The sequence below is a fragment of the Cololabis saira genome, chromosome 17 (genome assembly GCF_033807715.1).
Source record: "Cololabis saira isolate AMF1-May2022 chromosome 17, fColSai1.1, whole genome shotgun sequence".
In the NCBI taxonomy this organism is placed as follows: Eukaryota; Metazoa; Chordata; class Actinopteri; order Beloniformes; family Belonidae; genus Cololabis; species Cololabis saira.
In genome coordinates, this window is record NC_084603.1 from 7,415,061 (window position 1) to 7,540,250 (window position 125,190).

At 40.3% G+C, this 125,190-nt stretch overlaps 2 protein-coding genes across 6 annotated transcripts; both read left to right on the forward strand.

Moving 5' to 3' along the window:
* The first annotated feature begins 14,660 nt into the window (after window positions 1-14,660).
* On the forward strand, window positions 14,661-42,030 carry golga4 (golgin A4). 4 transcript variants are annotated; one of them, XM_061745646.1, is made up of 25 exons: window positions 14,661-14,872; window positions 17,225-17,302; window positions 21,724-21,825; window positions 25,069-25,137; window positions 25,245-25,571; window positions 25,678-25,725; window positions 25,838-25,894; window positions 25,999-26,097; window positions 26,395-26,533; window positions 27,272-27,462; window positions 28,710-28,793; window positions 29,122-29,269; window positions 29,359-29,549; window positions 29,824-29,922; window positions 30,014-30,169; window positions 30,621-34,321; window positions 34,443-34,564; window positions 34,891-35,021; window positions 35,438-35,524; window positions 36,824-36,844; window positions 37,156-37,224; window positions 37,572-37,647; window positions 40,196-40,293; window positions 41,168-41,254; window positions 41,339-42,030. In XM_061745646.1, exons 1-25 carry the CDS (start codon window positions 14,795-14,797, stop codon window positions 41,351-41,353), a joined length of 6,273 nt encoding a protein of 2,090 aa, XP_061601630.1. In that variant the 5' UTR covers window positions 14,661-14,794; the 3' UTR covers window positions 41,354-42,030. The 4 variants fall into 4 exon arrangements, with proteins under 4 accessions (XP_061601630.1, XP_061601631.1, XP_061601632.1 ...); XM_061745647.1 differs by having other exon boundaries at window positions 29,827-29,922; XM_061745648.1 differs by having other exon boundaries at window positions 21,724-21,813.
* Window positions 42,031-45,016: 2,986 nt separating this feature from the next.
* On the forward strand, window positions 45,017-118,183 carry itga9 (integrin, alpha 9). 2 transcript variants are annotated; one of them, XM_061745759.1, is made up of 28 exons: window positions 45,017-45,465; window positions 45,833-45,960; window positions 50,481-50,587; window positions 53,127-53,250; window positions 54,440-54,507; window positions 59,452-59,581; window positions 59,680-59,765; window positions 59,858-59,920; window positions 61,138-61,275; window positions 61,720-61,825; window positions 64,449-64,543; window positions 66,382-66,472; window positions 66,795-66,840; window positions 66,962-67,116; window positions 71,101-71,261; window positions 92,460-92,612; window positions 93,487-93,563; window positions 94,850-94,997; window positions 100,204-100,290; window positions 101,652-101,731; window positions 101,828-101,911; window positions 102,370-102,478; window positions 103,339-103,446; window positions 106,109-106,234; window positions 106,382-106,501; window positions 106,592-106,687; window positions 113,884-114,003; window positions 115,973-118,183. In XM_061745759.1, exons 1-28 carry the CDS (start codon window positions 45,275-45,277, stop codon window positions 116,069-116,071), a joined length of 3,096 nt encoding a protein of 1,031 aa, XP_061601743.1. In that variant the 5' UTR covers window positions 45,017-45,274; the 3' UTR covers window positions 116,072-118,183. The 2 variants fall into 2 exon arrangements, with proteins under 2 accessions (XP_061601743.1, XP_061601744.1); XM_061745760.1 differs by lacking the exons at window positions 45,017-45,465; window positions 45,833-45,960; window positions 50,481-50,587; window positions 53,127-53,250; window positions 54,440-54,507 and adding an exon at window positions 57,528-58,050.
* The last annotated feature ends 7,007 nt before the right edge of the window (window positions 118,184-125,190 follow it).

The window sequence follows — 125,190 nt, forward strand, 5'->3', positions numbered from 1 at the left end:
GTCAGACCTACAGGCTTGCCTCTTGGGAGGTATCGCCATAACAACTCCAGTTTAAACCACTGTTTAATTTCTGCCCCTCAGGCTACTGCAGATAAATATGCTACCATAGGTCATTGGAAACGATTTAATTGGCCGTGTCTAAGAGTGCAAATCTCTGCACATTGAAGCAGCTGTAATTTAAATGGAGAAGGAATTATGTTTAGTGTTTATCGTTGCAAAAGCATTGTCTGTTTGAGCGTAGATAACTGAGCTGTAAGTGGTGAGGAGCCGTGAATATGATTTTTTCATCAATATTCCAAAATGTAAATCATATCTTCGAACGTGGGCTGGAGCTTTAGAGGAATTTTGGCAACACTTTCAAACATGGACGAGAAGAACCATTTCAATGATGACTGATAATCATGGCATTCAGCCAGCATCTCATAAGGCTGCACACATTAAGCCAAAGCATGTTTTTTTCCTGCCTTATGTCAAGGTTATGCTGGTGTAACAGCCTCAAGAACATGATCGAATACGCAGAAACACAGGAGAAATGCTTTATTAATTTAATCTATGATGCCGATTTAAGAACAAAGCTCTGCTGACTGATGCAGCATTTGCCTCTGATGGACATGATTACATTACTGTGTCTTTCTCTTCAAATGACTTCACGGTCTTAGCCCCACCTCCAGGAGCTCCAACAGGAACAAATCACAGCTAGCAGCAGGGCTGCTCTCATCCTCTGCCACGAAGCAGCGTTTTATCACTAATGGCTAACCGCTAACCGATAAGTCTTCTGACCTATGCAGGGAAGACCCTGGCTGGGAATCATGACACAGACAGTCATGAGACTGACATTCGTGAGACTGGGACTTGGGCTGTTCTCTCATGGTTGAGACATTTTCATTGATGTGAAATGATTTCTTCTGACAATGTCAGCAACAGATAAGCCTCTATCTGTGGTGGAGATGCCTTGTTGTATAGCAAAAACATGAAAGCGTATCTAATTGGACACAGTCATATCAGTGTGGAGTCTAATTAGAAATCACTTGATGGGATTCACGGATATAAGTGACAGCTTTCAGCTCATGTATTATACAACCCAGCCTTTTCCTGTCTGATATGCACCAGTTTCCCAGTTCTGCCTGCATGATAAAAGATTCCTAGGATCTGGTTAGTCTTTATAGATAAAAATTCATGTGTCCAAAATACTTCATAAAACCATCAATGATTTAAATAGTTTTGATTGTATCTATGTTTGTTTTAACTAATGTTTAAACTACATATTTTGAAGGTTTCAGCTCACAGAGCTGTCTCATTACCTAGGTAACAAGTTCAGCCAACCTTATAAGAACTGCTTTATTAAACATGCAAAGTGCTTTGTGTATATGTTCAAGGCAGCTTAACGATTCCTTGCTGTTTGAATTAAGTATTCAATAAAATAACCACAGTTTTATTGTCTGAACAACTTTGACTTCTCCCATTAGAAGACATATTTCAATCATCACAAACTTCTGAGACAAATGCTTGTGTGTTTGAATGCTTTTGATGTCAAACGGGAGGCAGGGGCAGTCTCAGGTGAATAAAGACGACAGCGTTTCATTTTAATAAACTAATTCACACTGTCGAATGAATGTCAGACTCCGTTGCCACCAATAAAAAGTAATGAACAAAATAATGTTGCAATTACAGCATGTGAAAACATCCACTGTTAATCAGTCTAACAGCCCTCCCAATGGTGACATTATCAGAAATGTGTAGATTCAATTATGGTTTTGATTTAAATGTCATATCTTTTGGGACTAAATTAGATTACATGCATTGCTGAAGGCTGCGATGCTGTGCAATATGGCACGATTAATTCATGTCAAATAAGTAGAAATAAGCACTAATCAGCTTTGTTTATGTGATGAGGTTGAAGATGCACTCTTGTGCATCAGAGGTTTCTTGCCATCTGCAGATGCCAAGGGCTGTAACTGCAGAGCAATGTGGCAATCTCAGTGGGGAAACAATGCTGGGACCACTGCAGCCTTTTGAAAACCTTAGATAAACATCCCGGTTTATCCTTCTCTCCCTGATATGCTGAATGTTTTACCAGAAAAGGTCTTTGTAATGTGCAACATCCCTCTCATCAGATAAACACAAATAGAAACTAGTCCCCAGGTGGAACCGCACAGGAGTATGAGCAATTACCCAGACCGCACAGACACACACATATAAACACAGTTTCTCTTCTTTTCTTTAACTCTAATGTTCAAGCTTCCCTTTTTCTAATTTCTTTTGTGTCATGGTGAGAGTCAATACTTTTAAAGTGAATTAATCTTCTTTTACTTTGAGCAACAGTTATGGAGAACGTTATGATGTATCGGTAGTGATGAAACAAAGGAAAATGGAAAAATCCAACAATGATATCCTTGCGAGAAATGAGCTGCTCTGTGTGACTCCCCAGCGGCGAGGGAATGCCTTGAAATGGATCTTGCTTCTCGGGAAGACACTTAAACGTTCTGCGCTGGCAGCCAGCACTGACAACCGCGGGGGGACTCTGGCTCGTGTATTTGACATTACTCATGAGATGAAAACTGATGCAAAAGTTACAGAGTCAAAACAAATGAAAAATCAGATCCTCACTACAAAAAAAACATTAAGAGGTCCATGCTTGTCCCACAGTAATATTCAGATGGAGTGAAATTAGTGTAATTAATTCTCATAGACCTGTAGCCTGCGGAGAGACTTTTATTGGCCCAACTGAATAAGCAAACAAGGTCCTTACAGCAGTGGTTCCCAACCTTTTTTCCTTGGAGCCCCCCCCCACTTGTGTCTAAGACCAGCCGGGCCCCCCGACCCGTACGTACTAGCACCAAAATAGTCTTTAATTGAAAAAATGAACATGAATTATGTTTTTTTGATACATTTCTCTTTGGTTTACTCTGTATACATATGACTTTGTTTTTCTCCAATGTCACCAATGTATAAAATACGCACAAAAGGACATAAAAGGACATTAAAAATATTTCTGAAAAATGTCTCTTTTAATATGAGACCAACATTTTTTAACATTTTTCCTTTAACAACCTGTCGGAGTATATTAAATGTTGAGTAATGATATAATAATGAGGAACGAAATAATTTCCTGTGTTTGTCACCAGTGTATAAAAAACACAAAAAAGACATTCATAAATTATTCCTAACAATGTCTTGAATGACTCATTTGCAAATATAATTTTTACAACTGCATAATTTCAAAGCAGACAAAGTTTGGCCCCCCCCCAGAGATCTCTGGCGCCCCCCAGGGGGGGCCCGGGCCCCAGGTTGGGAGACACTACTTTACTGGACCCACTGCAGTTTCCTTATGATCGTGGGATTAAAGACGGCATCACACACCTGCTTCAACGAACCCATAGTTACCTACACAAAGCAGCACTGTGAGGATCATGTTCTTTGACTTATCCACATTTAACACCATCCAGCCTTCATTACTACGTAAGAAACTCCAGAAGATCTAGGTGGACACCTCCACAATCACCTGGATTACTGACAACCTGACAAACAGACCGCAGTTTGTGAGACTGAATGGTCGGGCGTCTGACCGGGTGACGAGCAGCCCCAGGGAACTGTACACTCACCATTCCTCTTCACGTTGTACACCTCACACTTCCAGTTCAAGTCAGAGTCTTGTCACCTGCACAAATACTGATGACTGCAGTTGTTGAGTGTATCAGTGATGGACAAGAGACTGAGTATAGAGAACTGGTGGAACAATTTGTAGCATGGTGTGGGAACAATTAGCTCATCTTGAATGTGAATGTAAGAGAGTCAGGATTAAATTGAATAGTAAGTTGAACTCCATTATGGGAAAAGAAGTGGAGGTGGTAAAGGAGTATAAATACTTCAGTGTTTACCTGGACAACAGACTGGACTGGAAATACAACACTGATGTGGATTATAAGAAAAGACGGACTTGACTTTACTTCTTGAGGAAGCCTAGATCCTTCAGCAGTTGCAGCAAGATGATGAATATCTTCTATAAGTCTGTTGAGAAGAGTTCAATCACTTCTACAGTCATCTGTTGGGGGGGAGCAGCATCAGAGCCAGTGACTTAAAGAAACTCAACAAACTCCTGAAGAATGCTGACACTGTGCTGCGACTGGAGCTGATTGTATGAAGGAGGATAGTTCATAAAACAAAGATCATGGACAACCCTGAGCTTCTTCTTCCCAACACAGTGATTCAGTAACGGAGCGTCTTCAGTCAGAGGTTCTTCAGATCCACTGACACAGACTGCTACATAGAGCCTTCCTGCCTTCATAACTCTGTTCTCTGAGACTCAAATCACGACCGTTGTAACAATTAATTTCCCTTCGGCCATTACCATGGGTGCTTTAATGTGCAAGTGTAATATCCGCCTAGTCACATAGCTGCATTCATTTTCACTACAGTATCAGTTTGCTTGTTTTCTTTAATGAGGTATTTAAATTTCAGGACATTCACACATGTTTTGAGTTCAGATTCTATTTACATTGCATGTTAAGTTTACATTATGTTAAGTTGAATAATTTTCTTTCATTGAGTTTCCTGGAGTCTGCTCCTGTCTTCCTGCTGGTCAAAGGTGGAAAAAGGGTGGAGGAGGCCTGAGTGCTGAGCCAGGAAATGGACCAAACCACACCAAGGTGTCGACTTATCTCATGAAATACAAAGACAATCATTTTTCCAGCCAGTCTTTCATCATATTCCGTCGTTAATTAGTGTATTGGTGGTCCTTCTGAAAATGGTTATGTGATGATGTCAAGGTGACTTTGTACATATTTGACATTTTATTTCATATTTTAATGTTTATAGGTGGGGTTAAAAGGTTTCTTTTTTGCTCAGGAAGGATCCCATCTTGTTAGTTGAGTTTAATTCAGTTTTAAACTTTACAACAGAAGAAAGAAAGCAAACACAAGTTATAAAAACATCCATGCATGAAACTTTGGTATAAAGGACCAAGTGTAGTGAAAGTAGTATAGCAAAAAAGGCTCTTTCAAAAAGGAAGGGCTTAAGTTTAGACTTTAAAGCCATGTCAGGGTCAACGTTTTGTTTCCACACGTAGCTGCTTCCATGGGAACGGGGCCTGAAAACTAATATCTCTGCCTCCCAGTCAGAACTTGGACACTCTGGGAATCGTGAGTAAAGCCTGAGATAGAGCCACTCTTTAGGGCTGATATGGAGCAATGAGGTCTGTAAGATAAGGTGGGCCAGGCCAATTAGAGCTTTATAGGTCTTGTTACACCCCACTTATGCCTCCTCCTTTGTGTGTATGTGCAGGGGGTGTTGGTGTGATTGAGTGTGGTATAAATACAGGTTAGCCCTTCTCTCTTCACACAGCCCCTACACATCTGCTGTGAATCCCAACACCATCTGTTGAAATAGCAACCCATTGGTTTTCTCTGCACTCATCGGCAGTTGTTCTGCCACCTCTTTTTATAGTATCAGACTGTAGTATCCGTTAAAAATTGTTCTATGTTATCTTTTGTCTTGATGCCCACTTATTCCACATCTTCCAAGTTCAAGACCATTGCAAAGACCAGTCTGTGTGCCACAACTTTACTTCCCCACACTCAATATTCTTTGTACTCAATGGAAGCTCCAGCATTGCATCTTGGCTGTGAGAATGAACATTTTAAATTCTCGTCATCTACAGTTGGGGTCTGTTTTGAACCCAAATCTCAACACAACTGAAATGACCCAGAGGTTTAATTAGCAGACATGACGAGAACCGGTCAAATCCTCTGCATGTCAAGGAAAGAGGTCCCGTGTTGTGTTCCGAACTGCACACTTGCTCTCACATCTAGTACTTGAGGGCACATACTTAGGGTTGGTACTAACTTCTGTCATCACATTGTCTGCTGCAAGTGCGCAGAAAAATGACAGAAAAATGAGCTCGAAACACTGGACATTTGAGACCCTTGATGATCGGCACCTGGTTGACGTAGCAGAAGTTGTGAGACGCATGTTTTTTTAACAGTGGTTTCCCATTTTTTAAAAAGGAGAAAGAAGAATATATGACAGGAGAAATTGTACTCACTTTCTATGGAATTTATGAAAATCAAAATCAAATCTTGGCTGCATCTCAGGTCACGTAATTGAAGAAGAAAGTTGCTATTGTCATTTCCAAGAGCACAAATACAATTTCACATTGGGACAACAATCATTTTTCTTTAGTTAGCACATTCTTTCTGTCATACCCAGTAGAAGTCATGCAAATGAGTGTGAGGAGGCAAATATTATCCTTTCATGTATTTTCTTTCTTTTTTTAATTTAAAAACCATGGTAATAAATTAATTTTGAATTTCATCCCATTGTAGAAATACAACTTACAAGAGAATACATAATGCACTTTTTTCTTTTCTTGTTTTGGGTGCTTGTTAGGTGCTTTAATTTTGCCACAATTTGGGGTGTTCAACTGGATGGATGGATGGATGGATGGATGGATGGATGGACTGTCTCTTTGGTCCCTTCTCCACTATGAGCTCCCAGTGTGCCATGTGTTTCCACCTCCACGCCCACACCACACCTGCTCTAACCAATTATCTCTCATGTACAGAATGTTATTCCTGCCCTTCATCCACAGGTGTTCTTTAATTTTACCTATCCATTGCAGAATGAACATGACACCATGTTACTGGTCCTGTTTATTTTTATTGAATTTATGTTTTTTGTGGTAAAAGTAGCCTGCTGTGATATTTGTACAGCCTGTGTCACAGCCATGGCTCATTTGCTCAGCTGGAACAGAGCCACCATTAAGGTCACACCTGTTCTCTCCCGGGTATAACATACAACAAAATATCTGCAGAGGCAGGTCTTCTCCCCAGTTATCATATTCAACCTCCTCTAACTCATGAATAGCGCTGAGTGTTTTACAAGATGCAATTGCAAAATAAATGAATAAAATATAAACTAAGTAACTGGAAAATTGCAATAACAAAAACACAGCACAGTGCAGTAAATATTTGCATAAATAGCTGACCTGTGCATGTCTGATACTCTTATCTGTGTTGTTTCCTCACGTTACATCCCAGAGGTTGTAAAGGTGGAAGCCATATGCCGAGACATACATCTGAAAATCAGCTTGCTTCATTATTATTTTTCGTCTGTCAGTGTACTGACGGAACACAAACGCGACTCTCATGGGTTGTTGGTTCACACGTGCAGAGCTGAGTGTCTTTCAGCCATTTGTTCTTTCATAACACGAAGCAAAGCATCCTGCTTCTGCTGAGGTGGGTGTGTTGGTGTAGCGCCATCTAGTGGATGCATGCTACACCATAATACAACATACTGCTAAATGTAGTAAATATTATTTCACAGAATTACCAGTCACAGATTTCAAGTGACAAGGGCTTTTCCTTAACAGTATTTATGTGCATGTACATGTATGGGAATGTGTGTCCTTGTGTAAACTGCTTGATAATAAAACTTGATAATCTGTATCATAGAAATTCCACATTTGTTTTATTGTTTATTCTATTTTATCACCAAAGAGCGAAATTACCGGAGTCAAATTCCTTGTTGGACAATGTTCGAACCTGGCCAATAAAGATGATTCTGATTCTGATTCTGATTCTGATAATAAAGGGTGTTATTTACAGATTCCATCACAAAATTTGCAAAACAAAATCAAAAGAAACAACATAGATACTTTTTGACTTCTTTGTGCTAATTCCGTGTCCTTTATTCTTGCCAGATACTTGTAAAATTTGTCATGCCTCACTCGTTTCAACTGGGCATGGAAATGAAAATAAATGGCTGTGTTCTGAGCTGCGCCATGCTCATCCTAATGCCAATGCCAAACACGTGCCCAGAAACTGCTTATGAAAAATCTGGCATGCCCTTGCTGTGACAGGAAGCATGAGCACAAAACAACCAGATGATGACACCGTGGGAGATGGAAGGAGAGCAAGATCTGGTCAATGTAGCAGCCTTTAACCGCCAGTCCAAAACAGCTGTTATAACACACCTCAGTGGAGGTATGACATTTTTCAGTCTATAAACGCAAGGTGAAGTAAGCAAAGATTGAATGTAGAATAAAAATAAATAAATGAATACGTTTTTAGCTACTTTAAGTCTGAAGTTACAATATTGTATACTTTGCTTCCTTCATAGATAATGGCAACAGAACATCTATCTGCTTTGGGATTCACTGGTTTCATTTATTTGTTTTGCATCAGTTTGCTGTAAAAGAAAAAGTGATCTAATTTCCATCGAAGTCAAAATTGTTGCGCTTTAGCTGGTAACTTTCAGTGAACCATGCTTCACAAAAAGGCCATTACTGAAAACACAGTCGAGAGGAGTTGATCCTCATAAGGGTAGAAAGGGATGCAAAGTAATCCCAAAGTGTTTCGGCATCCATCTGTCCACAGCGTAACAGCTCATCTGCAGAGACAGAGTGGTGTTATAGCCTCTCTTCCTGTGAGAAACCAGCCGAGATGACCCCAGAGGCACAATGCAGAATCTTCAATGAGGTAAAGACAAACACACGAGGAACAGCTTGAAGGCATTACTGGAGCTGAAAAACATCTTTGTCCATGAGTCGATAATATATTAGTCATTTAACAGCCAGGGTATGGCAGAATATCATGAGAAAAAGCACTGCTGTCCAAAACAAGCAAAAAAACATTTCTGAACCTGAAGTGAAGCAAAAGTTAAGTTCTTATGGAAAAAATATGCACTATGTACAGTATGGTGCAGAGCAGGACAACAATACTAAATTACAGTAAAGTAAATCCATCACAGTATGACTTCAGAAAAAGAAGGCGTTCTTTTGGAGTGGCCCAGTTGGAGATGAGACCTTAACCCTGAAGAGATGCTCTGGAATAAACTTATGAAACACTGCAAATGAGCCTGAGCTGGAGCAGTTTGGTGAGGAGGAAGGATCAAGATTTCTTCCTGAATATTGTGCAGATCTGATCCAGAGCTATCAAAGCGGTGTGCTTCAATACACTGCTGCCTAAGGAGATTTGACAAGCTGTTGACTCAAAGGGTTCGCTTATTTTTTCTCCAGTACTGTGGAGCAAAAACTAAGAGAACAAGACATGATAACTGTTTGTGTATATTATTTTAAGGGCAGTGTGTTTGTCTGTCACTGTGGTTTAAATCAAGATCAAAAGATATGTCATAGCAAATTAACGCAGGAAACCTGTACATTTCAGAGGATTCCCATATATCCTCTGGCCACCTCACACAACATTCAGAATCAGGGCAGGGAGGAAGATCTTAGATTTACTGATCTGGGAAATCTGCACCTATCCTTCATCAAATGAGCATGTGAGGTTTGATTTTCTGATCCGCTTGCAGACTCTGAATGAGACATTTATAAGGACACCCTGAACAAGTTGACCTTTGTAAGTATGGAACTCAGAGGGAGTAATCAAGCTGTGGTGTGTATTTTGCATCTTGAACCTCAACCCTTTAAAGAAAACAGTTTACTGTTATTGTTTATTTAATAAGACATTAAGAAAGGAGAAATGATCAGAAGACTGTAAAACAGCTGCAGAGATGATGCTGGAGCTTAAAAGCTGTAGCCAGAACCTGAGCTGCATCTTTGAGTGTGTGTGTGTGTGTGTGTGTGTGTGTGTGTGTGTGTGTGTGTGTGTGTGTGTCGGGAGAGGGGAACTTTGATTAGAATCACCTTGGCAGAGATCATGTATGATCAAGTATTTAATCCATCTAGTTCCCTCTTGAGGGACAAAGAGTAGTTTCAAGAGCTCCTGCATGAAAGATAGTTTGATACCCAAATGTGTAAAAACGTTATCTTGCTGTTATCTCAAGCTTACTCTGCTGCTTTGCTCTTCTTATTGAATCTTTCTAAAGTTTGCCGTGCTGTAAGCAGTCCATTTGAGACGCATGCTGGTCTCCTGCACACCTTTCCACAACTAATTGAAAATCCCAGACAATCAGTGGTCCAAGTCCCAGCACCTCTCTTTGTCAAAATGCCCTAAAGTAAGAGACTGACCACATTTCGCCCAAAAATGCTGTGTAATTGTTTAGATTAAAGCAAACCATGCTGTATATTGGGTGTATATACAAAATGAGAAGAGCTACATGAGTGTTTATGTAAATGGGTGAATAAAAAACACTGTAATGTGCTTTACATTATGGCCATTACTTACAACTCCACTGATATGGAGGGTATCTATATATATGAGTGGTACTCGTTTGCTAAATGTCTGAGATATATGGTATTAAGCAACTTTTACACAAAAGGTAAAGTCCAAACCAAATTCAAGCAAAATGTTTCAAAACTGAGTGTACATTTTTGTTATGGAATTTCTTGATTTTCTTGATTGATAAACCTACTGATGATCTTTACCTAAAATAATAGTCTCTGACTTTTAATGTGTCACTCATAGAGTGACCTCATCACTTGCACTCGGAAGAAAATAGATGTAGATAAAACAGTTTTAAACAAACAAACATGAAACTTGCATTCACAGTGATCCTCTCGTAGTAATCTAAAATTTCATATAAATCTAAATAGATGAATTTTGATATATTTGTTGCATACCTTTTAATACATAAACATTTTGCTAATATTGCCAGATGATGTCAGAATATATTAATGCTGGTCCATTTTTCGTGTCAACTAAAGAATGAAGTATTTATTTGACAAAAGAAAATACTGACAAATTAAGATTGCTCCGTGTTGCTGACCCTTTACTCAGCAGCATGCATTAAAAACATATAAAGAACTGCCCACTTATACCCACTCCTCCAGGCACCAGTGCACCATTGAGTAACTATACATATACAGCGTGTGGAACAAATATTTGAGTCTCCAAAACAAGCAGAGCTGCAGCAACTGATTCCCATGTTTTGCCATCATGTCCTCTGAGCTCTACACCCGAGGGAGAGGCATTAAATACTGCATGGTGTAAAAGAGCGGCACGACTCCGCTGTTGACCTCCCGTTGTTCATACTCACTTCACTAACCATTATGGAGATTAAGACCCTGCTGAGGCACAAACATGTGAGAGAGAACAGTGAAACGTGCAAACTGCATCTTCATTTTAATATTCATGGCTTCAGGACCTAACATTGTATGATCTATAGTTTTTCTACACCAGACAGCATAGTCTAACTTGGAATTGGGCTCTTCGGTTATCTACTCATGGCCAGTTCCCAAAGGGTGGGAAATATCGCATCAAACCATGACTCACACAGACAATGTGATCTTTTCTATCAGCATCTCTGTCTCTTGCAGTTTTCATTACATTACCCAAGGACATTATGACTCAGGACAGCAAAGATACACTTTCTATGTTTAGATACGTATCAATATGAGATGAAAATGATAGCTCAGAATGCAGGGATTCCACCACAGGCTACATGAATAATAACAATACTTATGCTGCTAATGAATTGTATGATAAAAAGAAAATGCTACTTTGAGACATTCTAACATATGGTGGTTACAAATCATGTTTTAATCTACACTGGTTTATTCAATCAAGATCAAAGAGCGCTTAAGTGCATTTGGGAGTCTTAAACTTTTATTGCAATATATTTATAGGTATTTGTGAATGACAAATAACATTTAAGCACAGAGCTGGTTAATCATAGGTATAAACCATTTGAAAAACATTTGCAGTGCTCTTAGTAAATGTAATCTCCTTTCTGTTCAACATTGGCAAACAGAATTGCTCTGTAACAGCAGAAGTTATCTCCTTTTTATGGTACATGCTCTGTGAGCAGTTCAGCAGCTATGCACTGAAAAAATCTGGCATCAGTAGCAAAAAGGCATTAATTACCACACAGGAAGCTGCTAAGCTGGCAACACTGTGCAGCTCTGCTGCTTTCCCCTGGGACGTTCACTTTTAGGGATGCTGCGGTGCCAAAAGAGTAAAGAGTAGATAATTAAACCTCTGCTAACAGAGATCAAGAGCTCCAGCCAACTTGATAAAAGATTAAAGATAAAACAAAAGTCTTGTTAGTCATGCTTTCAACCGACCTGGAGTCAAATGCCAGCACAGTTTAAATGGTGCCCTCTTCTGTCCAAGCACTGCTGCTGAAAACATCTGCAGTGTCTCTTCTACATTTTATTTGTGAAAATGTGTTACATGATTACATAACATTACCAATGTGTAGGACATAGATTGGGAGGTATGTTCCCATTAGCCATGTTCAGTATTTTACAATTATATGTGGTAAATAAATTCGATTTTTAATTATTTTTTTTACTGGAGAATAAATAACTAAATATTTTCACTCAAATAAAACAGAAGATTTCATTCAAACAATGGTTCCGTGTTTAAGCTTAATGTGTCGGATTTGGACTTGGACTGAGTTAATCACATGAATTTCATGTCATGGAAGTTTTTCTTTTGTGTTGTTTTTGTATGTTGTGAAACTTATCTGAAATAGGGAGAAACACTTCTTTGATTAAACTGACATCAACTCATATCAATAGTTCAGGGGCTCAGTGATGAAGTGTCGCATTTCAAACAGTCACAGGTCAAAGGACACTCTGCTCTCTGTTAAAACTTAATCAAAAACATAGCAAGAAAAATTAAATGTTTTTGTTGAAAAGTAGCATCATAAATAATGAACAGATTGAAACAGATTTTAGACATTGAGTGTATCATTTTAAATGTGTAAAAAAAACAACCCAAAAAACTAAAAATAAATATTGAACAGACGGAATAGAATAGAATAGAATAGAATAGAATAGAATAGAATAGAATAGAATAGAATAGAATAGAATAGAATAGAATAGAATAGAATAGAATAGAATGGAATAGAATAGATTAAGCTTTATTGGCCCAAGTATGAACATGCCAAACAGGGAATTTGTTTTCGTTTTTTTTTTTGCTCACTGAACCCAGATTTAAATAGTTACAAACAGTAATAGACAAATGGCCCTTATTAACATATATACAGTTTAAAAGTGAAAGGTGCAGCAGTATGAGGTAGCCATGGTTATTGAAAGGTGCATTGTTACAGCATATGATTTGGTTATTATTATTATTGCACAGTGATTGATTACTCTGAGACTCTATGAGTGTTGAGAGTTCATCAGAGCAACGGCTTGGGGGAAGAAACTGTCTCTGAGGTCTGAGAGATGTTACCTGCCCGTTTCCTGGTCCTGGACCGGTACAGGTCCTGGATAGATGGGAGGTATGGTCTCAATTATCCTCTCCGAATTGCAGGTACATACTTTTATTTTAGTTTATGTGTTTATTTATTGTGGCACTTATTATTTGACAAGGGACAAGAAAATGGAGGAAAATAGGGGAGATGCTTCCTATATCATACCTGTCAAGTTTTGGATTTAAAAATACGGGACATTTTCCGCCAACCGAGGTCCAGTATCTTACATTATAAGACAGATTCACGAGACATGTAAAATAACTACCTGTCAACCACTTATAGACTACAATTATGTGCTCAGAATCTGATAAGTCTACCTTTGTTGACTGAAATGCTGTCGACACTCCTATGTATTCCTATAATAGAGCCTAAATGAAAACACAAAAGTGAATTAAACCAAACTTTTTTTTTAAATATATTTTCAGTTTATATACACATTGCTTGTCTTCAAGTGAACCATTTAAATTTTCTTTTAATTTCTCATTTTCAAACACGTGGCTCTCTGGTATTCACTGACTGACATCGGTCCTTCCCCCGTGAGAGACACTAAAAACGCAGTTACACATCTTTCAGAACGGGTTACTGAGCCCCATCCTGCTCCTCTTTAGAAAGTAAATTCGGTTTCCCATTTTTAGAGATATTTACACGAAGTCTTTGCTTTTTGGGGGCAGAAATGCCTTCACTCTTGTGACTTTTACATCCATCTCTGATTTATTTTTCTATTTTTCTTTTTGTTCCCGTCGTCGCCGCTAACCTCATCTCTCTACAAAGCACTGAATGGTCTTGGACCAAAATACATGGTTGATCTGTTAGTTCCTATGAAGCTCCCAGACCCCTGAGGTTCATCTGGATCTGGTTTGTTGTGTGTCCCAAGAACCAGAACAGAGCAAGGTGAGGCAGCGTTCAGTTATTCTGCTCCTCACTGGTAGACCTGAGGTCTGCTCCAACTGTCAGCTCCTTTAAATCAGGCCTAAAAACATTACTGTTTACTCAAGCGTACTCTTAAATTAAATACTTACCTGCTGGACTCTACTGCCCTTATTTTTAACAGCTTGTGTTTTTATTATTTTACTTCTTTTCTTATCATCTTATTCATAATTTTATTCAATCTTATTTGTTATTTACTGTCTAATTATGTCTTGCCGCTTTTAATGTCAATGTAAAGCACTTTGAATTACCTTGTGTTGAATTGTGTTAAAATAAATAAACTTGCCTTGCCTTGCATCTCATCTCATCTCCTCATTGTCACTCATCTCGCGAGAACTCCTTTCCTGTAGCCTGGGTTGCAGTTCTCGCGAGATGAGTGACACTTCCGTTTGCAGTTTAAAAATTATTATATTATAAAACGGGAAATTTACGGGGGGGATATTAATACGGGAGGACGGCGGAGAAGAGGGGTGCAATACGGTGGTTTCCCGGCGAAACCGGGAGACTTGACAGACAGGTATGGTCGCCGACTGAAGCCACCCCTGTACGACGCTGATTGGAGGCGGACTGTCCCTTTAACTGTGACGTTTCATTTTCCTCCACGTTGGCCACGCATGCGCAGAAGGCTCCGTCACCTGCTGGATTCTAAACGCGAACGAGGAAGTCTGTGTGGATGTTAGCTGGATGCTATCCTAAACCAAAACAAAACACATCTCCCACGGATAGTTGGCGTCTGCCGTCGCGTTTTTAGGCTCTTCGGCGTGTGAAGATGTTTAAAAAGCTTAAGCAGCGGATAAACGAGGAGCAGTCCCCGCAGAGGAATGCGCAGTCACCGCAGCAGGCCCAGGTCAGTGTTAAGCAGGTCCATGTTTACAGGCAGATGGACGTCCAGAACAAATCCGTCTAGTTCTGGTTCTGGTTCTGATATGTTAGTGTCATGGCATAATAGTGTGTAAACCTGCTGTTGTTGGGTGTGTTGGTTGGCTCCGTAGCTGCTGCAGAGACGATTTTAACTCATTATTCTTGTTATTCCTGGAAGGAAAAAAAGAAAACTAACACAGAAAAACAACTTTCCAACTACAAACTTCTTCTTCATGGACAAAACCGGGGCTGTAAATATCAGTAAACTGTTGGATAGTTTGGGTGTGACTGTTGCATTGTTTACATTGGCGGCTGTCAGAAATATGTTGACGCCTACTAATCTCCTTAAACATTAAAGCACCTTACACTTTAGTGACTTTAAAATAGCTAGATTGAAAGTGGGTTTATTATTGGCAGGGCAAGTTTATTTGTATAGCACAATTCAACACAAGGTAATTCAAAGTGCTTTACATTGACATTAAAATCAGCAAGACACAATTAAACAGTAAATGACAAATAAAATAAGAAAAGAGGTAAAATAATACAAAGCACAAGTTGTACCACACAAGTTAGATAGATAGATAGATAGATAGATATGGAAATATAATAGACAATAAGCTGACATTTGCGAGTAAAACCAACTTAATTTACAAGAAAGGTCAGCAGCGTCTGTACTGTCTTAGAAAACTGTCCAAATTTCATGTGGATTCATCCCTGATGTCCATGTTTTATTGCTCTTTCATTGAGTCTGTATTAACTTTTTCTTTCATTTGTTGGTTTTCATCACTTAGGGTAGAGCAGAAAACTGTTCTTACCAAGGTGGTTAATGTCTGTAGCAAAATAATTGGCTCTGCTCAGGTGACTCTACAGGAGCTGTATAGGAAAGCAAACACTATCCTATTAGACTGTTCCCATCCTCTACACCAAGAGTTTCAGTTTCTTCCATCGGGTACATTGCTCAGACTTCCACTTCTCAAAACTAACAGATATAAACATTCTTTTGTACCTTCTGCCATCTCCCCTCTCAATTCCATGAGGAAAAGGTAGCTGTTGTGGGGCTTGGATTTTTAGATTTAAAGTCTTTTTTTTTTTTTTTTTTTTTTTAATTATGTGTATATGTCTACATATTGCTGCAAGATTAATTGCCCCATTGGGGACAAATAAAGTGATTGATTGATTGATATAGATAGATAGATAGATAGATAGATAGATAGATAGATAGATAGATAGAACTGCAGTTTGTAATTAGTGATGCTACATCATTTTAATTATTTTATCTGCACTTTCCAAAAGCGTGTATTCTATCCCCCGTGTTTTTATTTGCTGTAAATGCAACAATCATATGTCACTATTGCTAATTTCCAAGCTGCCCATTATTAAACATTTTGCAATAATCAGGTTTCCACCTCCAGTAGAGATTATTCTTTTTCGTAGATTTTTCTTCTTCGTTGTGATGTTTGACCTGCAGTGTTAAAGGTTTTATAACATGAATGCGTTTACCACTTACTATGCTTAAAGTTTATTGATTTATATATCACAGGTTTGACCAGATAATACCAGTAAGGATTAAGACGGTCTATCAAGAGCACTGCAGATTAGTGATGAGTTACTACTTACTAACAAGCCGACCTGTCAGTAAGCAGGAGCCTGTAATTTACCAGCAACGAAGGCATGGCTCCTTTTATTACAAAGCAGGCCATATAAACATAAACCTGATAACATATGGCTCAGATAATAGAGAAAGGGGTTTTATTTATCTGCTTAGATGGATAAAATTCTCCCGTCTGAATATTTAATTCCTAAATTTTATTGCACTCACAATTTTTTTCAGTCTTTTTCTTTTTTCAATCATGGTATGGTTATAAGAAAATTAGCTTACCTAATGGCCAAGCTTCACTGCAGTCTGCCGTTCGTTCACCTTTGAATGTATCTGTAAATCGGCTATTGTTGTAGTAGATGTAGGCATATTTAACTGAATGGCGACTATCTTGCTTCACATACTCTGCTCTCTGGCCAGTGATTGGCAAAACCTGTGCAACTAAAATGTCAAGTGCAAAATTTAAGACATGCCTTTTTTTCTGGAAATAATTAATGGCACAGTCAGCAGTGAATTGTAAACACAAAGTTTAGTAAATCAGTCTGCAGTGGTTCAGTACAGTCTCTCCTCTCAAATTGAAGTGCAAATACACTGGGGACAGCCACAGTATTTCTGGATCACTTGCTAATTTATCAGTGCGCTGAGTTTGTAATATCAATAAATCTTTAAATAGAAAATCAATTTTGTGCAAATGGATAACAAATCTGCCACTTCTTACTCGGTCTTCATCTATTTTACAAGATGGGCAGTGGAGACCGACGCAGCAGCCAAACCCCGCCTTTCCATCATGATGAGACACCCGCTCCGAGTGACAGAGAGGTGAGCATAGTGCCGGCCGGTGACAGACATATGTTTGCGGACAGAGTGGAAACTATATATGTACACGTGTTGAAACTAAACCTGCATCTCCTCTCCCCTGCTTATGTTCTGATTTTTGATCTGGAGTGATGTTTTTGTCAGTCCTCAGATATCTGTTCTGTGTTTTGCTTAATGCTCCCCAAATAATACACCAGGGCTTTTTGATTGCCTTATCAAGCGGAAACGAACAAGCATCCAACATGTGTTGACATATCAGGGTGTAAACCTTTTATTTAAAGTTAGTAAAGTATATAAATTAAATCCCAAGCATATTGTCTGTTGTAAGTATAAAATGTCTACAAGAGCTTAATAAACATGTCATGAACATATGAGTCAGAGTCACATGTTCATCTTTAATGTTGCAGACTTTTTTCTCATTATAATTAGGAATTATACTTGAAAATGTCTATTGACTTAATGGCATTTATCATCAGTGTTTCCCACATAATCAGATAATATTTGTGGTGGTGCAACATTACTACATGAGGTACATTTTACCTGTATTAATATTTCTTTACAACAGAAGGAATGCAATGACTTGATTTTTTTTGTCCTTTTTTCCTTTCTTTTTTTTTGCTTACTCTCATGTATTTATTATTTATTTAAATGTAGATTATATGCTTCTAAATTTTGAGCATAATCTTAATAATATAATACAGAAATACAATGATTCCCTTTAGGGATCAACCTCTGTACTAGAGAAAGACAGTCCTGTACATACATTTTTTTTTTTTTTTTTTGTTCTAATTTAGTTTTTATCCTGTCTCTTTTTTTGTTAGAAAAACATCTCTAACAACCTTTTAGTGACTTTTAGACAAAGTATAACCTAATGAGCGTTTCTGCCAGGCTTGGCAGGTTTGTACATTAACAGGTGCTTGTGTGTGAGACAGTGAGAGAGTGAGGCAGAGACAGAAAGCGAAAGAGAAGGTCAAGGTCACAGGCCTGGATCAACATGTTGAACATAACTCTGCATAACTAGATTTCACCATGCTGGAGAGTAATAATAGAAAAACAAAACTCACTCACAGTTTACTTATGCACCTTTAGCTTTGCATGTAAACACCGTGGCACCATTTTAAAAGTTTATGCAATGTCACTCACGACATATCTTTCCATTCAGTATCATATAACTTTTCTGTCAAGATGATGGGAGAGTCAGACTGGTGCATGAATTGCCCTCCAGTACATTCCAAAGGTTCTTGATGGGGTTAAGGTCTGGACTGTGTCATGGTCAGTCCATGTGTGAAAATTATATCCTGTGCTCCCTGAACAATTTTAGCCTGATGAATCCTGACTTTGTCTTCTTGGAATATGCTTTTTTCAGCAGGGAAGATGGACCTGGAGAAACCGGGTCATTCAGCATAGGCAGATAATCAGCTGACCTTAATTTTTCAGCACATAGCATTGCAGAACCTAGACTTGACGAACTGAAGCAACCCCAGATCAGTGTCCCACATGCCTGCATGATGGGCACAAGGGATTATTGTTGCCTCACTTGGTCTCCTGCTGTTCATTCTCTAATTCACCCGTCCCTCCGTGGCTGAATAAATCTGGATTCATTAGACAACAGGACTTTTTCCAATGTGGCAGAGTCCAAGCTTTATTTTCCCTGCCTGAATAAAGCTTTTGATTAGCCTTAATGGTACAGAGGGTTGCAAAAGTATTCACCCCCCTTGAACTTTGTGACCTTTTGCCACATTTCAGGCTTCAAACATAAAGATATAAAACTGTAATTTTTTGTGAAGAATCAACATCAAGTGGGACACAATCATGAAGTGGAACGAAATGTATTGGATATTTCAAACTTTTTTAACAAATAAAAAACTGAAAAATTGGGCGTGCAAAATTATTCATCCCCCTTAAGTTAATACTTTGTAGCACCACCTTTTGCTGCGATTGCAGCTGTAAGTCTCTTGTGGTTTGTCTCTATCAGTTTTGCACATCGAGAGACTGAAATTTTTGCCCATTCCTCCTTGCAAAACAGCTGGAGCTCGGTGAGGTTGGATGGAGAGCATTTGTGAACAGCAGTTTTCAGTTGTTTCCACAAATTCTCCATTGGATTCAGGTCTGGACTTTGACTTGGCCATTCTAACCCCTGGATATATTTTTTGTGAACCATTCCATTGTAGATTTTGCTTTATATTTTGGATCATTGTCTTATTGGAAGAGAAATCTCCATCCCAGTCTCAGGTCTTTTGCAGACTCCATCAGGTTTTCTTCCAGAGTGGTCCTGTATTTGGCTCCATCCATCTTCCCATCAATTTTAACAATCTTCCCTGTCCCTGCTGAAGAAAAGCAGGCCCGAACCATGATGCTGCCACCACCATGTTTGACAGTGGGGATGGTGTGTTGAGGGGGATGAGCTGTGTTGCTTTTACGCCAAACATAACGTCTTGCATTGTTGCCAAAAAGTTCGATTTTGGTCTGATCTGACCAGAGCAGCTTCTTCCACATGTTTGTGTCTCCCCGGTGGCATGTGGCAAACTTTAAACAACACTTTATATGGATATCTTTAAGAAATGGCTTTCTTCTTGCCACTCTTCCATAAAGGCCAGAATTGTGCAGTACACGACTGATTGTTGTTGTATGGACAGAGTCTCCCACCTCAGCTGTAGAGCTCTGCAGTTCATCCAGAGTGATCATGGGCCTCTTGGCTGCATCTCTGATCAGTCTTCTCCTTGTATGAGCTGAAAATGTAGAGGGACGACCAGGTCTTGGTAGACTTGCAGTGGTCTGATACTCCTTCCATTTCAATATTATCACTTGCACAGTGCTCTTTGGGATGTTTAAAGCTTGGGAAATCTTTTTGTATCCAAATCCAGCTTTAAACTTCTCCACAACAATATCTTGGACCTGCCTGGTGTGTTCCTTGTTCTTCATGATGCTCTCTGCGCTTTAAACGGACCTCTGAGACGATCACAGTGCAGGTGCATTTATACGGAGACATGTTTACACACTGGTGGATACCATTTATCATCATTAGTCATTTAGGTCAACACTGGATCATTCAGAGATCCTCACTGAACTTCTGGACAGAGTTTGCTGCACTGAAAGTAAAGGGGGTGAATAATTTTGCACACCCAATTTTTCAGTTTTTTATTTGTTAAAAAAGTTTGAAATGTCCAATACATTTCGTTCCACTTCATGATTGTGTCCCATTTGATGTTGATTCTTCACAAAAAATTACAGTTTTATATCTTTATGTTTGAAGCCTGAAATGTGGCAAAAGGTCACAAAGTTCAAGGGGGGTGAATACTTTTGCAACCCTCTGTACGTGGTTTTCTTAAGACAGCAAGGTAATTAAATCTATGTGCCTCGAGTTATCTTGAAAATCTGCACATAAAAACCTTTACTTCCCCACAACCTCGATTTCACTATTAATCTTTGCTGTAAGACCTTCTGTTGTCCAAGCAGAGTTTACTTGGGCAGCTATTATTCTACCTCCCAAGTATTATATTGTGTGGGAAACCCTGATCATTACACAGGACAAGTTATGGGCAATTTCCCTTTTTATTAGCATATGGCCAGCGGTGATAAAGTGACCATTTGTCAAGAAATTTTGCAACATTTATGAAATAGAAATTTAAAAACTCAAATTAGATTATCATAATGGCTCTTTAAAAGGTATAGGGTCAGTTGTTTTTTTTAAATTGTTGCACTAAAATATAATTATTTTGGAAAAATATCTAATTTAGAGGTTTCGGCAGCAGACTTGTATTGAGAGTCGACCATATTCTGGTATGTGTATGAATAATTAATGTGCCTTCCTCTGTTTTTTTTTTTCTGTTTCCTGTGAATAGTTATTTCTCTCGAGTGAATAGAGCTGTTTTATGGTGGAATTCTTTGACTCAATAAGGAAGGTTAAAGACACATTGAAGGTGCTCCTGTTGGTCAGGTTTTTGTACTTTTCTTTCCATCATATCCTTTAAAAGTGCAGATGCATTGTTGTTCCACAGGCTCGTGCCTTCACCTTTGAAGCTTCTGATGACATTAAAACATCTTTTTTCATCTCACACATAGGTAACACTTTGACATCTCTGTCTTGGTTTGATTATTTGAAGCAGATTTGACAATATCTTTGAGGAAATTATGAAGACTTCATGAAGAGATGTCAAACTGTTATTCATGACATAAATGTCGTTTATCTCACTTTTCAGCTTTCCTTATTTTTCTGCCAATTCATGTAGTCTCTCCCCCTCTGTCTTGCCTTGTACTTTCTCTTTTCCATTCATCTCAGCCTTTCTCAACCAGCCTCCTCTCAGCTGGCTGGCCAGGCACTCCCTTGAGCACTGTTTCATTCTCATGGTGTTGTTTTTCTCATTGCTCTCTGTGTCCCTCTCCTTTCCCCACCTTTCGTCCCATTACTGCACTGACGGGGTCAGATGCTGGCCGGGATGATAGCAGAGCCCGCTTTTCTCTCTGAGTATACTATCTTTGCTCTGGACCATTCAAAACGACCCAAAACGGCCCAGGTAGCCAGTGTGGTGAGTTTGTCCTCACTTCCTGCCTCTTCCTCATATTCTTCTTTCTCCTCTTCCTCCTGTCCCGTTCCTTCCTCCCGTCTTCTGCGCCTTTGGGAAATCGGTAGAGGACTGTGGCCTAAGTAGGGACAGCTTGTTCCCTGCTCTCTTTCTCCTGTTTGTTTTGGGTTTAGCAGCAAGAAGGCATCTCGTATGTGGGCTAACCCTGCATCCAATGGGAGATGTGGTTTGTATTGTTGGATAGAAGCTCTTATGCTTTCTGCCCTATGTTGGTTTATTGCCCTACCTTTCATTTATCATGTGACCTGTCAACGAATTAAATATCGTCCCCTCCTCTTTAGGTAGTGTTAGTTGCTTGCCCTCTAGACCCTAAACACCTTGTTATGTTGCCTGATGGCCTTTTACCTTCCCCCTCCTAAAAGTCTGTTTATTTGGAGAGTTGACATTTTCATTATGGGTTTGCTTTGCAATAAGTTGGAATTAGTTTAACTCTTCCAAGTAAACAAACATACAGTACCAGAACATTTTTGTAGGTGCTCTTGTCAATGTGTTTACGTTTTTCCCTACGGATACAACAAAAAGACAAAACATTTCTCATATTTACCTAATTATACCAAAAAACGCATACCCAAAAGATTGAACACGTATAATTAAAATGTAAGTGTTGGAAGCATCTAAACGTTTGGTGTTATATGTCTTACCAAACTACTGACCTTTGAACATTACGTGTAATGTTGACCTTAAAATTAGCTAAATGTCCACAGCTGGAAGAAAATCATGAGGAGTCTTGCTTGAGTTAAGGCGAGTTTGAGCTCGGTTGTTAGGTGGAAGGTGGCGGCCAGAACAAGTGGAAAGCAGTCTTTTTTTCCTGTATTTTGATGTTGCTGCAAAAGCAAACATAGTCTTAAGTGTTGTCTCATGCAAACTGCATTGTTTCGTGGTGCAGTTAGTGTAAACAACCAATCAAAAGTACTGTTGTCCTTTGATTCACGAAAGGAGTCTTGTTGTAGTTGTGTAAATAGTGACCCTGTGTATCAGTGTATGACTTAAAGCTGTGGTTTTTCAATGTGAGAGGGTGTCATACGTTAGTTTTTGTTGGGTTTTTTTCAATCCTACCGAAGTTTTTGCAGTTGTCTGATCTATGATCAGCATTAGTAATATCAACTTCCTGTCTTCAGTGTTTAGAGATGTTACATATACTATGTAAGACATAGTTGGGGAAGTTGTGTAAACATTTCAGAGAATGTCCTTTTTAAACGATTAAACTTGTAAAAAAAATGTCTCCAGGGGATGTGAATCTGAACACACTGGCTTTGTTTTTCAGTATTTGTAGCGTAAATGGAGCCTAGTGCCAGGTGAATGCGAGTTCGGGGCCATGTAATTGGAAAGTTAGGAAGGTATAGTTGGCTCTTATTTTGACTGATTTTGTCTCAAACTTAGATTTATGTTGATATTTCTCAAGGGCTGGTTAGATTACCGATTGCTGGTTTAAAAGAGGTGTGTATGTACCAGTTTCCAACAAAAAAATACTTCCCTAATGTGAAAGAACAAGAGGAGCAGAACAGACTTACAAGTGTAATGGTTTATGGCTTACCAAAGTAATTGTTTGCCTTTGCAACGTGCGCCAAGGCAAGTAAATGACCTTAACAGTCCCTTGTTTTTGGCAAACTCACAATTATCTGTGATTTGTGAACAGTCTATTTACTGTAGGTGTATAGTACAGCACAGTTGTACAACACTTACAAAGCCATTTATAAAACGCCTGGTGTTGTGTGTGCTTTGTGTGGCACAGTTTCTTATGATATTTTGCAGCAGTGGTCTTTATTATAGTGGTCTTATTATATATAGTGTTGGGTATTTTTGATGGGCTGAACTCACAGATGCAACAAATCATCACAATTGTCTCTTGACAGTAAGGACAAACATCTTAATTTCATCTCGGTGTCTGCCATATTTCTGCAACATTATGTCCTTCCATAATGTTGATGCCTGAATCCCATTATATAAATCCCATAAAAAGATTCATTGATTTTGTTTTTTCTCACTTTTTTAGCATTTTATTTTATAGATAGATAGATGCTCGTCACCATTTTGGTTCACAGGGTTTATATGTTTTGTTTCTGCTGTATTTGAGCTTCTACTGCAGGTACTCAAGTCGAGGTTTATCCTCTGTTTGTTCCTCCATGATTGTTCCCAATAAGTCATTGTCCAGTTTTTAACATGAACTAAAGCCAGGTAAAAGCAGCAAGCCCTTAAATATTATAATACTTTGGATAAAGTAATGTAAGATGTTAAAATGAATGGATAGATGAACAAATGGTCATTTAAAAAAAAACAACTGTTCAAAATAATTAAACTTAATTTTCTTTGTTACTCACCAAAACACTTTTTTTTTTCCCTCCAGTAATAATATTCCTAAAAGGTTGAGGCCTACAGTCACACATAGGCTTTGTCCCTCTGCCTATTTGGTTGTAGTCTTCTATTCTATCACTTTATACCAAGATGCTTTTGCTTCCTTAGACAAAATGGACGCGTAAAACCATTGATACTGGACAAAAACTTGACATTGTATTTATATTAAAGTGTCTTTTACTGTAGCTATGAATGTGAGAAAGAAACTCATGACCTCAATCATTCTCTGGCTTAGAGAGTAATTATTAGCTCTTAAATATTTCAACCACATCAAGCGGGCATTATAACTGTCCCATTTAATAAACAAAACAAAAGCTGTATTCTAGGAACTAAGATATCAGTGAATAGTTTGTTCAACTCAGTAATCCAGAGGAAGGAGTGACTTGGAGCTGGACGAGGAAGGAGAAGGTTTGCTTACTCTGATCTTTCTCTTAACAACTAAACCAACTAGGCTGCTAAATGTTCATGGACTTCATGTCTTTGTGCTCTTGCAATTCAGCTGCACACAGCACTGTTAAGCATCTTTAATTCAAATACCGGCTCTCTTTACTTGAACTGTCTGTTTGTCCTGACCTCATGGCTGTTTTGTAGCGTAACATTTAACCCCTTTTTTGTTTCTTGTACGGTAGAGATGCCTTCTTTTATGTATTTAACCCCTCTGTTTTCCAAGTTGCATGAGGGTACCCATTGCCCCTGCATTGCTCCCAGCAATACTAATATTGCTCCCTCCAGAGTAATCAGGGAGAGCCACGCTGGGTGTGGATGACTAACTGGCCCAGGACAAGTTCACTAGCACAGCTTTTCCATTTCTCATTATATGTTTTTATCCTGCAGAGCGTCTCCAAAGGACCTGCAAGGTCGCCCAGAGGTAGCATCAATGGGGATGGAAGTGCTTCTCCTCAAGTATGGTCAATGCATCCTCTTTGACTGTGGAAAAAATGGTTTATAAAATGTCTGTACACTCATATGTATGTTCATAATTCTAAATGTTTTCCCCTCTTGTAAAAAAGAGGGAGGAGTCACAGTCATTTGCCCAGAAACTACAGCTGAAAGTTCCTTCAGTGGAGTCGCTGATTCGTGGCGGTGCCAGTCGGGCAGAGAGTCTGTTCCGCTCTTCATCTAGAGAAAGCCTTGTCAGGAGCCCGTCACGTGAGTCCCTGACCCCTTTGGGAGAAAATGAGTCTTCAGGGATCCCCACCTATGATCCACCCTCGGATATTGAAAGTGAAGCTGAGGAGCCTCCAGGAAGTGTGGAGGCCTTTTCTAAAGAGCAGTTGTTGCACAGACTGACTCAGGTGGAGAGAAGCCTGGGGAAGTACAGAGGAAAGTACTCAGAGGTGAAAGAAGCTTGTAGAGCAGCTCTTAAAAATGCTTATGATTCATGACTGGCATAAAGCAGTTCATGCGTACCACTGCCCTTACTCTGATTTCCTTTTCATGTAGCTGGTTACTGCATACCGAACAACACAGCGAGAAAAGGAGAAAACACAGGTAATCTCAGATGCAATACTGACTGGTATTTCATTTTTAATATTAATATTTGTTTAAATTATTAGGATTTTTTGGGGAAACTAATCAGTTGTTTGAATTTTACTCCTTTCAGGTTATCCTCAGTCAGAGTCAAGATAAATCTCTCCGCAGGATAGGAGAGCTGCGGGAGGTGTGACTTTTGTTGTTGTTTTTAAATAATTTTTCTCTCTAGGTCAAAATCTGTGTATTTATTGAATTAGTTCTGAGGAGTGAATGTTTCTAAATGACCTTTAGGAGCTTCAAATGGACCAGCAGGCCAAGAAACACTTACAAGATGAGTTTGATGCTGCACTTGAGGAGAAAGACCAGATGATCACTGTCCTCCAAACACAGGTGAGAGGGCTGGTAATACATGGATGGTGTGGAATTTCTTTACAATTTTGTATTTATTTGTTTTTTTCAGTGGGGGTTTGTTGTAAAACTTGCAGCAAAAGTATGTTGATATATATGAAAATCTCAGTTTTAATAAAGTCTATAAAACAGTCAGGAAAGAATATGGCACTCAACAAGTTAAACGCTGAAAAACATGTGCTCTAATTACGCCTTTGCGCAATATACAATATATAATATAATAGTTCAGAATGCTGAAAATGATGCTTGATTTTAAAAACAGACCTCTGTCTTGGGTAGGTCGCTCTGCTGAAAAAACGAGCCAAGGGGGTCTCGGATGGTTCGCTGGCACCTGAAGGTGAGGTCAGTCAGACTGAAGTGGCAGAAGGTTCTTCATCTGCCATGCAGAGTCCATCCAAGGAGATGGAGCTCCCTGAGGGTAAGCAGACTTTTTATACTAGTTAAAACACACACACATATTCTCATGCTTTATATGTACATACAGTACATATTAAGGATGCACAATATGGAAAATTGAATCCATAACTGATAGACTAACAATCCCAAAAAAACGCAGTCTTCATACTTTTATATTTGGTATAATCTTCATCTACACTGCAGTTTGTGCAGTTAGGAGAATAAAAAAAAAATACAGTGCAGTGATGGAAAAAAATAATATTGTAGTATATCTGGCCAAACGATAAGAGCAAACAGTAGACCTGGCTCTTCAAATAATCATTCACCCAATGGTCATTTTGAAAGTATTACAAATGTTTGTTATTTTGACATTTGTGGAAATAAAGAACCTCCTCAATAATGATTTTACAGAATTATTACTAAGCATGATAAATGTTATTATTTTTTTATTTATGACTTCAGCATTTTTGCTGTTTCTATTACTTTTTCTAAGTTTTCATATGCTGAAGACGAAGAAAGATGTGTATTATTGTTTTTAGCCTCGGGGCTGCTACCTGCCGCCTTATGTTATTTTAATGCAGCTCAGCAGCAATGACGGATACTGTGTCTATCCCAAAGATACCATGCATCCCTACTATACTGCACATACCGTATATATCTGTACACATGGTAAAGAGAAGATACTGTTAAGTTTATTGCCTCCCAGTTTAACGAAATAAGTGTTTTCTGTTTAAACAGTGTAGTTTATCTCTCTGGACAGGAGAGGGCAACAGTGATCCAACCAAACTTATGGAAGCTCTGCAGAAGAGGGTGAAGAGGCAAGAAAACCTGCTGCAGAAATGCAAAGAAGTGATGCGTACACACAAGGAGCGGAGTGGACAGCTGAGCAGTGAAAACGAAGCTCTGCAGGAGCAGCTGCAAGAGAGACTGCAGGAGCTAGAGAAGATGAAGGTGACATAACTGCATTTAACAGCAGTAGTACCAATAGAGACACTGCAGTCAGGATATTAGATTTGTCTTTTTATACATTCGGAAATGTTATGTGCTGATGCATGGTATCACTTTATCAAAAAAGGTTTTTCCAAAACAAAAGTCCAGATATTCTAAAGTGAATCACCAGCACTCTCTGAAGTTTGATATTGCAGTTGACCGTTGTTATGCAAGAAATATGATTAAAGTGGGTTAGAATTAGGATGCTGCAAATGACTGAGCACTTTGTTTGGGGTAATTAATGGTGTGCTGCAACATGTCTGTCTGCCAAAGTCTTTATGGTCCACTGATAATGTGACTCCATTATCTCTGTGACACAGCAGATTGTTGGGGTTCTCAGCGTCCAAATATCCAGTTTGTCTGGCCAGGTTCCAGAGAGAGAGTTCATGTCGTGTCAGTTTGACATGACATGAACCATTGTTTTCATTGAATTCCAAACATTTTGGTTCAGTGGTATGTTTGGCTTTTGTAGCTTGTCTGTAGTTTTCCAGATGTTTTGTGGGATATGATAAGGAAAATCTTCTTCAAAGACAGTGTGATAAGAAACAGCTCATCTAAAAACCATATGTGACTTTTTTTCTTGTTATTATGTGTGTAATTTGCACTCTGTTTTGGATTTGGGACTGTCCTAGTTCAGGAACAGCAGAAATCAACAAACATAAACTCCTCCGAAGCTGCATGATGGCATCCCATAACACACTCATCCCCACCACCTCTCAGATAAAAGGCTCACAATCCCGACCGTCCACATTTGATTTAAAGGGTTTTTTTCCTGCTTGTAAAGTTAAAGATATAGCTATAGCCTGTTTTATTGACTCTTTCAAAAGTAAGAGATGCTCATGCTTTTAGCCAAACATAGATCAAACCCACAAAAAAAATATTGTCAGCACTGTGTTTCCTGTTTCGTAACCGTTGGTTACACTGTGTTCATACAGAAACATAGCATGTACATGCCACCTCTGTAATACTGTCCTCTAATTTAGGTGTATGTGTTGGTTTAGCTGGGCTTGTATAAACTCTGGTTATTTGGATTTGGGGTGGTGCAGCCCGGGTGGTACTTAAAACATCTCATTTTGAAGTTATCTGACCCGAACATGAGTCACGATAATCCCGCTACGAGTCGGACAATCAAAAAGTTCTTGAATGTGTGATTTTAGTTTCACTCCCAATTGTGACATTTCCAACTGTCTGATTTGTTATGTTCAAAGGAACTGCACACGACAGAAAAGACAAAGTTGATCACTCAGCTGCGCGATGCCAAGAACCTAATTGAACAGCTGGAGCAGGACAAGGTGGGTGATTTACGCACAACTCGATATAAGGCTGTACGAATTAAGCTGGTCATTTTCTTTTGCCTTCAGATAAAGAGGACATATACATTGAAGTCCCATATTGTTTCTGTTAATCTTTGACCCTGGCAGGAGCAGCAGCTCAAGAGGTCATAATGATGAATGCTGAAAAGCACTTAGTCTTAAACTGACATTGGCATTAGGCTTGAGTTAGGGTAAAAGGCAAAGATAATACTTATGAAGAAACAACATCAATTTCAGTCACAGGTTTTTTTTGCCAGGTGAACAGTTCTAATACTTGTTTTTTTTTTTCTTGGTACTGTTCTTTTAGGGAATGGTCATTGCTGAGACGAAAAGGCAGATGCATGAGACACTGGAAATGAAAGAAGAGGAGATAGCACAGCTGCGCTCCAGGCTCCAGCAGGCTACTACCCAGAAAGAAGAGCTACAGGAACAGAAAGAAAAGGCTGAGAAATCAGGTGACTACTAATCCCAATCCGTAGTTGTGCAAGGAGAAAAAAAACATGCATATGTTTTTGTAATTAATAATTCTTTCTGTTTTCCAAAGCTTTTGAAGAGCTTGAACGAGCTCTGGGTGTAGCTCAGAGGGCAGAAGAGGCAAGAAAACAGCTGCAGGTTCAGCTGCAGGTTCAGCTGGAGGAGCAAGTGAAAGAAGTTGAAATGGCCGGTGAAGAAGAGAGGAAGAACCTGCAGCAGGAGCTGACAAGGGTCAAACAGGAAGTCGTCTCCATAATGAAGGTCAGAAAGTTACCTCTACCCGTCGGTCAGGACTGTATTGTTAACTTAATGAAGTCGATGGATGAATGTTGACTGTCTTTGTCAAATAAGTTGGGTTTTTTTATGAAGTTTTGAGTGTTTACAAGGAAAAACTGCTGAGTATAATGACACCACTGTCATTGGGAAACAGTGAGAAGCGAATGTATTTTGTGAAATTTGTATACCTTTTATTCACCGTGTAATCTACTATACATCTATGTGTGCATGTAATGTGACTTTTTATTGTTGTTTTCAGAAGTCATCAGAGGAAACGGTTACTCAATTGGAGAAGACCCACAGTGAAGCTTTGGCTGCTAAAGAAGAGGAAATAAAAGAAAGAATTAGCAAAGCAGTGGTAAGTGTGCCGGCTGTTTACATTTGTGACATAAAATGAATTGGATTAACAAGATCCCAACGTTCATTTTGTTTGTTTTGTGGCTTTTCAGGAGCAATGCAAAGAGCAGTTTTCACAGTTATCGAAGGAGCGAGAACAACAGGCCTCTCTGGCTCTGGAGGATGCAGAGTTACAGCAGACGGCTGTAAAGACAGAAGCTGATAACCGGGTTAAAGAGATACAGATGGAGCTGGAGGCTGCAAGAACTGTGAGATGCTTTCTTTCCATTTTTTTCCTCGGATAATTGACTAAAAATGCAGCTGCAAATCCATGTTGAACTTGTGAACTGTTGAATGTTTTGATGTTTTAACATATCGACACATCAATTCGTAACAAGATCATCTGTAATGTTTAAATTATGTGTTTTATAATTGGTATTTGGGATTAAAAGCATGGCACATTTTAGAAGTACAATGTAACATTACTTACTTGAAAAGGTAGTTTTACTTTAACAAAAAACTGCTGCAACTACAAGTGTTTATAGTAGTTTTTTGTGTGTTTTTTACATACATAATCCTCTTTGCTCTTCAATCCTAGAATATGTGATACCTCTGTGAAGTTGAATTGGAAATAATCTTAATTAACACGTTTTATTCTTCTTTTTTTTTCCCCCAAAGACTTTCAATTAATCTAACTACCTCAATGTAATGTGATTGCAGAGGATACTGGAGCTGGAGAGCTCAGTGAAGGAGGACTCACAGGGTGAATCCAGTCTGTCTCATCAACTTTCCAGTCAGCTGGAAGAGCTGAAGAATAAACACAAAGAGAAAATCACAACACTAAAAGAAAAGCATCAGGAGCAGCTGGAAAAGCACAAGGACACACTAACCCAGCAGCATAATGTTGCTCTTGAGGAGTTCAAGGAAAAGCAAGGAGCTGAAATTGAGACCCTTCTGAAAGATAAAGAGCTGCAGTTCCAAACACACATTGAAGATATGAACCTGAAGACTTTAGAGAAACTTGATGCAAAGCAGGCAGAGTTAGAGGAGCTTTCCGCTGAACTTTCAGAGGTGTTGAAGGGTAAACAGCTGCTGGAAGATGCTTCCAGGTTAGCTGAACAGGAGCACAAGGAGTCACTTGGATGCATGGAAAAAACTCTGAAACAGGAGCTCAATGCACTGAAAATTGTTCTGAGCGAAAAGGAAAAGAACATTGAACAACTTATCCTCAAAGAAAAAACACTGCGAGAGCAATCACAATCCACTTCACAAGATTTACAGGCTAGGATTCATGAATTTGAACAGCTGCAGCAGAGTTTAGCTCAAGCCCAGCGAGAAAATGAGAACCTGAAAGAATCTAATGCACAGTCGAGCAAAATCTCTGACGACCTTGATCAGTGCAAGAAGGATTTGATGGACTTAAACCATCAGTTGGAAGAAGCAAAGAATGACTGTCATCAAAAAGAGAAGTCACATCAGGAAATCGAGCACCAGTTACAAGAGACCAAGAAACAGCTTTTGGAGAAAGAGAAGTCATTCACTGCAGACCTGAACACACATCTGGAGAAACAAACACGCCTTGAGAAACAGCTGGTTGATGAAAAAGCTGCTCATGAGAAGAAGTTAAAAACCACTTTAAATGAGATGGAAGCTAAGTTGAAAACCCAGGAAACAAAAATGGAAAAGTTCAAACACAAGGCCAAAGAAATGCATGAAAACTATAAGAAAAAGCTTCAACAGATTGAAGAAAACATGAAGAAGGAGCTTGCGAAAAAGGAGATGGCGCTTCAAGCGAAGGAGCAACAAGTTCAAGAGAAAATTGTGGAGATGGCTCAGAAAAGCTCCCAAGGCCTTAGCAGCGCCATGTCAGAGCTCCAGGCCAACCACAAGGAAGAGCTGGAGAAACTTCATACCAACCAGAAACACAAGGTGGAGGAGCTGGAGCTTCGTTGGCGAGAGAAGCTAGCGCAACAGGAGGAGGAACTGGCGGAGAAACATTCAGGCACACTACAGGAGAAGGGTCAGGAACTGGAGGAAATATCGCAACAGTTTGGCAGAACCAGAAAGGAGAATGAACAGCTATTATCGGACATAAAAGATTTGAAAGAGGAGCTGGCAATCCGAGAAACCACCGTGCAGAAGCTGCAAGAAGAGCTTAACGAAGCAGCAATGAAGCTTGACAGTTTGTCTCAGGCTGAGGCGTTGCTGAAAGAACAAATGGAGGCAACGGAGAGGAACCTAAACCAGGCTCTAAATGAGAGGAATGCCCTTCAAGACCAGCTGAATACAGCGGGGGAAGAGAGCAAGGAGAAATTAAGAAGTTTGTCAGAAAAGTTGAATGAAACGGAGAATGAGCTTGAAGCACTAAAAACTTCCAGATGCAGGGAAAGTGAGGACTTGCAGAGTAAATTTGATGAAACTTCCATTCAGCTACAAGCCAAGGAAGGAGCCTTCCAGCAGCAATTAATTATGGTCATCAGCAAAATGGACCATTGCTGTAAGGAGGTCCTGTCCAAAATAGAATGTGCCTCTAATGAACTCCAAGAACGAGTGGAAAGTCAAGTGAAGGAGCTGAACCTTAGACTGTTGTCAAGTCAGGAAACTGTAAAGCATCTCAAAAACATTGTCCTCACTAAAGCAGATAGGATTTGCACTTTAGAGGAGAATCTTCGCCAGCACACAGAGGAGAACAAGAATCTATGCATTTCATTAGAACAGATGACTGCTCAGGTAAATGTGCACATGGAGCGTACTGAAGCCTTAACATGTGAGAAGGAGAGTCATTCCCAGTCTGTCAGTGATCAAGTTCAGAAAATTGAGGAGCTCAGTGAGGCGAACAGAGTCCTATCCCAAACTTTGGAAACAAATGGGCTGCATATCACGGACTTGGAAAGCATTGTCACTGAGTTGAAAAATCAGCTCGCAAGTAGCATAAAAGAGAAGGAGGAAGCCATAAATCAGCTAAAGCAGCAGTATGAAGAGGAGCGGCAGCAAGCAGTGGCTCAGATGAAGGAGACCATCGAGAGATTGGAGCAGGAAAGGAAGTCTGCCTTGGAACAGGCGGACGCTCTCAGGAACAGCCAGTCAGAGTACGAGAACAAGGCAGAGGCGAGAGGCACTCAGGATGAGACTGCTATTAAGTCTCTGCAGGCAAGACTTGAGAAGTTGGAGCGAGAAATATCTGAAAAGAATGAGGCTCTGCAAAGGCTGACAGCAAGTATTGACAATCAGTCCATCAGCAAGTCTGAGATGGACCAGGTGTTGAGTGAAAAAGAGCAGAAAGTCAGTGACCTTACTTCGGAGCTCCAGAGTTGCATCGGTCGACTCGGTGAGCTTCAGCAGCAGTTGGCCTTAAAGACTACAGAGTGTGAGCAACTCACCACTGACCTCAAACAGCATCATAGCATCAGGGAGAATGAAAAAAGAGAGTTTGTGGAGCAGCTGCAGCAGATCCAGATGCAGCGCACTCAGAATGGTAATTTGGAGCAAGAGATGGCAGAAAAACTGCACTCCCTCGAAGAGGACAACCAAAAGTGTAAAAACAAGCTTGAAAGTCAAAGGGAGGAATTTGAAAGGATGAAAGATGAGATTATCAAGAACAAGGAGGAGAGTCTGAAAGCAGCCGAGGAGAGACTATCTGCAGAGAGCGCACGAAAAGTCTCCGAGCTGAAGAAGAAAGCCGAGCAGAAAATTAGTCATATTAAAAAACAGCTGACCGCACAGCTTGATGAGAAAGAGCAGATGATTAAGGCTCTTCAGAGTAACCTGGAGGGAAATAAGGGCGATGAAAAACAGAGCAATAAGCAAATAGAAACATTAGAAGAGAAAACTAAAATACTCGAAGAAACGCTCGTTAAGCTTCAGGAAGAGCAGGAAAAGCAAATTGAACAGATTCTGAGTAGCGAGAGGCTGGAGAAAGAAAGGTCTTTAGAGGAATTGAAAACCATGTACGAAGACAAGCTTATGTCGGTTCAGAGAGATGCAGAGCAACAAGTGCAGCTCAAAGAGACAGAATCAGCGTGGCACGAAATCCAGGCGAAGCTAAAGGAGGCAGAGGAGCAGAATGGAAGCCTTCTCGCAGAACTGAAACGTCTGACAGAGGAACTACGTGAGAAAGATGCCCAGCTCCATCAGCTTCTGGCAACTACAGAGAAGCTCCAGGAAGAGGTGAAAGTGGAACATAGCAGCATGCAGCAAACTACAAGTGTAATGCAAAACCACTCTCCCGTGGAGGGGGTGGATGATGACGGTTCTTTGCAGTCGCTTGAGAATAAACTCAGTCAAATAAAGAACGAGAAAGAGAAAGTCCAAAAGGACTTCACCAGGTTGCAGAAAGACATGAGGGTACTGAGAAAAGAACACGAGCAAGACCTGGAGTACATGAAGAAAGAGTTGTTGGAGGAGAATGAGAAGAAGCTAAAGTAAGTTAATAAAGCATTTAAGAAGGTAAAGTTGCAGCAGTTGGCCTTAAAGTTGCAGCGGTGCTCTCTTCCTGGTGTTAATAGTGATTTAATTCATCTCTTTTACCGTCTGTGCCAACAGATTGGAGCTGGAACATGTAGAAATGAAGCACAACTCTGCTATGAAGCAGTTATTGAGAGAGTTCAACACACAAATGGCTTTGAAAGAGAAGGAGCTTGATTCAACAGTGAAGGAGACTATAGGTGAGGCAACATTAAAGAAAAAAATATCACATTAAACTGACAAGATTTACAGTTGCTGGAAATAAGAATGTGAAAATGCTATTTTTTGGATTTAAATCCTTTTCATTATGCTTCATTTGTCAAATGAGACTGTTTTAAAAGAGCAAGATCAAAGTAAATATGATTTCTCTCATGCAACATTGGAATGGATTCACTGTATTGATTATTTTTGTTTTTAATCTCACCACTGGTTTTACCAAAATTGTGGTGTCTAGAAAGGATGAGTCCGACTAAGTATGTTTAGGCTCTCAATCTAACCTCTTGTTTTTTTATTTTCCTCGACACAGCCAAGGCTCAGACCGTTGAAGAGGAGCTCCTCGGGAGTCATCGTGATGAAGCCAGTCAGCTGAGGAAGGTTATTTCCCAGAAGGACGATGATTTGCACAGAACTGTTCAAAAATATGAACAGGTTATACAGGTACTACTAAAATTTAACTGGTTTCTCCTAAAGGCCAGATTTTATGGGTTTTTAATAAAAAGAACAGAACCTACCTACCCTTAGTCTTGAAGAATAAAGTCAAGTACCCCTCCATATTCAGATAAACCAACCAGTAATGATTTTGTAAAGGACATTTAATTGACTCTCATCACACACTTTAACTCTTAAACTTTGGATTTGAACTTTGACCACTTAAACCTCTACTTTTGAGCCGTTTTTACAGCTGGCCTCACTCTTGCAAAGTAGATAAGTAAATGAAATAATCTTTTCTCCAAACATAATTAGGTCACAGATGAGAGACAGTGATCTAAAATGCACTTGTATATTTGAATAGTGATGCTGAGATGACCTTAAGAAATGACTCAGTTGTTGTGAATTAATTGATCTGTTTCCAGACTCGAGAGGAGGAGATGGGACAGAGAGTGTGGCAAATCCAGAAACAACTAGAAGAGCTGCAAGCGCGCTGCCAGGGCCCTTCTGAGGTACGAACATGTCCGATCCAGCGTAGCCTGTTCACCAGGTCATCACGCGTTTGCAAGTGCGGTCGCAACCCATTGATTTATTTGAGACATTTTTATTTCCAAACAGATGTAGAAACAAAAATCATGCCTGTAGCCCTTATATAGTATATTATATGCAGCTCTGGGGTTTAGGTCCATGAATAACGTTTCTGTGGCAGTTCTGTTGAAGTCATAAGTCTCTTCTTTCTGGCCGGATGAAGTCATTCCGTTTTTGGTGCACTTCTGGGAAGGGGCTGGAGTCGGATGGAGGCATTACTAGTTCTGAATCATCACCTTATCCAGAAGCCTTTACTGTATGTGTCCACAATAACAATCTATAGTACTGACCGATTTAGATACCCAGTTGGAAAGTTCATATCCAGGTTAACAGATCAGGAGGTCAACGCTCATATTTTTTGTTTTTTTTTGGTGGATAGCTTCATAATTGAATAATTCCACCTAAGCGCTCAGGGACAATTCTCTTACATACTTTGCTGTGATCAGTGATTCACTCCATTCGTGTGGCGGCTCTCCAGAATGTGCCGGATGCTGTGAGGCTCTTTGAATCACTCAGGAATGCTCTCCTCAGAAGACAGAGCTATGAGGCAACAGCCAGCCTCTGTACCTGTTTTCAATTATCGTCATATGAAGTGAGAGTGGGCTTTAGATTTATGCTGCAGCGATACTCGCATCAAACATGCATACTGGAAAGAGGCCAGTGAAGACTCCAGGGAGGTTTTCTCCAGGTGCTATCGGACCCATGGAGTGGTTCATTTAGGTTTACAGGCCTGTCTATAAGTGCATGAACGCAAAGAATGAATGCTGCATTTTTCCCAGGTGAGGTAATAACTTTCCTGACGAGAGAGGAGCGGGGGTGTTGTATGAAACATGGGACACTTTTCCTCAACATGGGCCTCTCAAAGCATTCGTATCAGAGACAGCGGATCAGTGTCTGTCCATAAAGACCCACAAACCGCCCCTAACTTCACAGTCCTAGTAAAGACTCAAATATTTAGAAAATGTCTTGCATGCTTTTATTTTGAAGAATCCTCTGTCAACTACATTTTAGAAAACCTCATTATCTTCTGTTATAATGTGCATGAGTGGTTTTGTAGAAGACGGCTTTATAACACTGCAACACAAGATATCGCTGTGTTAATTACTCTGTAAAGCATTTCCGTCACATTAGTTGAGTTTATTTTTATACGTCCATGGTTGACAACTATTTTTCATTTTGCAACCACATACATTTCTTCTTTTTTTTTTCTTTTCTGTGTCCAGGTGACATCAGAGGACCTACCGGTAAGCTTGGAGTTTCTATTTCCACTATTTTTCTTATTTAGAAAGTTAAAACAAGTTGATGAAAAAGAGCAGCCGGGGATTTACTGCGCTCAGATTGTGAAAGAGTGGTTCAGGGATCAGCATAGCGCCCACTCCTCAACCCCTTTGATTATCGTTGGGATGTTCTGAAATAAGAGTTGTGATGTCACAAAAGCTTATGAAATGGTTACTTTAATCAAAACTAAAGCTGCACGCACAAAAGACCATCTATAGTCAGTGTACATTCGATTTGGTGAGTCACAACATGTGTTTTCTGTCCTTCTTGACGACAGGCTCAGCTTGCTGAGAAGACGACTTTACTGAGTGAGGCTCGACTGAAGGAGCAGGAATTCATGGAGAGGGTGAGTATTAGACCTTGTTTGTTTTCTTCCGCAGGATCAACAGTAAATCTATTGCAGTGCATTCCCAGAAATGTGTGGCCTCCAGCGAGAGCAACTGCTGCTCTCCTGCTGCATTCACTTAATTGCACATCACATCTGCTTACATTTGATTTAACCCTATAAAACCATCATGGCGACTACTCCAGTAACACACACACACACACACACACACACACACACACACACACACCATCAGTCTTGCAAACATCCCCAAATGTCCCCAACTGTAATGAAGCTAAATGCATAAAATTAATCCACATGGGGTCAAAAATAATGTGTGTGTGCACTTCTGTGTTTCTTCACGCTAGATTAACTCGCTTGAGGACAAGCTTAAGTGTCTCCACCGCAGCACAGTTGTAACTCATCTTGGGAGCACATTTAAAGGTAAACTTAATGCCTTGAATCACTTATAATTCTGTTTCAGTGTCCTTTTGGAAAAGCGTAGCAAAGATCACATGCGTAACACTGTGCGCTACCATAGGAAATGTATCAATATTATTATTTTTACTATTATTGGGAAACACATGGCATATGAACTGGGAAAACATTTGAAAGTTGTAGTAAATGTCCAAAGAGATGATCGTCTCTGTAAGGGCTCTTAAATACCGAGAGGTGTTATGTCATCTGGTTTGGCTGAACTTCTCACAACATTTGGTCAACCAAGCTTGATTTTAGGGCTTGCTGATTAAAATGAGGGTTCTAGTTGTAATTTGGGTAAGAGTTATGGTTTAAGAAACCTATATAACAATTTTTGTTTAACCTCTAGACACTGAATGTTATGGCATTGTCCTCAATTAAATCAGAAGCATCAGGGTTGGTGTTTAGATCGACTTAGATGTGTCCTTTTAGATCTTCCCTGCTGTGTAATCAAGAGAATCTGCTCTCAGGGGAGGTTTTAGTAAAGAAGCCAACTTTTAAATTAAATGGGTTTTGTAGACTGTCAACTCAGTTTTTCTGCAGCAAACAGACTAGATTAATTGTTTTAGCAGAATCCATGCCATCTTTATCTTTATAACCTACATTGTGAACTTCCGGAGAATTACAGTACTTAATGCTTCCTCTCAATCAGGGTTGTGTTAAACCTACTCAGACCACCTTTAAGAAGAAAGCGTGTGATTGCTGATTTCATGTCTGGATGTGTATGGTTGGTGGGATAGTAGACTCAGCTCAGGCAAACAGAGGTCAGGAAGACAAAGGAATTGTTGGTGACCCATTAATCCGTGGCTGAGACCAAAGACTTGGTTACACCCCTTCAGTTCCGCCTCACTCCCACACTGTCTTCACACAACATGAAGGGATATGTATTGAAAAATGTCGAAAGATCATTTCATATAAGCAGGAAGCAGCTGGAAAAGACTTGAAGGGGATCTTTTATTTGTGGCCAAAAGTGATGGCAGTATTACAAATGTTCTGTTTAACAATGTATGTTGCGTCAGTCTTTGTGGTGGCAACTCCCATTGTTTCACAAAATCCACAGATATACTTAAATATGTTGCAAAGCGCTTCACTGGCCTAGAAAGGTATTTGATACCAGAATCCAAATGGATTGGGTACAAAACAATAAACTAACACAATTTCTGCAATGATCCAATAATCAGCAGAAGGGAACTTGACAAGTTCAAGTCGGTTGAAGTCGCTCCATCACTCCTGTTAATTCACAAGGGCAGACGGTTAAAGCATGAAGGCGGTCAAGTAGGCATTGTCTTCTGATGTTAGAGGTATTGACCTCGAAACAAACTTTTGCAGCATCAAAATATTCTCACAGTCAAGGAAACTGCTACCAGAAATATCCAAAAATAAGCTTTTATCGCATTATCAAGAACTTCAGAGAGAAACATTCAACTGCAGTGTAAAAAAAAAACAGCCTCAGGTCATCCAAGAGTGTCCCTTTCCATGTGAGGGTTCATCTAAGGAGTCGTGTCACCGAAGCTGAGCTTGCTCATCTTTGGCATCTGCACACACAGTGAGATCAAGACTTTTGGACAATGGTCTGGTGTCAAAAAGGGCAGCAAGGAAGCTACTAATCTCCAATGAAGGCCTCTTCCAGCTGCTAAATCAGTCTGGGAGTCACTTATAATCCAACACAAAAACCTTACAGTGAAGAAGGAATGCCACAAACATGTCATACAAGAATAACTTCTTCCAACAATCCAGCAGGAATACGATTACGTGTATTTTCCAGCATAAAAAAGCGCCGTCTCACAAGGACACAGTGAAAACAAAGTGGATTAGAGATCTAAGCATTAAAGTTTTGGATCCAGATCTGTGGGGAGGAAACTAATCAGACCATAATCCCATTAAAAACCTGTTTTCAATCCTTAAAAAGCAGGTGGACAGGTGTAAAATTACAGACTGTCATCATGTCATACCAAAGATGCTGCAAGAATGGATCTTAGTCATGGATATCCAGCCTGCGAGAGGTTTGGGAGAAGCTTTGGCATTGTAAATGTCAACACAATTATTTGCTAATAAAAGCCTTAAAGCTTTTAAAATGATTAAAATGTTAACTGTATACCATGAAAATACTTGAGAAACAAGAATAGGGAACCAAAAACACTTGTATAGATAAACATTTGTATCTCTGCCAAAACCTTTGGCTGTGACTGTTGAAGCTGAAGTCTAAATGTTCCCAGCCCTTTACGAGTAAACACAAACTTTCCCATTCATGGTTTTTTCTTTTTTAAAGTGGGTTAATGGTGTTATAGCTTTGGGCGAACATTTCACTGCTCACCTCTTGCAGTTTTAAAGTGCTCATACTGAGACCAGCCATTCTTTCCTGTGCTTGGAGCTGGTGCTTAATTTGCAGCCATACCTGTTCAGAAGGCGGTTCTGTTCTGTGTACCGTGCGGTTGCTAACACAAACAGGCTGCTGAATGTGGCCTAATTATCATTATTACCGGTGTTAGTATTATTTTTCCCCTTCTTGTTGCAGATCCTGGAATCGATGCATCCGATCTTGTCTCTGAAGCCACTGAGATGGAGTACCTGAGAAAAGTGCTGTTTGAATACATGATGGGACGGGAGACAAAAGTACGCCGTTCTTTTTTGCACTTCATGTCAAAACTATATGATGGCTAACTCTAGTTTTTGTTTTTCTTCCTTTTTGGAGGCTGGTTTGTGTCTTCTCATAGTCTCTACGCTGTTAAATCTGTTTGGCTGTGACATCGGCAACGGGATGTCTCATGCGCTGATGGTGTAAATTTGTTAAAATAGTGTTCGTCAGTTGAACCTCTGAGCAGAAAAAGTAGCTGATAAGACGGGAGAGTCGCTCCATCCCAGTGGAGGAGACGACCTCAATCTGCCGCACAAGCTAGGAGACCATGTAGGGCAGCGTATAAAAGTCATGCTGTTGTCCAGTTGTGTTTACGATAATTAACAGTGATCTTTCTAATTAAGTGTGCTGTTGCCAGTGTCCTGAAGTCAGCGGGAGATTCCCAGCTCCTCAACAAGCGGCCTTTATGGGAACATGGCAGGCTGTGTGGAGGTTTTCCTCCGGGCTGCCTGCGAGCACATGCATCTTGCATGACGTAGATTTGCCATTTAAAGCCATGATGGCTTTGTTTAGTGTTAGTGGAGCGCTTAGGTTTCCTACACAGCAGCCCTGTTTCTGATTACCTCCTGTGTTTAAGGGGAAATGTGTGCTCCCTGGCAGATGCGTCTGGAGTTGATTATGAAGATAATTTCCAGCCTTTTTTTCATGTCTTGTCCTTAACTTTTCTCACAACAACTTTCATTTGTTCACATGATTTTGTTAAAGGTAGTGGTTAACATATGTTGTATTTTTTTTATTAACTTTGTACCGATACTGAAGATGAAACATGCTACAAATAGAAATATTTTAAAGCCTTCTTTTAGGAAATTGCCTTTGTTGTTCATAAATGCATTTATTTTTTGTCATTTGCAGACGATGGCAAAAGTGATTACTTCCATGCTCAAGTTTCCTCCAGACCAGGCGCAGAAAGTTATGGACAAAGAAGATACAAAAACAGTTGTAAGCATGCAGCTACCTGCTGATTAATCATCTTTTATGTCTCAGATTATTATTGCAACTGATTTTGGTTTTGTTCCTCCGCAGCATTGGCTACGATAAGTGTTTGATTGACGAAGCCGTGCTGCTGCTGCTACTGCTGCTGAAGGGAAGACTGCCATGGGATTTATCAAGCCCTTCTCTCCGTATCATGTCTTTTTATGTGTGTGTGGGTATATTTGTGGGTGTGCGTACGGACACAACCTGGGGCAGACGGCTGTGTTTTTTTTCGTGTATCTGTTTGTGTGTATGTGTGTGTGAATATGACGATATGAGGGAATTAGAGTTTTTGAGAAAAACACAAATCTTCCATTATCCACTCTTTCTTAAAAATTAAACTTAATTTATGTTTTAGATGGTGATGATTGGTGTTCATTTCCTTATGTTTTAGGATGTGTTTATACAGGTTGGCTTGTGCAATAAATGCTGTGACACACTAAAGCTGACGGTCAGTTGATTTCTAGGTTTCTGTGTTGTGCTGTTGCCTGAAGGACTTCCTCTGTAACTGTAGACAACCCTTTAACTGTGCACTCGCACCACATTAACATCCAGGCCTCTGGACCTTGTTGGCTGAATGCAGCTTTGTTTTTTTACACTTTATATTGATAAACTGACACCAAGGGATACCCCAAAACACCAAAATGTAAATTGTATTGTGAGAAATAAAACTGTATTATAGGGCACTTATTGATCTGCTATACATTTTCAGATTAACAAATAAAATCTTATTTACAAAACAACCTTTGTCACTCTTTCATCCTCATCGTTGTAGAATGTGTATCTTAAATCTGATTTTGCATTTTCAGCCTAACAACACAAAATTGAATAAGTGTGAAATGGACCCCTGGAACATCTGGGTTTTCAACATCTGAAACAGTTGTTCATGCGTTGTATCTATAAAGAGTTATATCAGTCTAACTTTCAATTCTTAAGAAGCCCTTTCTCACTTTCCTTCAATCATAAATTTACTGGCATCAATAAAAGCATGTCGTACAAAAGACACATCCCATTAAAGGTTGAGGAACAGTTCAGCTCGAACCCAAATCTGCCAATGTGTTTTCCCACGGGAAGATATAAAACTTATCTTTTATCCATAATCTACCAGAGCCCTAATTTATACCTCCTGCAAACTTCCACATTACTGAAGTCAAAAGCAAATGTGCTGTGGGTTGTAAGCTTAAAGGAGACATTTGTTTTTCAAAGGTTGATTGACACAATTTAAGGTCTTTTTTTTTCTTTCTTTTTGGTTAAAATACAACTGTGATATAGTATAAAAAGCATTCTTTTGTTTAACCACATCTTGAACAGCTCTTTATCTTACCCTAAACTAAATGCTGCATGATAGACAAATGGGTGGAGATTTAACATGGGGAACATGGGTTTAATTCTGAGCTGGGTCTGTGAAAATGTGAATTATTCATTGAACTAGACATTTCCAGCGCTGGTGGCCTGAAACTAAGCGGCAAGGTTGTTTTATCTCAGAGTCTTTGAGTTGGTAGTCACTTGAAAACCCAAATATGTGTTCCCATGAACATTTTTTCCCCATGTGTTTCCTTTTATTCTCAAATTATCACAAACATGTATAAATTCAGCGCCTTACTTTCAAAATAACTTTTGAGTTTCACATGATACATTGTGTATATATATATGAATTAATCCATAGATATACTACACAACAGTCCCAAAACCAGACAAAGCTAGTGTCATTAATAACAGCTGAACGGATAAAAGTATATTTTTCCAGTCAATCCTTTGATCTTTCAGCGTTGATTTTCTTTAAACACTGCACCTTTTTAAATTGTTCACACTTTTTAAAACTCCTGCCTGTATTCCTAACAGATTTAGGAATGAGAAAAGTCAACAAACGTCTGTAAGGAGAAACTTATTAAAACCCTGAGCTCGCAGCTGTGAGCAGGGGCGTCAATTGGGTATGGCAAGGTATGGCAGCCGCCACACCTTGGCTTGGAAAATGTAAATGTTTGTTTTTTAAATACATTTATGGAATTACTCTGTGTCTATTTGTATTGATTATTCTATTACTTAATACATATAGAATAACTACAAATGCAAATCAGAGCCACATGATCGATTTCACTAGTTATTATACTGTACACTGCAAAAACTCAAAATCTTAACAAGAATATTTGTCTTATTTCTAGTTAAAATGTCTAATTTTTAGTCAAAAAAAATCTCATTACATTTAAGACAAGACTCAAAAACAACCATTTTCACCTGTTTCAAGTAGATTTTCACTGAAAATAAGTGGAAAAATCTGCCAGTGGAACAAGATTTTTTTGCTTGTAATGAGAAGATAAATCTTGTCCAACTGGCAGATTTTTCTACTTATTTCAAGTGAAAATTTAGTTGAAACAGGTGAAAATGGTCAAATAACAAGTTATTTTTCTGGTGATGACTCTTGTTTTAAGTGTAATGAGATTTTTTGACTAAAAATGAGACATTTTAACTAGAAATAAGACAAATATTCCTGGTAGGATTTTGAGTTTTTGCAGTGAGCGAGACTGGATTTGAAAAAGTTCCAATTTTCTTGACCACACAGATAAGCTACATCGCAGACTTCTGTGATGAGTATTTGCTGGACGTGTTGACAGTACTCGAGTTGAGGGGGGATGAGGGGGGGTGGCATCCCCCCTGAAATAAAAACGGTCCAAATCATCCCCCCTGTAAAACTGCCATCCTGCCTTTCCATCCCTTATGTCATTTCATCAATGAATGTGGTTTTACTGTTATTTCAACATTTAGAGTCATCACCAGAAAAATAACTTATTTGACAATTTTCACCTGTTTCAAGTACATTTTCACTTGAAATAAGTAGGGAAATCTGCCAGTGGGACAAGATTTATCTTCTTATTACAAGCAAAAAAATCTTGTTCCACTGGCAGATTTTTCTACTAATTTTAATTGAAAATCTACTTGAAACAGGTGAAAATTGTTTTTTTTCCAGTGATGAGTCTTGTTTTAAGTGTAATGAGATTTTTTTTTTTTTTTTTTTACTAAAATGAGACATTTTACTAGAAGTAAGACAAATATTCTTGTTAAGATTTTGAGTTTTTGCAGTGATCCATTTTACTTATCCTGTGAAGGACAGAGTCATATTGATAAGTTCAGAAAACCGTTCTTTATTGTTGTGTTTTGATGTATTTGATGTAAGCCCAGTGGATATTTAAAGCTTACAGAAGGCTGCATTTAACTGCTGCTATGTCATTCCTGCAGTATTTCTGCAGGTGTTTTGGTCACTGCTATTATTTGTAATATATTATATTATTTGCAATCAGCACAAATTATCTGTCCCCATATGATAAAATCCACCATCCCCCCCCTGATTTTCTTTTACAACTCGAGTACTGCGTGTTGATTGATACTCTAGTTCAGTTCTGTGACTTGTAACCTTGCCATACCTTAGCTTCCACTGAATTGACGCCACTGGCTGTGAGGGATCGCTGCCGCTAGGTGGCAGCAGGGAGTCAAAGCCCTAGGATGAAATGTGATGCTTTGCGCTGTTTGCGCCTCAAAAACCATCTCGTTTCTTCTGCGGACCGCGGTAATAACGCGCGTTCCGGTCCGGCCTTTCACATTAAAACCGCAACTTTCCAGCTGCGGTTGCAGCAACGTTGACCGCAAAACTCCTTGCTCTTATTTTGGGTTGAAAAAACTTCTCATTTCCAGGATATCTTCTTCTGATTTTGACGACAGAAAAAAACTGCCTGCATTTATCTCCTCCAGCTCAGGGAGCCGGAGACCTCAGCGTCCCCAGACTGACAGAATGGAGAGAAGCTGACGCATCTGTATTTACTGCTCCGACAATCTGCTCTTCTACATGCTCTCCTGGACCTGGACGAAATAGCTGCTTAGATAGTTTGTAAAAGTGTGACCACTGAAGAGCTGATATTTCCTTCTTATTGTTTTTCTTTCTTTTTTTCCCCTTTTTTTTCACTTTTGGACACTTCGGCTGCGTTATTACGCGCGATGCGCAAAGGGATGGGTCCTCCGCTGAGACACAGAACGGGACTACAACACATTTTTTATTACGTTTATCTCTCCATTTCAGTGGCTTCTTCTTATAATATTGACTTAGAACATCCTTTGGTGTTCCGTGGACCAAATTCTAGTTTCTTTGGCTACTCTGTGCTGGAGCATTATCATGACAACACACGCTGGTGAGTCTCATGTTCAACAGTTCCTTGGGATGTTAAGGCTGATTTATGGTTCCGCGGTACACCAACGCAGAGCTTACGGCGTACGGTACGCGGCGACGCGCGACCTATGGCGTAGGCTCTGCGTTGATTTAACGCAGAACCATAATTCAGGCTTTACTTTCTCACTATTATGCAACCAAATTGTGCTTTTTTGAAATGTCTCCTGTGAAGTCCAACCTAAATGCACGCCCAGGCAGCTTAAAATCACGTTTTTGTTCCCTTTTCCACTGGAAATTCCCTGTTGCCGGGAGGCTCTGTTTTAGTTCAAGTTTGTTGAGTTTGTTTGCTGCAGCAGTCCTGCCATTGTGTCCCGTGCTCGTGTCTGCAGGGTGATAGTGGGAGCCCCCCGAGCCAACTCCTCCTACAGCAGCTCCGTGCGCTCTCCCGGAGCCGTGTTCAAGTGTCGGGTTCACAGCAACCCGGAGCGCCGCTGCACAGAGATGGATCTGGGTCGAGGTCGGTCCCAGCACACAGTCCGCAGCATCAGCACAACCTCACACACACACACGCGTTTATTTGCTGCTGTCGCTGGGCAACGCACATACATTTGCAAAGGCTACAGATAAAATTCACTACCTGGTAGTTTTTTTTTTAGTTTTTTTTTTTTTTAGTTTATTTCGGTCATGACATCAGTGGCGTCAATTCAGTCGAAGCTAAGGTATGGCAAGGTTACGAGTCACAGAACTTAACTAGAGTATCAATCAACACGTCCAGCAAATATTCATCACAGAAGTCTGCTATGTTATGTAGCTGATCTGTGTGGTCAAGAAAATTGGAACTTTTTCCAAATGCAGTCTCACTCACTGCAAAAACTCAAAATCTTACCAGGAATATTTGTCTTATTTCTAGTTAAAATGTCTCATTTTTAGTCAAAAAATCTCATTACACTTAAAACAAGAGCCATCACCAGAAAAATAACTTATTTGACCATTTTCACCTGTTTCAAGTAAATTTTCACTTGAAATAAGTAGAAAAATCTGCCAGTGGGACAAGATTTATCTTTTTTAAGCAAAAAAAAATCTTGTTCCACTGGCAGATTTTTCCACCAAATCTACTTGAAACAGGTGAAAAGGGTTGTTTTTGAGTCTTGTCTTAAATGTAATGAGATTTTTTTTGACATTTTAACTAGAAATAAGACAAATATTCTTGTTAAGATTTTCAGTTTTTGCAGTGTATAATAACTAGTGAAATCAATCATGTTGTTCTGATTTGCATTTTTAGTAATTCTATATGTATTAAGTAATAGAATAATCAATACAAATAGACACAGAGTAATTCCATAAATGTATTTAAAAAACAAACATTTACATTTTCCCTTGAAGCCAAGGTGTGGCGGCTGCCATACCTTGCCATACCCAATTGACGCCCGTGCATGACATTACAAAAAAAGAATAAAAATAAGACAAACAGACAAGGAATCGAATACACTGTTCAATGAAAACATTACAAAAAAGTTTCCAATATACAAATAACATCTAGACCGAAAAAGGTGTAGGCTGAAGCAAAGCTTATTCATTGCCTACCTTCAAAAGGATTATTTAAAGTAATGAAATAAAAGCAAGAAGTAAGAGATAAGACTGCCAGTAAAACAAATTGCCTCCATGGGGATAACAAAGATTCCTCAAAAATAAGAAAGAAAAAAAAGGTGCAGTCTACATGTTTCCTTCATCCTTGAATAATCAAATCAAATCACCAATTAAATGAATACCCAAATCAACATAGCAAGCATCACCACTCATTACTTTGGTATAGAGAAAACATCCTTCTTTTCAATGTTTTTTTAAATAAGGTTAAGGTTCTACTTGATTTCAAATCCTTCTCCAACTTATTCCACACATCCACTGCTGCCACTGTAGCATCTCGGTTTGGTGTTGGTTCTGATTTTTGATTTCCTGTATATGCTCTCCCCTCTGAGGTTGTAATGGCTTTGTCTTAAATTAAATATGTTTTGGATACAGTCTGGCAGCATGTTCTTGTTGATTTTGAACATAATCTGTGCAGTTTTGAAGTCCACCAGTTCACTGAATTTGAATTGGTACTACAGTTCCCGCATATGCATGCTGTTATTTATTGTCCATCCTCTGCAAAAACTTCCCCTCCGGCCCCCAGCATCTGTTTTGATTTATCACAATGATTTAGCTTAACATTGCACCTAACAACCTTCAGGGTTCATTTTCTTTGTTTAACCCCAGAGCCTACAAGAAGGAGACAAGCAAAAAGACAGATGCTCAGGTTTCTGAGTCCAGAGGTTCATAAATATTTTTTATTAAAATTATTTATGCTTCTGATATATTCCAAGAATATGAAGCAAAAGAGGCGAGCTCGGGCCTCCCAGATGCCCCTCATGCTGTGTTCTTGTGGTCATTGAGGACAGGGTGCACACAAGGTTCAATATTGACTCTGTGCTCAATGTATTTCCCAAATGAAGCAAACAAACAAATATATTTAAAACAAAAACACATGTTCACATCATTTTGTCAAAGAGAAATAATTTACAATCTGTGGAAACGTTGAATCAGATGCCTTTGTGGATGTTATTAATATAAAAGTGTCTTTAATTAACTACCGTTCAAAATCTCCTTCCATTCTTGTTACTTTATCAAAGTTTAAATTAACATACATATGTTGGAATAATACACACATACACTGTAAAAATGAATAAATGAACACAACTTTTACAGCAATTTACTGCACCAGATTTTGAGTTTGGAAGTCAACTTATACATTTAAGTTTGAAGAAAACCTAATGTACTGTAGGAGCGCCAACTATCATTTGTTCAGTTGATTTATGTCATGACTTCATAAACCTTTAATTTTAAAGTTCACATGCTACAAATGGCAAACAACAAATACTGTCTATAGTCCAATTATCTACCTCTGAGATGAATAAAAACAGTAGGATTTGAGTTTAAACTACTGAGAAACACCAACTGTTCCAACTAAAGTTCAGTGTTTTATCTGCTGAACACTTGTTTCTCCTATTAGAGCTTATGGGGGTCTGTTGAAGCCTCTTTCAGTTGTCTTCAGGTGAAACTTTGGGTACACCCTGAAGAGGTCTCCATCACAGGGCCACAATACAGGGCAAAAAAAGAAACAACCAAAACGCTCACAATCACTCGTATGACAGAGAAAACCAGAGTACCTCAAGAAAACACAAGAGCATGCAAACTCAATGACCCCAGCAGGGATTCAAACAAGGAAAAGCCACCAATATAGCCCTTATGCCAACTACTTATCATTAAAAATGACAATAAAACTGTTCAAATGATATTTATTTTCTATTTAAGACAGCCTGGGTGAAACTGGCAAAACAACTTTACTCTCTTTTTGGAAGTAATCTTTTACTTGACATGATATGCTTGACGAGGTTAAAATGTGGCAGAAACTCCTGGAATCCCTCAGGAGACTCCGTTTAACCAAAATGAGCATGAGCAGTGAAGTTGGCCTGGCCTCTACAAGGGCTCAACTGCAGTCTTCGCAAAAATGGGCCTCAAGACCAATATTCAACAAGAAATGTAACAAAGTGGGTTGAAGCAGTTACTTTGGTGTAGGTAGTGCAAGAGCCAAATTAAAAATCACATTAAAGAAAGTCATTTTCAAAACCGCACAAAATTACAGAAAGTGAGCAACAAAATGACTCCAGTAGTCAGTATCTGGTGAGAGCTCCCTCAAGCACAGATTTAACTCATTTTAAGGGGACAGATGTTAGACATCATATTCATTAGATTTTCATTCTATTTGGGATTAAGAGAGCCAGGTCCCTGTACTTTTGTTTGTGTCACTGGAGGACAAATATGGATGTCATTAAAACTTGGAAAGAACAACACCACTAGGGAAGCCCTACACAGTGTTGCATGTGTAAGTCCGCCTTGACTGGTCCATGATTAAAGAGAAAATGGTTTCAGAACAGTTGAACATCTACTGATACAAATACACTGAGCTGCTTCAAAAATCTGCCTTTCTTTTGAACACAAATGCTTTTCATCATAAGATGTATATCGTAATTTTGCACTTATTGTTGTGCTTGATGCAGATCAAAGTTCTACATTTTAGTTCTTGATGTATAACTTTAAAGTAGGACTTCCTTTTTCCTGTAGTAGATAGGAAGCATCTTCTCACAGAGTTCTTATCTTTGTGAAAACTGTGAAGCCAAGTACATCAGCAAAGTTTAGCTCATTACAAACCTGTATTTGTGCATGTGAGATATGTTTGAGGTAACTTCAGAACTGTCTGCATAAATTAAATCAGCCAACTTCGACACTGAGCCGTGCATGTGTGCACGCACTTTCATAAAGTACTCGGCATAACCGAGTCTCATCCTGACAGCCTGTATCCATATAACCCCCCGGTTGACTCAGTGATTTGAAGATCAGGCTTCTGCGGGGGCCAGGATAAGAGCTGCGAGACTCCATGTGCTTCTGGTTGCTGAAGATAATTCCTTATGACTCTGGGTGGGTGTTTGAGGTCATTACCATGCTGTAGAATAAATATGGAACCAATCTGGTTTCTTTACGATCATGTTGCATGATGGATATGAATCTAAACACGTGAGAAGCCTGAAGCAGTTACATGGGACTCTACAGCACCTTGGTTATGAAAACAGTCACTGGATTTGGAGCTGTTTTTTCCTGATAAAGGAAAAAAATACGTGTATTTAATCTTAAAAATACCCAACAGTGAAATGGAAGTTAGAGTAATAACACTGATATTTATCTCAACATCTGTTATTTCTGTGCTCCACTAAGTGTTTTTATAGTTTTGTTGGCGTGAAGATGCTCGCTGGTCCAGGCAGATTTCTATCTGTATAAAACTGTTATTTTTGCCTGTAAACGCTGTAAAAATCCTCTGTACATTTAACAGAATTACACAAATTTAACTGAACTCTAAATGCTGACAACTGCTGGTAATCTGGAAGGTCCAAGACATCCTCCGTCCTGATTACACAATGTCTGCAAACTTCCCTCATTGTGTTTCAGGAAATAAGCCGAGAGAATCTTGTGGGAAGACGTGCCAAGGAGACAGGGATGATGAGTGGATGGGGGTCAGTCTGGCCCGCCAGGACAGAGCCAACGGCCAAATACTGGTGAGTTCATAGACTTCAGCAAATTGTTTAATACGTACCGTGTATGCTTGAAAAACCGACCGGATTATACTCATATCACTGTTCCAAAGGCATCGGCATATAGGCTACCGCACGGTTAAACCACAGATGGTCCCAACATTACTCCTTTGCTTTTGCAGGAAGGACACTCTTTTCATTTTGTCACATTCTTACAAAGTTTATACAAAAAAGAAAGAAAAGAAAAAAAGCTGAATTGAAATAGGTACTCTGAATGACTTTTTGCAGATGCAACATTGCTAAACTGCTGCGTGTTTACATATTTTTGTGAAGCATTTAGCTTGTGTGTGGAGCTGAAAGAGTCAAGAGGAATTGAGCACGTGAAAAGTAGGTGGTTTATTAAAATAAAGAGAGGAGTATGGTTCGAAAACATCAGAATGGCGCTAATCCCAGACGTGCTGGGCTAAGTGTTTGCGCAGAGATCAGAGGGCAGCTGGCAGAGTTTGTTTAGGCTTCAGCCCCGCTGTGGTGGTCCCGTCTAGGGGCACCCTTTCATTAAATATTAACCCCTGTCTCCTGTGGTGGCCAGTGAGTGATCTACTGGACTTTGCAGGACAGTTTGTTGACTTCTGGCTGGCTGGGCGACTCGAAATACTCATGATAGGTGTGAACATGTGTGAATATAAATACTGTACATATATATATTTGTATATAAATAGGGAAAACGGAAAAGGAAATCCTCCAGGCTGCAGAGAACTTATGATCTATATCTATCGTTGCTATTGCCTTTGTTTCCAACCCATTTTTTTATGTCCTAGTGGAATGTGCAGGCGTGATTCTGGAGCCAACGTGCTTAGCTTTACTTGTCAGTCGGTCTGTTAAAACATGAGTAGTTGTTGAACTTGTCCGTCCTGGGAATGTGAACGTCAGACTTGTGTAACAACAAACGTTTAGCTGCGCAGTTTTTGGCTGTTATGAGAGCGTGATGATGAAAAAAGGAGAAAGAAAAAAGTAGAGGTGGCTTTCCAAAGCCACATGTTCCTGTGCTTCTCCAAAGCACTGACGTTTTTTCTTTTCTTTTTTTTTCTTTTTAAATCTCATTTGAATGGACTCAGCAGAGGGAAGCGGCTGTTTGGCAGATGTGTGCAGTGGTGATTTCATCTCTGCCTTCAGTGAAGACCTTGTTTGTAACGGCTCGACTCTTTCAAATCGAACAGGACCGGGGCGGCGGCGCAGACTTCATCCTCTAACTGCCGATGCCCCGTTTGCCGCAGACGGTGTCAGCTGCTTTTTGAGCTCTATGTTTACATCAGCTGATTGGTCCTTTCTTTCTTTTTTTTAACGACTCTACCGAAGAGAGAAGATTGATGGTTCTTCTGCTGGACAAGCTTCCCTTTGAAACACAAAGGTTTCTCAACTTAGCATCATGTTCCCAGCCAGTCATCTGATGCTGTGTTTATGGCTGCAATCTGCTGCTCTTACATCCATTAAGAAAGGCTGTGTGTGTTGTGTGTCTATGGGGGGGGGGACTTTTGGAGAAAATTAAGTGGACTTTGTCTACACTGAGGCATGCAGAACCGTCCCCAGAGCCGGAGGAGCCCCACCACCAGTCCTCCCCCGGGGGACTAAATTGTTACCACTCACACATTCATGTGGCCTATTTTGCACAAACTTCAAAATCAGGCTCACACTGTTCTGTTTGCTTATCGATCTGTGGTACTTTTCAGTTTGGGAGAACAGCAGCAAAATATTGTTTTTAGAATTACCCAACGTCCGTTTGTGAAACATGCTCCCCGTTTCCATACAGATAGATAACGGAGTAGTTCTTTCTTTTCTTTCTTGTCATTTACCTCCGTTCGACTTCTTCCTGTTCTGCTTGAGCTCATGGCTTTGTAGGTTGTAGTTAGTTGTCTTAAATCATTAATTAAAGAAAAATAATAAACAAAACCATACATTTGCAGAATGGATAGCATAAAAGTACGTATTTCTGTGTTTACATCTTCCTAACTTAACATCATGCTGCTTTTTCTGTACTCCAGATGTGGGTGGTACACAGTTGTAACAGACTTTCAAAAGAGGCAGCGCCTCCAGAAGAGAGGGGTCGTTTGGAGGGCCATCTAAGTGGCTGTTTTGAACAAAACTGTAAAGACATGGATGAAAATGGGGCTTTGTACCATAAAGCTACGATATTTTGAGCAATAAAATATCTCAGTTAGACTTCAAGAAAGAGTATAAACATTTGAAATCACTGTGTATCCTTTTAGGACATGAGAGTTGATGTGAAGTTTTTTGCACTGAGCATTTAATGCTGCTCGACAAACCTCAATCTCAGGCTGCAGCTGAGACATTCACACCACAGACCATAGCTGTTACGGTTCGGTCAGGGTTATGGAAGGTCTTTAATTCCCCCCTCTCATTGACGATCATTTGACAGCCACAGAGACCCGCTGACTCCAGCGCAAAGCAGTCAAAGAAGGCCTGCCTGCAGTCTGAGGAGCTCGTGTGCACCGAGTGAGCATGTGAGCGAGCATGATTTCCACTCTGCTTTGTTTTGCTCTTGCAGGCCTGCGCTCACCGCTGGAAAAACGTGTTCTACGTTTCTGAACACATCCTCCCACATGGGTACTGCTCCATCATCCCCCCAACACTTCAAGGCAGGACAAAACCACTCATCCCTTGTTATCAAGGTACAGTAGATGCACCAGCTTTAGGATTTCTGTTCATTTTGAACCATTTTAACGGCGAATGTCACACTGATCTGCACCAAGCATTAAGTTTGGCATTCAAGGTTTAGTTGGTGACAAGGTTTGACCAACTCTTTGTGTGTAACACTTTGAAATTAAGCAGGGAAGGCTTTTGTGTGGACACGACTAATAAGCAGTTAAAGTGTCATTCTCCTAAAAGCTGCAGCGTAACCGGCACGGTTAAATCATTGACATATGTAAGATTTCCCAGGGTTCTTTATAATAGGTGTGAAGCTGTAGGTTAGTGTTTATATTTCACACACCTTTTATCATCTTGTCATCCCAGAGATCTTTCTTTGGATATTTTGGGGGGTCCAGACTCCAGGTTTGGTGTTTTTAATCAAAGTACACTTCATCACGGCACGTTATCTCAGCAACTAGCTCCATCCCGGCGAGGCCCGAGGTTCTGCATCCAGCCTGTAATTGGTGTTCTGGCAGGAGCGGTAGCAGCAGAGCTATGAAGCGCCATCGCTCTTCATCAAGCCCAACACAGCATCCATCTTTTGCACCATTTAAAAGGAAAATAATTTAACAGAAGAGTGCAATAATGATATGTTTTTTAAAGCAATGAGTTCCAAGAAATTAAGTTAATTTAAGGAAACATTGTCCTTTGAAGGTTGATGAACCACATTTTGTTATGATGGTTGTAAATCATGTCCATTTGTCGTGCAAGCTGTTTTCCTTCGCACATGTGGAACAGCACTGGAAAAAAAGTTCCATTTGAAAATAATCTTCTGCAGAAAAATCTGTCAAAGGAAGTAACACAAATATGTTCCTCGCATATTTTGGCGCGTTACTGGTGCGTTGCCACTTACACATACACGCTTTGCATGGACCCATATTAAAAGAGCATTTTGCATTGATCCAAACTTAATATTTTCAGTGCATTTTGCATAGATCCAAGCCTAATATTTTTGTAACCTAAGAGCACTATCCCCCCACCCTTCTCAAACGCTAAATCTTTTTGTTGAAAATGATGCTGCACCCCTTCTTTCAGTCTGCCTTCTGCCTCTGGACTCCTCTTGGATGGGACCGGGACTTTGACTAGCTCCATATGGAATGCAGGAAAAACTCCAGTAAACGCTGCCTCAAGCACACAGTGAAATAATTTGTGGTTTGTTTTTTCTTGCAGACTATAAGCAGAAGTATGGGGAAGAGCACGGCTCGTGCCAAGCCGGGATAGCGGGAGTTTTTTCGGAGGTCAGTAACAGTGTTTGTTCATCTTCATAACACATGTAATGTTTCTGTTTCTGTTCATCAGACACAGCTCTAGTTTTCCGTTGATATCTATAATCTCCTCTCAGGGTGCCATCTGTCAAAAGACTGTATGATTAATGAGTGATCATGTGACCAAAGTTTCAGATAACGATGTACATGTTTGATAAGAGCTCTCTCTGACTTAAAAGTTCCAATTTTCAACTCAACATAGATTTCTTAATGCCTTAATTCACTTAGTCCACAACATGTGTTCAAAGTTGAACTATGGTATCTCTCTAGGATGCTCAAGGATGGACGTGACCAGCTGTTACAGTAGGTTAGGGTGATACTGTTAAATCGTTGACGCTATGGTTTATTACAAACTATAACTGATGCGCTGGTTTTAATTTTCTTTTCTGATTCCAAAGTTTTATTTCTTTATAGGGTTTTACTTGCAAATAGGATACTGGTTTTGTCTGTTCTCAATTATCTTAATACTATAATACTCGTTGTAAGCAGTTCATGCAGGGGTGCATCTCTAGTATCATTCTTGAGTGACAGACTGTACTCAGCAGTTTCACTCCAAGTACTCGGCAGTGCTGGGGAACGTAATGTTGTTACATGACACAATTACGCCACTGTATGTGCGGTATGTGGACTCTTCTTCTGAATATAGCGTCTCCTCCAATAAACACGGACGTGTGTCCAACAACAAGCCCTTTAATGCCATCTAAAAGCGAGGCCAGACTAAGGCGCCATGTCTTCTGAACATGAGCGATTTCGCCTGCAGTCGCATCGCTCTCCCTATTTTGATGCACGGAGGCGTATACGTCAACATTTCGGCCACATTCATGTTTCAGCTTTATTATTTTGATGTAATGGATCAATACAGAATACAGAAATTCAAATTCAACAAGAAAGGCACAGAAAAATAACAAACATTTAATATCATGGAAATATCTGACCCGGGATAAATAAATCAACTATTGTATATATTGTATATATGTTAATAAGTGCCACATTTGTTTATTTACTGTTGCTATTTTTTAAATCTGGGTACAGTAAGCGAAATAACCGGAGTCAAATTCCTTGTCGGGCATGCTCAAACTTGGCCAATAAAGCTGATTCTGATTCTGATTCTAAATAAAATAGCTCAAACGTGTACCATAACTGTGACCAACCATGAATAATCTCCCTCGCAAATGATAGTTTTGAGCACAAACAACCTCCTCCACCCTCCTCTGCATTCATCCCCTCACTGTTCTGGCAGGGAGGCGGTGAAGGATCACAGGACCACTTTTCCTGCTACAGCCAGGAAAAGTTCCGGGTTCTACTTGGATGATATGATTGGGTCAGAGTTGTGACTTTTAACAGATACAGTACGTGATACTTGAGATCATGTTAAGTATTTTTGAATGAGTCTGACCTTTTTCAAATAGTTATTGAGAAGGACTTCCAACAAAAACTAATTTCTAAGTAGTAAAAAAAAAAAGCCTTGTTTCAAGAAAATTAGAAGACTATTTTAGCCTATTTTGCTAGTTTTTGTAAGAATTCTAGTCAAGAAAAATCTTCTTACCTCACTGGCAGAGATTATTTTGCTTAGAATAAGATTATTTCTTTTAGATTTAGGAGTCTTAAGCATATTTCTAGAGGGGCCATTTTTACAGTAGGAAACCTGTTCACATGGGCTTGATTACTGGTCGCAGGTATGCTCCCCGTTACGTGACGGAAAGTGGGTAAAGAACTGTTGAATTCATTGTAAGAGTCCAGTTTAACTCTCTCACACACAAGCAAAACAACACAAATACATTGTACAATCCTAACACTGCCAACACTGGGAATGATCATTTTTTTCCAGTGGAAATATTGTGTGGTATTCTTTCTTCCTGCAGATGTGTGTTGTCCGCTCATAATGGCCATTCTGGTTCAGACATGAATGGATGATATTTTTATAAGTTCCCACTTTCATTTGATTTATGCAACATGTTTTCTTGGTTTTTGATCATCAAAAGGCTTCCCCTGTTAACTTGTGACTGCAAAGAAATCCCCTAAGCTTGCCATTACAATCAAATTGGGCTTTAAACGGAAGAGGGCCTTAAAGAGACAGAAGCTAAATCAGCTTGTTTGATGAACTCAGGGGCTACATAAAAGGCCTACTGTAAAAACATTTTTTGAATCATGCAAAAACTATTCAAGTGGAGTTTCAGATTAAAAACAGAGTTGGAAACTGGCACAACACCGTAGGTCCCCCTATAATCATAGCTTCTTTGCATTTTTAGTTTACATAACAGAGGACGCCATCAGTCTGTATTATCTTCCATACTGTGTGTTTTTTCTTCTCAGTAGACTCACTTTTTCACTTGCATGTGTGATTACAGTTAACACTACCACATGCTTAATGTTTCGAAAGCTCTTTTTTCCTCCTTTCTCTTTGTTGACTTTGACTCCGGGATTCTGAGAATAGTTAGCAGAGACGTTCTGGATGGGGAACTGTCAGGGATCTTTTCACAGCTGTCTAAGATGCCAAATTATGTGGAAAATCCAAATTCTGTAGTCAGAAATACATGCGTATTTATATCAAAGCCACCGGCGCTCTGCTGATTAGCTGCTGATAAGTGTTAGCTTATGTTTCCATCAGCGGATGCGGTAGGAAAGGCTGCGGCCGGCTCATGTGACCTCTGGTGTGCCTCCACAAGATAAAATATTTAAGAAAGCAAAGGTTTCCCTTTTTTCTATAGCTTAACTGCACTACTGTTTGTTTTTCTTTCTTGTTACACAGTGACATCATCTTTGTTAGCATGGTGCCTTTTTGTAATCATTGGATGTCCAGAACATGTTTGTCCATCAAATGATGTCCAAAGCTGAGAGGAAGGGAAAGTAGATTTAGCTTGTAAAAGCATTTTACCTAAAAGGATACAGGGGTGCTTTTTTGGAAAGGATTTAAATTTGAAAAACGTGTTTAAACATTTTGTTTTCAAAGCTTCTCTTGCACAGCCTGTCTCTATATATGTTTGATTATAACTAACTCAAATGTGTCCTCTTTGCTTGTAAATTAAATGATTTAATTCATGAGGGAAATAATGTTAGGAATCCTTAGCACTACATATACTCTTGTAAGTTTTTCATTTGGGTACTAAATCTTTCATGTGTTTGTTTTAGTGCGGCATTAAATAACCTCTGGCTCACAGCTGTACTTGGCTTCCTACTGCAGTGTGACATCACTTTTTTTGTTTAACCTTTTCAAGCAAAGATTAGTTAAAAAATAATAGAATTACAAAGGATCAGCGAGAGGGTTTGAAGCTTCACTAAAGCAAAGATCATGAAAGTGTTAGGTTCCACCGTCAAGCCAAAGACACATCATCAAATCAACCTTTTCCTCCTCGGATGGAGGATGTCACAGTTCAAGCATTTGAACAGCCCCCCTTGGAAGAATGTGAGGAATTTCAAGAAAAGATGTCCAACTGTTATCCTTGCCTGAACCCGGCTCCGAACGCCTGGTGGTGCCCAGATGTTTGACGCCACGGCACAGGCAGGCCGTGCTGCTGAGTAAGGTGCTGACTGTGTCAGGTTTGTTTGTACGGAGGAAGAGTTCCAGTGGTGAATCATCGTGAGCAGGGAGGCAGCACTTTTTGTGCTCTTGTCCCCTGACATGAATGTGAGCAACTCATTTTACAGCTTTCAGTTTCGGTTCGGCTCTGAATTCCTCCTCACATCAAAGGAGGCTGTCAGCTAACGTGCCATCTGGCTGTGTGTTAAAGAGCAGATAGCACAAACCAGTCTGCGGCCATCGGTTAACCAGACATCCACACAGCGGTGCCACCCCCCCCAGTCTCAGCTGCAAGTCCTTTTAGTGCAGATAGCAGGGTCACAATGACGGTCACATTTATCTACATCAGAGGTGGACAGAGTACTCGACCCCAGTACTTGAGTAAGAGTACAAATACTACTGGTCAAAATGTACTCCGTTACAAGTAAAAGTAGCTCAGTCAAAATATTACTCGAGTAAGAGTAGAAAAGTACTTGCTTTTAAAGGTAATTAAGTATCCAAAAGTAAATGCTTTTAAATTTACTTTAATTAAAAGTAAGAGTAAGAGTGAATTTCTTATTTTCCACATCAGTAAATTACTATATTTTTTCTAAATTAATTTAAGGATCTTTTAACTCTTGTTTCTGAGAATTCGATGTTGAGTTGTTGAAAGCAGAGAGGTAGTTCTGCTTCGGCAGACACAATAAACATTTGAAAATAAATGTCTGTGGTTTGTCTGTGCCCTCGTTTTTTACTCGGTCAAACTCAAACATTGAGTTAGGATACGGCCAAGGATTTTGTGAAAGTCCCTGCTCCGAGTCCGGCTCATTATCAGACTCAGACGACTCAGCGGATTGTCTTTCTTCTCCTCACGCAGGCGTAGACGTTGTTGCGGCTCTGTCTTGACTTGTTGCAGCTCTGTCTTGACTTGTTACGGCTCTGTCTTGACTTGTTGCGGCTCTGTCTTGACTTGTTGCAGCTCTGTCTTGACTTGTTGCAGCTCTGTCTTGACTTGTTACGGCTCTGTCTTGACAAACGCAGGCTACTTTGGCGGTATCGTTTTGAGGAGGCTTGACGTATTTCCGCTTTACGTACATCCCAGTGGAGAGCGTGCACTGTGATAGGTCTCCTCCTTTGACTAAAACAGCTTGTGTCCAATAGGATTTTAGGGAAGAAGAAAAAAGAGCAGACCTGAAAGTAATGAGTACTTTTCAGCCTTCCTAGAAATTTACTCGAGTAAAAGTAAAAATATTTGTCTTGGAAATGTATTCAAGTAAGAGTAATAAGTACCAAAGAAATCTAATACTCAAGTAAAGTACAAATCCTCTGGATATGTACTTAAGTACAGTACTCAAGTAAATTTACTCCGTTACTGTCCACCACTGATCTACATGAATGTTGGGGGCGGGGTTCATCCTCAGGAGCTGGTGGTGATGGGAGCACCGGGGTCGTACTACTGGACTGGAACCATCAAAGTGTACAATCTGACCTCCGACACCTTCTACAACCTGAACAAAGACAACATTGATTCCCACAGATACAGCTACCTTGGTAAGAGCCGCCAAACTACTGAGAATATGATGCGCGCAGATAAGTCGACAGTAACTCTGTACAAAGAAGCTGTATCTGATCCTTGTCTGTGTCTCCAGGTTACGCGGTGACTGCTGGCCACTTCTCCTCTCCAAATGTAATAGACATAGCTGCAGGAGCACCTCAGCACAACGGCGCTGGAAAAGTAGGGACTTTCTCTTTGGTTGGATGCAGACCTGCAGAATTAAAGTCTTCTAGTACTGCTTGTTGGAGTGATTCTGTTTGTCTCCTTCACAGGTTTACATTTTCAAAATTGATGGCACCTCTTTGGTGAAGAGTTTTCAAGCCTCAGGGAAAAGGGTACGAGCTCATAAAATGTTGTTCTCTTTTATCAAAAACCATGCATATATACATATACAATATAACATATACATATACGCACACACACTAGGCATGGGCGATATTTTACCGTTCACGATAAACCGTCAAAAAAATTCCCCACGGTAAGAATTTGTCATCTCACGGTAAAAACGATAAATTGAGGAAATGAGCCTGAAAGAAACAAAGAAAGAAAGAAAGAAAGAAATGAGAAATGAGCCTGAAAGAAAGAAAGAAAGAAAGAAAGAAAGAAAGAAAGAAAGAAAGAAAGAAAGAAAGAAAGAAAGAAAGAAAGAAAGAAAGAAAGAAAGAAAGAAAGAAAGAAAGAAAGAAAGAAAGAAAGAAAGAAAGAAAGAAATGAGCATGAAAGAAAGAAAGAAGAAAGAAATGAGTCTGAAGGAAAGAAAGAAAGAAATGAGCATGAAAGAAAGAAAGAAGAAAGAAATGAGTCTGAAAGAAAGAAAGAAGAAAGAAATGAGTCTGAAAGAAAGAAAGAAAGAAAGAAAGAAAGAAAGAAAGAAAGAAAGAAAGAAAGAAAGAAAGAAAGAAAGAAAGAAAGAAAGAAAGAAAGAAATGAGCCTGAAAGAAAGAAATATTCCCGTTGATGACACTTTTTGTATTGGTATTTTTTTTTATCGTTATTGGGTTAAATGCCAGAAATTATCGTGATACATTTTTTTGTCCATACCGCCCATCCCTAACACACACACACACATATATATTAATATATATATATATATATATATATATATATATATATATATATATATATATATATATATATATATATATATATATATATATATATATATATATATATATATATATATATATATACATACATCTGTTAATCTAAGGAAAAATGTAATAGATTGCAGATACGTTGCTCTAATCGTTTGTTGCTAGAACCACATTGTTTATGTCTGTGTTAGTGTTTTAGACAGCAGCAGCGATTTAAACAGGGAGCACGCTTGCCTCAAACCAAAACCAGGGAGGCAGCTAATGCTCTTCATACAAAATACATTAGGAAAACCCTCAGTTGTTCAAAGACACGCTTTTTTTGTAAATATTTGTTTAATGCTTGAAGAGATTCAAAAGTAGAAATAGCTCCATTGAAAACGTGATTTGTGCATTTATGGTATAAACCGAGGAACTGCCTGTGATCTGACCCATTGCTCTGTGGCTCGACTTGGTTCCAGATGGGCTCTTACTTTGGCTCCTCATTGTGTGCAGTTGATCTAAACCAGGACGGCCTGTCGGACCTGCTGGTGGGGGCACCCATGCACAGCCAGCTTCGGGATGAAGGCCAGGTGTCTGTGTACCTCAGCAAAGGCAATGTGAGTGGGATAAGTGGCTCAGTGGGAACACCATACTGTCACTTGTAGTTTTATTTTACAGTATGTCTTTTCTCTCCCTTATATCATCACACGTGTTCATTTCAGTGCCATCGTTCACGTTTTATTTGTCACTGGCCATGTTCATCGTCAAGAAACCAGACTAAAACAGTGGACCGTTGTGCGATTCTGCTGCATGATGATTTAAGAGCAGAGCCTCTGTTTTTAACATTTTTTATTCAAGAGTTATTACCGGCGAGGCGACTGTCTGCTGGCTCAAACCTTTGGATGAAAGACAAATATCTGCAGCCGTTGCCATGAAATTTTTATCAAATATATGCAGCAATAATTTCACGCAAGCAGGATTGTGTAGGAGATTTGGTTTTTATTCTGCTGTCTCTTCTCTTAAACCCTTCGCCTGCCTGATTGTGTGTTGTGATTTGCCAGGGAGTGATGGAGGAGGATGCCGTCTTGACTGGTGACAACGCTTTCAATGCACACTTTGGAGAGTGCATTACAGCAATCGGAGATATTGATGATGATGGTTATCAAGGTAAGAACTGACAGCATGCAGGTGTACTATCGATTACCTGTCTTTTGGTCCGTGAATTTTAGTGTCTTTATATCTTTGGGGGCAAAAAGGGACAAAAATTTACATTTCTTTATATCTTGGAAATATATAAGTGTCTAAAGTGAGTCTGGCGTTTGCACAAACACAGATTTACAGGATTCTGTCACATTACAGACCCATATTAAAGAAGAACGTGTCCTTATATCTTTTTACCTACTTTTACACGATGATGCAATGGCTGTATCCCTGAAGTAAGTTCTACAAAGCTTTAAAAATATAGACTAGAAAGGAATGGACAACGCATCAGTCATGTGACCCATAAGTTTCCTGATGAGCAGTGTTGAAGCCTATTTTTCCTCCAACAGAAACACGCCCACCTTATGTCTGTCAAAGTTATCTGTGGCTACCAGCTCAGTCAGTCCAAGCTGCAGGAGGTGCAGAGCTTGTGGTGGACATTTACGATGGAATATCTCTTCATAGATGTTTTTTATTTGGCAAAAGCAGGAATAACGGCTGGGTTTAGCTGATGCAGGGTATAAACTGCTGAATACTTTGCTTAGCTACATAGCATGACGATGACAGATGAGGCTGTGATGATGGCTGAACCATCTGTTACTCCAAAGGCTGTGCCTCATATTAAAAAAATACATTTATTGGTTTATATATATCAATGCAGAAGTTAGACGTTTCTTTAAAACCCATTTCAAAAAATGCACACCCAACAGGAAATGGGGCGGAGTCAAATCAAGTGGCTGACTCCGCTTCATCAAACTAGCAAATGCAGTATAAAGGTGTGGAGAAAAAAGACTCAGTATCCCTGTGATCACACACATTTTATCAATACATAAGGATGTATGAACTTTCGGAAGAAAAAAGTATAACATTTCTCCTTTGAATGAAAAAGTAACAATTATTCATGGAACAAAATGCATCTCACACATATCTCCTCTAACATCCAAAGTGGTTGTTTCATATGTGTATATTTTTGGCTTATAGTGTCATCAAAGAGAGAGTCTCACATCCTGTATGTTTTGTTTCAGTCAGAGGTGTCAAAAGTATTCACATTCATTACTCAGGTAGAAGTATAGATACTAGAGTTTAAAAATACTGTAGAAGTTGAAGTATCATCTCAAGTTTTTTACTCGAGTAAAAGTATAAAAGTACTGGTTTCAAAACTACTTAAAATATAAAAGTAAAAGTAATGTAAGGGGGAAAAAAGCCATTAAGGACAAACGCCATTGAAAATGAATGCATCTTAGTATAATGCAAATATATTAAAGAAGCATATATGTGTACTATTGAGCATTAACATGTGTTTCAGAGAGCAGGAGATATGATGACTAGTTTCCTATAAGTATTGTAATGGTGCAAAAAGTCAAACTTCAGAGGCATGTTATCATTTATCCTAACCTTTATTGGAATGTACATCCAAGTTTAGTTGCAGGAATCTGAGGGAACGGATGTAAGAACAAAACTGGACAAGAACATCTGAAACAACCACAACCAAATTCACTCTATCCGGATGGAGCAATTTAACTGGATAGTTTTTTTTAAAGGCCGAAATGAAATAGAGTAACGAAGCTGTTTTTAAAATGTAAGGAGTAAAAAGTACAGATAATTGGGTGAAAATGTAAGGAGTAAAAGTAAAAAGTCGTCTGAAAAATAATTACTCCAGTGAAGTATAGATAACCAAAACTTCTACTTAAGTAAGGTAACGAAGTATTTGTACTTTGTTACTTGACAACTCTGGTTTCAGTTAGGCTGAAATTGTAGATGAAGTCCCCTACGTTGCATGAATTGTCATCAAAACTCAAACTCAAAGTACACGGCCACACTCAGAGACGTATGTTTCCGCCGTCTGTTTTCCTGGCTTGTGTTGGTTTTGAGGTCTCTGCTTGGCGTTCATCTCACGCTCACGGCTGGAAGCTGCTGCCTGGTTTCATCTCCGTCAGAGACACGCCTCAGGCCTTGCTGCCTTGCTGCCTTGCTGCCTTGCTGCCTTGCTGCCTGGCACAGCATCTGCGTGTGAGTGCAGAAAGATGGCAGCTGGGAAGCATAACTCATCCCGTAACTCATCACTCTTGGAGTGAGGAAAGAGCCAGATGCACTTGCTGACTGACTGAAGGTTATTTATGACGGGACAGCTACCATTTAATTTGAGACTGCTACTGTAGACACACAAATTTGGTCACTCTGACAACCCTTCTTAAATTCTTTCTCTACGTCATAAATCAACTATTGTGTAATACAGAAAAAAATCATTGTAATGTTTTTACTTTGTATGCTTCACTACACAGGATGGAAGTGTTTTGGTTTAAAATAGGAAGTTTATATATGGACTTTCTGTTAAAATTAGCTGAGAACGTGTTTCAGGGCTCTTGCAAGACTTTATAGTCGTGTTTCCACTTTCTCAGAGGTTGTACAAGTTTTATGGCCTCTAACAGCACTTAATTGTCAATTATGAATCTTACTTTCAGTGCTTGTTTCCCAGGCGCTTGCCAGCTGAAAGTAAACAGAGGGTTAATGAAAACATGTACAGCTTCACAAACACATTTATGTGGCAGCTAGTCACAGAAACATTGTTTGTCCTTATTTGTCTCCTTAGACGTCGCCATAGGAGCCCCTAAAGAGGACGAATACGCAGGAGCCGTCTATATCTACCACGGGGACGCCGCAGGAATTACACAAAAATACTCCATGGTAACAGATTTTTATGATGTGGTCCGACATTAGGGTTGTAAAATTTCAAGAATTTAAAAAGTTAAAAATCGTTTCATGGGGATTAAAGAGAATCACTGGGGATTTATGAGAGGAACCTGGAAATGTGGACGAACTGCAGGTTTTCAATACCGGGACCATGGAAGCCACATTTGAGTCCAATGACTACATCCAGCTAAGTGAGGTTCAGTGATGTATCCATGTCATTAAACTTTTTGCCAGCAAATATAAAATGTGTTCATACAGCACTTAGATAGCCAATAAATCAGATTTTCTAAATGGGCGCTACGGCTACACCCAACTTCACGTCTTTGGTCTGGCCCTCTTACATCCTGCTTCGTCTAATAGCTCTCACCTGGGAGTAAAAAGCTGCTCCGAGCTTTAACAGAGATCATGATGGGGGGTGAAGGGTAGCTATAAGTGTTTATCTGTGAGCTAGTGTTTAAACACTTTATTTTTTTACTACTACTACTACTACTCTTTTTGTAATAGTCGATAAAATGTACACTTTTTTTTTCTTTCTCAAATCTCAATATGTTCAAACCATTTCCCATCTTAATGTCCCACAAAATCTTTTCAGTAATATACCATAACTTTTTTCGCCTCTATGCAACATCAACACTTTTAAAAATCGATTTCACATGTATTAGTGTCTTCATGAGGCATGCTCAATGTTGTGGAAAAAGCACGTGGCTGCATTTGATTGCGTGTCCAGAGCTGAGTGAAGAGCTTTATAAGCAGAGGTGTGTAGAGTAGCCAAAAATTGTACTCAAGTAAAAGTACTGTTACTTCAGAATAATATGACTCAAGTAGAAGTAAAAAGTAGTCATCCAAATAATTACTTGAGTAAAAGTAAAAAAGTACTTGTTGAAAAAACTAGCCGCCGGCATAGGGTACGCGGCGACGCGCAACGTACGGTGTGCGTCGCCGCGTACCCTACGCCGTAGGCTCTCCATTGGTGTAACGCGGAACCATAAATCAGCCTTCAATAAATGCGCCCCTCTCTTTCTGAGAGAGAGAGATTGACGCGTACGCGGAGGGGATAAAACAAAAGTAACGAGCTCAATGTAGCTTAATGTAGCGGAGTAAGAGTACAGTTTCTTCTTCACAAATCTACTCAAGTAAAAGTAAAAAGTATAGTGATTCAAAACTACTCCTAAAAGTACAACATTTCCCAAAACTTACTCAAATAAATGTAACGGAGTACATGTAACTCGTTACTACCCACCTCTGTTTATAAGCATCTACATGAATGTACGGTAGACAGTGGGCTTTCTGGAGTTTCTATCAAAAATAATACAGTAGTTCATCTCAACTACGTCATATTGTGCATCCATCTATTCTCTAAATCACTTCATGTGTGTCAGGGTCACAGTAGCAATAAAAGGTTCCCCAGCCTTAAGATTAAAGACCAGACACAACAAGGTCACCCTCTCTTGAAGTTTAGGATCTTCTCCTGAGGGATGAGTCTCGGCGCATTTGGGACATAAAGTTTCCCTGATTCTCACTGGTCCTGGGATGGCTTCACATTTACACCTGGTAAGCCGTTCTGCTACAGGGAGATGCCCAGGAGGCAAAGTAGCTGCTTCACAAACAACCTCATATGGCTCCTCTTAGGGGAGAGGGAGTAGTAGGCGCGCTCTGAACTCCCATCAGCCACTTCTGGCTGGATCCTGTCCTTTCAGTCTTTTCCCAACAGTTCAAAACCACAGATATGTGAACTTTTGTGATCATTTATCTCTAAAGAACATATGCATATCAAAAACAAATAACTCACTTTGCTCGTTTAGTTATTTAAAGACTGGCATCATTTGTTCCAGAAACTGTCTGGGCGCAGCGTAAACCCTGGTCTGCAGATGTTTGGCCAGTCCATATCTGGCAATGTGGACATGGATGACAATGGATACGCAGGTAAAGTTATACCAGGTTTTTCTATCCGTGAAATTAAAATATAAACCGTCAAATGGCCAGAGATTAGATTATTGAATATTTCATTTTCACTCTTGTGGTTAAAGCTTCTCATTCTTCGCCAACAGCAGAGTTTCAGACTCGTGATGGCTGCATCTTGTTTACTGCATTCCACAGCTGACAGCCAGACTTAGCCTGCATGACAGTTTCAAGACATGTGTGCATTGTTTAGGCTCTGTAGGTGTAAAGACTGCTGACAGCAAATGTTGCATTAAGGTCACATCGTATTTATGGATCTACATATCAATCCTGTCTTCTGCTGCAGATCTCACTATCGGGGCGTTCATGTCAGACAGCGTGGTGCTGCTGAGGTGAGTGATACGCTAATCCTGGGGGACAATGTGCTATTTGTGAGAAGCAGTGTAGCATTTAGTCATTTTAATGTTCAGTCTCAGCCACACTGTGTCTCCGTGTTGATTCGTTTGATTGTAGGTCCCGGCCGGTCATTACTGTGGACGTCTCCATCTTCCTACCCGTCTCCATCAACATCTCGGTGCCTCAGTGCCACGAGAGCCACCAGAACCTGAACTGCTTCAACGCCACTGTTTGCTTGCGTTTCAGAGGGAAACAGCTGCCGGGACAAATAGGTAACAAACCCTGACGAGTCAAAGTGTCATCTCAGTTTTACAGATGTTTACAGGTGTTAAAAATCAGTTACTCACTGTCCATCTCCTGCTTGTTGTAAGATGTAGATGGTTTAATCTGATAATAATTTATAACCCTTGTACTGTCTTTGGGTCAAAATGACCTAATTCTCCTGTTCCTTCTTTCCTCCTGCTCTCTCCTTCCTTCTTCCTTCCTCTTTTCTCCCTTCCTCCCTTCCTTCCTTCCTTCCTTCCTTCCTTCCTCTTCCTTCCTTCCTTCCTTCCTTCCTTCCTTCCTTCCTTCCTTCCTTCCTTCCTTCCTTCCTTCCTTCCTTCCTTCCTTCCTTCCTTCCTTCCTTCCTTCCTTCCTTCCTTCCTTCCTTCCTTCCTTCCTTCCTTCATTTCTTCCTTCCTTCCTTCCTTCCTTCCTTCCTTCCTTCCTTCCTTCCTTCCTTCCTTCCTTCCTTCTTTTCTCCCTTCCTTCTTTCCTTGTCTTCTCCCTTCCTTCTCCCTTCCTTCCTTTCTTCCTTCTTTTTTTCCCTTCCTTCCTTCTTTCCTCCTGCTCTCTCCTTCCTTCTTCCCTTCCTCTTTTCTCCCTTCCTTCCTTCCTTCCTTCCTTCCTTCCTTCCTTCCTTCCTTCCTTCCTTCCTTCCTTCTTTTCTCCCTTCCTTCTTTCCTTGTCTTCTCCCTTCCTTCTCCCTTCCTTCCTTTCTTCCTTCTTTTTTCCCTTCCTTCCTTCTTTCCTCCTGATCTCTCCTTCCTTCTTCCCTTCCTCTTTTCTCCCTTCCTTCCTTCCTTCCTTCCTTCCTTCCTTCCTTCCTTCCTTCCTTCCTTCCTTCCTTCCTTCCTTCCTTCCTTCCTTCCTTCCTTCCTTCCTTCCTTCATTCCTTCCTTCCTTCCTTCTTTCCTTCCTTCCTTCTTTTCTCCCTTCTTCCCTTCCTCCTTCCCTGACCCGAAGACAGCACAAGGGTTAACCCTGTCATGCGTCATGATCACAACAGTGCAGTTCAAATCTTAAATCCATGGTGACAAATCAAGTGGACACGGATAAACCTGATAAATACTGTACGCTGGCACACTGAAGGCAATAACTTTAGTTTTATTCTATAGGTTATTTCTTGACAGAACTGTATGGTTATGATGCCTTTAAAACATTTTATTATCCAACATTAAATAATTATTCATTAAAGGCATTAATACACAGCCACTTTTCACTCAAAATAAACCCTTATAAATGTTTATGAAAAGTTAAAACATAATTTTAATGTTGCTCTGCAACTTTCAACAACAGATATTATATTTAAAGTATGATTATACAGAGATATTTCTATTTAAGTGTTTTTTTTTTGTTTTTTTTTAAATATTTTTATTAGGGGGTAAGGCACAGTTGAACAGGAATAAACAAAAAAAGATATACAGTCTACCTCCTTTTTTTTTGGATTAAGAACAGAACAAAAAATCCACACAAAATAATGACAAATACATGAAAATTATTATATTCTTATATATAAGTAATATTTAAGTATTAAAGCTAAACAGTATGAATTAAAAAATAGATGAATAAAAAGCGGGAGAAAAAAAAAGAAAACAAAAAAAATCCAAAGCAAAAAAAAAAAAAAAACAAAAAAAAAAAACCCAAAAACAAAAGAAAAGTAAATAAAAAGGAGGAAGAAAGAGAGGAATGAATATTTAAGTGTTTTGAAACATAATTCTCATCAGACATTATGTATTTAACTATGAGCTGAGTTGCACAAAGTGGCTACGTTTATTAGAATAAGCCATGAAACATGTACATGTATGTGTTCTTGTTCTCTACTTGGCTAAAACAATGTTTGCCTCTAAATATCCAAATTGATTTTCAGTAATGTTGTTTATGTCTTTGACGGGGTCTTGTGTATAAATCCCATGGATGTTGCCTCAAGCTCAGCTTTGAAGAAATGTTCTGGCCATTTCCTGTTGAGACAGAGTCAAGTCATACTCCCGAACTTTGAATATTCAGTTGAACATGTGAGCTTTTATGACTCAATCATGTTAATTTAGTGCAGCTTTCAGTCCCGAGGCTGACGTCCAGCATGGCGGATGCTTCGCCCTTCATCCTTTGCTCACGTGTTGATGGGTGCGGCGCCTGTTTGGAGCTGATGTGCAGTCGTGTTCCAGTGTTTGGGTGTGACGGCTCACAGCCTCACACCTCCCCCCAGGGGAGCAGGAGCCCCGTCATTACACAGGGACTACGTCCCGGCTGGAAGGAATAAAGCTCCTCTGTTTAGCCGTCTGGCGATCGCCATGGAAAATGCAACGCCGTGTGTTGGTCGACTCCCATAATGAAGCGTTGCTTTACCTCCTCTGGAATGAGCTCATGGTGTTCTCTCTGCTGGATGATGAAAACAGTAGGCTTTGGTCCGGTTGGGTGTGTTTACCTCCCCCTCCCACCGTTTAACCAATGTGACACCCTCTTGAGGAAATGACTACAGAATGGGGCCGATTCATTCACAGGAATGGATTTTAAATGGTCAGAGGCCCATATATGGTTTTCTCAGAAACGCTGTCATTGTTCGACTTCACACTCATGATTTTTGAGTCCTAAATTGATTTCACGTTGCTCTGTGTCTGAGTGCCATTTAAGCTGGGCAAGAAACCAGCAGAAAAGTTGTTACAGGAAGGTACTGGTTCTGCCCCGCAGTTAGAAATATCATTGCTTTACTGTTAACCCACATGCCATGTCACCTTTATTGATTATGATTAGATACTTTATTAATCCTTTGCAGGAAATTAAGGTGTTACAGCAGCCTCAGTGCGTTTTTCATACATGCATTCAACACACTTAAATAACAGCAACCAAAATAAAAACAGATCCAATAAAAAACAGAACACATTAGCCGTAGACATATTCCTTCCATCATCCCAGCGTTGCTTATAACTAATAAAATCATTTAAAGGAGCATGAGGCAAGAATAAGAAATGAGACTGTTAGCGCCACGAAGACAGTCGGGGTTTCTGCAGCCAACAGTGAAGCCGGCACGGGAGAACGTGCATGCAGCGTCATTTGACGTCACATCCGCAGGACAGCGTGGGAAATTCGGGCCCAGAATTGCAGCACATTTTGCAGCACACAGCCTGTTCAAGGCAACGGAGAGATACACTAGAGGGCTCATCCTTTTTGGTTTGGAACGCTTCATCTGATCATTATTACTACAAAACTTAAAACGTATACGCATTTTTTTCATAAATCCTGGCTCAATCCTGTCTCATGGTCCTTTAAAGGTATTGTGACATAATTTTTAACATGCTTTTAACACTATTAAAAGTCTTGGCCAATATCCCTCAAATGTGTCTAAAAAGGTGTAACAAGAAAAACTTCACTCTAGTACTCCATGCCTGGCTTTTTTATGACGGTGTTTTTTGCGCAGTGAAAAACGCGTCCTTTTCCCCCTTTCCTGTCAATCATTGCCCCGCTCCAGCTGCTCGTTTCGCCCCGTCCGTGGGTGGAGGGGGCGGTGATTTAGCGGACCTATACGTATAGGTCCGCCACCCAACCAGATGCGCCGTTTTTGCATAATTATGTGGAAACTCCCAGAAAGCACACAATACACTGAATGTTAAAAGTTTGTTTTTTTTTTGGGTGTAATTGATGTCAAGACTACCAACAAAACACAAAAGATCAAGAAAAATGTGTTTTTCATGTCACAATCCCTTTAAACTGTCTTTGCTTAGTTTGAAAGTTTGTAAAATGGGTAAGATAACCTTGAATCTGTTTCAACAGCTTACATTGCATAACAAAACACGATATTTCCATTTTCACTCTGAGTCATGTTAATTCGACTCTGAAAAGTAATTACTTTCCCCGATCTTTTAATGGCATTTACCAGAAAACCAAACCCTGCATACTTCAAGTGTTTCCCAGGACTGTCTGCACTCAAAAGAACCATCATGTTCAGTTGATGTTATGTGTAACAGTTTGTTTTGGGTTTTTTGTTGGCTTCTTCCCAGAGTTGCTGTACAACTTGACTGCTGATGTGGATAAGCGGCAGAAGGGTCAGCCTTCTCGGGTTTACTTCGCTCAGAGCGGCTCTCAAGTCAGCCAGCTGAGCCAGCAGCTGAGCCTGGACATGGGCCGAGAGGAGTGCCAGCGCTACACTGCCTACGTTAAGGTACGTTTGGACTGTGTGGCCACAGCAGTGCTGGCTGTGTTTGCCCTGAGTCGCCCGTGGCTTCTCGTGTCCTTAGCTGATCCCTCAGCTCCTTTTCCCATGACACGGAGCGTTCCCACCCTGCTGTGGTGATTTGTGACAAGTTATTTGCTTATGTGGGCTGCTTTTCTTCTTCAGTTATTTATGTATTTTACAGTTGTTGCATCAAAGTCTATTTATTACCAGCTTCAAATATTTACACAAAACAAAACAAAATGAAAATGTCATGGCATAGTGAGGGCAGTTGCATCACTGATAGTGTTTGGAGAGCAGGCTGCCGGCAGCTGAGGGGTCACATTATTAGCAGCAATCTGCTGGGAAGCTATTTGTGTCACCCTGCCGGTTTAGGCTGAAGGTAACAGTCAGGAGCTAGACGGTCCCTGAAGCCATGCTGCCCAAGTGTACGACTGCAGAAACAGGAAACAGGGTCTCTTTTGTCATCGCATAGTCCCCCTATTGTGTTCCTTTGTGATTCATCTAGGGGCCACATACAGGGCCCTCGTCCTGAGGGCATCATCAATGTTTCACCTCCTCTAATAAGGAGGCCCCTCTGCAAGCCTGTAAATTTCACTGGCATTTGTAATGATGCTCTCCAGGCTCTTTCACCGTGGGAGGCGGAGCTGCCAGCTGAAGGAGGCTGTCATTACTGCGCTCTCATCTTTTCCTTCAGCCATTTGGGCCATAATGAAGGCATGAAGCTCACACCAGTTGCAGCATAAGCTTCTTTATTCCACATGACACATCAGAGGCATCAAGGTTAATCCTGCTAAGTCAGGCATGCTTACCAAGTTTGTTCAATAAGAATCTAAAACTTCACATTTTCTTGAACTCAACCTTTTAAGGACTTGCCAGGTGAATTAACGCTCAGTGTTAGCTTGTAGTGCTCTCTGTGAAATAAACACAGTTGTGCTCAAAGAGGGGAGCGCCCTCTTCTGTTTCTCTCTTGGTTAGTTGAGGGTCTGATGCTGCTGGATGAAAATGTACTTTGATGTTGGTAATGAAGAGCACCGCTACTGACCGTCTGAACTAGGGTTGCCACCCGTCCCGTAAAATACGGAATTGTCCTTTATTTGAGAGAAAAATGTTGCGTCCCGTATTGAACTAATACGGGACGCGATTTGTACCGTATTTTTATTAACTTTTACACCATATTCTAGTTGAATTATTGAAATAAATTAACCTTTACACCATATTCTAGTTGAATTATTGAAATAAATTAACTTTTACACCATATTCTAGTTGAATTATTGAAATAAATTAACTTTTACACCATATTCTAGTTGAATTATTGAAATAAATTAACTTTTACACCATATTCTAGTTGAATTATTGAAATAAATTAACTTTTACACCATATTCTATTTGAATTATTGAAATAAATTAACTTTTAGCCCATATTCTATTTGAATTATTGAAATAAATTAACTTTTACACCATATTCATCTGGGCTGATGTGGACATACGTAGCATAGGAGGATATTTCAGTTGCTAGTACGGTTGTCTGTCTGTACAGTCATGCAAGTTCAATGCTATTAAAGCACTTTAAACTTTAAATCAAAGCATTTTGTTTTTTCATATAAAATAAACACATTTTTATTCAGTTTAGAAGTTTTGGGGCTTTTTTTTTTGGCTCCTGCGCTGCTGAAATCAGGGCGTCCCTTATTTCTATTTCTGAAAGGTGGCAACCCTACATCAGAGGCATCAAGGTTAATCCTGCTAAGTCAGGCATGCTTACCGAGTTTGTTCAATAAGAATCTAAAACTTCACATTTTCTTGAACTCAACCTTTTAAGGACTTTGTGTTGCCCAGGTGAATTAACGCTCAGTGTTAGCTTGTAGTGCTGGCTGTGAAATAAACACAGTTGTGCTCAAAGAGGGAAGCGCCCTCTTCTGTTTCTCTCTTGGTTAGTTGAGGGTCTGATGCTGCTGGATGAAAATGTACTTTGATGTGGGTAATGAAGAGCACTGCTACTGACCGTCTGAACAAAGCTCCAGCCATCTCTAGAGGTGCAGGGAGGCAGATTTTGTTACGTTTGCACAGGGCAAAGTAATTCCTCCACTTTCAGTGTATGTGCTTAATGTCTTCTGAGTTTTGAACTGCTCATCTGGTTCCTGACAAGAAACCAAATAAGGGTATCCTGAAGAATGTTGAGCTACTTTTGCCATGTTTAGTAAATATTTAAAAGGATAGATGATGGATATCCTCTGGGAAGACTTGTGGAGTATTTAGAAAAGGTTTACTGAGATGTGAAGTGAAGCATGGTTGGCACTGTAGCCATGTGGATCTTTATTTCTTCTTTCTGATACACGTGACCTACTCAGACACGCCACCTGCTTGGAAGCAAAAAGTAAAAGTAAATGACTAAAAGCTGTAAAATCACACAGGAAAGCTAAGGTGTGGTACCCAGATAACATCCTTGCCAGACTGTTTACAGGCTGAATGAGCTTAAATATGTATGAACACCAACGTGGTGGAAGATTACGGCCTAGCATGATAACAGTCTTGGGATGAGATTTTGTCATCAAGGGGGATGAGTTTGTCATAATCTCAAGAGGAGAGCTCAAAGATCACCATAATCAGACGTGATCTGGCTCCGGTCTGAAGCAGGGTCTAGTCTGCTTGACCAGTCGCACCATTTATCTCCTTCATGTGTCTGCCAGCGTGAGCCAGTTCCTCCCATTCCTCAGTAAAAGTTATGCTAATGGAAACCAGCTGGACCCTCTGCATCCTCGAGGATGGGGGATCGTGCTCCCCACCCCCCGCTCCTTCCTCAACCAAAACACACGCTGAAAGCACAGGGCTGGGGCTCGACTCTCAGCAGGACTCAAGGCTGCCGTTGCGTCAACGCTAACTGCATTCTGTGCTGCAGATGGAAAACTCTCACGTAAAGGTTGATGGCTCAGGCCCTCGTGCACGAGGACCGGTGGAAGCAGGCCATGAGCTATTCTGAGCCACTCTCACGTTTATAATAACTGTGGCCATCTGTTGACCTCTGTTTGTTGACTTTATAAGTATAAGTCTTTTGAAAAACTTGCTTGAAGTGGAAATTAGTTTTTCTTATTTTTCCATCATGTATAATGACGGAGTGTTTTTGATTGGAAACATGTACATGTTTCCTACAATAAAGTAAACATATGTATTGCTCCAAAGCCTAGGAAAAATAATAGAGAAAAAAGAAACTCCCACTTGACAGACACCCAGATGTTGACCAATGAGAAGACAGATGGACTTTACAGAGGGCTGTTGTAAAGAGAAGATAAAATGCCTTGTTTCTTGCAGAGCATCAACTTAAAGGGCCAGTAAAAGATTAAACAAAATGTCTTTTTAACAGTAAATCATGTAAAGTCTCTCTGGTGGAGGCGGGGAGTAATAACGTGAAGCTGGAACGGAGCAGGTTCCCTTAAAGAGGAAAACTTAAACTGTGAAAGTTGTGTTTATTTAACAAGAGAGGGCCAGACACGCTCAATTTTCTCCATCTGAACTCAAGTAACGAGCTGGACCTGCCACTCACTAAATCATGGAGCCCTGAGAACATCAGGGTTCAACAGGAGTTATTCAGATAGCACAGAAGCTAATAGTGTCATTTTTTTTCTAGTCCCCCCCCCCCCTAAAGATAATTCCTCCTGAAATTATTAAAATCTTTCACGTTGATTATTTAAAACATGTTTTCTTTGGCATTGGCTAGCAACATACCAGTCTTCCAGATGGTTTCTGGTTGTTTTTAGCTGAATAAATCAGACGCTGTCTTTCTCCTGATTCATGCCTCAGAGGAGGGAAACAGTTGTGATGACTAACGACTGATGAGAAGTTCAGATGAGCAGAGGTGTTGTGCACGAGATGGAAGTGACTCATTGAACCAGAAAACCACAGACTTTAAGGAGAACTTCAATAGTTTAATGTGCCAAATAGTAATTTTGTACATTTGGATTGTTTTAAGTCACTGGCACTGTGTCTCATTGTGCCAGACAGATTGCATTGGAGTAAAATAGTTTGAATGTTTGTAGTATGATTCAAACTTCTACTGCAGATTTGCTGGCGTGCCTGCAGTGTTTGTTCATTTGCATCATCCAATTTGATCTATTATTTTTCAGATAAATGGACAGACATTTGTGGTATTCAATAAAGTTCATGCTTGACCTGTCGGTACCACAAAGGGCCTAAATCAAATGCTTGACAGTTGGTGTTACATGTTTCTGTGTGGTGCCTGGCTTCTAACATCACCTCCAAACACCTCCATCCCGGTCTTGTTGGCCCAAACAACAATGTTCCAGAAATGTGTTTATGTTCAGATGCAATTTTGCAAACCTAAACAACTCTGCCATGTCTTCTTTTGAGTGAAGCGCAAGGGTGAAGGTGAATTTAATTTCTTGCCATTTTGTTTGTTTTCGCATACTTCCACCCTAATGAGTATGCAAAATGAGTGTGCGAGATTTTTTAGTGCGTCCGAAACATTAGAACGTACTCAATAGTGTGCTCTATCCATTCTCATTCCGGATACATTTTTTAGTGTGGATTGATGGACACTAGCCGAGCAGAAACTTCCCACAATGCAATGCAGTGGCGTTTAGTTGCCAAGTGATACGTATATGTCATAAGTATAATATTAAGTATAATAATATTATATAATATTAATATTATAATATTCGTATTTAATAATATTATATAATGTAATCTTGTTTGGGGCAGAATAAACGGGCATTTCGGACGCACCCTTGGTTTTTACCTGCACAAGTTGTACTGTTTTTCAGTTTTGTTGCTAATGGTTTCAGTTTTGGTGGAGATTGTATTGCATCGTCAGATGGAGTGCGCGTTTGCATGTTAACTTCCCTAAGAGACGTATTTCATCTACTGTGGTACAAGCACTGTGAAAGGATGAGTTATGTCTCTAGATGTAAGCATGGAAAACATTGCTTAGACGTGAAAAATGTCTGGACGTTAAAGTCTTATTGATATGGAAACGAGAAGTTAGTGCTCACTTTTAGACTGGGACAATTCAGAGGAGATGTAGAATGACACAGAAGCAGTTTACAAAGAGACAATGTGCTGTTTGAGCTGGTATAACTAGTTAATTGATCAAATGTTATTGGATGTGTTTTCTTGATCAGTGTTACTGTGGGTTCTTGAAAGTCAGCTACTCTCTTCTCTTATCAGAACTGTGTTCTGTCTAAGAATCTCTTATGTATACCTGGACTGGTCCGGCCAAATTTCACCCCTGGAGAAGAGACTCCTCTAAAACAGCCACATCTGCCCAGTCTTGAGCTGATTGAACTGTCAGATATGTTAACATTTAACATGCTAGCTGAAGCCTGCAAAGTCTGCCATATAGCTTTTGGGAAGATATAGAGGTGACATGAATGCTTTCCTCTGGTTAACAGTCTTTTTTACTGTGAAATTATGGATTAATTGTGTAAAAATGGCCTTTAATTCCCTTCTCAGATTAACTGTCAGCAACCATTGTTTCTCTAAAATCGTTGCTGATGTCTTCCCTCTTTGGCTTTGTGTTAACAAACTTTGATGCTCTTGACCAACGAAGTGTCAGGAAGTCTGCTTTTATAAAATACTTGTTGGTGATCAGTTAATGAAGTAGTTTTTTGCATTTTGATTAATACATTTTATTAAGATGTGCTGCTTTCTCAAACACTGGGATTGGAAGAGGATGTACTTTCCTTTAAATGTAAGTCTACAGGGATATTCACACCCCTTGTGTGGAAATGTATTAAAAGGAGAAAAAAAAAATTGTATTAATAAATAAACCAGTTGAACTTCATATTTAGCTTTAAGAAAGTATAGTGTATATATAGTATAAAAACACAACTTATTAAATAGATCATGGTCTGCATTTAGTTTATCCAAGTAGGTTGAGTGGAGAACATCGTAGATGTGCAGTTTACCAGGTGTAACGTCAACTTTACATGGTTGTATATGTTTTACAATGAACTATAGTGCATTTATTGGTCATTACGTCAAGGTCCATTTGGTTTAAAGTTGACTTCTCACCAGGCTTTGATTTATTTTCTATGTAAGTCTCCCTTTATTAGCTGCTGTCTGACTCGTCCATGTTTACATCTTTGGCCATTCATCCATCATCAAATGTTTTTACTCCAACAGTCCCGTTACTACAGAACCCTTGTGAGACTTGAGATCATGCCAAAAGCTGCTTCCATTTGTGGTCAGGAGAGGTTTTGTGTAGCCCTGTAGACGCATCACGGTCTCCAAAGAGGGGCTAAAATAAGCAGGCCTGCCTGTAACAGTTGTCTGTTTAATTTAGCTGGTGAAGCATCCTGTCCCCCTGCCCTATACTGCACTGTCCTACATGTGTATGTCATGTCCCCCTAACATTTGCTTCGCACCACTGGAGTATTTAAAGGTCTACCAATCTTTACTCTGATGACTACTGCTGTTACTGAGGCATCTGTGGCATGAGGGAGGTCAACAGCATGAAAGAAAGCTGCACTTTCTTTTATTTCAATGGGTTTTGGAGGGTATTTTGTTGGTTCTAAATGTGTGTTGTCTGAGATAATGAGATGGACTTTTAACATGTGATTTGATTTTGCATACTGTAGTATGTAGTAGGGATGGGCGATATTTTACCGTTCACGATAAACCGTTAAAAAAATTCCCCACAATAAGAATTTGTCATCTCGCGGTAAAAACGATAAATTCCCGTTGATGACGTTTTTGTGTAAAGCTGATTTATGGTTCTGCGTTAAATCCATGCACAACGTACGTGAAGGAAGGAAGGAAGGAAGGAAGGAAGGAAGGAAGGAAGGAAGGAAGGAAGGAAGGAAGGAAGGAAGGAAGGAAGGAAGGAAGGAAGGAAGGAAGGAAGGAAGGAAGGAAGGAAGGAAGGAAGGAAGGAAGGAAGGAAGGAAATGAGCCAGAAAGAAAGAAAGAAAGAAAGAAAGAAAGAAAGAAAGAAATGAGCCAGAAAGAAAGAAAGAAAGAAAGAAAGAAAGAAAGAAAGAAAGAAAGAAAGAAAGAAAGAAAGAAAGAAATGAGCCAGAAAGAAAGAAAGAAAGAAAGAAAGAAAGAAAGAAAGAAAGAAAGAAAGAAAGAAAGAAAGAAAGAAAGAAAGAAATAAATGAGCCAGAAAGAAAGAAAGAAAGAAAGAAAGAAAGAAAGAAATGAGCCAGAAAGAAAGAAAGAGAGAAAGAAAGAAAGAAAGAAAGAAAGAAAGAAAGAAAGAAAGAAAGAAAGAAAGAAAGAAAGAAAGAAAGAAAGAAAGAAAGAAAGAAAGAAAGAAAGAAAGAAAGAAAGAAAGAAAGAAAGAAAGAAAGAAATTTATAGTTGAATTGGTATTTTTTTTATCGTCATTTTTATCATTATCGGTATAAATGCCAGAAATTATCGTGATACATTTTTTAGTCCATACCGCCCATCCCTAGTGTGTAGTATGCATACTGAAGTAACTGACTGGTAGCGGCTCAATTATCTGTGATTGAAAGATATCCTGATTGTATTTGACTTGTATCCTGCAGTAAATTCTGCTTACCTGCATTTCAAAGCAAGCCAAATCTAATGCTAGAAATCTGCCGTGCTTGCTGTTTGAGCCTGACCAGGTCTCTGTGGACAAACTGAAAACTAAGAAGATGAAAGTTAAGCCAAAGTTCCTGGTGCTGCACCTCAAACAGTGTCCACTGAGACAACTTCCAGAGGCTCAGCGCTGTTTGGGGCATGGAAACCCAGAGCCACTGCCACACTGCCCGCTTTGTTTAACTCTTTAAAGTTCAACAGTAATGTGCTGTTCCTTTTATGATGTCCCTCCCCCCTGCCCCCCCTGGTTTCATTCAGCCCGGGCCAAGAGAGCTGATCCAGTGAAAGTATAAGAGGAAGGTAATCAAACCCAGCTGTCTTTTGTTACACATGGCAATAAGTCAAGCAACTATTTATAAAGAATATAATAAAAATGTTGAAAACAAGGCCCAGTCCCATGTGATAATGAATCTAATGGAACATATCACCCCCTGTGTCACGAATAAGTTCGGCTTAATCATTTCGCTGCAGTTATTAGTTGTTACGTGCATTTACAAGATACTCGACAGGAGCTATCCAGGTTAATTTTAGCTCAGGGTAACATTTTCATCAGGACTTCCCTACATGGTCGCGCCAGCAGGAACATAAGACACTTCTTCTCCAGGGCTGTTTCCGGAGTGCACAGGCATTTGTTACAAGTCAAACTTCTCATGATCTCCCTTTTCTTGCATGTGCATGCAGGGCTGCAAGCTGAGGTATTATTTTTGGTACGGCTGGTCATTACGCTTACTCTGTTGCCATAGTAAATCTATCGTTGTTACTCGCGTCAAGTCTGGTCAAAAGTTGGACAGATTTGTTGATCTTGGCTGCTTTTCAGTGCCGGGCAGAATGTTCCTGTCTTTTGGCCGCGTTGCTGCCACAGGATGCCACCGCAAGGCAGCTTAATGGGTGGCCAAGTCTGACCGCAATGAAAGAGTTTCTCTTGCCATGATTCCCACTTCCACTGCAGAGGGAGCAGACTGCATATGAAATCAAGCGTGGAGTGTGAATCTTTGTGGAGTTCTAAGTGCTGCTTGCTGTGTTGTCATACATGCATCTTCGTGACGTTTTCTTAACAGTCTGCCGGGGACACCGTTAGCCTTTCCCACTCCCAAACCCATTTGTTAATATGTATATAGCATCGGTGGCGTCAGCATCAAGTTCTGCTTCCTGCATGCAAAGATAGGACTCGCCATGAAGGAAATTCAACAGATAAATAGTATCTACGAGACATCTGCTCATGTCCGGCAGAGACTGCATTCTCGGGGACTGTCATCAGGTGAATTTGACAAATTTGTGTTTGCCTACGGTAGCTTATCAGAGTGTTGTCTGAAAACAATGGTTCCAACAATAACAGCGCGGTGAAGGTGGCCCAGATTTGCACACAGTGATGAAATGAGCTGCAGGAAGCATCTGGAGACCTCCTCTATCACCAGGATGAAATAGACTCAAACACACTGACAAACACAGCAAACACCAGTCTAAAACTGTTCGCTTGGAGCTGCTCCTCCCTGTCGATATCTCATCCATCAGTAGGATGTTTTCTCTTGAGACTCAAATAAACCTTTTCAACAAATGTTTGCAGTTACAACATCCTAACAATTCAGCAAATGTGAATCGTATAAAGAATCTTGCTCTTTTTTAAACAACCGGTTTGTTGTTAAATGTAATTAATTGAGTAAAAATGCAGAAGATATGTTTCCTGTTTATGCTCAGGGAAGTTTTATCTTGAAGGAAGTCAATGTCTCAAACGCAGGAAGGGTTTTCAGAAGCTTGTTCACAAATAACACTTTGATACTTGTGGTTAGAGGTCAGAAGATAGTTTTGGTAGCCATGCTGGTGACAGGAATGCGTCACTGAATATTTATTCAAATACGCTTTTCGCACTTCTTACCTTCTTACACAGATGTCACCAAAGTTGACTATAGAAGCACTGTTCTTGTTTTCTCTACTCTTTTTTTTTACTTTATGTTTGCATTTTCAATATTTTTCCCAGCAGTACAGACTGCTAAGGATGCCATGTTATCTCTGTTCGATTTCTTGTTTTCATATATCGGGTTGCAGGGGATCAGGAAGCAGGAGTGATAAACAATCAAGTCTTTTATTTCAAAATAAAATGCCCCCAGGGAAGGATACGCTGAATAACCGACAGAGAAGCACAGATAGACATCATACTACCAGGGAAGAAAAGAAAAGCAAGTCTATGTAGCAAGAGCGGTTGAGAAGACACGTGGATTTACAATCATGAAAACTGGGAAAGTCAAACTCGAACTCACACATGAGGAAAAATGGTTTCAAAATAAAACAAAATATGATAAACACAGAACAAACAGAAGCAAAACAAAGCTCAGGAAACAAGATTAAAACTAAACCAAACAGGAAAACATACCAAGACTGCGAAAGATACCAACATCAAAATCACACAATGATAACGAATTCCAAAAGTTGCCTCCTGCCATGGATATCCTCTGGATTCTCCTTTTTTTCATGTGATTGGGCTTTTTCACCTCTTAAGACACCCACACACCACAAATCTGATTTTGGTCCCATGTGTGGGTAAAGCTTAAATTGTCCCGATCGTTCTGCAGATTATTTGATCATAATCTTCCCTCGATCACATTACTCACTTCCAGCTCATGCTGTCATGGTGCAAAGTCCCCGGTCGCACCATCTTCAAGACTTTACACCAAATCATTTCCTATTTATCTTCCTTTTTTTTAACTTCACGTTTCGGCTAAAAACAGCCCAAACATCTCTGTGGGTACTTCTTCTTTACTGTTACCCACCGTGTTTGTTTATTCTGTCATTTTTGTTTGACTGCAGGGAATTTTGCATCTCTGGTTGTTTTCATGAGTAGACTTCTTTAGTGTGTGGCGGCACGCAGCAACCGACACAAACAAAACTTCTACATCAATGATTTTTAAATCTACGATCTATGATTTTTTAAATTTCTTAGGCATGCATGATAACTGGAGCTCTTGACTGACACAAGACGCGGAGGGACGATTTCGCCTGAGTTGATTTCACAGCCCTCTCGAGAAAGTGCAATCTTGCATTCATGTCTGCTGCAATCGTGAGAACGAAAATAGTACTGAAACAAATAACGTGAGCGGGAACTGAGGGAACACATCTGTGTATTTCCTGGCAACGAGCTGCATTTCGCATCCAGATATTAAAATAATGCACTTACAGTTAGCGCTGTCGTTAAATCAAGCTGTCGCTGATAAAAGTAGTAAAACTAACACGCTGGTGAATTTGGTATATGTGAGCAGCAAACCAGTTCCATCTGCCAATTTCCACTGGGGAAGTGAGGCACCTTTCTCAACTCCTTTATAAATCCCAGCTGTAACTGTAGCTGGCCGGGGGTCACATGTTGAATTCCTTCATGATGCGTACAAGACCATAAAAGTTTCCTGTAATTTGTGTTTACGTGAGCATTGTTTTAAAGAAAGCAATAAATCCAACATATTTGGATTCCCGGGAGAAAGACGTATATATCTCCCCGTCTTCACCGCCAGGGTCTTTATTGAGAGTAGGGATCGCACTGGAAATCTGAAGCCAGGAGGTTTGTATTTGGTTGTCTAAGGGGAACGCATGTTCGTGAGTAGCATGCAAATGTGTGTTTGCCTCGTCCATGAGCTGTGCGGTATTTATCGGCCTTCTTTGTGATATGACCAGCTGCATGACAGTGCAGATGGTACACATTTCCTGTCACATAAGTGATGTTCTTGGCTGTGTGGCCAGGAGGAAGTGTGTGTTTGCTCATGGGAGGCATTGCAACACGCCATCACGTCTAGCAGAGGGTAACCTCGCTTCAGGTCAGGATTAAGTTGATTTACACAATGTTTTCACAGACACAGCAGGATAGTCCTCTGGCTTTAAACTCTTTCCCCACGGGTTTGGTCGTTCTCTTAGTTCTGGTTCGATACTAAACTCTTGCTCATACCGACGGTTGACTGAACAGTGAAAGTTTGATACATTTGTGCCCAGTGGGTCACGGCTGGTAAGGCTTTCCTTGTTTACGTAAAGCCTTGCTCTTAATTGCAGTAACCCTGCAACCCCGTAAAGCTGTTTTTCTTTCCGAGCCCAATCAGTGTAATGAGCAGAAAATGTCATCAGACCGGATTTCCGTCCTCAGCGCATGTCGGGTTTTCACATATGATGCTTGGTACAGTGAACTCTGAGCTCTGTTCGAGCCGTGTTTGAAGTCCTTTTGTTTCTGTGCGGTGGGATTTATTACGCAACAGGTTTCGTGTAAGTTCAGGTTGGTTCTGAATCTGGAAGCACATCTGAGAATCAGGGCCTCTGCTACCAAAACGAGACAGAGTGAAAGCTTTTTCACTGAGTTGGAGTAAACATGGCTCACGGAACAAAGGCTTACTGCATACATTTGGTATGACTGGCGGTCTGGAATTTTGATATTACTCAGAGGCCAGTGGGATTGGACTGGCTGAAGGTATTACAGTCCAAAAGATTGTTTTTCCCTTACTTTTATTATGGGCGTGTTGAGCTCCACTGATTCATGTCATTATTTCAGATATTCAACATTCTTCTTCCCTTGTTCTCCTACTGAAATGGTTATGATCAATAATTATCTTGATAAAAATGTACCTTGTGAAAAGAGTTATTCAGTCTGATGAATAGATCTTCCCATATCATTTTTCCTGTCATGTTGAAGGGCGAGATGTTCGTCATAAAGATAACTACCTGCATCTCATTTAGCTCCCATAACTTATGTGGCAGCCGTAGTTGGTGTAACGACCTGCAGTACCTTTAGGGGAGTGTGTGGCTTTGGATGGGAAAACCTTTGTTCTTGGTTGTATCTGTTAATACTTAGGGTTTTTTTTTTTTTATATTTTTTATCCCCGATTTTTTCCCCATTATATCACCCAGTGCTCCTACCTAAGTGACAGTCCTGGGCATTGCCACTCTCTACCAACCCTGGGAGGGCCCTGCACTGAGCTCAGGTTTTATTTCACGTTTTATTTCATTTTATAATTTATTTTTTATATAACACAATTGCCTGTCCTTAAAAAATGAAAAATAATGGACAGAGGTTTATTTATTTATGGATTTATATCTATACTGACTGATCACTGTGCCTGTCCTTGGTTTTAGTACCCATCTTTCTTGTGTTTATTATCATTTGCCACATAATTAAAGCAACCTCATACTAAATTTAATGTTAATTTCATATGATGTAAATAATATGAAAAACATATACAAATATGTTGTAACTTTAGCTTGTATAGTTATAATAAAACATTGTTTTGACTCAGTTTGTCCCATGAATTGTCACTATAATCTGATGAACGTGCAACTCAGATTTTAAGATCCATCACTATCATCTGATGTACATATATACAACTTGGATTTTAAGATGTGTAATGCAGTTTTACATTTTTCGGTGAACTATGTAGAATATAATAATCGGGATATTGCATAATCGGGATATCACAATGTGTATCGTATCGTGGCTCAAGTATCGTGATGCGTATCGTATCGTGAGGTCCTTCCCAATACCCACCCCTATTAATACTTATGCTCTTGTTTTCGGGTGTGGTGTTCCTTTATACTTCGTTTAAGTTATTAAATTATAGATAGACACTTTCTTTGTCTTCACCTGCTGGTTGTCTTTGTATCATTTCCTTAAACCCGTGTCACATTATTGTTACTTTGTAACATTAATCAGTGTCCTGGAACAATTTCAGTGATGTATTCCTGATCCAGCCAAAAGCACCACGATTCCATGGGTCCAGTGAAGCAGTAAAATATGATATACTCATCAGCCAATAGGAATGCTCCTCCAGGACAATTAACTCTACTATTTTGCCCATTATTGCTGTGGCTTATTTTTTAAAGGTCATCTCCAGAGATGGCTTTTATGATTTCTCCTCCTTCTCTCTTGACGTAATTCAAGATTTGAGTGCTTTAGTGTCATTACATTTTAATGAACTTCCCACACGTGCTCTTTCGCCTGATGGAACCTGAAATATTTAACAAGGTGGCTCCTTTTACATTTGGCAACATTTGTTCCATCTCTGGAAATCCCAGCAATGCAGGATGAGCGTTCCAGCATAGAATAGTAACCCATCGCCAACACAATGCTGCTACTGCTTCTTTGCCTCATGACTCAAGCCGGAGGTTGCAGGAGGGCAGTATTGTGTAACAGCTTGTGCCGGCTTTTAGAGAAATGAGGAAAGGTTAGGATTCTGTTTGTCAAAAGGTTAAGTGGTATCAAATGGTGCACACATAGAGAGCAGTCAGATCACAATACCCCTGTGTTTGATAGAATTGCTGAATATTTCTGATGCTTTTATCAGCATGATCAACGTGCAAAACAACTTGAATTGTGTGTAAAGATTGGTCATTTCTTTCTTATATGCTTGTACTAGTCTTTAGCTTTTAGCAGCTTTAACTTTACAAGGTAATAGTATGATGGAGCTCTTTTCTTAGCAAAAAACAGGAAAATGGTCCACTTTCTCAAAAGTTCTTTTATCTCATGCCTTTGATTTCCCCCCCTTGCATCAGTGCCAGCTTTTCCTCTCACTTTTGACGGACTTGTTTTTCACCAAAGAACTTCTGGTTCTTGAACCGGTTCCATTCAGGATTTTTGGACCCCGTGTGCTGTCCAAAGAGCCGGCCAGTTTTTCCACCGGTTCTGAACTCAAAAGCATTTAATCAAGGATCTGTCATCAACACGTGCTGCACAAGGCCGCAGTGTTAACAAGCTTAACCTAAATCTTAGGTATTGAATATCGTCTTAGGTGTTGAACGTTTGATGACGATTTCTCAATTGTTCAGTTCTCCTGTTCTTTTTTTCCATTTATTAAAAGAACTGCAGTCAAAGTTTGAGTTTCACGGAAATGCCTCTATATTTTGATTTGAGTTGGACGCCAACTTTTCAGGTCATGAACTGATTTATTCTTGTTCAGAAGGCTCACAGAAGTTCAATATTAGGTTTGTGCACCAGAAAGGAACCCGGTCTATATTGTTGGAGAAGTTTTTCCAGCAGCTGTACACCCAAGACCGGACAGACAAAGTTCGAAACTCTTAATAAACAAACTGTAGTGGAGCTTTAGTTCGCTAAGAGGCAGATGTTTCTTGTAGGATCTGTTTACCCCGGTCAAGCCATTTTGGAGGAGACTCAAATCAAGTTAACAGAAGTGGGAGTATTTCATTTATATTCACGAGAGAAATCACTTCAAATAAATGCCTGTTAGCTTATGTAGAGTTCTCCTGAGTCTTTTCTAAATATTAAGTTAAAATTGAAATGCATCTGCGTCAAAACACAATTCAAGAAAGAAACGTTTTCAAGATGAAAGCACTAAAGGTGACAAGATGGAAACCACAGTAAAAGCAGAAGAGCACAGCAGAGCCATCGGGCAGGTTTAAAGGCAGCGGCTGCACAAAGAAGTCCTTGATGGCATCCCTGCAGGAAGTCATATAGATTAAAAAAATAAATATCCCGCCACAAAGAATAACAGCCTGAAGTGAAGAGTTGCTCTCCGGGGAATCGTAGCAGGATGTGAGGGGAGACTGTTGGGTGTGATTGAAGTCCGTAGCAGATGACATAATTAGGCATCAAACTATAAAAATTAGTGAAATATCTTTATGAGCCGTTTGATTTGTCGATAAATAATTACAGGGTTAAGAGTAGAAATGGCTAATCTGTCATCTTGAGATGCTATTTATGCAGTGCCGGTACAAAGTGTAATCTTTTTGGTATGACGTGCGATAAGGAAGAAAGATTCATTGGTTTGAAGAGGATTTTCTCTAAAAAGAAAAAGCTGTCCCCTACTCCTACGGAGTTTGCAGTTCTGGCCTTTTTAACATCTGCTAATGTTATTCTGAACCGAGCAGCTTCTTGAATGTGACCTGCAGTCACAAAACGTTTCAGTCATTTTCCTGGGGTTGTTTTTTTTTATCAAGGACAAGCTGAGTTGTCTTTAAATGCATGTATTTCATAAGGTGCACATATTACTTTAAACTTTAAGCCGCCTTTCTTTACACACACACACAACTGTACCCACTGACGGCCTGAATCTATTCATAACTGAACACTTGAAACTTTTTCCATCTAAACTAAGATTCTCTGGCGTTTAGCCCTTAAGTAAAATGACCCCAACCTGTAAGTCATCCAAACATGGATTGTCCTAAAAAGGAGTACTCTGTGGGTTTATGTGCATGTGTCTGTGTGTGTGTGTGTGTGTGTGTGTGTTCACAAGTTAATAAAGACTTCCCACGGCCAGGTTTAAGCTCAATGCATTGGAGGGAATGCGCTGGCTGAGAGTGGAGCGCTCGTGTGCCTCTGCCAAGCATGAAGCGTTTAAACTGAGCATCGCAGGCTTTTGCAGCCTGACGTCAGCCTCCCCACACCCGCCGTGGTGGGGCTGCTCTGTGTGCAGGAAGTGGGTAACTTGGTGTGAGGCCATCTCCATTAGAGATGAGATTAATGTGTTAGAATCAGCGCTTGCGGCACGCAAGTGTAACACAGTTACAGCTCAGCTACAGTGGAAATCTATTAAATAGGTTGTATTAAGTCATATTCATTCATACAGTAGCAGCGTTGCAGTGTATAATTCCTGGAGACATGTATACTTACTTCATGAATGTGTGGGAAACAGTCGCACAGACAGAGGAAAACTGTGATTTATGCCCTATTGTATCACATAAAACGGCCCTATGGGGAAATATAATCACAGAGAAACGCATATTTTACAGAAACTTGTACCAGAGAGGGAGTGTTATAGCTCAAGGTTAGACTGCAATTTGTTTTCTTTTAAAACATGTAGAATTACAAGCTGACGTGCATCCTGTCTATGAAATATATGAATATTCACGGAGGAAACACAAGCGTCAAGTGTGCCATAAAACAACCGACCTGCTGGAACATGCAGAATGTCTTTTTACCCTGTGGTCAATTTATAGAGACGCTTAGAGCTGCCGGAAAAGGGCTGTTTTTCACTTAACTCTTTGGCGACGCCAAACTATTGTCTTGGCCTCTTCATACATATTTTTCCACACCTGAACAAGTGACAACGCAACATGTTTTAGTAGCATGATTTAGATCACCAAGAGTGCTGACCAAGAGAATTATTAGAATATGTAAGAAAATTTATATTTCTCCCTGCAGTGCAGTTTGCTGTCCTCACAAAGGCTACAGCTGCGTCCATTTCAGAAACAGAAAGTCAAATTGTTGCCTTAATCTGACAATATCAAATTTTTAAAAGGCATGTATACACCTTAGTCGGGCTGTCAAACCAAACTGAAGCTCTTGAGGTCAAGCTTTTAGTGCCAGATAATGTGGTCCTAATTCGGAATTATTCCGGCATGTATACATAACCCACACTTAGCCGAGCTACTGACAGCCCCGGGACTCCCCCTTCTGAAAGTGACGACACCGCGAAAGCCAGAATATCAACACAGTAGGAGAAAAAGAAGACAAACTACAAAGAAGGAACTGGAAGAATACCAATGCAAAAGTGCGTGTGGCGCCACCTAGCATCGCGGAGTCGAACGTAGGGCTGGGCGATATGGACCAAAAGTCATATCTCGATATTTTCTAGCTGAATGACGATACTCGATATATATCGATATTTTTTCTGTGCCATAATTGGGGTTTCCCCCAAAGCATTATAGCATAGCATCTCTGTTAGCTTCATTTATTCTGAGGCAAAGCCTTAAAAAAACAGTCAGTTTTAATACAAAGCCTCGTGCCAAATGTCACACAGGTACATTTATTAACAGAGGTCTGCACAATATCAAAATGTATAAAACAAATGAAATAAAAATAAACTACCTGCATATATAGAATAAAAATGCTTCTTGAATAAATGAAAACAAATATCCCTTTCCTGCATAACAATTAAATTAAAATACACTGTGCAATTAATACAATGTAGACAGTAACAGGCAGACTTTTCCACTGAGGTTGACAGTTGTGCAAATAACAAAACATTTGTGCAAATCTCAAATAAAACATTCAAGTCAATTTGTCACAAAATAAGCTATATCAAGATCATTAAAAAAAAAAAACGTTTTTTTTTTTTCCGATATAAACGATATTGTCTCATACCATATCGCGTTTGAAAATATATCGATATATATTAAAATCTCGATATATCGCCCAGCCCTAGTCGAACGCAACTCACTCAATAATCGATTGTCTTCTCGTGCATTTATACTTGCATTTCTCAGAAACTCCTGTTTAATCCTTAGCTAGATTGTTGCCAATAGCTTGATTTAGATGTGCATGTAACCACACTGAGTGAAGTGCATTGCAGGTTAAGTGTCTGACTGTCTTTGTGAATGCAGAAGGGGCTGCTTTGCTGGGAACAAGGTGATGAACAGATTTCAGTGGTTGACTGTTCTTCCAAATCACCAAAGTAGCCATTCCTGAGTGCAACGTTAAACTCTTCTGAATTTCAGAACCCCTTGGTGGTCATTGAGATGTTGGCTATATATAAACGTTCAAAACTGCCATTCAAATATCACATATCCCGTCCATTCTGTTTCTCTATCTGCTCTCAGATCTTGGACACACCCTGCAGCTCATGCGTTTGAATGAGGATGGACACAGTGCATGCCTGTTAGCTACAGAAAGGCCCCTCTCTTGTAAACTACACCGGCATGTGAGGAGCGATTGTTGAGTTCTCGTCCATGAAATTATAGGTAGCGGACAGTTAACATGAGCGAGTGTCTTTCTCAGCTGCAGCTCAGGAGCTCCTGTGTTCCATAAATACAGGAACTGAAAGCCGGATCAGTAAATGACCCGACTAGGGGTGTGGATTCAGGCGGGGCAATTGGCAGCATCGCTCAAGGGATAATAAAAGCCGAGGCCAAATGTTACAGAACAGGCTCTGATACCGGCAGGCTGTGAGTCTTGGGAGCTTTCCAGTTAATTAGCGGTCTTTATTCCCCTTCTTTGAAAGAGAAAAAGATCCTGTATCTCCACAATAACGGGTTCTTTGTTTGTTAATGGAGGTGAAAATCCCTCCATAGCGAACTGGTAGCTGTGGGCACATTATGCCGCTTATACATAATACGCTGTTAAGCAATAGATCCTATAAAACATCCCTTTCAATCACAACACATTATGTCCACCAAGGCTCCCCATGTGGCATGTGAAAATGTGAGATAAGCGGCAGGAGGATAGGCCTGGAAACACAAGCAATCTAGTCCCATGAGGTCAGTTCACTTGGAGGCCAGCGGACAAGGGCCATTTCAGGCATTCTGTTATAATTGCTACTGAGGCCCAAGACTTTGCCAGCACTTCACACAGCGCACCACTACTTGTCTTGCACTGAATAATTGTTTCATGTTTCATCCTGGCTGAGCCGACATGCGCCAGGAACAACAGAGCCTCTGTACATCTAATGAGGCGTGAACTGGACTTGAGATGGATGAGAGTTGAACTTCATGTGTCTGAGTTGCTCCATTCAGTCCTGAGCCGTGACTGAGTTCATCAATCAATCATGCATGTTGATTGACTCAGCTTGTCATGTATATGCTTTTGATGGATTTCAGGAGTTGCTAAGGATGGCAATGCTTGGCTGGTCATGTGGCGCCAAGTAGGGATGGGCGGTATGGACAAAAAAATGTATCACGATAATTTCTGGCATTTATCCCAATAACGATAAAAAAAATACCAATACAAAAAGTGTCATCAACGGGAATCTTTCTTTCTTTCTTTCTTTCTTTCTTTCTTTCTTTCTTTCTTTCTTTCTTTCTTTCTTTCTTTCTTTCTTTCTTTCTTTCTTTCTTTCTTTCTGCCATTTATCCCAATAACGATAGTCGTTTTCTTTCTTTCTTTCTTTCTTTCTTTCTTTCTTTCTTTCTTTCTTTCTTTCTTTCTTTCTTTCTTTCTTTCTTTCTTTCTTTCTTTCTTTCTTTTTGGCATTTATCCCAATAACCAGAGTCGTTTCTTTCTTTCTTTCTTTCTTTCTTTCTTTCTTTCTTTCTTTCTTTCTTTCTTTCTTTCTTTCTCATTTCCTCAATTTATCGTTTTTACCGTGAGATGGCAAATTCTTACCGTGGGGAATTTTATTGACGGTTTATCGTGAACGGTAAAATATCACCGATCCCTAGCGCCAAGGCAGTTGGACTTCCTTTTTCGTGGCTTTTTAAATATAGAATTTGTTATGGATGGTGAAATGTCCCCAAGAACCAGGAAAAGGGAGTCTCTCTTTGATTCAAGTTTTTGAGAATCTGGTTCAAAGTCAAAATTGCTTCTCTGCAGAGATTCAGTTGCAACTCTAGATTTGAAATCGATGTAAAGCTCGGCTTCTGAGAACTTTCCTGTGAAGGAAATTATTTTCCGTTTAAGACCTCATCAGCTGATGATGCAAGCCTTTGGTTTCAGTATACACTCTTGTGTGGCAGTAACACTGGATGTCCAACATCCTGCACATCTGCTTGGAGGAAGTTGAATTTCTCTCCTCTCTCTATGAAACTCCTTGTCACGGTACCGACAGACTTGTACACAGTTTGTACACAAGAATGTTAAAAAACTGCTGTAGGGCTAAGCTAAAAACAATTTTAGAAAATCATTAGAAGTGCAGATGTTATCATCAAGGCCTTGTCCTTATCTGTGCACAGCAACATTTCCTAAATGAACTTCAGATCTTCAGTTTTTGTCTATTCATGTCCTACGCTACTATTGCTCCTTCCTGTCTCAACTCTCTTCGCTGGTGCTCTGTGTGGGTTCACCGCTGGTGATGCTTCAGGTTCTGGAAGCAAGACTGGCCCAAGGAACGAGGATGGGTGGGTGGACAGTGGAAAACGCTCTGCTAATAGACAAAACAGAGAAAATGCTGAAAACAAATGGCCACCGGAAGACACCGTGGAGCGTTTATATTGACATTGCAGACTCGGCTCCAAGTTCGTGGACATCACGTAAGCGAGGGGAAACAGGTTGCAGTTGGAGCCTTTGTGCCTTCGTGTTTTTGCTGCCTCAGCCTTCAGATAGTGAGACTAGAGCCAGACTTCCCGAGCTGCCTTCAAAGAGTGGAGAGGGTAGCTTTCAAAGAGAAAGAAGATGAAAAACCAACATTAATATCAGCTTCTCCTGTGTGTGTCTTCCAGCCGTGTCATCTAATGAAGATTCGGAACTTGATCATGTTAAGCCCTCTGTTTTCACTCCGTCTGCATTGTTTCCAAACCCAACGCCAAATCAAACAATTCCTTGTGGTCCTAGCTGGAGCTGCCAAATACTCCACGCTATCTCCCAGAGGCAGTGCCAGTAGGTTTAAATAAAGATCTGCTTTGCTGAGAGCTTGCAGAGTTTCTGCTTTTATTACTTTTAATAAGTAAGTAACAAAAAGAAATGGCCAGCCATGAAAGAGATGTGTCATCCCTCTATTCAAACCAATTCACATAATCTTATCTGAATACTCGCATCTTCTCACGTTCGACCCTGTGACTTTTTGGCACGCCGATCACTGTAATAACGCCATCTCCAGACTGATCTGCTGATAATCGGCCGTGTAATCAGTCTTTGCACCAAATGTTAATGAGAGAAAGATGTTAAATTACTATAATTACACAGACCTTTACATGACAGTTATATCTCTGAGGTCATAATAGCTCTGTTTGTATGGTAAAGCAGATTATTTCCAACGGCCGGGTTGTTTGTGCTCTCTGCAGAAGGATGTGAAGGACGTGTTCACGGCCATCACGTTTGAGGTGGCGTACGGCCTTGGGCGGCACGTGCTGACTGGACAGCGGGAGCGAGACCTGCCCGCGCTAACCCCAGTGCTGCGATGGAGGAAGGGGAACAAGATCGCTATGAGGAATGAGGTACATCCTGAAAGTTTGATTAATTTTTACACAAACATAAAACGATCCTTTTATAAGGCCTACGATTCATAAAAATATTTTCACTGGGTATTCGACTGTGTTCATTCATGTGCATGGTTGCAATTCACATTTTGTTTCCCACATTTTGTTGGATTTTGAAGCAGAGACTTTGATTGATTACTTTTCTGCACTGATCTTTATTCTGACCAAGCGTCCAGAATCAAATGGATCTATGTTTATCTTGCTCTTACAGTAGAAGGATAGGATTTCAGTTTTTTTTACAACCATCTTATTGTTCAGCTGTCGCGCATTTCTGAGACAGACTGGACAAAAAGTCAGACTCTCCCACCACCTGATGAAAAACAAAAGTTATTTCTCCCCATGGGCTAAAGAAGGAACGCAGGAAATAACTCAAACAGGGGTTATACTTGGTCTAGGTTACCACCTTTATTATTGTTTCTGTTAGTTTTTCTTGTATGAAATCCAAAAAGACTCATTCATTTATTTTCTTTCCGACCCCCCTCTAACCTGCCTTGCATGTGTTTCCCCAGTGTCTGCAGTTTTTTTTTTTTTAAAGAGAGAGAGAGAAAGAAGTGCATCTTTCAGTATCTGCAGACTCATTCATCAGGAAATCATCACCCTGAGCCGCTCGATTTAAGTTCCCTTTCATGATTCAGCTCCAAATCAGTTACCCCTCCCTGACAAATTAAAGAAGGATCAGTGGACTTTTTGGTTTTCCTGGATAAAAATCCACTACGTTACGGCGTTATCAACAACACAACACTGCCCTCTAGTCTGAATGTGGCGTCGGTGTGTTTAGTCCGTGAACAGTATGAAGTCATTTTAACTGTGCACTCCGCCGTTTCCTCCTCAGACTTGGTTTGAGAAGAACTGCCTGTCAGACGACTGTGCTGCAGACTTGAGGCTTCATGGGAAACTGCTCCTCTCTGGGTAAACGCCGTCTCCTTTGATGTATAACTTCACTCTCTGCACATCTCTGCCTTTTTTCCCCTTGTTCTGTGGAAGCAAGCTGACATCATAGGCCGAGTGGGTGTGGGCAGGGGAACCATGACGCATGCTTGGACAACATCCATATGTTTTTCCATAGTTACAGACTTCCCTTTTTTATATTTTCTATCACTTTCTCATCGTTTACAATAAGCAAATGGTAAAATGGTAAATGGCTTACACTTATATAGCGCTTTCCAGCTGTACTCCTACAGCCCCAGAGCGCTTTAACCTGTAGACATTCACCCACACACTAGGGATGGGCGGTATGGACTAAAAAATGTATCACGATCATTTCTGGCATTTATCCCGATAACGATAAAAATGACGATAAAAAAACTTAAACTAACTAAACTACACCAATTAAATTGAATTAATAAAAAACAATTAAATTAGTACACCTGTACTGCAAAACTTCTTTCTTTCTTTCTTTCTTTCTTTCTTTCTCTTTCTTTCTTTCTTTCTTTCTTTCTTTCTTTCTTTCTTTCTTTCTTTCTTTCTTTCTTTCTTTCTTTCTTTCTTTCTTTCTTTCTTTCTCTCTCTCTCTCTCTCTCTCTCTCTCTTTCTTTCTTTCTTTCTTTCAGGCTCATTTCTTTCTTTCTCTCTCTTTCTTTCTTTCTTTCGTTCTTTCTTTCTTTCTTTCAGGCTCATTTCTTTCTTTTTCTCTCTTTCTTTCTTTATTTCTTTCTTTCAGGCTCATTTCTTTCTTTCTTTCAGGCTCATTTCTTTCTCTCTTTCTTTCTTTCTTTCTTTCTTTCTTTCTTTCTTTCTTTCTTTCTTTCTTTCTTTCTTTCTTTCTTTCTTTCAGGCTCATTTCTTTCTTTCTATCAGGCTCATTTCTTTCTTTCTTTCAGGCTCATTTCTTTCTTTCTATCAGGCTCATTTCTTTCTTTCTTTCTTCCTTCCTTCCTTCCTTCCTTCCTTCCTTCCTTCCTTCCTTCCTTCCTTCCTTCCTTCCTTCCTTCCTTCCTTCCTTCCTTTCATAAATCAGCTTTAAACAAAAACGTCATCAACGGGAATTTATCGTTTTTATCGCGAGATGACAAATTCTTACCATGGGGAATTTTTTTGACGGTTTATCGTGAACGATAAAATATTCCTACCACACACGCACACATTCACGGTTGTTGGCATTTTATGTCTGACCTTGCATAAAAGCAGTTTTCTCATCAGTATACTACTGTGTTTAAAGTACATGCTTGGTTTTATGGATTTTATTCTCTTGCCAGTTTATACAGCAAACCCCATTTGGCCCTCGGAGGAGTGAAGAATGTCTCCTTGAACGTAACTATCTCCAACGCCGGAGATGACGCCTACGACACCAACATCTACTTCAACTTCTCAACAGAAGTTTTCTACATCAACTTCTGGCAGAAGGTTGGTGGCTCTTTGGAGAGTTTGCTGTGTATTTACCCGGATGCACTTGTTTGTTTCAGTAACCGAACAAGTGAAACTAAAGTTTAAACAACATCAAAAAGCCATACATGCTACCCAAAGCAGTGCTTGAAAGTTTGTGAATCCTCCACAATTTTCTATTTTTCAACATTAGTATATTAATATGACTATATGTTGACATCAAGGACCCAGTTAAACAAATGAGTTATTCCTTTTTCCTGTAGTGACATAACAATGAAAAATGATCCGATGTTAGTGGACAAAGTTCGTGAACCTTTGACTTCAGCATGTGGTTTGACTCCCGTGTGCGGTAGTCACGGTAACAGTAGTACATCAGGTAACTGTCCATCACTCTTGATCAAAGATGGAGGTGTTTCAGCTCATCCCTTCATCCAGAAAAGCTTCCGTTCTGGGATGTTGGTGCTTTCACTCACATGAACTCTTCTTTCTTATTCTTATTCCTTATTCTTATTCTTTCTCCAGACATAGTGCTTTTCATTATGGACATTAACATGAGATTAGACATTAGATTAGCATTCGTTGCGAATCCTTGATCTTCACACACTTTTCCAGCTCACAGATGATTAACACTGAATCATTTTGCTCAAAAAATAATAAATACATGCAAAGTCATCTACCAAAGAAAACACACACCCTTTTATTTCTAAGGTTTTATATGTCAGGATATTTAAAAAAAACAACCTTCTGTTCCTTGCCTGGTCTCAAAAAACAAGGTAAATATAAACTCAGACAAACAACAGTAGGTGATTTATGCTGTCAAGAGTCATAACTCAGAATAAAATCCCACTCAAATCGACAGTCCGTAGGCAGTATACGCACATGTAGTGCAGAAACACATCCACTGAAATGATGTGAATAAAATAAAACAGGACTGTCATAAAAATGTTCATCTGAGTGAGCTGATGTGAGCAGCAGTCAGCTTTCACTCACTGTATAAGTTAGTATTCAGTTTAAACCTTTGAACTGGAACTGGAAATTCTGACATTAAACTGATATTACACTGTGGTATTAATAATCGGTCATCCAAAATGTAGCAGCAATATATGGAAAAAACGAAGTGCAAGCCTGCTGCTTAGGCAGGGATGATGATTGTGAGCAGCAGCGAGGTGCTGCCAATCAAATGCATTTGATGGTTAATCCCCTGTAGTTGTCAGGACCGCTGTCAAAGTTTGCTTGTCTGTAGTTTCAGGTAATTGTTAAGACAAATTCAAAGAGGAACAAACCATGTTTAAATAGCTTGTAGAACATTTATATGTATTTACGCAGTAAACTTGTCAGGAGTCGAGTGTCAGCGGGAAAGCGTATTAAAAGACAGACATGTGGAGGCTGTCATTCTTTCCCAAAGCTGCAGATAAGAACATTTAAAAGCAGGGAGAGCCCCCAGCAGGAGAGGCAACAGCTGCCCCGTCTCAGAGGACGGCTCCCCTGACGGACCTGTCATACGCCTCTCATTCAAGACAGACTCAGCGTGTCAGTAACATCAATGCTATATGCGTGAGAACATGGCAGAGCATTCATAATCCACGTTCCCACAAGTTTGATTCATGTACCCTTTAAAATGAATTATTCACGTTAGGAATAAAAAACTCTCGTGGGACCATATTTTATAAGTTAAATGCAGGCGAAGTGGGTGATTTTTACACCAATTTTCCTGAGATATTGGTCAGACGTGCTCCTTTCTTAGTTTGACCCCACATGACTTCGGCACCACTGCTAAAGATATCTACACACTTCCACCCCACATTAGACCTGAGAGATTTTCTCTCAATCCACTGCTGCATGCAGATGGATTTCACAGCGGCCACATCTGGCTCTGCTCGCATCTGTTTGCTCGCTTGTTGCAGATACGCTCAAGGACCCACTCACAACTTTAAAAAAATGCCACGTCACACAGTGCGCGCTGATGACATCCATCGGGGAACCTTTTCTTCTTTAATCGTGGATCTCATGTTTATCTTCCAGCAGGGTTTCCTCACCCCTGTGATAGATAAGACTGTCTCTGCAAACCTCACAGCCTGCAGCACAGTTTAAACCCCTTTGTAAAGGTGTAATTGAATTTAAATAGACTACACGCTGGAGGCAAATATAAAAAAAAGTAAAACAGTGAGTCTGGTTTCACAGGAAATCTAATGAAGCGAGCTGACATTAAGTGTCAGCTTACCAGCAGCCCCAGAGCCTCATTTTGCTCAGGAACCTGATAAGCGATGGTGGCTGGCTGCACAAAGGGGACAGGAAGTGAACAGTTTGGAAGGATTACAAAGAGACCTCAGAGCAGATTTATTACCATACGTTCTTTGCAACATTTCTAATTACTACTGGAGACGTCTGAGGTGATGATGCGACTCCTTTTTTGCAGAGTTAAGGTCAACTAGCTTTCTTCTGAGACTTTTCTCCAGCGAGTGAAGCCTGAACTTGAACTCCCCTCCTATTTAAGAGAGGGAATTGTTTGCCTTTGCTCGTGCTCAGAAAGCTGTGGGGGTGCACTGCTTTCAGGAGCGCTGCCTTCACCTCCATCAGAGTTTCCTTGGTTTAATCTCTAAATAGTTTAAATTGTCTTTAGATTTTTTTTTATTGATTTTTTGTCTCTAAAAGGCAGAGCTGTAGCAGATGTTCTGTAGTTCCTCTTCATTTATCTCACTTAACTAATGAAACAACCAAGAATTTGTCTTATTGAGGGCACTTGAACACAGATAAGACAAACGGCCGGATCACTCACAGTTCACACAGAACGCCATCCATTAAACAATGGTGCAAGGAACAGAAGGAAAAAAAAACAATCCCATCAAGAATCACTGGAGTACAAAACTAACGGAAAAATACATTCAATAAAGCAATAAAACTAGAAACTTTCAAAGAAGAAATCTTATAATGTCATCATTAAATTTAGGACACAAAGTACCAGGCACATATCAACAATAAAGCATGGGTTCTGGCTACAGCACTGTGTTGTCTGTGGGAGGTTGTGCAGAGTAGAGAGGAGTTAGGGAAGTCAAAGTGATGGTACTTGAGCTACATAGCAGTAGTGAAGGATTTCCAAACAATCTGAGCTCTTCTTAAACCAGAAGAGGGACAGTAAATAAAGATTTTAGATGTTAAATTCCAAGATGTTGTTAATAACTAAGCAGTTATATTTGGTATATGCAGTCTGAAAGAGTGATGTCTTGTAACCCACCAGAGTAAATCTTCAGATGGATTACAGTCAGTCCTTCATTTTTACTCAGTGATTTAAACCTGCACCCTGCAGGTTTAAATTGTATCCTGGCCTGCGGTTTTCCCACCGTTTCAGGAAATATACATCATCAGGATATGTGCATTTCTGGATTTAGCACTCGTCAGAGTTACCCTTTGTCTGTCAGTGTCTTCACATCGTCTTTTGTCCCATTCCTCCTCAGCAAGGCCCATGTCTTCATGCGTTCTGTCTCTGTTTGTCCATCAGCCTGTTGTTTTCCCTCTATATTCTTCTTCTTCTAGTTCAAAATAGGACTTTATTATGCATTCCTGCCTTCCCAGTTTCCTGCATTTGGGTCCTTCCTAAACATTGATTGTTGTGTTAGATTATTATATGTTCACACATCGAGGGTGGTATTTTTAATGAGGTACAGTAAATGACCTTATTGGAACTGAATTCATGTCTCGGGTGATCTAACATTTGAAGCATGCAAGGATTGTGGTAGAAAGGTCAGAAGTTTGAAATGCAGCTGAGAAATGTGTATTGCAGTGGACCTTAAAACCTAAATGAATCACTCATGCTTTTTGGCTGTGAAATGACACTTTTCGCAGCACGGGCTATGAAAACCAAGAACTGCTCCTTCATCTTCATGTCAGCAAAGAAAGTATTAAGTAGGTGATGACACTGGTTTGGAAGAAGTAGGCCAATGCAGAGCCAAACATCCAACTACCCAAACTGATGGATATATATACAGAAACAAACAGAACAGAATCTGTGTATTGTCATCCTCACAGCCGTACCACTCCAGCAGACACTAAAGCTATGCAAACAGTCATGATATTTATTGGCCCTGCCACGTGCATGTATTTGTACCTGCCAGAGACAGAAAGAAAGTGAAGAAGTGCTGAACAAACAGAGATTGTCGGCCCCTCTGTGGAGCGCGGTGCTCTGCATGTCTGAGTGCTCTGGTCTCTCTCAGGAGCTGCCAGTGGGGTGACGCGTAAACAGCCCCGCTTCCCCAGTCCTGCCCAGCCCCGCGGGACAGGCGCTGTTTGCACAGCAGCACGGAGGAATACAGGAAACAGAGGAAATTCCATCATTGCCAGTTATGCTAGGGTCCCCTGTTTCCCTAGCCCTCCCTTCGTAGGCCTCATCGTCGTTTTCGTGCAAAACGTCGGGCTGCTTATTTAACCTGACTTAACGAAGATGGAGGGCAACAACCACACCCTGGAAATCTGCTGAACAAGGGATAGTGAGACAGTGGATGGATGTGCACCTTTTAAATATGTCAGCAGAGACGACCATCACACCTCTTGGCTCATCACCTTTGGAAACGCGTTGCCAGATTTGCAGATTTGAACTGGACGGCAGCCCATGTGTGCAGGGGTTCCTTCTGACTTCTCTAAAGCCCTCATGAAATATAATCGAGGATTGCTCCCTTGCCTCTTTTTGTTGAGTATCTTTATTCCCAGTGCACAAGCTCAGCTGACAGCCTCTTGGTGAACTTGCGCTATAAGAATTCCGACTCCTGGTGGGGTCGAGGCCTGAGTGTTTATACAGCGCAGCCGGTGAAGCTCTGTATTGTTTAGACAAGCTTCCAAACACGCCGCCTGGAGGTTGTCCAGTCACCCACCCGCTAAGATGTGTGTGCCATCTCTGCTTTGTCCATTCTTTGTTTAACCTGATTTAAAATACACAAGGCTTTCCTTTTTGTTCAAAAGTGCTCATTATGAGTATCTTTGATTTTACTGTGGACGTCTGAAGGTTTTGTTACGTCTGGAAAAAAATGTATTTTTCGATCCAAAACTATTGCTCTTTTTATCCTTTCAGAATTTATCCGAACTGATTGCTTTTTTTTATTCCCCCGTCACAGTCTGCCTGTTGTCTACTGGCTCTTCCTCGGCGTGTCATCTGTCTTCATACATGTCGCCCACCATGTCTCCACTCAGTCTGTCTCTTACACCTCCTCTGACTCGGCCTGTCTTTCTTTTTGTCCAGGAGGAGAAGGGGATTTCCTGCGAGCTGGTGGAGTTGGACTTCCTGAAATGCAGAGTGGGATTTCCTTTCATGAGAGCTCAGACTAAGGTAGCTCCAACTAATGTCGAACTCGATGCACTGGAATCTTAGTGAATCACAAGTTAGTGGAGCCCTCTTGATGAATGTACCTTCAGGCCAGCTCCAGACGAGCTTTAAATCTCAACCAATTTTAAAGAAGTGGTAGGTCACATTTAGCTGATTCACTCACTACATGAATCAGCTAAATTGGGAGACCACAATCCTCATTCTTATAGTAACAATTTCACAGTTATTTAATGTCTCACACGACTAAAGGTACCCGTGTTTTCGGTGTGTATTTACTCTCATTGCTCATCAGTAGGGGTGGGTATTGGGAAGGACCTCACGATACGATACGCATCACGATACTTGAGCCACGATACGATACACATTGCGATATCCCGATTATGCGATATCCCGATTATTATATTCTACATAGTTCACCGAAAAATTTAAAAATGCATTACACATCTTAAAATCCAAGTTGTATAGATGTACATCAGATGATAGTGATGGATCTTAAAATCCGAGTTGCACGTTCATCAGATTATAGTGACAATTCATGGGACAAACTGAGTCAAAACAATGTTTTATTATAACTATACAAGCTAAAGTTACAACATATTTGTATATGTTTTTCATATTATTTACATCATATGAAATTAACATTAAATTTAGTATGAGGTTGCTTTAATTATGTGGCAAATGATAATAAACACAAGAAAGATGGGTACTAAAACCAAGGACAGGCACAGTGATCAGTCAGTATAGATATAAATCCATAGATAAATAAACCTCTGTCCATTATTTTTCATTTTTTAAGGACAGGCAATTGTGTTATATAAAAAATAAATTATAAAATGAAATAAAATAAAACGAGAAATAAAACCTGAGCTCAGTGCAGGGCCCTGGTTGGTAGAGAGTGGCAATGCCCAGGACTGTCACTTAGGTAGGAGCACTGGGTGATATAATGGGGAAAAAATCGGGGATAAAAAAAAAAATCGATATTCAAATTTTGAATATCGATATTGAATCAGCTGGAAAAGTATCGCGATATATTGCCATATCGATATTTTTGCCCACCCCTACTCATCAGATATCAATCATGTCTGATATCTATAATTAGAGATGGTGGAGGCTCCAATGCAGTTGGGAGCCCTAAAAGAAATGAGGATTGGTTTTGGATAAATAATCGCCTGCAACAAATTTCAAGTCCAGGCCTTGTGGGTGGAAATCAGGCCCAAAATCTGGCTTAGTCATATCATGTGTGGCCAGACTTAGAGGAGGGGAAAACGTCCACTGTTATACAGTAAACATGCCTTATCTCATTTAACATTTCATAATTGAGATCAGTGCCAACCCAAATGTTTTCTGTCTATTTTCCCGTCCAGTATCATTTTGCGGTGATTTTCGACACGAGTAAGCTCTCTGGCGAAAATGACACTTTGCAGTTCTTAGTCAAAGCAAAGAGGTAAGAGTCAAACATTCCCCTGCCTTTCAAACAATATCCTTTCTGAAACAATTTAAGTAAATGAAAATTCACTTTATCGTTCTTTGCATGTCTTAGTGCCAATCCAGAGCACAAACTTGCAGACAACACTTTGGATATTTCCATCCCTCTGATCCACGAGACCGACACAACTATTACTGGGTGAGTGTAACGCAAATGTGATCCTTCATTGTTGCGTGTCTGCTGGGACGTGAGAGTGAGGGTTGTCTAATGAACACTGGGACCGGTGTCCATCTGGCGCTTCTCAGGAAGAGAGGGAGTGAGTTATTTTTTTCCTCCATATGTAGGATGTCAACTTGAAAAGCCTTATCTCTGGAGTCTGTATCGCAGTTGTGCTTTACAGAGGAAGAGGGGAGATGTAAAACAGCCCAGTTCTGCCAGCACTCTGACATCTGACAAAGCTGCTGTCTCCAATGTGAAGGGAGGGTTTAAAGCAAAGCTGGACACTCATGTCAAAAAAACACTTGTTTCCAGTTGGACATGGCAGAAACCAGAGAGTTTTATGACTACAGTACTTGTGTGACCTTTTGAACCAGAGCTTTATGTGCTAATGTATCATGTTCTGTTTCCCTCCTGAACAACGTGGGTCTTGTCTGAAGCGTGGTGGCACCGAGCTCCTTTGCGTATGGAAACTCCATCGACGCCTCGCGCTTCGTCAGGTTGGAGGACATGGAATGCAGCTTTCAGCCTCTTAATCTGACTTTCCAGGTACGTCACATACAGGTTCTACAGGACTGTCTCAGAAAATTAGAATATTGTGAGTAAGTTCTTTATTTTCTGTAATGCAATTAAAAAAACAAAAATGTCATACATTCTGGATTCATTACAAATCAACTGAAATATTGCAAGCCTTTTATTATTTTAATATTGCTGATTATGGTTTACAGTTTAAGATTAAGATTCCCAGAATATTCTAATTTTTTGAGATAGGATATTTGAGTTTTCTTAAGCTGTAAGCCATGATCAGCAATATTAAAATAATAAAAGGCTTGCAATATTTCAGTTGATTTGTAATGAATCCAGAATGTATGACATTTTTGCATTACAGAAAATAAAGGACTTTATCACAATATTAAAATTTTCTGAGACAGTCCTTGTTACAACCAAAAACGTAATAATGGCCAATAACGTAATAATTTTGGCCATTTCAAATGTAATAAAGCCAATAGTGTAATAATGTGCCAATAATGTAATAAAACCTTTGAGCCAATAACGTAATAACTTTTTGCCGATAATGTAATAAGGCATTACATTATTGGCTGGTTATTACGTTATTGGCCTGGTATTAAAAAAATATTACAAAATTATTACATTATCGGCAAAAAGTTATTACATTATTGACTCAAAAGTTTTATTACATTATTGGCACATTATTACACTATTGGCTTTATTACATTTGAAATGGCCAAAATTATTACATTATTGGCAGTTATTACGTTATTGGCCGTTATTACGTCTTTGGTTGTAACAGTCCTGTATACAGTCTTTTATTTTGAAATTCTTCATTGTGTAGTCATTCCTCCTTTGTTCTATCCATCTCTCTCTGTCGCTACGTAACGTGGTTCCAGGCCATAAACAAGGGGCCCAGCAGGCTCCCCGGTTCCACTGTGGACATCAGGATACCCAACCGGCTGTCTGGCAGCGGAGCCGACATGTTCCACGTCATTGAAACCCAGGTGGATACCAGCAGCAGTCTATGTACAGCAATTCATCCAGCAGAAGTCACTATTTATTAGTTTATTCACCTGCAGGCAGCCACATTTTTAGCTCACTCTGTCCGCCCCACATCTGTCGGCCGTGCCTGTGCTCGTTCACTTATGGTTTATGCATAGAGGGCTGTTAAACCGCCGGGCTCACGCTCGGGGCGTGGACAGTTTACTTAGTGTGTGGTGCTACTGGACCTGTGAAAATCTGAGCCAAAAATGTTGGTGTTGCTACTGAAACCATCCATCCATTTTGGTTTCACAATATTTCACGTTTCGCTCCAGAAATGCAATACTCTCCCTGGGCTTGCATGTTTTCTTAACCCTTGCATCGCTCCATTCACGTAGGTAGGTCAGGGAGAGATCAAGCTGTTAATTGTGTTTACGGTGAATGGAGAGACAGTGTCGGGGTAGCCCGCCCTCCCAGAGTCCATCTGGAATCACTTTCATGGGATCAGGCAGCTTCCACGAGACTGGAATGGGACACCTGCGGAGCTGGCTACCGTCTCATGCCATCTCAGGCTTGGAAACACACGTCATAAACACTGCTAACATTGTCCAGCCTGTGGCAGTTGCACATTTAGGATTTATACACAGATATCCTCACCTTTTTACACTGAATTTTATTTGTTGAGATAATGAACACATTTTATTAACATTATTTCTTCATTCCAACATGTTTGTGCATCAAGTAATACAAATTTGTGCAAAGAATACCTGCTTTATAATTTAAGAAAAAGCAAAAACAAAAGAAAACAAATATAATAAACAAAATAGGAAATAAAAACATAAACAAATTGCATGTTCATATGAGAACACATGCAAGCATATGCTTCCAAGAAAATAAGAAAGAAGGAAAAAGACAAATAATAAAATAATTCTGAACATGATAAGGAAAAACATCTAATATACATGCAGACAGGATAACAATGACTTCAGTCAAATGATGTAGAAGGCACTTATTAAAAATAACAGGTCACAAACATGTCAGATGCAAGGAGGATAATTCACACACACAAAAACAACACTTCCCGTCCCACCCACGTACCCTGTATGGCTCTCTATTACCTTTCATTCATATACCTACACAGTCTATGTACACCTACACATCCACACACAAATATATCATAAATCTACATAGTGCAATACTAATGAAGATCCAGTAATATTATCTGTGTAGTACAGAGTCTAAAGATTTGTGATCAACTGTTTTTTATTATTTTGTTGATGCATACAATTAAATCGAACAATTATCCACGCAATTGTATAGCAAAAACCTTTAAATCACCCGTCCCCCCACCCACCCTGTTGCGATCCAACAAGACAACAATAACACAGCAACAGGACAAAACAAGCAAGATAAGAAAGCAAAAAAAAAAAAAATTAGATAAATGTTCAGTCAATATTCAGTTCTTTCAGTATTTCAATGGCATGTGTCCATATTTTTAATGTCCTGGGTCCCGCACCAGGAATTCTTGCCACTGAAAGTTCCATATGTAAAATGTCCATAAACAGATTAAACCAGGGACATGTTGGTAGATCGTGTGGTGGTTTCCATCGAAGAGCAAGCATTTTTTTAGCGGCTATTAATCCTGCCAGGTACACAATTTTTTCTTTGTAATATAAACAAAATATATAACGAACACCAGGGCTGTGCGATTAATCGATTTTAAATCTAAATCGGATTTATTAATCAAGACGATGTAAAAAAAAGGAAAATCAGAAAATGGATTTTCCTTTTTTGCAGCTGGCTGCATTACAGACAGAGCTCGTCTAGTCATCTTTGTTTGGTCAAGAAAATTGTAAATGTTCTCACTTTACTAAACTCAAGGAGGATTTACAGTATCTTTCAATTGCACTTCATTTCCAATAGGGAAATTTGTTTGCTATTTTTCTTAAAAAAAATAAAGATGAAATATTTGAAACAATTTATCCCATTGTCTTTTGTAGTTTTACCAAAAACCGAAAATCGGGTTTTCAGAGAAAAAAATCTGGATTTTATTTTTGTCCAAAATCGCCCAGCCCTAACGAATACATTTCTAATGTTACATCAAAGGTTATAGTTTTTCTCAAAAACAACAAAAAAATCTCTTAATCTTCAATGTTTACTGTGAATATTTAGTTCTACCAGGACAGAGTTAATACAGTTAGCAATCTGCAAACCTCTACACCAGCAATAGTGGCAGCCGCTCAGGACGTGAGAGCAGGAAAAGCCCAACATGCAGGGAGGCAGCGGCGCAGACAAGGAAGTGAGTTCCACCTCCAGTAAGTCAGGTTGGCCAGAGGAGAGGGGAAAGGGGAAGTGCTCCCTGGGGGTTGGGAATTAAAGCAGACACCTCTAAATCACTCCATATGGGAAATGTGTCTGGGAGGGGTACCAGTCTGTTGCTTGGGAGAACTTCCTGTTGAGTCCTGGAGAGCCGTAGCTATAGTGGGATTGGGCCGTTTATAGCAACAAAATGACTGTGTCGACAATTTTGTGATCCAAGTTTGCAAACATGATGAACGCCTGATTTCCTCCACACCCAGGTCACGCACAAGTATGTTTTGCTGGCTTTTTTTAAACACTTCTGAATAGTCCAAATGTGATGTTACAATGGGATTTCGCCTTTTCTGTCCCGCTCTGATGGTTCAGGTGGCCGATGGCCGAGGGAACTGCACCCCTCACAGGAACCCGACACCGTGCACCATCCCCCAGGACAAAGAGAGCATCTTTCACTCCATATTTGTCTTCTTCTCCAAATCCGGGCGGAAAGTTTTGGTAAATACGCAGACCCCCTCTTAGCACTGTGACATTTCAGAGATCACTAGGAGTCACCTCCTGGGAGGATTCCTGTTTTCTTTTTAATCAGTGCAACATCTGCCTGTCACACATCTGTATTTCTTTTTCTTTTTTCTTTTTTTAAAGGACTGTGACCGGCCTGGAAGAGCATGTATGACCATCTCCTGCAGTCTGGGTCCACAGCTAAAAGATGAAGCTTTGAGCATAGATATAAAACTTCTACTGAACACTGAGATTTTGAAGACAGTAAGGCACACGTCACTAATTCAACTAATGAAGTGGCTTGTTATTGTGATTATACAAAGAAATGGCAGTCCACTCTTTCTCCATTTGCAGGATAGCTCCTCTGTGATCCAAATTGTGACAAGAGGCAACATAAAAGTGAATGACAGGGCGGTGGAGGTGCCTAACGGCCTGCAAGATGACATTTCTGTGAGTACACTTTGAGTTTACAGGCCTAAATTACTGCCAATGAGCTAAATATGTTTTTCTAAGGGAATGATGGGAACAAAGTCCTCAGACTCACAATATTAATGATTATATGATGAATAAATGGGAAAGATGCACATTCAGATCAAACTCTGAAACTATGTTTACTAGAATTATCAGTGTTGTGAGACAGTTTAGCTGTAATTTTGTGCTCTTCTTCTTAAACATTTACAGGACTGTCTCAGAAAATTAGAATATTGTGATTTTCTGTAATGCAATTACAAAAACATCATACATTCTGGATTCATTACAAATCAACTGAAATATTGCATTAATATTGCTGAACATGGTTTACAGTTTAAGAAAACTCAAATATCCTATCTCAAAAAATTAGAATATTCTGGGAATCTTAATCTTAAACTGTAAGCCATAATCAGCAATATTAAAATAATAAAAGGCTTGCAATATTTCAGTTGATTTGTAATGAATCCAGAATGTATGACATTTTTGTTTTTTTAATTGCATTACAGAAAATAAAGAACTTTATCACAATATTCAAATTTTCTGAGACAGTCCTGTATATGACATTTCATGTGCAGCCATGCTTGCATGTTCCTATCAACTATATATAGTTAGTAATAAATGGTAATGTCAGAGTATGTATTGGTCGGTTTCATCTGAGGTAGCAAATATTAGTCTTTGCATTTCATAGCCTCTTATACACAGAATTTCCCTCTGTGTGGGGTGCGTCGGTGAAACTGAGGTAGAACATTGGAACATTTATGTTGCGCCGCTTTAACGACTCGGGAGGGAATAACAAAGGTGAAAAAAAGGAAGATGAGCTCTGTAAGACAAGTCGGCATTAAAGCAGATGTCGCTCCTGTCACTCAGAGAATTTTGCGATGCCGGCGGGTCACGCGGAATCACACGCTGATGTGAAGCCGAGCTGCTTCCGTTTCCTCCATGTGAGTTTACAACGGCGAGCAGCTGCGATTTAACGAGAATGACGTTCTTTTGTGCTGATCTGGTGCAATCGCTGCGTGTGAAGGGATTTTTCTCTTGCTTTGTTTTCTAAGTTGCTTCTGCTCAAGTTCGACACTCAGAGGTTTCCCAACGTTTAATATCAGTCATTGGGCGTGAAATTACTTTGACACAGTATTTATTTGCTTGGAAATAAGGAAGATCACATTTCTGTTCCCTCTTGAGCTCCATCTAAGCGAGGACTAATTCTTCCCTCATCCAAACAGAACTTCTTCTGTGATGGACATGCCGTCTCGCAGAAATCCCTGAGTTTAGTTAATAGTAACTGTGCTGGCGACCGGCCGCTGTTCCTAGGACACACTATCAACTTACCTCTCAAAAATATTTGATCTTATAACTCAATTTCTGTAACTTTCTCAAGGTGCAAACTAAATAACTCTGTAAATCAGAAGGATGCTTGCTCGGGGGTTTCTACAAATAAAGATGAAAAATATTGGCTTATGATAAAGGGATGAGGGATCTCTTTAGTGAGTTTGAATGAGGATATATACAGTATATCAATAAGGATATAATTGTTATCTTGCTGTGATTGAACATTATTTGAACCCTTTATGTGCTCCACTAAGTCATGAAGGATGTGAGTGCAGGGAACAGCTGGGGACTGAGCCAACCTCACTGTGAGATTTGACTTTTTCTCAAGGAACCCAGCTGTACACAAGGACAGACCCTCCCCCTGCTGTTGTTCGTTGAGTGATTGAATGGCCCACCTGATCAGATTTGACAATTATATTGAGCACCCGGCGTCCTCTCAGCAGGAGCACTTGAGAGATTAAGGTGCTGACTGGGTTGAGACCTGGCCGACCCCGTGCTCCAGCGGTGCACGGAGAAGTCAGAGCCGCTCTGGACGAGTCCATGCGTCACCGCTCTCTCAGCACTCACGCCAGCGACTATTGCCCTCAGAGGATTCAGCAAACGTTGTTACGTGCTCCCTCATGACGCCTCGCGAGCCAGAATACACACTACAGATATAATTTGTAGTCCCTGATTGTGCTGCTCACAGCAACTCTCTGGGTTAACGGAACAACAACAAGCTTGGTTTTTATCAACCGTGACAAGTAAACAGACCCACATAAGACCATGTGTTTTTGCTCCAAGTAAGCACATTACAAATTTAGAAATGCAGAGTCGAGGTCAGTGGAATTCGCATCGACTGAGTTCAGAGGCTAAATTGGGAAAGTCAAGAGTAAAAGAGGAATGACCTGTGGAGCTTTCATTCTTTCTGCACCCTGAATGTTTTGGCACGTAAAACCCCGGCTAGATTCACGAGGGGGGAAGTGATAATGTGGTAAACTCTTCTACCGAGAGATTCATCTTCACTTGTCCGCTCGCCACAGTTGCCATTTCATGCCACATTAGACTTTAAAGCCTCCTCAGTTCTGAAGTCACCACTGAAATAATCTCACTGCTTTATTCTTCCATGTAGAATGCAGAATTATGGGATGTATAAGAAAATACACAGGGTTTACCTTTGTTTAAGACCAACAGTTTCACAAACCCCCTGAGTCTGTTCACCATTATAAAGCCTGAATTCATTCATGAGAGAGATCTGTGGGGCAGTATATCACTCACATTTAAGTACTGCTATTTTTGTGCTTCATACTATGATTTATAAATCATAGTAATCATGCTGGAAATGATTTGTTTGCAGAAGTATCAAAGAGCCTCAAATGAACATTAATGTGCTTGTTTTATTGCCACATTAATATACATAGAAGGGCAAAGTAATGGAAGTTGTCAAATAAATAGTGATCAAATACATATCAAAGCACGAGCGCTGGGAAGTGATTTAGATTAAGTGTGTTTACATGCTTGCACTCATGCACAGAGAATCATGGTGTGCCACTTCCCTCCACTGTAGTCAAGTCTCATTTAATCCAGTGAGCAGCAGAGTCTGCTGTCAGTGACAGACGATCCAGCAGGTCAGTGTCCACTCGTGTCATGGGAAAAAATTCCAAATGGCTCTAATTTATTGAAATGTCAGGATATTTTTAAAAGTTTCCAACGAATTACTTTCACAATATGACTCATTCTGGGCTTAAAAGGCATCAGTTTAAAGCGTGACAGTTCAGTTTGAGAAAGAAAGTGGAATGTTTGTTGTTATGAAACGCTCATGAGCTGAATAAATGTTAGAGATAAAGCCCTCATGACATCAAACTTTGTGTATAAGAGGCAAATTTACTCCATTATATCAGTGTTTGGGCATGAATCATAAAATGTGCATGAAAGTGTCCAGTTTGCCAGTGCAGTGTTAAAACCTGACTGGTGCTACAAACACAGTGGTACCCATCTCATTGCAGTAATGACTAAACAGTCAAAACAGTGGTGACACGGATCAATTTAAAGGCACAAACAAGCACACGCATAAATAATCAGAGCTGTAGTTTACCTACAACAAAGACGCAGCCACAGGAGAATGAGAGTGATGGCCTGTTCAGGTGAAATACTGAATGTGTTCTGTTTGGCTCCTTTTGGCACAGTAAAGGTTTATGTGGCATTTGTGTTTGTAGTTTTGTATAATAGTGCTTGACAAGGTCTCCCAAGGTAACCTCTTGTCAATGTGGTTATATAAGCTGTGGATGAACACAAGCAGCGCCATCTGAGGGATTGAAGGTCACATCCTTGCCCTAAACACAAACTCTTCTAAGGTCGTTTAATGGTATTATTATGGAGCCAAATCAAGGCCAAAAGTTTTGCTAATTTGAAAATAAAGTTTGAACCTGAAAATTCTTTTTTACAGTTTCAATTTTATTTTTTTCAGTATCAGATCTTTTTTTCAGTTTCAAATCTTTTTATTTCAGTTTCAAATCTTTTTTTCAGTTTCAAATCTTTTTTTTTCAGTTTCACGTCTTTTTTTTTCAGTTTCACTTCTTTTTTTTTCAGGTTCAAAAATTTTTTTCAGGTTCAGACTTTTGGCCCCGATCTGGCGTGGGGGGCGTGGCATCAACTGAGAGGGGCGTGGCATCATGAGTGACAGCAGAACAGCTGTGCTGTCACAGCTGTTCTGCATCAGCATCATGAGCTCTGCTCAAATTTTATTTTCAAATTAGCAAAACTTTTGGCCTTGATTTGGCTCCATATATTATGAGCTGTAGAACAAGAAACGCCACAAACCTTTACAATCTTTCTAGTCGGATGTCCCTCCAACACAATCCTCCCTATTCAGCCAGGCTTGGGACCGGCACTAGTAGCAGGGACCGTGGCCAGTGTGGGCTCCACTGTCCTACCCAGGAACGCCTGATCCATCAACCTTCTGGTTTCAGGGAAACCGTCTCTACCATACGACGGAGTATTAGGGCCAAACTAAGACAAAAAAAAATTGGAAACTACAAGAATAAAGTCGTAAAATTACGAGAATAAAGTCGTAAAATTACGAGAATAAAGTCATAGCCTAATGTTACGAGAATAAAGTCGTAATACTACGAGAATAAAGTCGTTATATTACGACTTTATTCTCTCAACAATATATGACTTTAATCTTGTAATTTTACGACGTTATTCTCGTAATATTACGACTTTATCCTCGTAATAGTACGACTTTATTCTCATAATATTACGACTTTATTCTCGTAATAGTACGACTTTATTCTCATAATATTACAACTTTATTCTCACAACATTAGGCTATGACTTTATTCTCGTAATTTTACGACTTTATTCTCGTAATTTTACGACTTTATTCTCGTAATTTCCTTTTTTTTGTCTTAGTTTGGCCCTAATACTCCGTCGTACTACCAAGCCTCCTTCTTTCTGTGAAGACATTATTGTAAAACCATTTTATTTATTTTTTTCACATATTTTCAACAAAGTAGATATATTTGTCCCATCTTTCCTCCTGCAAGACTCAACCATTCCTGGGTGCAGCTTATTACCAAGACATCACTACAATCACCTTTTGACGTCATGTGTTTGAGAAAATAATTGAAACATTATTTTTGGTTCTCCTTCTTATCAGCACTAAACTCTCCTGTAACAACTTTTGGATTATGTTTCAGGCCTAATGTGCCAAAAGGGGTTTGTATCAAGAAATGAAATCAAGTTGATGATTTAAAAAAAAAAGGAACATGAAATATGTCAGGTTCATTGTCCATGAGGAACTAAAAGTCAGAGTTAATGAAAGAAGTATTGTTTTTCTATTTCTTCTATGTCGTCCCAGTGGTTGGTTTGGGGTTACACTTTACCTAGTTAGCGTGCCAATACTGCAGAGTAACTCACAGAGCTGTCGTTAATGGGAATCTGATGTGTTTAACAGGTTTCTTTCTTTTTTTTTTTTGTTTTGACCAAAAGTGAACCCCAGATGGAGAGTCAGAGTCATTAGGGGTCATCGGTCATTGAACCTTCACCTCTAAGGACCAAATATCTGACCAACGACTTTCACAGCAGTTCATCATTGAAATTACTCTGAAATACGGCACAGACCTAGAAAGGTTCAGTTTGGGCCTCCAAGAGTTGTTGCATGGAGACAAAACGCCGTCCTGGGTGAATCTGCTGTGCTCCGGGACTGCATTTGTGATGCTTGAATGATGGCAATGTACGGCATGCTTCAGTGTGTCAAGTTCCCTGCTGTCTGATTCCAGACTCACCTGCAGCTCTTCTTGAATCCAACCAGGGTTTCAGAGCACCGACAAAACACATGAATATAAACTGCTGCTTTAGTGTTTTAGAGTTTATTTTATTTATAACAGGGACAATACATATTAATGAACATATACATGTAAATATGCAAGATTATAGCCAACGGCTAATTTTCATCTTTAGTCCCTTCGGCAGGTTAATGTCAACAACATAAAATAATAAAATCGGGGGCATGGTGGCGCAGCTGGTAGTGCAGCCGTGTCACAGCAAGAAGGTCCTGGGTTCGATTCCCGCCGGGGGACGCTGTGGGCGCTGAAGGGCGTGTTAGTTCCCCCATGACTTCAGCACCCACACCCTGGGTGGGGTTGGCGAAAGGGCCTTTCTGTTTGGAGTTTGCATGTTCTCCCCGTGTTCCCCTGGGTAGCTAATGGGAGCTACCCTCACAAAAACATGCACACAGTCCTGGGCTATACATGCCCCCTCTGGCCAACCGGGGCGCCAGATGGGGTGGGGAGGATCCGGCCGGAATAACATGATCCTTCCACGCGCTACGTCCGGCCGGAGAAACCCCACCCTGTCTAGTGAAAAGATGCTGCTGCTCACTCCTCAGGTTAAGGAGGAGACCTGAGCTCAGTGCAGGGCCCTCCCAGGGTTGGTAGAGGATGGCAATGCCCAGGACTGTCACTTAGGTAGGAGCACGGGGTGGTAAAAAATGGGAAAAAACCGGGATAAAAATATAAAAAAAATAATAATAATAATAATAATAAAATCAATAAAACAACAGTAACGACAAGTAGAACAGTTAGCTTCCATGGCCAGTAGGCAGGAGGAGCAATTACAAGAGAGAAAACGTGTCCTTAAAAACACAATAGGACAGAAAAGGAAAAGAAAAGCAAAAACAATGAAAAGTATAGTGGATCATGAAACATACAGGCCAAGGGTCAGGGGACCATACGAATTTCAGTAATATTAAATGCTAAAATTAGATATCAAAGGGCTGATTAAAGTGCAGAAGTGTTAAAGTGTTAGGTGCGTAATTATATTGCAGATTTGCCCGATTGCACAGTAAATATAAAGTGCTATTTTAAATGCACAATACTCAGTACATATTACATTAATTAAATACCAGCAATGACAGTTTTATGGTACTGGGAGTACCCATTTTAGGAATATAAATTGCGTCTTGCCTTGCACATAGCCCTAATACTTAAAAAGTCAATGAAGATATAAAAAATAGCGAAAATATTAATGGAGGAAGAGGGAGTTGTAGTAATGATAATAGAGCAGTGATGTTTATGTATGTACTCAGTAGAAGTTGCAGATGGTACCCCAACAATTAGCTGACATTAAACAAATATACATGTTTAGGCACGGTTGTGGCAACAGTGTTGTTCTTCCAATAGCCAAGCTTTAAGATGTTTGGTAAAAGAGGACAGATTCGGGAGTTCACGTATTGTGTTTGGTATTGAATTCCAGGTGTGGGAAGCACGAACAGAAACATTGCTTTGAACTGTTTTGCATCAGCAGCAGCACCTGACTCAAAGTGTATTCTTGTGTGTTTGTGCGTGGTGTCCGCTGTGTTTCAGCTGGTGTTTGAGGCGCTCCACAGCCAGGAACCGCGGGGTTACGTAGTTGGCTGGATCATCGCCATCAGTCTGCTGGTGGGAATCCTCATCTTCCTGCTGTTAGCTGTGCTACTCTGGAAGGTAAGACACCTCATGCGCGCTGTTTTGGATTTTTTTTTAGCTTAAAATGTACAAAACTTCTATACCAGATAACGCGGCACAGCCCTGTGTGTGACAGCCAGGTGGGTGGTGTTTAACTCTCGTCAGATGTCAACACAGTATCCAGTTGAATAGAGGCAGCTGGAAGTCAGGGAAAGATGTGGGCCTGAGAGCTTTCTTAGAGCCTTTGACAGCCATGAAAAGGACAAATCACAGATTGGACAGTAATTCACACCATACCACTCACATGAAAAGAGGAATCTAAAGGGGGAAATGGCAATTACACTGATATCCAGAGGCCCTGTTAGCACAGAACTCCTTTTCTTTTTCACTGCTTTGTCTTCCACAGGGAATACCACCACTAAACCCTGGAATGTTGGTCCAGGGATACATCCCCCTCGGTTCCCCAGGTCCTCAGACCTTGCCAAAATAAACCCCACTTACAACAGCGGCACATGTCCTGTATTGCCCTATTCAGGAAATGCCTGAGGAGAGCACAGGTTTATATCAATAAACTTGAGGAGCCAAATGCAGATAAATGAATGGAGTCGTAGTGAAAAAGGCAGCATGTGTTTAGGCACGCTCCGAGAGTCACTTCATACCTCCATATCTCCTTCAGATTGCACTTGCTACATGCAAGTAAGAGCTGTGGGTAACGTAAACGGATATGCAGTGTTACATTCCTAAAGAAACAACGCATTTCTTCCACCATATTTGTGGATAAGATGTTATAATGTTTTCAACTTATTTTCTGCCCCCCCCAAAAAAAAAACATTTATTGTTTTCCATCAGTTCAGATGTTTTACTTAGATATAAGATATAATCCATCACAGTCAGTACGTTCACATGCAGCGATTCAACCTGGTTGCAGATCTTAGCACATAATGACATGCAGAAGATTGGATCACTTGTCTGATTATACATGCTGTTCTGAGATCAGACTGAATCAGATTGAATAAGCCACTGAAACCAGAGCATGGCTGACTCCGTGACGCTAGGTGGCGCTGTACCCAAGGTAAAAGTGTGGACAACTGGCTGGATCGTGTCCACTTCTATTGTTTCTGTGTTTGGCGCTAATATATCCCGTGCGTAGATTCTTCCACTTTATTTTGAGCTGCTCCGGTGTCCTCATGAAGCCCGCGTCAGCCATCTCTTTGGCGATCTTTTTATAAAGGTCCGCGTTCCTACTTTTCCGCCCATCCATGAACCTCAAAATGTTTAACTCTTGCATCTGCCGTAGCAGAAAACGCGTCTCCTCGTCGGACCAAAAATGAGTTCTTCCTGTAGACATGTTTTGAAGAATTAAAGAATGGCTAAACACGCGCCGCCTCCTTTTCAACTACTGAGCACGCGTCGTCTCCTTTCACTTCTGGGAAATTCTCGAGCATGCGCAGACTGCAATATCTATGTCCCCGTATACATGGCGTTAACAACCTGGTTGCGACTGGCTTATCTAGGTGCTCCAAACTGGTTGATGAATCCGGCTTGACCAGGTTGACTTGACCAGGTTTAGGTGTTTACGTGCAGTTTAAAAGTCGGAACGATGTCTGCAACCGATCTGCAACCAGGTTGAATCGCTGCATGTGCATCTAAAATTACATCATTTTTATAATAAAGCAGCTGAAACAAGGGACTTTGAAGACAAACAGAAATACATATCTCACCGTCCGGTTGTTTAAAGAAGTAGCGTTTTAGCAAATCTCACATCTTCAAGAGAAATATAACTGACAATAAGTGTAGCTGAGCACAAACAGTGAACACAGTTAGTCTAATGTGCAAAAATGTTGGTTTTTGGTTTGAAAGGGACAAAATGCGTTTGATTGTTTGTTCACTTGAAAGTTGTTATGCAGTTAATGAGCTGAAACCCAAAACTACAGCTTGTTCACTGCAGTCCGATGTGACCACATGTGTTTCTGTTACCGCTCACACTGCTGTTCCTCTCGCCTGACAGATGGGATTCTTCCGTCGGCGCTACAGAGAGATCATCGAGGCCGAAAAGAACAGGAAGGACAGTGATGAAAGCTGGGACTGGATGGAAAAGAACCACTGAGACATTGGATGAGGGTCCCGCAGGAGCCAATGACATTAGGGATTGGGTCGAGATGGATCCAGTAGCACAGGGTGTCGCGGCCCGGCCACCCTTAGTGGCACCAGGTCCTCCAAGTCTTCCATATGTGGAAGAAAAGAATATTCTCCATATTTTCTGGAGACTCAATATGTTTTTGTGGGTGGGGGGGGTCCAGGAAACGGGCTTCTGGCGTGATAGTGTGGCTTGCAAAGGGACGCTTGCTGTGGAAATTAGATAATCTTGGAGGAGGTAACTCCCGGCCAGTGAATGGAGCTGTTGATGGAGACCCACACATCTATTGGGGGGATGTGTGGACGACATGAGTACTGATGGACAACGAAACCCTCAGGGCTGTGTTAGATAGCAAATTTATTTTTATACTTACACTTCAAGCCATATTGTATAAAACTGAGCTCTGAGAAGAGTTTTGAAGCCGATTACAAGCATACTGTATCTACAGTTTGTTTTCTTTAAAGCACTGATTGTTTGATAAGAATGAAAGCCTTTACTCCATAGCTTTACATTTTGTGCCAAAGATATGTCCCGTATATTATAAGAGTGGAATGTTTTTGTATATTCAGCTCATCCCACTTGCTGGGAGTGAAAGATTGTATTTGTCTTGTACTTCTTCCATCTTATAAAATATTGTTTATTTTCTTCCATGTCTGACTCCCCCATCCCTTCCACAGATAATAAGCCTGAGATCATTTTGTGCGTAAAAAGATACTGTCTTTATGTCACCCACTACCGCTGTGCCTGAAACTCTGAAGGCTCAGTCAAAAATGTACAGGACCTTTTTCCCATAATGTGGTCATTTACGGCCCTGTCCACCTCTTCAGTAACAGTCTATCATGTGCCATAAAGTCAAAGCAGACGTTCACATTTAAGGAGTCTGAACGTGGGATCTGCTTTTCATCTGAGTTGTCCACAGGGGCCTTTAAGTCATGATCTAGATAAACTCAATTTCAATGTTTCACATTATAATGATGTACAGTAGAGCAAAATATCTGTGGAAGTATTTGCTCAGTTTACAGCTCGTGAGCGTTTTTTATTTGATTGTGTGTCTAAAACCTTGCCAGAGCCCACCCCCAAGAAGAACACACTTAATTTGACAATTCAATTGGTCTGCGTAGGGATTTAATGTGATGAAAGAAAAAGATATCCGTGGACAGATGAAAGCCCCAGCAAACGGTCTACAGTACCTACAGAAATTTACGGGACCCGGCCGGCATGAGTCATTGCTATAAAAATAGGTGGGAATGTGCTGCACTCAGTCACCTCACAGAAAGGAGCGCTTTAGGGGCTGACGTGAAAAGCTCCCTTTAAGTCAAAGTGGAGGGATGTCATCACCCTAAAAGAAACCTGTCTCCTTTCAAGTCCACTGCTACGTTGCCCAGAGTTGTTCCCCACATTTAGTCAGGAGCGATTTGAATGTAAGGCTTGGTCGTCCTTAGGAACACAGCGAAGTATGTTTTGAATGAAAGGCCATCAAAAGAAGTCAGACTATTAATTATTTATATAGATGACGTGCTGATTGCAAAAGATTAAAGGATACCCCCGAAGAATCATCATGTCAGTTATGAAGACTTTTTGATTGGCCATTGGGTGATAATTGATTATTTTAGTTCAGATACACAGCAAAGAAGGATGAAGTAAAATTATATTTTTTGCACGAACCAAAGTAAGATTTAAACATGCATTGCCAAACAACAAAAGTAGATTTTTTAGGCATTTATTTCTTCATTTATACAGCAAGTCACCTAATGGATCACAATGGTTGCTTCACTCTTTCTGGGGTTGTACGACTCTTACTGTACTTGCCGTGCACACCCACGTCTGCCCCCTGCATCCCCCAAACCCATGCTATTCCACACGTATGCAAGGAACCGACACTTGACTATTTGTTTGTAAAAGCGTAACTGTGATGATTCTGTGTTTGTGGTCACCGTTTATCACATCCTTATGTGGGGTTTTGTCCTGAGTATACTACTGTCACTGAGTATCATTTCCATTATCGTGTGCTGTCTGTTTGGTGTTTAAAGTCATGTTTGAGCTGTGTATTTATCTGTTAATAAATTTCACAGTGAAATCTCAGAGCCTTGTGTGTTTATTTCATCAACAGGACCAAAGAGCTGGTTTGCTGCAGTTTCAGACAGTGTGCTGCTCTCTGCTGGCAGCGCCGCTGTAGTTTACACAGACTCAAGGAAAAATGCACCTGGTCCTGTAGTATCAGAGATATTTGTGCAAATATTAGTGTTGAGGATCAGGAAAGTAATATTTTTATCACAAGGGTTTACCTTGTCTCTATATAAATGCATTAAGTCATTATCATACTTAAAAGAATTACTATTAATTTGGACAAAAAGGTTATATTTGATTGATCAGTGTGGTATTTATAAAGAAATCTTGCAAAAAGCACATTTAATGTGATCTTTTAGGATCAGGATTCAGCCACTTCACATACAGATCCTTTTTTTTAACAGCTGTATGGAAGTTACTGGAATTACAATTGTCATCCTTGGTTGACATTGGTGAATATCACGCAAAGAAAAGAAAAAAAGAAATGCGGGGAAAATAATCCAGAGGACCCATCTAGGGGGGCAGCATGTCCGATCAACACCTCTGTCATTCATTTAACGCAACTCTCGTGCTCTTCCTCGTCATCATTTCGTTCTGAAGTATTTGCCCGCTTCCCCTGCACGATAACCGCTGGGGGGAATCAGTCAACACACAGCTGTTATTTCCATTTTTCCCACCATCGACCTCTTCTGTCAACACCAGTTTTCCTGTTTACTTAAGTCCATAGTGTGCTCTGTAAGATGTCATGTCGTTCTGTTGCACAGGCAGGTTAAATCAAGGCCTTGACGAGTTCACACTGGAGTCTGGCGTAGGTCATATTTACAAAGAAATGTGAACAGTCACCAGGAAAAAAGAAACAGAATTGAGCCCTGGGGCGGTGTAAATGTAGTGTGTGTGGCCCTGAGATGGACTGGTGATCCGTCTGGGGCGCGCCCCAACTCTCATCCCATAACAGCTGGGAGAGACCGCCATGACCCTGAGCAGGAGGGGTGGATGGATGGATGGATGGATGGATGGATGGATGGATGGATGGATGGATGGATGGATGGATGGATGGATGGATGGATGGATGGATGGATGGATGGATGGATGGATGGATGGATGGATGGAGTGTATCATCATAATGGCATATTGCCCCATACCCTGGAATGTATAGCCAAAGTTGCTTGTGATGGTCCTTTAAAGACAGGCCGTTAAACTATTTAAATCTATAATTTCATTTCATTTCATTTCATTTTTATTTATTCCAATCATGGAAATATGCAAACAAAAGCAACAAACAAGTAAAATGACAACACAATCAAAAGCATATTCCATAACCAGAAAGGAGCAGGAAGAAGAAAAATTGAACAATAATAACAGATGGTCTGCACAATTACTTAGTTAATATCACAAGAAAAGAAAAACAAGAAAAGAAAAGATAGATTGTCTGTCTCCATACGCATATATTATAAATTTTGACTATTTCATCCATACATTGCAATTTTTTTCTCTTTAAATGTATTTTTTAACTGAAATATGTTTATACAGCCCTTTAAATCATAATTTAATTAATTCCATGACTTAATTCCAACAATTGAAATGCTCATCTACTTTAGAGTTGTTCGGGCAAATAAATGTTTAAAATGTAATTTTCTACGACTATCTTCATTGTTTGAACTGAAAGTAAACATGTATTGTAAGTTTTCTGGTAATAATTTACATTTAGCTGTGTACATGATTGTGAGTGTCTGTAACTTAACCAAATCATCAAGTTTCAGTCATTTTGATTCAAAAAATAATCTGTTGGTGTGTTCTCTGTAATGCGTATTGTAAATAACTCGAAGTGCTCTTTTCTGTAATAAAAATAAAGGATTCATATTAGTTGGATATGTGTTGCCCCAGATTGCAACACAATAAGTTAAATAAGGCAAAATTAATGAACAAAATGAATAATCAATTGCAGCTGTGTAATACTTGATGTGTTGATGTTTTACTTTATTCTACTTGTATTGTGTTGAAACTTGGGTGGTTCTCGAAATATAAAAAGTGCAGTTTTTTGTCTGAGTCCTCACCTTAAACGATGGTTGCGTGTTTAGTTAGTTCAGATGACAGCTGTTGCTATGAAACACTGAAACTGATCACCAACTACTTTGGAAAACACAATGAATTATTAACAAAGCTACCACAAGGGCTACCGCTGAAAAGTCACACTAAAATGAGCAGCTCACTTTCCTTTGACCAGGGAGCGCATCAAGACTATGTCCTCATTGCTGGAGCTGGGATCCGTCAGGACGGCTGCGGTGGAGAAGGTGGTCGCACCCATCGCATGTCATTTATGCCTCCTGGTGCTGCTGTGTGACAGCGCAGACCAACCAGATCGGTTCAGCCAGCTGGAGGCAGCAGCTCAGGCTGTGGCTACAGCCACTGACAACATGGCCGCAGTGGCCGCCAGGTATGTACCACCTGATGGAACTCACACACCAACATGTGGCTTCATTTCAGTTTTACTCAGCAGAGGTGTCTTCAGTATTCACATTCATTACTCAGGTAGAAGTATAGATACTAGAGTTTAAAAATACTCCTGTAGAAGTTGAAGTATCAACTCAAGTTTTTTACTCAAGTAAAAGTATAAAAGTACTGGTTTCAAAACTATTTAAAGTATAAAAGTAAAAGTAATGTAAGGGGGAAAAAACCATTAAGGACAAAAGCCATTGAAAATGAATGCATCTTAGTATAATACAAATATATTAAAGAACCATATATGTGTACTATTGAGCATTAACATGTGTTTCAGAGAGCAGGAGATATGATGACTAGTTGCCTATAAGTATTGTAATGGTGCAAAAAGTCAAACTTCAGAGGCATGTTATCATTTATCCTAACCTTTATTGGAATGTACATCCAAGTTTAGTTGCAGGAATCTGAGGGAACGGATGTAAGAACAAAACTGGACAAGAACATCTGTGCCACAACCAAATTCACTCTATCCGGATGGAGCAATTTAACTGGATAGTTTTTTTTTTAAAGGCCCAAATGAAATAGAGTAACGAGGCTGTTTTTAAAATGTAAGGAGTAAAAAGTACAGATAATTGCGTGAAAATGTAAGGAGTAAAAGTAAAAAGTCGTCTGAAAAATAATTACTCCAGTGAAGTAAAGATAACCAAAATGTCTACTTAAGTAAGGTAATGAAGTATTTGTACTTCATTACTTGACACCTCTGTTACTCAGTAATGGCAACGCCAGTTATGCTATCAGAATAACACTAAACCCCTTCACTTTTAGGCAAATGAGTGAAAGAGAGGATGACGTTTTTCAGAGAGAGATGTCGTCCCTGCTCGAGTCGTTCTCTGTGTCTGGACAGCATGTCTTGCTGACAGCTCAGAAACTGAGCATCCAGCCCAGACTGACGGAGCATAAGGAGGAGCTCATCACTGCGACGCAAAACGTCTTCCTGGGAATAGTCAAGGTAGGCTGTGATTGTGATCATTTAGTTCAAAAGATTTGTGCAGAGCTGAAAGTATCTGTCTGCTGCCAGGTCCTGCTGGTGGACGATGACGCGACTGTGAGAAGAGTCCTGGCTGCTGCCGATCGGGTTTTGGAGTTTCTGTCTGAGCTTGGCTCCTCTTCAGACATCCAGTCTCTGCTCAGATCTTTCCAAAGGTTTTCTGAAGCTCTGCTTCTCCTCAATAGACTCACACTGGACAGAGCACATTCCTTAAAGGACCCCAGACAAACTGAAGACCTTCTTGAGTCCCTGGAGATTCTGAGGAGGTGCATCTCCATGCTGCACACCGCCATGTGCACGACCATCAAATACCCAACTAGTAAGGAAGCCCAAGTGGCCAAAAGGTACATTCTGGACAAGGTGCAAAGCATCATCAGAGACATTGGTGTAACTCTTAGGAGTGACACCAACGGAGCCCGACTGGGACGGTGTGGGTATTATACCGGGAGGCGTAATGGTCTGTTGCAGCTACTAACAAGCTCCTCCATCTCCTCGATCGGAGACAGCAGTCTGGACAGCTTGGTAAGAGATGTGGTGCTCCACTGCATGGTCGTGGCAAACACTTCCCAAAGAGAGTCTCAGCAAAGGACAGTGAGCCACTGCTGTCATGTTCTCCAGTTCTGGTCTGACATAAAACAGATCCTAAGTTCCTCGGAGGATCCTGATGAATCTGAACCGAGCTTTGAAAAGGCCTGCGCTTCTTTGGTCGAACAAATAGAAATGCTTGACAAAGCCTTAGTAGATACGGTTCTTTATCAAGTCTTGGACACATTTCTCACAGCATCTTCTACGTCGGATGAACTTCTAAGCACGACGACACGGGTCTTGGTTGCAGATTCGACTGCAGATAAGGATCTGTCCTTTATTCAGCCAATAGCCGAGGATTTCATATCGTGCACTGACAGGATAGTCCAAGTGGTGAACTTCATCTCAGCACTCGCTGTAGATGCGAAGAGTTTGGAGAACGTGGAGAACTCGCGGGCATGTCTTACCAGACTAAGAGCTCGGATCGCACCTCTGTCACTGGAGCTGGCAGATAATTCAATGCAGACTGTTCAAAAGCTTCATGATGTGCGTGAGAAATGGGAGGAGGAGATTTTTCAGCTACAAGACGCTGTCAGTGATGTCATTGATGTAAGGGAGTTCACCAGTCTGGCTATTAATGAGATGGGCAGTGACCGTCGTGGCTGTGAGGCAGCATACAGGAAACAGAGCTATAATCGGTTTGAAAAACATGCTAAACACCTAATCTGCCACATGAAGCTGGTGATTCACTCAGCGAGGAGGCACTTGGACAGAAGTGATAACCCAATCTACAGAAACGGCCTTCGGGTCCTGCTGAAACAGGTCCAGTCCAGTCAAACTAAAGTGACGGAGTCGGTCAGAAGCATGCTTCTTGGTTCCAGTCTGAATGTGGAAATGTATTCTACGTTCACAGACGATGTTTCTGCCGCCATTCAGGGTTTTAAGGTTCTTAGAGAGGGACTGGATGGCCATCAGCACCCGCATCTCTTGAGCCCGCTGCGAGAGACGGCATGTGAGCCGGAAATCTCACAGTCATCGTTACCCGTCACGGGCACCTGTGAGATCAACCCGGGTCATGTGTTAAAGGACTCCGATTCTCCTGTTTTTGAACTCATGAGACGGGATTCTGAAGCCGAACATGAGGAGCAACATTTAGACGTGGAACTGATGGAAGCAGAGCTGGCTCATAAATATGACAGCGATGATTTAAAGGCAGCAGCTGTCCTGGATGAGCCTAAGATGATCCGCAAGCCTCTTGAATTTGACCTTTTACCCCTGCTGTATAAAGTTGTGACTGTGACTAAAGAAAAAGATGTGTCAGAGCTCAACCGGGCCTGCACTAGGGTTCTCGAGCTGTCGAACTGTTATGCCCAAGCTTCAAAGGACGCTTTAGTCGTTGTCGACGCGGTTGATTGTCACACTCTAGAAAGCTTCAGAGCGGAGCTGGTGTCACTGACCCCGCTGCTCGTCCAGACTGCACAAGAGACGGCAATGAGCTCAGCAATGAGCACCGAGAGCATCTACAGACACAGCACCCAGTTCTGTGACCTCATCAACAACATCAGAAAGGTTCTCCTGCCAGCAGCTGCAATGTGGTACCATGCAGTTTATGCCGAACTGCGAGGAAATCTGCCTTCTACAGCTGCCGGCGCTGCCCAAAAGCTAAATGAAGTGATGACGCTGTGTGCTGATGTGGTCCAGGTGTTGACGTCGTCTGAGTTAAACGTACATGCCGACGGTCAGGAAACATTTGGAGTTTTACACAGCAAGCTGAGCAAAGCCCAGAACAGCACGCGGCGTCTGGTCGAGCTTTCCACATCACTGGAAACGCAGGTGGATCAGCTCGAAGGACTTTGTATCCAATGGGGTCTCTCTGTTCAGATTTTATTAAATTCTCTGGATAAGATTATAGGAACATCGACTGCAACAAATCAGTTTAGCCCTCAGAAGCAGCTCTCAGCGCTGTCTGAGAACTCCCTCCGAATCCAGGAGGCTGCAAGGCTCACCAGCCTCAACTGCAGAAGTGCTTACACGTCAAAACAGTTGACAAGTTACAAGCATGAGCTAAAAACCCTGACTGACGCGTATCTCAGAGCTGCAGAAGAAAGTGATATAACGCCAGGTTTGATGCAACTTGCAAATTCTGCCTTCCTTCAGAGACTTCTTTTGATTAAAATAAAAGCGCTCTCCTCTCGGCTGAGCAAAGAAAACAGGGACTATGATACTGCACTCCAGAAAGTTGTCAGCATTGCTCATTTTGCTGCTGAACACTTCCGAGAGGTTAACGCAGAGGAAACAGAGCAAGCGTTTGAAAACATGGCACAGACGCTTGTTGAAAATGTCAAAAATGCCACCAAAAAACTGCAGGATTGTCTAAACTACATCTGTGACCCGCACACTCGCTCTGACCTGAGGTCTGTCACCCAACACCTGCCTTTTCAGGTCTCAGATATCATCAGCAGGGCGAGGCTCATGCTGGAGACGCACTACATCTGTGACACACTCAGTTTGGATGTGCACATACAGTGCTGGTCAGCAAAAGCCCACCATGTGGTGGAGGAGATAAGGAAACAGGATGGGATTCACCAGGCGGCTAGGGAGCACATCAGGGCTGGTCTGCAGGGCGGAGCGCCTGAGGACACCAGCAAAGTTATGCTTATGATGCCACCTAAAGTCAAAGAAGTGGAATTTCCTGAAAGAACGGTGCAGAGAGAAACTACAGATGCTCCGGAAGTGAACGTGAACATTGCAGATGTGGCCAAATATAAACATGAATGTCGGAAAAAAGATGTAGGTATCTAAAGATTGACACGATGTTATGGTTCATTTTGCTCAGCGATATCATGGATATCATCAGTACTCGAGTTGAGGGGGGATGAGGGGGGATGGCATCCCCCCTGAAATAAAAACGGTCCAAATCATCCCCCCTGAAATAAAAAAGGTCCAAATCATCTCCCCTGTAAAACTGCCACCCTGCCTTTCCATCCCTTATGTCATTTCATCAATTAAT

Excerpts from the sequence above, each read along its gene's own strand:
- golga4 (XM_061745646.1), top strand. The coding sequence starts at position 14,795 with ATGTTTAAAAAGCTTAAGCAGCGGATAAACGAGGAGCAGTCCCCGCAG. Across the intron at positions 14,873-17,224 it reads AGTCACCGCAGCAGGCCCAG|ATGGGCAGTGGAGACCGACG; the intron begins GTCAGTGTTAAG and ends CTATTTTACAAG. Across the intron at positions 30,170-30,620 it reads AGCTGGAGGCTGCAAGAACT|AGGATACTGGAGCTGGAGAG; the intron begins GTGAGATGCTTT and ends ATGTGATTGCAG.
- itga9 (XM_061745759.1), top strand. The coding sequence starts at position 45,275 with ATGCGCAAAGGGATGGGTCCTCCGCTGAGACACAGAACGGGACTACAA. Across the intron at positions 50,588-53,126 it reads GAGCCAACGGCCAAATACTG|GCCTGCGCTCACCGCTGGAA; the intron begins GTGAGTTCATAG and ends TTGCTCTTGCAG. Across the intron at positions 103,447-106,108 it reads TCCACGTCATTGAAACCCAG|GTGGCCGATGGCCGAGGGAA; the intron begins GTGGATACCAGC and ends CTGATGGTTCAG.